Genomic DNA, 144,179 nt, shown 5'->3' with positions numbered 1-144,179 from the left:
TCCCATAGCCACATTTTACAGTTGTATCATCGTTTTTCTGGTAAACCATACTTCAAACATCATATTTTTATTCAACTTTCACCAGCCCACATTTGCCACTCAACTTTCAGCGAGCAGCCACTGCTGGCGGAGTGCCAAGAAGGTGTCAGTACTAATGCACATTTGAGAAGGCAGAAGATCCCATAGACATGTTAAGATTCATTATTGATCAGGACTTTGTCTCCACAAACCGAGGTTATTATTTGCACTGGAGTCAGGAGTCATGCTGCTTTGATGAGGAAGTAACTTGGACCTTATCCAGCTATTGATATTTCTAAAGTGATGATCTGGCTCTAAATCTGGCCACAACGATGCAGTGCTTCACCACACAGATCTTATTACATGTGCCTGTCATTAGTAATGCTTCTGACTTCGACTTTTGAATGCCTTGAACACAGAGCCTAGTGGTTTTAGTTTTAATAGGTTTTGTGTGTAAGGCTGTTCATCCTTTTACTCCTGTATAGTGTTGCCAGTGGATTCCTCGTTATTCACAATCATGTAAGAAAGTTGCTGTATGTGCAAAATGTGCTGCTTGGGGGAGTTGTGCGGTACTGGAATACTTTTATATAAAAAGATAATCTGCACTGGTTTTCACCGCAAAAGTTCAGAATTTAATACTAAGATCAAAATGACATATTGTTGTCTTAAAAAAATCTAATTTTTCATATTCATAAATGTCTCTGTATGACTCACTCAGCAGTATTGTGGGCTAGTAAGAATATCTACTGCAGCACAGAGGATTCCAGAGTCGATGGTCCAAAATTACTTTTTTCTTTGTTAGCGCTTGTATGAGTTGATGGAAATGTCACCGAGCTACAAAATGAGTAATGAAACCTGGATTTGGTCTGGTGTTTTTGGCTGCCAGTGAGTGTGCCTCCCTCAGCTCACGCTGTGTGACAGCACCTGTAGCACTGCGGGAGTACCCGTGTTCCAGCAGAGCTCTGGCAGAGCAGTCACTGCAAATCCACTCGCACCTCCTGCACTGTCAGGCTGAAATGCAACCCGAGCAAGGCCAAGGTGATGTTGGTTAGAGAATGGAGATGATCTGAAAGCCAGGATCTTCATCCCTTTTTTACACGCACGCACGTGTGCTACCATCAAGTCAGTGCTCTTGTCTGACTGCTGAGTCAGCCCAGATAACCAGATGCAAGGTGATACTCCTTTCACACCACTGGGCAATATTTTAAGTAAAAGCTTGACTACTGTACTGTATATGTTTGTCACTTCAGGTGAGATTTTTCTCACCAAATTTAGATACTTGCTTTATGGAGGCCTATTCTAGGTCACAGCCATCTCATTTTAGTGCACATGTCTAAGTGTACTGTTGTAGATTCCTATGTCTGCTGTTGTAGACATTCATATTAATAGTTTGAATCCCATATTCCAAACTAGTGCAAAATATGACTGCCTTCCTCTTTGTATGCTGCTTTACCAGGAGTACTGTCCTTTTTTTTTTGATTCCCATGAATCTATTTGTGATGAACAAGCCTGTTCAAGGGCTTGGTCTTCAAGCTCATTAGTAAAAACAGAAGCACATGTGATTCTAAAACTAATTGTGTCTTAACAGTTGTCCAACTTAACTGGCTTTACAGGGATCTTGTCAAAGCCTGATACGGGAAGAAGTCTTTTTGACATTAATTCCAATTGGGATATATGTGATAATAGGAAAGGGGTATTTATTAGTATTTCATTATTTAAGGGTATACCCAGGCTTTCTGCTAGGTGTTTGAAACCTCAAGATTTTTGTGTATTTTTTGTTTGTCTACATGTTTTGGTGGTAATAATAGTAGCCTGGCATGCATTCTGCCATTTGCCCTGTGCTCACGCATATTTCACAAGTCAACTACAGAGTCATCACTGTAAATACAGTCATTTTTGCTTTTTTATTTTATTTGGCATGAGGAACAAAAACCCCAAACATTTTTCTAGCTTTATATACCTTCTTAAATACATTTTATGCATAGTATGGATTCAATAAACCCTTTGGCCTGATCAAAAGGATTTTCTTGTTTGTTTTTCTTTCCATTTTTTTAAATGAAGGTAAATCAATCCAATGTGAAACTGTTCAGTAAGAATATTTACTAACCATTATTTGGGTGCATAATAACAAGAGTCCCCTCACTTTGGCTTTATTTTTATTTAGAAGTACTGAAATTCTTTAGATGAAACCTGAGCAGACTAAATTATAGCAATGCCTTGCTTCCCTGAGTCTTGCACTTCACCTGCTGCAGAAATTAGAATATGGAAAAAATAAAAATCTAATACCAACGAGATAAAACTAGCACAATGCAAAAGAAGATAATTACATTGCTCAGCTATCACAAGGCCAGCGTAAAAAAATGAAGTGACTCATCTTCCTTCACATGCACAGCCTGCTCAAACATACATATAATTATTTATTTGTGTGGTTTTGATTCTTTAGCCAAATGTCGCTACTTTATAATGTGGTTTAACCACTTAGGGATTTTGTTCAAAGTGTTCATTTATAGTTTTATCATTGAACCACAAAAAAGTGTTCTAGGATCCAATGTAATTATGTTGCATGCAAGTGTTGTATATCATTAAATCTTACTTTGTATGAATATATGAGTTCAAAGACAGCTCTCCTGCAAAGATAAGATACAATATGCAGTGAACAAGGGCTGCTTTCTAGTGAAGGCATATTCTTTACCAAACCAGTGTATCAAGCAAGGCTATGCTCAAGACATAAACATCAAGAAATCTTCATATAACATTGTAATTTTGACTTTGGAGGTAAGTGGACAATTGTCTTAGACCAGTTCTTAAAAGAAAGGGACTAAGATTTATAAGTCATAAGTGGTTTTGAGAGTTTTACCTAGGAGCTTATGAACAAAATCTATAAAAAACTGCAACATTCAAAACTGCTGGAAAGGAAGAACAGTGGTATAAAACCGTTGAATAATAATTGTCAATGATTTGAAAATTTTGACAAAATGTGATACTCCCATTAGGTGGAGACTCAAGGAAGAAAGATTTTCGGGGTTGGAGCTGTAAATATACTTCTGTAGAAAGTTTTTATGCAATCCTTAAGCTGAACAAAGTGTAACAGTTTTGCCTCATAGAACTTAATGTAAAACTTAAAGCTGAGCAAATAGTATTCATGCTAATTTAGCTTTTTTTTTTTTTTTTTCCTGACTGGGAGCCATTCCTGGTTGTTGGGCAGTGTTTTAGTGGTTCATGTTTGCTGAAGTTACTTGGATGAATTTGAATTTTCAGCCAGTGAGTTATTTACAAACTGTTTGCTTTGACTGTTCACCCTGTTCTATTAAATATTTGCTTTGGTTCATTCTATTGAATCTAATTAATCAGCATCAATTCCAATATGTGCAATGCCTACCAGTGCAAGTGAGAGGAACCCTTTTGCTTCTCTGACTGGCAATCAGGAGGTGCTTTGGCAAATCATACTGCACTGATACACTTCAGCATCTTTCTCTTTGTTGAAACAAAAATGAGGAAAAGAGGTAAACCTAGTACAAACAGATCTCTTTGTGATGTTAGTAGCAAAGCCAGAAAGCTACTGTTAAAATAGGAAACTTCCTGAGCTGTATGAAAATCAAACCATTGAAGATAGTAGGACTAGAGAGTGAAAGTAACTGTAAACAAAAAACTTGCTGACTGGTGTCATTTTCTTGTCGATCTCGGCAAGTATCTATTCCTAGGCAAGCAGCATAAGTAGTGACCCACTTCCTAGAACTGATTTTCCCTTCTTTTATTTTTTACAAATCTTTTGAAAAATTAGTTCAAAGGGAATAAAAAGGGTGACATTATGGTTGAACTTTCTGTAATCTAACTTGACTGAGGAAATGTGGCTGTTTGGTCTGAGTTCCCTCCCCAGTTAAAGAGGAAAAATAAGCACTGTCAGAAATCAGTTCAGCCAGTGCAATAATAGGTCTGTATGATCGGCTCTTCACAATGAGGCAACGTCCATAGGTTGAAAGAAGAGCAACTGAGAATATAAGGAAAAACTTTCCACTGTGAGAACAGTCAAGCAGTCCCTTCCCATCTGAACTGTGATCCTATTTTACTGGAAGTTCTGACTATCCAGGCCAAATCTACTGTTGGGTGAGTTGATGGATCTCCACTGGTGTCTTCTGTCTCACAAAGTCATTAAAATGTTAGAAAAGGAACCCACATTGCTGCTGTAAAAACCTTCTAAGACAGTGCACTGTTGGAAGATACTCTATAGCCTCCAGTCTGGTTGAGAGCTGTTTATTGTAAGCTAATTTCACATCATTACAAAGGTGTGACATTACAATATTCCATTGTTTTCTCTATTTTTGGTGTGTTTAAGGTAACATTTGAACTATATTCACCAGACTTCACTGTGAGTTTTAGGAGCTTTTTAATACAAATACTGAGCTTTTACCTGATCTTTTTTTAGTCCTTGCACCTGTGGTATCATTATTCTCTCTGAGGCCAGCTGACATAGCTCTTTGAACATATGTATCTTGACATGTCTTGTTCTTCTCTGCTTTTCTGTCTCTCAGAGTTCCCCTATTAATCTCTGTTCAGTATTGCCAAGGTAATGAGTTTATTACTAACCCTGAAGTAGATCACAAATGAAGCAAAGCTCTTGTGGCCTCTGTGAATCATATCCCCCTTAAAAAATTCCTAATTCTCCATCCAAAATTCTTTGTTCCTCACAGTACAGAACTCATCCCATCATCACTAAAAAAAATAATAGGTTAGAAATGTATCCAGAGTCCTAAATCTGTCCACTAATGCTATTGTTTTTCTGGAGTTTGTTGATTTTGTCCAGTTGGTTAAGTACGGTATCTTATTTTTATATCTTCCCCTCAGTTTCTGTGTGAGAACCCTGGTATGTGCAGCTTAGCATACAAAGATGCTAACAACACAAACAAGCTGCAAGTGTCAGACTTGTAAAGAAGGAACACAAAATGCACTCTGAAGGTCAGAATCAAAGTGACAGCTCAACTGTGAGTAGTCCATTCCCACTTTTGGAGAGGTGAGAGTTTTCTGAGGAGAGATACAGTGCACTCTGACAGGATCAGCTTCACATACTTACTGACAGCTAAGTACGGCAGATACCGCCTGGGAAAAAAAAGAGCTAAAGGTTTAATTCCACCTTTCCTTTCAGACACGATACAGCTCATTTCTTGTTTCGTGGGTGGTGTGGCGGCAGGGGATGGAGGAGGAAGACCTTCTCCTTGCATTGTTTTTTCAGAGAGATGTGATGCCTGGGTTTCAGTACAAGGGAGTAGATGATGGATCGCCATCTTATGAACCTGGAGAGGTGAGACTGAGTCCTGGGTCTGTGAATAACCCTGTGCATTACACAGGGCAATTTCACATTTTACTTTGCTGATCTTCTGGTGGCCCTCTTACACGTTGCTTGTCTACTTTTATAGGAATACTTTCAGGAAAGGGATGGAGTCTGGCTGTGTGTTGAGACCCTCTAAGGTTCTCTAAAATGTTTGAAAATCATATTCTGGCTATTTCAAAAAACTAATTCAGGTCATAAAGACAACCTGTGTTCTCCACAGCTTGGTGGATTTTACCAATACCAGTTCTTGATTTGATTGGCTTAGTTTCTAATCAATGCAAATGTGTTCCCGTCATAAGTGACCTGTGCTAATTTCACACTAAAAGAACCACTTACGAAGAAAAACTCCAAGGTGGTTAAAATATTTTTGCATCATGGCTCAAAAGCTGCGTTTTGCACAGTCGGTTCTCCTTTCAGTCCCTTCACGGGAACTGGTTGTGTTCATAGTGCCATCAGCATGCTTTATGTGGAACAAGGCTCTTTTGAAAGTTGCTTGTGTTAAATCTGCAGGGATTTGCTTCACTTTGTGGAGAAGGCACAGAAAAAGGCAGTTGGAATTGAAAGTGGAGATTACCTACTCCGAATCTGATACTGAAAGCAAATACAAACTCAAACCATGCTTTCCCTTACATTGTATATCCTCTGTGTGTGTCTTAGTACTAGCTGCTACAGCTGGTTTTTTTGACCAATTCTATTGTCTTATTTCTCATTACTGCTATTACTGGGAGTTATCTGGGGCTTGCTACAGCACCAGGATGCAACTGCTGTTTCAGGAAAAACTCCTTCAATAAAGCAACCATTGAAAGGTGACTTTAAGCCTAAAGGAATACATCTGGTGGAGTGCTTGCTCCTGAATTAATATTTTGGAGGGCATACTATTAATGCTCTCAGTGCCTTCAGGCTCAACGCCTGCTGTTTTCTTGCTCATTTGGAGGATTAACATCTGAAGAGATTCTTTGGGACACACGCTCCTTAACGTGTGGTGAAGGTCAGAAATCTACCTCCGCTCTGCCTCCTCTCCATGATCCAGTAGAGATTTTTCCACATTTGTGCAAAGTTTTCAGGGAGAGGGGAGAGTTTCCAGTGTCTGCTGGTCTCTGCCATCCTCCAAAGTCATGTCTGAAGGCAACGTGGCTGGATGTGTCCTGTCACACACACTGGTTCCAGTCCCAGAGCTCTCCTTTGAGGTGGTGTACAAGGCAGCTGGAGTCTGTGAAGCCCTGTGGGGCTGTCAGTAGGCAGAGTGGTGGTGGTTGGATGTCAGAAGTAATTGGTGCTGGGGCTTTCTATGAATCTTGATCCATAGCTGAGAGGGTGTAAGCCCTCGCTTCTGGCAAAGAAAACCCTGCTCCGTCTTACAAAAAATAAAAGGAACAAAAAATACTTTGAGCTGAGATACAGATCGCATTTCTTTCACATCTGGGTTACTCATTTGCAGGGGAGGGCAGAGCCCGTGGTTATGGATCTTGATTTTGAGAGGAATGAGGAATGCCTCTTGAATGAACTGATGTGCAGGGTGAAGAAGAGTGATACAGAAGGCTGAGGGATAGGCTTAGAATTATGAATCATAGCTCTAAGTTATAGTTAAGACGCACTCAGATTTTAATTTAAGGCTTAAAGTGAAATCAGGTGTGGGGGGGTATGTGTTCTTTTTTCTGAAAGGGAATATTGGATTTGGTACTACTAGGCCTTGAAAGTTAGGTTTTGCAAGAAGAACCGTAAGAGAATATAGAAGTTTAAAAAAATTAAATTGCCAGAAATGCCTGCCATTTTCAATACACATTTCTAAAGATCACCTGTAGCCAAGAAATGAAAAGGCATTTGAGTCAGACGACAAAAAACCCTTGTTGATAAGACCCTTTTATGGTATCCTTGTGCCACCTCAGAGTTTTTATTGTATTCCTAAAACCTCTTCAGTTACCTTTCTGTAATGATGAATTTGAGGGCATGGTATTGCCTTTACATCTGTCTCATCCTTCAAATCTGTTATAATAACATGTGTTCCAAAGCTCAATTTAATGTCTGTAGGGTTTCTGAAAAAAGAGAAATAAATAGGGAGACAAGAAAAAAACCACCAACCTTTAATTGAAATAAGCTGCAGAATCACGATGTGGAGCAACATGAGTGCACAATGAAATTAGGAAACTTAAGGGAAGGAGACGGATCACAGAGAAAGAAAAAGGAATGGGTTAGTGTGTGATGTCCGTGTGTGTTACATACGAGAGGTTTTCCTAGTATAACCAACGCTCATTTTCCAGACAGCCAAGTGTTTCACATTACAAAATGCACTATTCAGCACTTGGAATTAGCCAGGCAAACTGAGTTTTCTTATGCTGGGTGTCTGCCACAATCTGGGGGGTTTCTTCTCTTCAAGAGGCTTAGCTGATTTTGTGAGAGTTGTTCATTTTGCCTTCTGTTTAAAAATCCGTCCATACTTCACCATGCTATACACCAGGTAAAACTGTCCACTTTATCTGCTGAGCCCTGCTAGACATTAAAACTGAGGTATCGGGGTGGGTTAAACATATTTCTTGTTCTCTCTTCTTTGCTCTGTAACCCATGCACATGGGAAGAAAGTCATCTGAGTTGGATGCTGATGGCACAGAGATCTGATCTAAACTAATTGAGGTGAAGAACATGAGATAAAGAAATTGAGACTAGACGTTGGTGCTGCAAAGAAGGGCTGGATTTGAAGGCTGGCACTTGCTGAGAAGGGAAAGGCAGGCTGGTAACTGGGGAGGAAAGTAAGTGGTACTGGGAATCAGTGATGAGGAGAAACATATCATGCAGATCAGCACTTCGTGGAAAACAAAGGTGAACATATGCTTAAAATTGGTAAAGTAATGCCCGATCCCACTGATTTAAGGTGTCTCATTACATTTCCTTAACCCTTGTGAGCTTGAAATTGTACATAAATGTCCTTTTAAGGCAGTTGAGTATAGCCCTCCCCAGGCATGCACTTTAAAAGAGCCACAGTTTGTGGTTTTCCACCCATATATACGTGCATTGCATCTTAACTGTCCACTTCCATCAGTTGAGCTGTAAAACATGGAGTGGTCTTCACTGCTGTATCACAGAGCTGAGAGTAAAGAAAATATTCTTAATTGTTGGCAGTGGTAAGAGCGCTACAGAATAGTGCTTTAACAGAAGCATTCCTTCTTTTTCCATTGTGCATTTCTGTAGAAAGCTGGTAATACCTCCAAAAGTTTAATATTATTAAAAAACACTATAAAAAAATTAAATCATTAGCAGTACAATTTGAAAAGAAACCTAAATGATTTAAAAAGAAGGGCGAAAGAAATATAGCAGTCTTTTAATAAGCTCAAATAAAATACAATGACTAATAGAGATACAAATGTCATGAACTTTTCTGGCTACAGAAATCCATAAGCAGCTCAGAAGCAGTTGATGTAATGTGTTTGGTTCATTCATGTTAATAAAGACCTCATTTGTTTTACTACTAGGGGTTTTTTCATCAGCTCCAATATGCCATTTTTTTTACTTTTTTTCACATGCTTTAATTGCCAAAGGGTATCTCAAATGTTCCATTCTTCCAGAGGGGAGAAAACGTCTTTAGAAATAAATTCTCAGTTCTTTCAATGACAGTATTTGAAAAATCTGGGTACACTGGGAGAGGAAATCTAAAAACCCAAGACCTCACTATGCTTCTTTCACCTGAATTCAGTCATCTGTCATATATGAGGAGGGAGTTCTGAATTCACAGAGTTGAAAAAAGGCCAATTTGAGAAACTCTGGCTTACTGGCCTACTTCCAGATAGTATCTTCTCAAAAATAGCTTTAATCTATTTGTTTAGTGCGTTATCCTTGAAATAAAGAGCTGAAGAATGAGTAATCCATTTCTGTACAAAAAATACTTGATGTTCCTGTAGCTTTCCCTACAATACTCAATCACTTTAATCTTTTGCCACTGCTCCCTAATGTATATTTCATAATGTAATTCAGATATTACTGCAATATTCAGAACTCACCAATAAAACCCCTTCTTTAAAGAAGGACATTCTCCCGTGCTGGATACTCACAGCACTGAATATCCCCTTTGCTCTCCAGGTGGGCACGTTGCTAAACTTCTTCCTCAGCCCTTTCTAGCCCAAACCTGGAACGGTTTCTCACAAAACCACTGGGGACCCGGTGGTTCAAACACAGGGCTAGCAAACTCTACCTGGTTTATAACTGCCTCATGAGTGATGCCATCACTGATAAAAGAATTTCCACTTGTTTTAAAAACGTACAAGACCCTTTTTGTAAAAGTAATCCACGTTCTCCACCCGGCTCTCCTGTACGGCTTTCCGATGGAATTGTCAGGCAGGAATCAATCTAAAGGTCCCACTTCCAGCCCTGCTGTGGATGTCCCGATGCCCCGCGGCTGAGCCCTTTACGCCGTTTAATGCTCACTGGTTTGTGCGGACACTGGAACGGGTAACCTATCTTTCCCCTTGCCTCTTGGCTCTTTGTCTTCTCTGGTTATACTGAGTAGAGATCACTCGTAAAAGATGTCTGAGACCACCTCTTTTAAATGTCCCGGATTTTAGCTCTGGTCTTTAGTGTGGTTTGTAGTGAATTAGGGCTAGAAATGTCGTCTTTAGCTTTTCTGAATCAAAACATAATGTGCTGAGCTCGGAGGTGCTAGATATCATCAGTACCAAGAAAATAGTTCCAGATGGCAAATGGTTCAGCCACTGTGAGCTAAAAGTGTATTGTTCAGCAATCCCATCCCTCTCTTTGAAGTAATCAATATGTCTGTTCTTCCTGGCCTAGTGACATTTTTTTGTCTTTTTCATATTGAGCCTCGAGTATATGAAATATGAACAATATCTTTCTCAGTCTTGAAAGGTCTTTTAATACATCCAGAGATAAAAATCATATTATTCACAGCAGCCTTGGTGCTTGTTAGTGTGAGGAAAAAATCTGTATAATTCCAGCTACCAACACTACTGCAAGAAAATAAGAGAAAGGCAATGTTGTGTATGAATCTTATTGAATTGCAAACTGCTTTCTCAGCAATCAGAGCTGTACACTGATGCAAATCAGATGCTTACATAATGCTGTTATGCAAGGAGGGTGACAAGAGCTGCAGTGATTAAGACGCTCTTTGTGTGTTCATACTGTGTTGTCCTTTCACTTCAGAAAAAACACTGACAAATTAACTGCTTGAAATGAACCATTCTAAAAGCAACCCACAGTCAAACACATCTCTGTACGGTGCTGACTTTTCACCTACTTCTTTTGGGTTTTTTTTTTTTTTCCCCCTGAGGTCCTTCATGGAGCACAGCAAGATGAACAGCCGCTTGTCCATGCCACATCTTGGGACAGCGCTCTCATCTCGGATGCAGACGCATGAGCTGTGCAGAGTGGCACATGGCTAAGATTAGGATGTGGTCTTTAGCTGACATACTGATGAAAAGGCAGCTTCTAATTTAAGACGTGTGTGCTCTGCATCACTACACATCCTGACTAATACAAATTATAGCGTTTGTGTATGGTCTTGCAGTAGCTGTTTTTCAATAGAGCCGTGTCAAGAATCGGATTAGAATCTAATCATTATTCTTTTAGTTATTTAGTATCAAAATAAGCATGTATATATTAAACGCATCTAGTATTTGTTTAAATATCTAAAGATATTTTTTTCCCCTCTTATTTGTCTTCCTCCACCATTATCCCTTTGCAAAGTTCTCTGGCAGATGAGCCAAAAAGCACATCAAATAGTAAAGACTGTTGAAAATCAATTTCTTTAGAACTGATAAATGTGATATCCTAATGGAAACTGCATTTGCGGAACTTTGTGTGTCTGTATCCAACTACAGTGTAAAAATGCAGTGTGATTTTTTTACATTTCAGATATTCAGTGGCATCAATGAACTGCTTGTGCAGAGTCAAAAGACCAAGGATTGATGATAGAGATGGTAGAACTACTGTAACCAACTAATTAGAGATATAAAGATGTCTCCTAGTAACTCTTTTTCATTTCTAGATGGCATGCATAAGCATCAAAGCTAGCTCAAACGGCCTTAATCGTTTTGAACTGATGATTTTCTCCATGTTTCTTGGTTTAATCTTACCATAGTGTAAGATAAAGCAAGTAATGTTTCATGCAGAATGAATTCAGATAAAGTTAGTAGGGAACTGAAATAAAAGCTTATTTGCAGCTTTGTGATAATAGCAGAAACAAAATGGAATATATTGAGTTTGGGGTAAAAATGCTGAGAACATTTTTATGCTGAAAAGGATGTTTGTAAGGATATTAATCTGTAGATATTTTTTTAAGTTCCTTTAGCATGCTCCTTTCCAATAAAATATTTTTACAGCAATGCGCATAGCTAAGGCCAAGTCACGAGCAAGGCAAAATGTGAGATAGTAAAGAAGAAAACATATCAGTAATTTGGATGATCTCCTTTTCCTTCTTCCATGTTTCTCCTGCGGTCACCAAGAACAAGAGTGCAAAGTCCTTTTGTGGCAAAGAGTGATGACTGAAGCACCGGTAGCTGCACCAAGCCAGGAAAGGAAATAGGAGGAAGAAGACAAAAGAGGAAACAATGATTGAAAGAGTACTGGATATATTTGTCCAAAAGTTTATACTATCCATATGGTGATGGTACAGTATTGCTATTATTTGCATCATACCTGTAGGTTTCAGCTGAGATCCTGCTGGGCTGGCTGTTATAAAAGCACATAGAAATGAGAATCTGTATCTAAAATATTCTGAGCATTTGAGACAAAGAGGGTTTGGAAGAAAAGCAGGTGCCTAACATACCTTAGATTCTGTTTTTGATTGTGGTATTGATCTGGTTTTGATTGTGGTCTGACTGCTGGCCAGAAACAATGTATTTTAAATGTTTATTTATATATAAAATGGTTCGCCCTATGTTAGAGCCAGAAATAGATACAGGTCACCTGGGAAACTAGTTTATTTCCTTATCCTGAGGTTAACTTATTATATATAATGTAGTGATAAATCAGCTGAATGAAATCCTCTTCCACCTCCCTTCCTTGTAACTATTTGGTGACATTAATTGTATTTCCACATTACCTGACCTTCCATATTTATTCCAGTATATTAACACTCTTCCCAGAGAATTTAATCTCTGTGTAAAATATAGAAAAAACCACTATTAAGAACACTGCTAAGAAATGGCAAACAAAAAGAACTTGGTACCAGCTGTCTGATCTTACGTCAGATGCATCCTCTAATTCATAATGCCATAAATTAAAAAAAAAATCAATGATGTGAATTACATTATGTCTTTCAAGCCTGCTGCTATTATAAGTGAAACTTGGATAGAAGACAGTCAAAATCAGAAGAAGTAGAGACATTCCACCCTTCTCTGAGCTTCTACTACAATCACAGATCCAAGTGACTTGGGGCATTTTAATGTAGTGTTTGTCTCTTTTTGTATTTAATAAAATGTGAAAAAAAGATTTGCTTTGTTACATGAAATAGGCAACATGTTCAATAGTGGGGTGCATCTTTACCTAAGGTACTATTGTGTGTAGCTGTTCTTTTGGTATGCTACTGCCAGATATTATAAATATTTTCATGTCTAGAGTGTGGATGAAAACTCAGTCCCAGACTACCTGGAATATATTGGAAAATGAGTAAACACAAAGGGTTTCTGTGTACATTGTCTGGAAATGGGAGGTAATAAAGTAGCAAGGGCATGGCAAAAATGCTATTTCTGCATTCCCTTTGCAGGGCTGCTTTCTTTCTGATGGGGAGAAGAGAGGTTGCCCTGAGAGGAGCCCAACCTCAAAGACTGGAGTGGAGCTCTGCTGTCTCACAGAGCCAGACGAGCCAAACCCACAGCGTGAGCTCCTGCTTCAGAAACGAGAAGAGGTATTTGGCACTGATAGGCACCAAACTTAAGTCCTATTTGTAGTCACTCATTCAAGCTGGATATCTCAGGTGGAGCTGAGCTGTGGGCAGGAGAGGAGATGTCATGACTAAAGCTTTTGACACGTGGTTCTTAAGGAAATTCCTGATTTTTCCAGTCCTCCTTTTGCTTTCCATTTGGAAAATCAAGATGCAATATTTTGCTTGGGATTTCACATTGCCAAGTTAAATCAAACACACAGAAAAGCTTTTGCTTTAAATTCAGTCTGCTTCAGTATTGGGCTTTGTGAGCTAGGCAGTTACCACACAAACTGGGATTAAGGAAGACGTTTTGCAGTGGTGTCTGGGAATGATACTTCCTGAGCTTATATGTTTGCAGACAAAACCCTATCATGTGTGCATTTTGTCATGACACTGCTGTCAGTGATAGAGCAATGATTGGCAAGACGTTTTCTCTGTTTTTCAGGAAAATTTATACTCTAAAAATGGATTAATTTTTTCTGTATTTTCCTCACAACTTTAAGAATGTCGTAAAATGGGTTCTGTTTTTTAATGTGCTTTTCTGTTCTTATTACTCTCTCTGTCTCCACAATGAGTCTACAACAGGAATTGCTGCCGTTGCGGTGTTGCTATAACTCATTATCCACAGACAGAAATAAGAACTGACCACGGCACAAGAAGAATCCATTCCCATCCCAGCACCTTCAGCTGTAACACAAATGGAAGACAGCAGCATGTTTGTTCATTCAGGCTGTGACAGGAATGGGAAATAGGACAAGGGCAGCTCTGTTTCCATCTAGGGGTATGCTTTGAAATGTTTTGAGTCCTGAAAATCTCAAACAACAGCTGGTTTATAGAGCTTTTTCTACTTGCCCATCTTTTTAACCAAAATATTAACCAGAAGAAAAACTAAATACACTTTCCTTTTCACTAGGGCTTGATTCTACAAGAAACTGGCAAACTGCTTGTAAAAACAGTGAAGGTGACAGAGAGTATACAGAAAAGACACCCAGGACGTGGGAATCATTCAGAAACAATCTGTAAAGCTTCTCCATCCTCTCACCAGTGTAATATTGGCAAAGAAGTGTATTGGTCTTGTTCATGGTAGGAATAGTCAAAGTTGGATTGAAAAAGAGCCTGTTCTTGGTCCATTGTGTGAACATTATTGTAAGGATTTTTGTATGTCTGCACCATTTCTGGATCATTAAGTTCCAGTCTGAAAATTTCCCTGAGAGGCCGCACCTTTGGAACAAATTTGTGTTGCTAATTTACAGTTGCAGCTACTTCTAAAGTGTTGTCCTAGATTTTTTGTTCCTTGGCCATCACCATGGCATATGCCAATACTTGGTGACAGTCCTATCCACATACCTCAGCTCTGTTCCCTTCGTGTACTGTGTGTTTCTGTGTTGTTCTTTCAAAAGCATTACATAAAATGAGTCGATAAAAAGACATATGATAATAAGCATACATGCCTCGGGCTTCATGGTTTTAAAATGTCATGCTTACACAGAGAGCATTGTTTGTTAGAAGTCAGCAGTCTCAATAACCCATTATAGCTTTGCTTACTCAAGGGCACACAATAAGCTCTAATTTCAACTCCCAGCCAAACGCTCCTTTGCTTAAACCCACAGTACCCCATCACACACTCAGGCTGCCATTCACCTCACGGGCATTGTTTCGGCACATATTTTCCATAATGTAACATTGCACCTCCTGCCAGCCCCAAACCAAAACCATTCTGTGAATCAAGGGCACAATTATTTTGTGACTTCAGCCTTCGGTTAATTAGCCCAAGTTTCTCTTGCTCTGGATCAAGAGAGCACAGTAAGTGCCATGCTCTGAGATGATGGGAGTGATGATGAGACACTGGAGTAGCCACATTTTCAGAATTGCAGAGACCATCCTTGCAACACTCCAAAGGACAGGAGAACCTCAGAACTGGTTGTGGGTGGAGTGAATTATGTGGAATAATTTTGGTAAAGGAATTGTGCACAGGAGGATATTCTCACATCTGGGCAGGGGGCAGGAAAAAGGAAAAACAGAAACCAAGCAATCAAATTCCTTTGTTTCCTCCTCTTTCCTATTTTGAGGATAAAATACAGCAGCCAGCAGTAAAAAAACAGGTGAGAAAAAGTGCACTTTTATGCCTTTTTATACTCTGTCATTTCTAGTCCATGCCTGGGATTGTCTCTCCCCTGCCTGTTCTGGTAATTCCCTCAGTCAAGTCAGAAGTCAGCTGCAATTTCAGAAGTTTTGGTGGAAAACATTTTGTGTCATTCACATAACTGCACTGAAACAGGTTCCAGGACAGTTTTGGCATTCCAGCCTCTAATTCCAGGAACTGTAAAGAGGCATGTAGCAGTTAAAAAATTAGCAGAGTTATCTGAACTTTGTGAACCTCAGATGATGTTTAGTTTGGGTTCAGACCAAGTTTTGGGCAAAGGTACCAAGGATTCTTGCTTAGTGAGAGCTGGTTTTATGCTCCCTGTAATTTGGACTTTGACTGGAGCTGCTTTTCATTTGCATTGTGCTAGATGTGTGTATTAAATAAATATCATTCAGGTTATGAATTTTGGCAACCTTGATCATGCCTTATATTTGAAGGTAATTTGTAATTTCATCATTTTCATAATTACATTTAAATTTCGTTAACTGCTAGAGGAATTATTTGGAGATTTCCCCCCCCCTCCCCCCTTAATTTTATTAAGCTGCAGAATCAAGCAGGTAATAGAGAAGACTGTGCCAAAGCAATTTCTCAGGGCAGTAGTGAGTGGCACAGTGACCACCTTTCCTCCTAACCCACTGGGCATACTGCAATTGCTCTTGTTGCACAGTCTGTATCTTTCAGCATATTCTCTCCTTATTTTCTCTGAAAGACTGTTATTTGCCCCCTTTATTCCTGCCCAGCTCCTGGCCTCTTTTTCTGGACGGTGATTGAAGCTGAGCCACATTTAGTGATGCAGTAATTTGCCTACACTTTTTTTTAATTAGAAATCATGGTCTTGGCTCTGCTGTTTGCTGAGTCTCATTGCCATTTCTAGCTGCTTTTTTTTTTTTCTCCTCATTTTGTCTTTTTTACTTGTGTTCGCACTAGAAGTTCCAGATAATACTGGCATCCCTGTGCAGTGGTGTGGGTCTTCAAATACCCTGTTGGAGTGGGACCCTTCCCCACTGAGCTTAGGATTTAAGGCCCATTTTGTAATGCTGTTGAGTTTGGCTTTGTGCAGATACATAAACATAGAAAGAGACATTGCCTGCCCAAGAAGTGTACAGAGCAAGCAGATGTACAAAACAGAAGAAACCCAGAAGGAGATAAGCAAATGAAGTGGCTCACTCTATTGCAGAAAACATTCCTTTACTTTTCTATTCTGAGATATTTCCATTTAATTCCTTCCTTTCAGTATCTTAAACTGAGTTTGGAGTCTGTGTCAGGGGATCCTGAATTGTAGGATAGAAACCACTAATGGTACTTAAAGATTATTCAACTTTCTTCCACAAACCTGTATGGCTGAGAATTGGGCTTTTGTTGCCACCAAGACCGATTATATTAAATGGCATAGTTGAGCAAGGTATCAGTATCTGGTGTACAAACAGCTTCTCCAGACTGGGCAATCTGAAATACTGCAATGTTTCCAAGCTACTGGGGAAGCTGTTCCTCTTTAAATGAGGATGTCCTACCAAATACAACCGAAAGCCAAGGCAGCATGGTGTCCTGACAGGGATGGGGTCCATAGCAGCTGCCTGCAGAAGAACGGGGCAAGAGAGGACTTGCCTCCTGCCATGGGGTGTTCTCCCAGCCCCCAGCAGTTTGCAGCCCAAGAGCTTTCTGTGTCTTTGTATTCCCATGGCTTGCCACAGCCAGCTAAATCAGCAGACATTACTCTGGGGGATTTAGATAGATAGAGAACATGGAGCTGAATTTAACTGTAGACATCCCAGCAGAGCTGGGAGAACAGTTCATGGGAACGCTTGCTTCACTGCAAAGATGGCCAGCGCAGGAAACTTCTCAGTGAAAGCCCTCCTGGGCATAAGCCATGGCATTCCGTATCATGTCCTCTTCCCTTCGTGAGGGACAGGCTTTTGGAAAGCCACCCCCCTTCCAGTCACTTCCAGTCAGGCAAGCACCAGGAGTAAGATCCCCCCTCTCCTTGAGCACACCCGTGGCAGCTCTGATCGCAGGGAGCCCAGCGAGGGGCTGTGCTGAGGACGGTGCATCTCATTCCGCTGCCATCGGCAAGAGAGGAATGTTCTTGCTCTGTTTTGGGGGTGGCAGGTGACCCCGGAGTCTCTTCCTGAGCTAGACTCTTTTACGAGCATCACAGAAGACCGATGCAGTGCCTTATACATCCTCGTGAAAATAAACACAAATTGGGAGGGTGTGCATTTAATGCATGCTGCGGTTCACCGTCTTTTGAAAAGCTATTGCTTTGCTCGCTGAATTCCTGGCAGATAAAATGTTAATCTGTCTATCTCAGGAAGAGCACTGAGGAAAAGAGGTTAAAAAAGATGAAATCGGCACAACGCTGGGCTGATCGTGAATCTTTCCATAAAACATAAACCTAGTTCCTCTACCTGGTAGGGGGACCAACGCTCGGCTGTGTGTCGCAGCTCACTGGGTGTGACATTCTGAAAAAAGCAACCGCTCTGCTCCTGGCAATGATTTTCAAAAACAATTTGCACTTTATCTCTGTGACACCAAGAGATCACACATCAGCCAACACAGTCAGGTATCAGGAGCAAATCAATGGCTGGCTTACCTCCCAAGGTCTGTCCCCTAGTTTTATTACTGCTGACAGTGGAGCCAGCAGTTAAAGGGCAGCGTGAGATGACCAATTTGGAGATAACACTAGGTTTTGCACACCAGCTGAGCCTACTGGGGCACAGTTTCCTTTAGAGTGATGATAGTATCAAAGAACTTCCAGCATAAACTTGCAAAGAGGTTACCCAGTTTTGTCTGCTATTTGAAGCCCCACAAATGTTTTCTTAAACAGCAGGGTAAAAGACAGCAACAATAAGAATAACAAACCCAATAGCTATACACAAAATACAGCAAGAAGCAGTATCTTGAGAAAACCGTGCTTTTTAGCAACCAGAAACAAAAGCCCAACATAAACACATGAAGCGGGTATAAGACATGTGGTACTGGGATATAGTACTACATTTTCCATCTTCTTTAGGGAAGGCCACACATACTGTCTGTGAATGGGAAGCAGCTGGGAAGTAATCTTTATCAGCCTGAAATGTATGCTGGCAGTCTTCAGAGCAAGCTATATTTTGCAAATTACACTACTTGCACTGCCAAGTGGAAAGATGTTTAATGTGAAGAGTTCAATAATGAAAGGATTTTAAAATAAAAATAAAAGATCCATTCTTAGCTCATTATTTTCTGATCTGGGAACATAAATACTTGTTAAGGATAGTTGAAGACTATCCCTACTCAAAAAACTCTAGCTGAGTGGCCTTATGTGGTCCTATTGAAACCAGCAGTAAATCTACTGACTTACGTCATTTCTCTGCATAGTGTTCCATCAGCTCATCTGAGTATGAAATTCTGTCAAAACTTCTGTTATTTCAACCATTTTTTCATAATTTACTGCATTTTGTAACTCTCCATAACTTGCGCTCATCTTTGCTTCCCACTCATTCTCTAGGTCTCACGGTCTTTTTGCTTCTAAAGATTTAGAATTATTCTGCAGTCCTAATCCTAAATAACCCTGAGCATTAGTGGGGAAAGAAGTCTCTTTCAAATATTAGTACAAACTTATTCAGTCCCTTGCTGGCCACGACTCGAGAGCCCATTTTAGTCCCACATGTTTTAGATGACTGATGTGTGTGTGAATTAGCAGTGCTTTAGTGTTGGCTCTTTGTTACACATCAGATGAAGAATATGCAGCCAGGATGAATAAATAAAAGGAAGTCCTGCAAAATCACTCAGCTTTTTAAAAATACCTTGGACCATGGTGCTGTATTTTCAATAGACTCTTTCCAGTTTGATGTGAGTTGTGTCATTTGGAGTTCAAGGAGAAAGATGCCTCTGCGTGTCAGTGCAGCTGCTTTTCCTAAATAGGGAAATGTGAAGGATCTAAGGTGAAAGTGTCTGTCGCTCTTCTCTCCACAAGCCCATTAGTTGTTTATAATAACCTGGCTTTAGCAGGAATGGCTTTAAAATAATGCTTGTGAACACACAAATAAAAGGTGGCTGTGACTGCAAGTGGGAGCGAGAGCCTTTGGATGATTTGCCAAAGAGGAATCCGGGCAAGCTGTGTGCCTTGCCTGTGGTATTACCCAAAGCTGGCCAATCTAACGGCGATGTGGAATAGTTATGGGGTGTTTGTGAAGGGCTGGGAACAGAGCGAGGGAGCACCTCAGCCCAGTACTGATAGACATCTCAATATTGAATGGAAAGGATCTCGTCATCCTCTCCCTGCCCCGTCAACTTTGTGCTTCTAATTTTGCACAGTATTTTTACTTTCTCATCTTTCCCCCATAATTATTGCATTCCCTGTCTTCTGCTTTCCATCCTGTCAGCCTCGGATTTGACAGGAAACTTCTGGTGACATCTGAATATGAGTCAGAACCCATCCAGAAACACAGCTTACTTACCATATTGATAGCCTTGGGCTTTTGCTGAGTTCTTACTACCCATTGTATAGAGCCATTTTTAAAGCACAGAGTGGCTTTAAACAAATATTAGATCTAAAATCTAGGTCACCCTTCTTACTGAAGGGCAGATAAGAGGTTTGCTCATTTCCTAGTGAAAAATCACTTTTACTGGTTGACTTGATGATTTGAATAGGAAAATAATTTAAAATAGCAATAGTGTAGATAATTATGCAGTTTGAGTTCAGGAGTGGTTTCTCAGCATTAGGCAGAGTATTGTTTAAATGCTATGGATGACAATGATTAAGGCAAATAATTGATACCCTCTTTAGAGTGCTGCATCTGTATCCCAATATTCTCCTAGGATACTGTCAGGTGCATACTAACGAGGAATTACTAATAGTTGGTGGGGGTTTTGAGTGTATGGAAACTGTGAAGGCAGGACTGGGTGCAGAAAACTGTCTTTTGAGCAGTCCATAACTGTTTTGAAGCATCAGACATGTTTGATTTTAGATAAACTGAAATTTCCTGCAGGGCACTGGGTATCTGTTAATAATTTTTCATCACTTCAGTGAACGGTCAGATTTTCAGCCGCCTTTGTTTGTTTGACATTTGTGTGATACTCAACCAATCCTTCATTACTTGGTACCCAATCTTTTGCACGTACAAACATATAGAAAAATAGACATACTTTTATATACATATTTGTTCATACTAGGAATACAAATGGATGTTTAAACTCTTTACCATACAAGAGTTACAAGATGCCTTCATATACAGTAAACTACTTTCTGGAATTTCTGGTTTTAAAATAAATAACACAAAGTTTTTTTCAACAATGTGTCATTGCTGTTGTTATGCAAGTGTGTAGGACCAACCCAATGGTAAGCAGGTCAGCAATTTTGAGGTAAATCTATTGCTGAACAGCATCAAGGTCTTCCACCCTAAAACCATTAGAGAACACTGTAGGAGCTCTGAGAGGGTCAAAAAGTACCATTCTTTACAGCACTGAAGATGACGATGATGTTTCAAATAGAAATTTCACTGTGCAAAGGTCAGCGCAACATGGTCTCTTAGAACAACATAATTGGAAAGAACACCAAAGCTGTTTTAAACTCATTCCAAATATCTTCTGGATGCCCTTGAGAGTGAAAGAGCAGAAACTGTGTAGGAATTCACATGTTGGAGAGAAATAAAAAAAAACAACCGAAGCCATGGCCTGGTTGAAAATTCAGTCTAGAAGCTGTCTTCAGTTCTCTGCATCCAGTCTCCTAGCACTCAATTTTGTTTATGCCTAGGAGAAACCAGGGGACAATCTGTGCCCTCAGGATGGCATCTTAAAGGGAAACTAGTACCTGCTTTGCAGACGCCACAAATGTATAGTCTGCAAAATGCTCAGTGGAGTTCAATCTGGCCAACAACCTGTCAGAGGAAGAAATGTAAACAGTGCTGAAAAGATCTCTGGTGCTGAATTCACATCTTAATTAACTCTGCAGAACAATAGTGACTCTAAAAAAGAATACTACTTTGTACTACCCCTTATAATGCCCTCGATATTTTTTTAAAAGATACCGTTTTATTGGTGGGATTAAAATTCACACAAATGCCCAAAGCTTCCATAGATCCCCATGCCAGAAGTGAGGAGCCTGTGCTCAAAGCATTTGGAGCAAAGAGCTTCATTCCACCAGATGTTGGACGATGTCTCTATGGCCAGGAAAGTTAGAATTCATCACACAGCCCTTGAAGGATCTCTGTCAGAAGTCTGGAGTCCCTTTATTGTCGAAGGAAAGAAAAAGACATTTCTAGGACATGATTTCTCTCATCCCAAAGTAGATAGGTCAGATTAATCATTTCCCAAGAGTACCCATTTCTCCCAGTTTTCTATAAAAGGAGCTCGAAAAGGAGACATCTGAATCATAGATACTGAAGCTTTCGTGAGATCAGTCTCAGCCAGACTGTCTTGGCATGTCACATAGCTTCCGTGGGAACACTTGTAAATATATCCAAGGGGAGTTTTAGGATAACAGCACTGAAGATAGCGATGTGCTGAGGTACTAAGTTAATAAAGTTATTAACAGCCTTATGAATACAATTAATGAATGATTAGCTTGAAATTAATAGCCTGAATATATTTCTAACTTATGATGTAGCCTAAAACATATTAACTGAAAGGTCAAGATTCTTATTTTCAGTTACTTTCTCAAAAGAGAATACTTGGGTATGAGGAAAATTAACAGTATTTTTTAGTGTTGACGTTGATGAAATTGGAAACTGGAAAATGGAAAATAAGTAGAGAAAATGGCAACACAGCTTTCATAAATTTTTTCCCTGAGTTTGAATTCACTGTGGTGTTGTAAAAAATAGGTAAAAGTGTTGAGAAAAAGAAACAGAAAAGACAAAAGGAGAAAACCTGTCTTTGACTACAAAACTGAGGGGTTTTTTTCATTTATATCTATAAGGTCTATTTTTGTGGGTAAAGTTAATATGAAGATGTCTCACTTCTTTGGAGATCCATCTGTACAAAGTGTGAGACTTTAGGCTGTAACTTTGACAGGAACCTCTCCAACCTTTTAAATTTTGATTCTTGGATCTAACCTTTTGATTCTGAACCACCATATTGCCAGAAACAGAGAAATCCAAGCTGAAAAATTAAACCTTGCCCAAAGTGGTCTTTTCACTAAACTAAACCAAAAGTGACACCCCTCCCCTCCCCTCCCCAAACAATCATGAATTACAGCCACAAGTGTGACTTTCCTGACTCAGCTTGGCTTGATTTCGGATCCTTCATATTTCCTTAAGCTTTTCATACTTTGATTTCCTTTCTGCTGCCAAGAAAGAGGGAAAAAGAATCATGTTTCCACATAAATTCTTCTCCAGAGTCTGTAATGTGAGATTTGTTTAATAAATTACATAAACAGATACTCAAAGAGTACCTTGTCTACAGATTTTTGGCCTGAACCACTGACAATACCATTTTCTCTTGATCTTTCTGCTTGAAAAACATTGACTTTTTGGTTCCACAGATCTGCACGTGTCCATTAACTCCTGTAGTAACAGAGTAGAGTTTATTTTTTGTTGTGGGACCTCAAGATTTCGCTGAGATGCCCAATTCTGGGAGGACCTGAACTATGACTTGTCCCCTGTAGCATGCCCATGCTGCCATCGTGCCACCCTTTGCACAGGTAGCAGATCCGGGACGATCCGGGACAGGATCCAGGGCAGGATCCGGGTGGGAGCTGCCTACGGCACTGCTCTGCAGCTGGGAGTTTGGTCTGGCCAGTCGTGGGATCACGAGTATGTAAGGGTTGTGGTGTGGAGCACATCTTACCCGTAGTCTAGATATTGTCTGATCCTGCTGGGTCTTTTGCTTTAGGTGCCTATGTGGTGTTTTGGATAGAGGATGCAGAGCCACAGAAGATGCTATTCTGGTGTGTGAGATGGTGGTTGTCCAAGGCTGTATTTCACCTGTGAGGTGTGAACAGATACCAGGCTACAATGAATTTCGTATCTCGCAGAGATTTTTTTGGTTGTAAAACGATCTCTCAGACACTGGCTAGTAAAATTAGTGGACTGTAAATCCCACAATATAAATCACTTGTGGGAAGTGTTAAAAGACATAGTTGGAAACAAGTGTAATTCATCTGAGGTAATTGAATTAGTTCATAAATAAAAGAAAGATGTGTGACCCTTACTGATTTTTTCCTCTTTGAATATAATGGCTGCTGTTCACAAAGAAAAAAGGGAATGGAAGGGAAGGGAAAGGAAGGGAAGGGAATCAAAAGACCATGAGCGTATGCACGTTTGTGTGTGTATTCAAAATATAATACGAACAGACCACTTGCTTTAAGTTAAGTTGATATGACAACCTATCCTGATGGAAATAGTCTGTAATCTGAATTACCTCTTGTTAAAAGAAAGGGCAGACAATTTAATTGATTTCTGTAATGCAAGGACTTCTCTGACTAGCAGGCTGAATTTGAGTGGCAGATCCCAGCTTCCTCCTACTAATAGATATTCTGCATTGCAATTATTGAAGTAATAAAAACTTAGATCAGTAAAAAAATGCAGTTTCTGGTGCTGATTTGATAAGAGTTACACACTATGCTGATTAATTCTAAAAAGTATTTTAAAAACCCCTTATCTTGTCCTTCTTTCTTGTCACCTTCCTTTTTATCCCATTCATCATTTAAACATTGTCTTTTCAGATGGGATTCACCTAACTTTAGCCAGCTAGAAGTTAATAATCTAGTCTAAGTGAGAGTCAATGAAGAGTGACAGGAACTCCCTGAGGGTGATTCTGTTTATCCTAAAAAAGGTAACTTAGCCAGATTGGAATGAATTGGCTTCTGGAAGTGGGCTACCCACTTACCTGTTAGAGGGAATGCAGCCATCTAGCTTGGAGTAGATGCCCAACTACTATATAGGTAAGGGCAGGTGAATCCCATCTTTAGAGTGGAAGCTGTCTGGGGAAGAAATTCAGGCCCACAGTTTAATATTTCCAAAGGTTCCTGTAGATACCTGTGGGAATTAAAAAAACCCAACAAAACACACACACACAAAAAAAATCCCAACCCAAACCCAAACACAAAAACCTCCACCTTTCCAAAACAACAATGATAAACCTCCTAAACCCATACAGAGATGTTTGGCCTCTACCAATAATTTTCTGTTGGCATCTTCCTGAGCTATCTTGAGAATCTCGGAAAAGCTGGCCCTTTATGTCTGGATGCCTGAGTAAGGCATCAAGATCTTAGGGCTGCTTGAGACCTGCTGAAACTAGTGGTAAGTCCAAATCTTAAACTTCCAATGGTACTGCACAGTCCTTGTGAGCTAGAGCTCTTATGTTGATCTGCTGAAGTTTATGGTGTGATTTTTTAAATTTAAAATTATTTTTGTGTGAAACTAGAGATATTGCATCAATTTTTTTTGTCACTTCAAGTGGCTTCTTCTTAAAAGAAAATTTGTTTTCATTAAAAAAAGAAGAAAATCATCCAAGAATTTCTTCTTCCTCTTCTTGTCCTACATATAAGAGATTTTAAATTCACTTTGTTGAAGAATAAGAATTTTCAAGTAGTACCTTGAATTTTTTTACTTTTTTAGTAGCAAGGTTTCTGAGCACATATTCATCAGCTGTATTAGCCAAGCTGCTTAAGCAATCATTGGCCAAACACTTTGACTTCACTAATCATCTGGCAATATGGAGCTTCTTTCTGGAATTGATTTTCTCCACTGGCTGTGTTTAGGCAGAACACAGCCACTTTTCACTGCCTCAGACATCTGAAACACTCAGAGAGAAACCAGGAATCTGCTTCCAAAACATAATGCCTGCAAGAATGATGGTGAAAAATTGTGGTTTATCTCTGATTATTTTAGAGGAAGGTGTCTTTACTCCAGGGTTATGAAGGTGCTGTTCTGCAGTATTGTTATAACTGATGTTTACTAATTATTCTTTCAAGACTGCTTCTGCCTAGATTCCTCAAATAAGAATTAATAATTAACAAACAATTAATCTTCCCTTAAAATGGTCATGATTTTGTGCATTGCAACATTTGCTTTGAAACAATTTTTTTGATCCTCAAAAGTAAAAGAAATATTGCTTCGTTACTTCTTCCTCATTTTGTAGAGAACATCATTTAAACCTTCCTTAAACAGAAACCTCTGCTGGAGGAAGAAGCAGCTACGGAAGCCAATAATAAGCATGTTTATGTCGGTCGTTCCACCAATATGTGCCTGTTTGCTACCCGCTGCTTTTCGGCGGTCAGAGGCTGAAGGAGCCCCGTCACCCCACTGCGGAGGGCTGGGGACAACCTGTGGGACACACGCTCACTCTGCCACAAGACTTCTGTTCTGACTTGCTGTGCCTTCCAAACCTAAGGTCTTTTTAAAAGACGTCGTTAAGGCTCGTAAACACCAAAATCGGGTTTGAGTATAACAGCCCCAGATCCTTCGCTTAGCTATTTTCTGCTTCTGTAGGTGCCTCTCGGGCTTCTAAGGTTCCCTGGCAGCTAAAAGTCTGTTTTCTACAGGACCATGAGTGTTGTGGTTGGATGTTTCAGCATCTATCTTCCATTCAAACTTGAAAGGAATCCAGCAACGTGGCACTTCTCAATGTGAATCCCCTCAAGGGAGTAACCTGCTAGCTATCCTCACGACATCTCCAATGTAAATCAACAAGATGTGACTTTTCATAAAAGGTAGTTGCAACAACTTATCACTACAAATTACTTCTAATGCTACAGCTTAGTGGCAAGGGCACTTTTCCAGGATGTGTAGGGTTCCCGGGCTGGACATCTCCTCAGTCTAACAAAGTTCAAAGGCACGGTTCTTGCTTCTGAAGCGGTGGCCTTCACCATCAGGTTACATGCATTTTTGGAAAGGGCAAGCTCTCCACCTCTCCTTCCGAAGACATTACAGCCAAGGCTCCAGAAGACGATAAGCAAACAATACAGAGAAGCTAAATCTGCATCGTCGATATTGGGCTGCTTGTTTTTAACTGAGGCAGCCTGCGTTGTGATCCTCACATTTTAAAGTCAACAGCCATTAATTAAGTAAACAGAGAAGAAAAAATCCTAGGATCAAAATCTAACACCTGGTGAGAACCGCAGACACTAGTCAGGTCAATTTACCACATAAGCTTTTGTTCTATCCCTTTCTATCCCTCTATCCCCTTCCAGCCTTGGGACCTTAGAGACCAGATTTAAAAATGCAGTCTTTTTCTCTTGGAGTTTTCTACATGAATGACACCTTTTCACAATGCACTTTTACAATGTTGCTTTCTGTAATTACAGTGGAGAAGTGCTTAAGGAAAGGAAGAAGAATAACATTTTTAGAGTGGAGAAAATATTTGACGAAATCTGAATGCTGTAGAATTGGAAACCCAGCTCAACTGCAAGCAAAATTTAAGTGGATGAAGCCAGGAGGTGGAAAAGCTGTGGTCCTCATCATAACTTTGCCACAAAGGTCCTGAAGGAAGAAAATGTTGAAAGCTACAGTTTGTTAGAGCTGAAGTTGCCTTTAGAGAGCAGCTCTGTTATTTTTATATGTAAGAATTGTATGTTTTGGCTTGGGCTTTGTAAAATCTAAAAGTTACTGATAGTCTCATACAATGTTGCACAAATGATATCTTGACACTAAACAACTCCTGAACGATAAACCTAAACTCATCATATTGGACCATTCCTTGGTCTTAATTCTGTATTCATTCACTCACTGCATAATTAAGATTGATTTTCATGGGAAAGCTGTCATCCATTCCCCCTGAACCCAGAAAAAACTTATGCATGTTCTGAGTAACGTGTGTACATAAATCCCTTAGATGAACTAACGATCCCATATACCACATATATTTTTTTTCAGACACATCAGTATTACTAGTACTTTTGAGTAGATTTTGTACTTTTGAGGTTGAGGGTGATTGAGGCAGTTTCTGACATGACATCATCCCAACTCTGACGGGCCAATGGAGACTGGCATTTTAAAGTAATACTGTTTAAAAGCAGAGCAGTAAAATGCTAAGAGCATTTGCCAGGTTAAAGCCTTATAAAAGTAAGTAGAGTGCTCTTCAGATACGAGTGACTGGATAATATATGAAGAATATGATGTATGAAAACATGATCTGCAAGTATTTGCTGTCATTTATTGAGTTTGTGCTGAAAATCCTAAAATTATTTACCTTTTCTAACCCTCTGGTGTATTGAAAGCATTTTGCCTATTTTGCCTGTTGTCACAAATGTCGTGTCTTACAGAATCACTCGTCCGCAGAACGTCATCCGTCCTCTTTCCCACCACCACATCTGTTTGTGCTAAATTGCCCCCCCAGAAGCACCTCCCCTCCTTCTTTCGTACGCCGAAACACACAAGTACAATAAACAGCCTTCTCACACAGGCTGAGACACAAACACATGCTGTCAATGGAGGGATTTTTATACTAAGTAACCCCTAAAACTATTTTTTTTCCTTTAGCTGCTGCTAAATGGGTGACCTCAGCCATGCAGTCCCTCCAGTTTAATTTCCCAAAGCAGTTATAGGCTTGAGCTCTTAGATATATTTTTCATATACCAAAATGGCTGTGTATACTCTCGTAGAGCGGCACAAAGGTTAATCTAAATAAATTTGTGAGGCTTTTGATGGAGACTTGGTTTTGAATGAATTGCTAGAATCTGCTGTTAAACAAGGTCTCCTGTTTTAGCGGCCAGCTCAAATACTCTCAGGTGAAATCCTTCAAGAATCCCATAGCTTATACTTAATAAGATTTAATTATTTTACAACTTACCTCTTTCACATTAGTGCTCCCCCTGCATTCACCACATCCAAAGGAGCAATCCAAGTGTTGAATTATGAAAAATAATTCCAGTGTAGAAATATGGGTAATACACACAAGGTCAAAAAACAGGCAAGAGTAATTTGCAACAACTAAATTGCTTGATGTAATACTTTGGCTTGATAGTCTTTAAGAGGAGGCTTTACATAAGTCAAAGGTCTTTGGAGTAATATGCAAATCAAAATCCTACCACTCTCCTAAATCCTTTTAATCCAGTCGTTAATCTCAATAATGACCTAGTTTTTGGAACCTTTACTGTGTTCAGCCACTTAATCACATTACCTAGTTTGCCCTTTGAAAACTTTTAGAGGAGAAATATGTGCACATAAATAACATCCTGCTAAAATGTAACTGAAGCCCTCCTGAACAAGTGCAGTTTTATAGAAGAACATCGCCTAGCACCTGCTGAAGTCTCGTGTAGCCTCTCTCTTTACTGTAACACTACGACTTTTAGCAGATAGTAGAGCTTTGCATAATACAAAGGAAGAAAGAGGTGGATACCAAATTCTTACACTTAGCTGACGATTGTTAGAGAAACAGCCAAGTGAAGAATGAGCAGTCATTACGTAGTCTGAATTTTTTTCTCCGTATCGGTTGCTGTGCATAGTATGATCACTGACATACCTGTTTTTCTGCAAAAATAAATAATGGAGAAAATCACCGGATTCATGTGAGTTTTGAAATTGCAGAGGAAGAAAATTATTAACCATGAAAACACACACAGTAACTTCTTTCACATAATTCTCTTACAGAGGATAAGAACTGGTTTAGATTTAGTGGAAGACACTTCATTAATGTCAGAATTCTTCAGCAAGGGAAGGCACAGACCAGCTAAACCACAGCATGTACAGCACTAAAATGCTCTCCAATACCAAGCGCAGATGCACATTAAAGCCTGAAGTTCACTTACAGTGATTGCTTGGCTGGCAGATGATAGGCTCTCTACTCTGTGTCTGGGGAAGCATGTCAGAAGAGTTTTACACAATCGGATGATGCACTTTCTGTGTAATTCCACCAATGAGATAATCACATACCTGCCTGATTGTCAAATAACTGTCAAAAAATGTTAAGCACATTTTCCGATGAATTGGTAGAACAGTGGGTGGGGTTTGGTTTTGTTTATTTTATTTTATAATTTTATTTTATTTTACTTTTGAAAGAAAGTTCTTAAGCCAATCCTTTTTTTTTTTTAAAAAAAAAAAGCAAGCTCTTCTATCTCTGATCTTTCATAGCCATCCTGCACTAGAATTGAAGTTAAATAGTGGTTTTAACTGTTATGCCTCAGAGAGAATACTGGGGAGTAAAAAAAGAACTGCACCCCCATGAAGTGGGTATAAAAACAGACAGTAATGTATTCACTCTTTATAAGGAGTCACAAAGGCTAAAAGCATTTGTTAGTTCTCTGAGGCCTAAAAGACCATGACAGGTACAATGCATGCTCTACTAACCAGACAAAGCAACTCTGACTGGAGTTTATCATTGTTAGGAGTTTGGGGTTTTTATCCAATGAAAATAAAAGAAAGCCCAAAATAATAACAATAAAATAAATGATTGTCCACTCTACTGTTGAGCATCTGAATGTCATAAGGAAGCCAAGAGTCTTCTATAGAGAAGTAATATGGCTCTATGAAAATTATCAGATTTAATAGAAAATTAAAATCTTTGTCTAGATTTTCTGAAGTATGCCACAGAATTCTGTGGAAATGATATAATTTTCCATTATATTGCATGGCCTGGTGCAAAAACCTTTCAAAAGGTTAGCATTTTCTATCACATTAATGTATTTTCCAGGACTTTTCTCTAAAGAATGGTTTGTTCAGCTCATAAATTCCCTTCTTTTTAAATGCCTTTTTAGCCTTTATATTATTTCAGAATAGTTGTCCATATGTAATGAGTTTCTACATTTAATTACTTGAGTGAATAGCTATGAAGTTTTGTATGTCTTTGCTTTACCTTTCTTTTTAAGACTACCCATGTCCTATTTTTAAGGAGAGTTAGTCTGTTGCACAGGTCTGTTTTGAAATTCAGATAGATCCAACTGTTTAATGAGCATGCTGAACAATGGTCTTCAGTAATTATTCAGGGTAGCTAACTTACAAGTTTTTTAGATAATTTTTTTATCATATTGCCTGAGTTCATGACGATGTCAACCACTACTCTTAAATATTTGTGAAATAACGGAGAATCAGAGAATGGTTGAGGTTGGGGGGGACCTCTGGAGAGCATCTACTGAGACCCCCTCCTCAAAGCAGGATCAGCTTCAGCAGATTACTCACGGCTGTGTCCAGTCGGGTTTTGAGTATCTCCAAGGATGGAGATTCCACAACCTCACTGGGCAACCTGGTTCAGCGTTTGCTCACTCTCACAGTAAAAAATATTTTTGTGTTTGAGTTTCCTGTATTTGAATTTGTCCCCATTGCCTGTCACGTTGTCGCTGGGCACCACTGAGAAGAGCCTGGCTCCGTCTTTTTTACTTTCCCCCATCAGGTATTTACACACATGGATAAGATCCCCTTGAGCCTTCTCTGCTCCAGGCTGAACACTCCCAGCTCTCTCAGCCTCTCCTCATATGTGAGATGCTCCAGTCTCTTAATAATTTTCCTGGCCCTTTGGTGGACTTGGTCCGGTATATCTTTGTCTCTCTTTTACTGGGGAGTCCAGAACTGGACCCAGCACTCCAGCTGTGTCTCACCAGGGGTGAGTCGAGCAGAAGGATCATCTCCCTCGACCCACAGGTCTTCCTAGTGCAGCCCAGGACTCTGTTGGACATCTTTGCTGCAGGGGCACATTGCTGGCTCATGGTCAGCTTGCTGTCCACCAGGACTCCAAGGTCCTTCTCTGGAGAGCTGCTTTCCAGCCAGCTTGCCTCCAGCCTCTACTGGTGCATGGGGTTATTCCTGCTGAGCTGCAGGACTTGGTATTTGCCTTTGTCGAACTTCACGAGGTTCCTGCTAGCCCATTTCTCGTACCTGTTGAGGTTCTTCTGAACAGCAGCACACCCATCTGGGGTATCAACTACTCCTCCCAGTCTTGTGTCATTTGCAAACGTGCTGAGGCTGCCTTCGGTCCCACTATCCAGATCATTAATGAAGAGCTTCAACAGTATTGTCCCCAGTATCGACCCCCCGGGGTGCATGGCTAGTGACTGGCTTCCAGCCGGACTTTGTGCTGCTGATCACAACTTGTTAAGCTTGGCACCTCAGCCAGTTCATTGTCCTTTTATCTGGCCTGTACTAAAGTCAATAAATAGTATCAATTGCTCTGCCTTCCCATTCTTTTGAAGAAAAGATGAATATGTACTAAGGGTAAAATTAGACACACATATATGGATGTATTTTTATGAGAAGAGCATGTGCAGTCTCTTACAGTTAGCATTCACAAAATTGCATGCATTGGCCTCCAGATAGCTCAAAATATGCTTTCTACTGAGTTTATGTAGCTACGTAAATTTAACTTGATCCTGCAAGGCTCTGCGGATTTTATCAGAGGCTGTATGGATTTTCACCACCTCTGGTAAAAATTTACTGTAACATTTAACATAAATAATACACCTTTGACCATTTGAAGTACAGTAGTAAATAGAATTTGCATGGAGTGTATTGTAGAAGAGCACAATGCTAGTATATGAAAATTACATCATGGTAACATTTCAGTCAGTGTAATGACAAAGAGAAAGAAGAACAGCTTATTGGCATTTTCAAGGTTGCATTTGCCAGTTCGAGTGACTCATTCTTGAGGCAGTCTCTGAACATCGACAGATATCGTTCAAACAGTTACCTTTCCTATTCAAAAATTACAAGCCACTTCTGAGGCACCAAAAGGAATGTCTTTTTTTCAGTCATTTTCAAGATGTTTTCTTGATGAGCGTAGAAGAAGATCACAGATTTTTTATTTCTGTATCAGTGGCAACTACAATCTCAGTGGAAGCAAGACAGGAATCAGTGAGAAAGATAAAGGGCTGCAGCAATATGCAAATGTAGCAATTGAAATGGGAGTTGGCAAAAAGAAAATTTAAAAACTTTTGAAGCATTTGTGGAAAGCAGAAAGGTAGGATAGGGAAAAGATTGTACCAATATCCAGATATAGATATAGATATAGATATAGATTAGATATAGATATAGATATAGATATAGATATAATCTCGCTATATATATAGTTCTGTTCCATGAATATGCTTAGTTTGATGCATACAAACACTCTTAACGAGATCAGTGACCAAGTACACCTGTAAATACATCCAGGATCAGTACTGCTGTAAAAAGAGGAAGATTTGCAGTGAGGGGTGGAGGCAGAGTACCTAAGCTAAGAATATGCAGAACCATAGGAAGACTGAGGTTGGTTTCAGCTGGAGGACTCTAGTCCAACCTCTTCTCTGACCACATGCTCAAAGCAACGCTAACTTCAAAGCCAGGTGAATTTGCTCAGGGCCTCACCCACAGCTTCCCTGTCTGTTCCAGTGCTTAACCACCCTCATCCTGAAGAGGTTTTGTTCTGAAACCCGACTGGATTTCCTCTCTTGGGACTTTCCACTGTTGCCTCTTGTGTATATCCTAAATTATCCATGGGGAATACGGGCAGCTCTAGAAGGCAATCCAGCACATGTGAGTTGGAGCTACCTTCTTGCATTTCCTATCTTTCTCCATGCAAGGAGATTCAGGTGACTGTTCTTCCAAGGCTGGCACTTCACTACACTACATGGAACTGTCTTCACTACTGCTCTTCCTCAGAAGGAGAAATAAGTGAACTACATGTAGGAATTCTGTCACATGCTGTACCTTATGTACCAGATTTCTTAAACTCTGTATTTGAAAGAGTCTTAGTCGTTCAGCTGTACCCATTGTACCTGTACTGCTTTATGTTGGTTTATATCTTAGAGTCTCTTTATTTTTTCTCAGCCATGTTTCATAACTACCTCATTAATACTACAATATTGTCTCTCCTTTCCAATGCATATTTTCCAGGCTTTATAAAATTAGAGTTCTGCACACATTCCTGTCTTAAAATGTTGGCACTCATGGATGACCCCTTTAAAATAACAATATAAGACAAAAAATTGCTCTGGTTAATAACAGAACATGCTGCTGCCGAATCAATACCGCATACTACTGTGTGCTGCGTGCACACCCCCACCAGGAGAATCCATCAAAGGCATTTGCGTTTCCACGCATGATGTGGTGAGTCACCTTCAGATTCGACTGATAAAAAGGCACTTTAAAATGAGGTTGGATGCTGCCATGTTTAATTCTTTTTGTGAACCAAGCCTAACAGTCATGACCAAGTTTTCCCCAATTTGATCTCATTTAAATCACTACACTTGTATCAGTAACCATGGAGCACATGGTTTTCCTACTTGTTTGTCATAGAAGAAAGGCCTGAAACAGACCTCGGGGTCACTTAGTCTTTCCCAGCACGCACACCTCCTGTCAAAGGAGGCTCGACAATGTCTATGTCAGTTCCGATGGGCATCAAAGACAGAGGGTGGGTTTGGTCCTTTTGCTAACATCCATTCAGACAATGGCAGCGCAGCTTTCCCCACAGTACAGCAGGTTCTGTGCCTCCACCCAGGGATTTGTGAATGGAGATGTCTCTGGCAGAAGAAGAAACGTCTGGATAACGCGGAGTCAGTCTGCTGCTAATCGATAACCCAAAGCCCAGCGCTACATGATTCTAATGCAATCTGCCAGAGCAAGAAATCTATGCTGGCTCATAATTCAGACAGATATGATTCAGACGTGGAAAGAAAAGAAATGGGGGGAGAGGGGATCAATATTGGGAAATCTCATCTATAGCTGCCATATGAAAGCTCCAACGATTGAGCTTTCTGTAACTTGAAACATTAATCTTGATGATGTGTAGAGGTTGGGAAGATGAAAAGGGAACACTAGATAACAATGAAACCTCTTAACAATTTTATCAGGGCCAGCTTTTACTGTCACTCACATAAAAAATTGAAAGGCCAAGCATAAAGATCTGTAGCCTTCCAATACAGAAGGCCTTCAAAGTATGCTCATATTGTTCAGGAAAGTTATTTTGCTTGGTCAGCAAAATAACAGCTGAGGGAAAACGAAAGGAAAAAAACAGTTACCAGGAGCATCCTTCTGAAAAGCCTGATATGAAGATAGTGCTTGTTCCACCACCATCAAGAAAATGCACACAACAGTTTGATTTAAAGCTTTTTTTTGTGAACACACACTTCACGTATACTGAAAAAGTGGTAAGTTCTTGCGTTCATTGGAATGCAACACAGAATGAGCCTTAATAAGGCAACTATTTTTACAGGGAGTGGTGAGAGCCATGGTGGTTTAAGACAGAGGCAAGATTAATATATTCAAAATATGAAACTAATTTAAAGCGGAAAAGGGCAGCAGACCTAAATTTGTAATCATCTCAAACCCTTTCTAGGTTGAAAGTCATTCACTCACGGGAAGGAAAAGAGAAAAATAGATGTTGGCTAATTTGAATTGTCATTTGTTTGATTCAATTTTGATTGCATCAGGATTGTCTGGTTTTTATGTGCAAAATTCTCCTCTCTTGATTAGTGTTCCTCCGTCCTCTGGATATCAGCTATAAATCAGAGAACAATCATGACAAAGTTTGGTTTTGTTTGAATACCTATTATAATTCCATTTTGTCTCATTTATACCCTAATCAAATAAATCCCACTGGAAGTTAGCCAAGGGACAGAGCTAAAGCAAATGACAGTAAATCAAGAACTGATTTTCCTGACATACAAAGTTTTAACCTTGGTGGGACAAGTGTTTAGTCTGTAATGAAGAAGAAATGCCGCAAAAGAGAACGCTGAGCTATCTGAACAGCTTTGAGGCTGAAAGCACCTCCTCTGCTGCCTTCAGAGTCCAGCGTCAGCCCTCGACATTGGCTTACACGGTGCAAATAGGAAAGGGCACAGCTCGTTAGGGCTTACAGGCCAGATGGTTTCCTGGGACTGAAATAAATATTTGTGTGCCGTTATCTACAGGCTCCATTCCTCAGCTGCGACAAGCGTGCCGCTGGAGGTATAAAGTTACAAACAAGGTATACAATTACAAACACTGACTACGTGCCTTGAAGTTCTCACAAGAGCACAAACTGGTCCTCTACTTCGCGAAGGCAGACGGACCTGTAGCCATGACCCTGCAGATGCCTGTGAGATCATCTCATGTACCTAAGTGCCCACTGGCAAGGAAGGAAGCAATAGTAGGTTGCATTCCCCAAAAGAAAACTTCAAGTCTTGAGCTAAAAATCTACCATCATAAATTAAACTTCTGGCTAATAAGATGTTTAGGGGTTCTTTTTTGGCTCAAAAACTTGTGTTGATGACAGAAGTCAATGTAGAAATTCTGAAATATCACTGCACATTGGAGCTGGATGGTTCTGCCACTGGAAAATATCCTTACCCCTGAGATAAGGATCTTCTCCCAGGATCTCTGGGAGGTAGATGTTGCATCATACGGACAAAACCTTGCAGTAGTCTCCATTGTGCCAGGCGTCATACAAGCACACACAAAAATATGAGCCTGAAAGAAGTTTCCATGTGGGAAGGCATGTTGACTCCTGGTCCCAGAAGGGACAGAGGTGCAAAAGGAGATTTGGGATGAGATTAATTTCATCTGACTTCAGACATCTACAGTGCAGATCCTGTGTTTTAGTCACCTCGGGTTCCCCTCATGCAACAGTACAGAAGTAGACATTTTATGGCATGATTTGTCTGACCTGTTTTGGATGTCCACTTTAGGATGAGAAAAATTGCTCTCTAGAAATGCCTATTTCTCTCCATGAATCTGTCGAACAGCCTACATGGCAACTGTGCTGTAGGTATCTACACTTGGTCAGATGAATCCTCAGCCTTGTTGCTTTCTCCTCCCCTCGCGTACACAAGCTGAGGCAAATACAATCTGCTGTTCAGGTTGGTTTCCAAATTTCTGTTTGGAGACTCTGCAGAAGACTGTCACCCAATCTGTGTAGCTTTAAAAAAAAAAAAAAAAAAAGCATAGATTCAATGTTTTTTATTATTTCTTTAGCAGCAAGGCATCTAGTGAGTATTACATAGGTGCTTTTGGCCAGAAGGAGAGCAGGAGGCTTTGCCTGCGTAGCAGCAGCAGCTTGGAGCCTGAAAACTTGATGCACCTCTCCTGACCTCCTTGTGCTCTCGACGGTGTTTCTTATGGGCTAGCACTAGCCTGTCAGCATCACGTTCTCTCCTTTCTTGAAATAACTTACTTCACACAGGGCAGGGAATAAAACATGAATTAACAGTACCTTCCTCTGTACCCAAGCCAAGATACCTACATATGATCACTTAAAACGCCCCTGCTATTTGTTTTGATTATACACAGCATATAAGAAAACAAAATCAGTTTAAAAAATGGGCATTAACCAATATGTAAGAAACTAGTCAGAATTATTATTATACTCAGGCCAAGTGTGTCTATATACTAACATCTTTTTGTGAATAGAGTTGTCTGATTTTGTTTTGGGTGTTTTTTAAAATCTAGCCATAAGTATGAAGATGCATGAAAGCTAAAATAAATCTGGATTAAAAATATTTACTTTGTGTAGAATTTATTATGTACTTGAGCATATATATGCCTCACTTTAGTCATAACATGAGAAGAGCCGATCCACATGAACGTAATGGGATGCCTGGCTAAATTGTAAATTCCTCAAGGACAGAACAGAACAGCAACTGTGCATCAGTGCCATTCTGAGCCTGACAACAATACAGCGAGAGCTGGAGAAATCTTTCCAATCATGAGGTTATTCAACAGAAAAAAGAGTTTCATGACATTTAAATTAATTCATTATTTTGGTCTTGAACTGACTGAGGAAAAAAAATGAAGTTAATTTTTTTTAAGGAATCAGTAGATTCATTGAGATGTGCTGTATGCAAAATGTTACAACTTCTTAAGAAAAATTCCAAAGTCAAATTTTAGCTAAATGCAACTTTTCACATTCCACCAAAATTTTTTCTTTGTTTTTCCTGGCTTTCAGTTTTGTCATCAAAACAATGAGTAGTTCTCACAGCCATGTTCCTATGCTGCCATGTGCTATCACAAACACATTTCTCTGAAAGTTTTAAAACAGCTCAGGCTTGCTTACCACTATCAGGCTCTATTCCAATATGTAGGGGAAAAAAAAGATATTAAATATAGAGCAAAATGACCAGTACTATAAACTAGTATTTCTCAGTGTGCCAATGTTTTCTTTGACCTTTCTGATGATGTTATGATGTCACGACTCTGCAGCTTTGGCCTATTTTCTGCATAGCCTCCACTGGGCTAGATTTGATGGAAATAAACATCTTACATAACAGTCCGGCTGTGCACTCAGCTCTTTTTCTTCTCTATTTTTTTTGATTTTTTTTTTTTTCTGAAGGAGATTTTCCCAGCATGAATTCTGCACATACAATTAACATTTGCCAAATTTCATCTTCAAAATCTGTTAGGGTTTATAAGAAGATTAAGAGACAGAGCTGATGTGCTTCATCACCCTTCTCCTGTAATCACACAGCTTTGCACTAGGAAAGAGAGCAAGAGGCAGGTTAAAACTGCAGTAATTCCCTTGAAAGGAGAACTAAAATAGAAGACTGTGATGTGAGACTTTGTACTACTGGGATTATTTAAACCAAACGCTTTCAGGAAAGAGCAGAGATCAGATACAGACTACACTCACAGACATAAAAAGTACCCTGACCTCATAGCTTTTGCTGTTATGTTAATAGCAAAGACAAGGAAGCACAGTATTGCACAGGAGAATCTTTAACATTTTCTTTTCTTGTTTCCCGTATTTGTTTTGACTGAATATGTAACAGGTATGTGTACGGACAAAGACTGGGTAGGAAATCTTCCTAAAGAATAAAAGATGAAATACATATACAGAAATACTTTTAACCAAAGTGAATACAGAAATAGGTGCATATATACCAAGAAAAAAAATTATGCCAGAATACGTACAATGAATTGGCGTTAACCAGGTTAGATACACAGGTTTTCAAAACTGGGAAAGTTTGCAGATTTTTCAGACTTGTTTACTTTTGCAACGAAAGTCACAGGAGATACCATCAACCTCTGCTTTCAAAATCACTGAACAGTTTAAAAATAATGATGATTAAAACCCAGTATTTGGGGTTTTCTTGTAGTTTATTTTCTGTGTTTCCATCCTTATGGCTTTAAGTTACCACATTTTACTCCACAAAACACAGGCAAGAGAAAAAACTTACTTAAAAGAAAATGAGGAAGCTGAAATTTAGGGTAGTCATTGGGCACTTAAGCTAGGGATTTTTTTTTTTTTAAGTTTATGGTACCAGCTCTTCTCTGTCTTACACTGATTTCACCCCCCGCCCTGTATCTCTGTTGGCATTAGTGGGATGACCTGATCAGATAAACAGTGTACTAAATGATCAGGCCTATGATTTCCAAATCAGAAGTGTTATGCGCTCTGTAGTAGAAAAGAAAGAATTGACATGCCACAGTGGAAATGAAACAGCTCCTTTCCATTTTTAATAATTAAATACTACCTAAGCCTATGGCCTTTAATTAACTTGTGTGCTTGCAAGAACAGCCTGTAGTCCTACAGAACTCCATCAGCAGACTCACTCACCCTCCACAAGTTTGGGAAGAACCTGTTTCCAACTGCAAACTCCAGGATAAATGCAGGCTGACTTCCTCCACTGGCCAATCCGCTGCATAAACAACCATGTAATCAATTTACAGCACGCAAGCCAGGGTTTTCCAAGCATTGTTGAACTCATTACCTCTATCAGCAGGACATGTTAGTAAGTTTAACAGACCTCTTAAATATTTACTTTTCTCTGGAAATAACACCTCTTCAACTCAATGGTCTGTTTAAAGTTACAGCATTTTAGGAATAATTCTTTAACTGGTATCCTTCCTGCTTTGGGAAAAGCTGTGCAAGGAACAATTTAACCTACGGTCCTCACTATATCAGGTCATTTAAATGTTCTTTCTGAGACACAAATCCTCCACTTCCCGCTTTCTTTCAATCTTCCTTTTTCACTGTAAATTACATTATCACGTTGGAAGCATTAGGAATGATACTGCAAAGGGAATCCTTGCCCGTCTTCTAAATGGCCTCCCAGTTTTTGAGGTGAATCAAGCCAAAGAATTGGAAATCCAAATATAACTTAACGTTTATATTATCTAACTTGCCTTCAAGTTATGTACATTTTTATGTCCATAAAACATAAAACCAATAATTTAAAGGTTTGATTAATGGATGTTGGTTTTACTTAATTTATCCCATGGCTCTAATACCTATAAAGCAAGAACACTCTGGACTGATTCTTAAGATAATATGTTTATTGCATTGGATACAAGCCACACCGCAAATCCTAGTGTTGCCAGAAAATGGTAAACTACAGACCAGTACATCACATCAATTGAGAATGTATCACTGAACTTCAGAGTTGGCAGAGACATTTACCTCTTAATTCGTGTTTAATTTCAAAGGAAGAACATTTAGTGAAGGGTCCCAAAAATAAGTAAAATTAAATTAAATCCAGGCAAGTAAAAAAGCATTCACTGTCTATCAAAATAAACTTCTTCTATGCACCAGAACCTTCCCAGACTATTGGGATTGCATTGTTTTTAAACTGGATTCAAAATGGCAAGGAGAATGTATTCTAGCAACCTAAAGGCTGTGTTGATAACATTTGGTTGTAATGAATGTCATCGGCAGAGTGTTGCAGCCAAGTAACACCAAAGCCAGTCTACAAAGGAACCACTTTTAAGCAGGTTTGATTTCCTGATGAGAGGGAATTCAAACAAAGAAATTCTGGAGGAGTAGGCAGGTAAACTTGACAAGTCCGTGCCATGGGGAAATTCATCTCACAATTTCTCTCCTGTCTGAGCTGAGGAGAGAAAAGCTTTCAATTCTCCTCTGCTTCTGCACGTCCTTGATCATAGACTGGCTTCAGTTTCTCAGAAAATCCTTCTGAAAGACAATTAGCTGAAACAGAAGCTGCTACTGAGTCTGCAAAGTAGGAATAGGGGAAAAAAACCACCTGCTAGTGGTGTTTATGGGATCACACTGCCCTGTTCAGTCATATTCCCTCCCTTGCAAACCCTGATTTTGCTTCCACCTGTGAGCCTGACTTCTGCAATTGAATTCCCCTTGGGCTTGCATTCCTTGTAAGAGTCACAAATAAAAAGTGACAAAGTGTCATGACTTGAGGTCAGGACCATAATTTTGGAAATACTAGTTTAGGAAGAGCAAGCACAGCAGCTCAATAAAAGATGGTCATTATCCCAGACTGCAGCTGAAAAACGCAGCTCCTTCTTAAAGCAGGAACTCAACCTCTACCCATATGATGTATATTAGAGCTAAAAATGCATTGGTTACAGCATTCAAGAGGTAAAAAAAAAATGGGCACCCAATCATTTCTGTGTGAAACGGAAGTGGAAGCTCTTAATGAAATAATTTGTGTAAATTTTTCATGTGCGAATGGAAATCTCTGGATCTAAACAACTGCAGTTTTATGAGGCTTCGACCAAACAGATATAAATTCCCCTTGCAAAACCAGGTACAAGAGATCCAGGTACCAGATCACAGTACTGTGTATATATGAAGAGCTCAGAAAACATGGAGGAACTGTAACCCTTTAAAGAGGAAGGGTGATTTTTTTGAAGTTCATAGCTAACCAAGAAAAGGATTATTCACTTCATGGAAATAAGAAAAAGAGAAGTCTTAAATGTCTTAAAGCAGCACATAAATTTAATGTAATCAGAAGTCCAAAATTTAAATTGCATGAACTCCAAACATATTATCAGACATGTTTTGTTTTAAATTAAAGCACTGTTATATAGTTTTTTATGAAAAGATTTTTAATTGATCCTTCCCCCCCCCCAAATATCAATATGACTTTATGAAAATACTTTGATTTTTCCTGACAGTTGAGTTCTCAAAAATTTCAGTAGTGACCATTTTTCCTTTAGATATGCACTAAACATCACACGTGCATTTCAGTAGGCTGATAAAGTATTTCATTCATGTTGTTTGAAATCAGCACTGTTTCTATAAAGGAAATGTCTCATTCCTCCAGAAACAACAAAAATATCGATTCAACCTCAGAAATTATGGTCAGCCTCGGTATGTGGGTAAAACTCTTCCTGATATGATAGAGCTATCATATCAAAGATATTTTCCTGGTAGAAGATGTCCTTTCTCCAATAGTCGCCTTTAAGAGATCTGTACTGGTTTGGTTCCTGGGTGGAGGACTTTAAAATTCTCAGAGTCATTGAAGTTTTCTAAGAGTTGCCTAAGAGGTGAGAAAACTGATGTGAAAAAGCAAAAAGACAAAGATATAACTTTGGTGAACAAAAGTGCAAGTTGATATCACAACTCTGCCAGAAATCAGTGGCATACAGAGTGGTTCTGCAGCTTTCAGATTCAAACTTTCATAGCTAATTTAGGAAAGTAAACCTTCCCCTTCATCCCATCCGTGTACCGCAATATTGTCCCCTTTATCAGTATAATCACATAGAGAAAAATCTGTCAGGCTTAGTAATGCCGAGTTTCTAACAAAATGAATAAACAGATGCAATTCATGACCTCTTTATGGTAAATCATGCTTTAAAGTTTGGTCTGAGGCTTAGTCAAAGTTACAGAAAAATGGAAGTGGAAACTGTATGCCCACATTATTACAAGCCAGGTTTCCAGGACAATTTATGAGCTGCGAGGAATTCATAAGCCTTGGGCATCCGTGCCTTTTCCTCTTAAAACTGATACATATTGTGTATGATTTATGAGCAACACTGGTTAAAAATTGGATACCAAATTGAATCTGTTCGTTAAACCAATTTTATGTACATCTATAAAAATGACAGATACAAGATACAATGTCAAAATGGAAAGGATAAACCAACCAAAAGTATTAACAAAATTTAATGCATCACCTCCCACTTCTCCAACTACTGTTCAAGAGAGGAGAAAGACACGGAGTGGATGGGGGATGGTCTCAAGTCTCAAACTTTAACAGCACTCCCTTCCCTGTGACAGTACACATCTTTGGAACATATAAGCTGGAAGTGAAAACATGAAAACATCTGCTTGTAAGGAATCATACTTTAAGGGGCTCTCACATTAGCTATTGCTTAACTATCGCTAAGTGACATAAACTCTTACGTTACACAAGGATTCGCGGTTGAATCTCAGACACTGAAATACGCAGATTCCGTCACGCTCAATGGCTATGAGTGATGATTAAACAATAAGAGTCCCCGGGCATAATTTAGAAGGTTTTCCAGACCTAAAAGACATCCTCCTTTACCTCATGCTGCCCAATGGACCAAAGTGTCCCTCGGTTCTCCATCACTACCTCTGTTCTATGCCGAACATACCCCCACCATTTCCAGGGCTTAAGAGACTGAAAACTTTTGACTGCTTTCTGTGGCACTTAAGCCAGAGGAATTACCCTCCTGTGAAAGCAGAGTTTTAGCAATGCCTACAGAACACCTCCTGCTGCCTCATCCCTTTTACGTGATGTGAAGAGGCTGGACTAACTTGAAGCTCTCACAAGAAATCTTCAAAATTAATTCAAGTAATGTTCTGATTTGTTTTCTATCCTGTTATTGGTGGCCTTCCTTCCTTTTTATGCCCTGTATTCATACTTATCACATGAAGATATTAACGGGCAGGTAAAAGAGATGCCATCACCCTTTTGAGTCAATGGGAATTTACACAGGGAATGAAACTGGCTTTATGCAGATGGTGTGGAAAATAAAATCTCTTTGGGGCTCCTTAGGTTTAGTATGAAACTGGGTGAATTCCCTAGGTTTCTTGTATTTGCTTTTACTTCTGCAGGGACCTAGGAAATATTCCAGGAAAAATTATGAGCCCCGATATAACCTTTCTGGCAAATAATTCAGAAGATACAGAATACCTACAATTATGCAAGTATGTCTGCCTTATGAAAAGCCTAATTTTAAACTTTCTTGACCTGCATGTGCCCTTGACAAACATGTGCCTAACTTTAGTTCATGCTATTGATGACAATATGACTACTCATGAATTTGCAGTTAAGTGAATTTTTGGATCAAGATCTATGCTGATTGTATTGCATGGTTTTGTGGGAATATGGGAACAGAGGGCTCAAGAGGACTATCTGAACCCTCAAATCCATGTCTCTGTGATCTTAGTAAACATAGCGTGATGTGTGCCACATTAAACAAAAAAGTCTGGTTTAGAAGGGTCCACATCTTTGTCGCACAACCTCACCACTACACAGCACTTTCAAGAGTCCAGAGCAGCATCTAAACAACAGCAAACCCAGCCAGAACCGTAACACAGTGCAGGAACAGGCCAGAAGGGAAGGAGAGCAGAGGTGAAAATCTGGACACCTGTAAGAGTAGGGGAGCTCACATAAAAATGTTCAGATGAGCCTAGAAAGAGGAGCAAATTCCCTACTTCACAGAGAGTGAAAAAATCCCAAAGGTCAGCCAATCTGACCCAGGGTAGAAATATTCCTTACGTCCACTGCTTGTGGTTTAGCCCCAGTGGATTAGCAGAACAACCACTCAAGAGGTTGTAATGCATTTAGAAACGTGAGTCCATCTCAGCCATAACTAGCTGTGGCACAAGTGTAATGCTTCATATGAAGGCAAACCCCCCCCCCCCAAAAACAACAAAAAAGCCCTCAGATAAAACACTTCAAAACCCCAACTGTTGCTTATATTCAATGGAGCTTGGTTTTATTAGTCAATTAAAATACAATTCATCAGACTACAGGTAGATGCCTACTTGTATGACACCTTTTGATGGTCAGTGGGAAGAAACAAAGGACAAATTCATTTCTTCCTAAAGTAGATATCTGAAATAGGTTAGATTTTTGCACCTTAAAAGTGTTTAGTTCACTCTATTGATTAGAAAAGAGATCTAAGATAACTAGCTCCAAAGTAGGTGCTCACACTGTAAAGATAATTGAATTAGGTGAATCCCATGCTTAAACTGTAAGAAATATTTTATTGATTTGAATTGGAATTGCTGGCTTTTTTCTTCCAACAAATTTTCTTGCTTTATTCTTTTTGCCTGAGTGACAGGCAAAACAGGTACATTTCCTGAGCACATATATATTTTTGTCTTATTCATTCCACCAAAGTCAAAAAAAAAGACTTCTAACTGAAAAGCAATGAAAAATGATAACTGCAAATAGTAGTTACCACCTGTGATTTGAGCCCAGATTCAAGTGTTAGAAATACAGAAGTTGAATTTTCTTGAGTGACGAAGTGATATTACTCATTATAATATATATGATTAACGTGTGAGTATTTTGAAAGGAACATATCTTGTAATTCCAGGGTATTTTCTGTAGGCTCATTGTCAGGCAAATTCTTAAAGCTGTTATTTGAAGTTTCCCACAGACATCACTAAAAGCTCTTTTCAGCACCAAATACCAGCACAAGCCTGAACAAGCTGCACTGAAATGTTCATTCCCACAATCCATCCACTGGTGTTTCGAAATGGCTTGTTGCTTGCGTTAATCTGTAAGGTAAAATTCTTCCTTAATAAAGCTGACAGTGGTTTATCTCACAGAAATCCAACGTATTGTGTTACTGCGTAATGTAGGCAGGCTGGACAAAGATGATTCTTGACCAGTGCAAGCACAAAACAGATACACTGCCTTGGGTAATAATCTTTCTCTTTCCCGTGCAAGCAGAAGTCAGGATTACCATGGTGGGATCTGGAGAGCAAAAGAGCTGATTCATCACAGGTCACTGCAGTTTTAGGGACTCCTTCCTGCATGTCCATGACCACATCCTCTGCTGTGACGGGCACTGAGAAGATCCAGCTTTCCTCTAAACTGTTGCTCCACAGCCTTGGGCAAGTCGCTCGGGGCCAACTCTAATTAAGAACTTCAGTGCCTAAAACAAAAGGGCTACAGAACAAAGTTATAACCTTGAAAATAAACATCATAACTCCTGCCTAAGCCTGGATGTGCCTGAGCTTACCGGGCCTCCTCTTTTTGTAATGTGAAGGTCTCCAAGCGCAGAGAAGTGCCCATACCCAAAGCTGATTCTGGTTTCTGAGTGGCTCAGCACCTCCTGGCGCCTGGGCACGGCTGTTCCTCGGCTTGTTTCACCCAGCAGGTCTGTTCAGCGTGCTGAACACAAACCCAGCAGGACAGGGGTCCTTGCAAAACACGTCTGTGCTACCAACTTCGGCAAATGCTGAAAGTCTCCTTGAAGCAGAGATCAGAAGTCAAGGCATCTTCTCCGATGCAAGTGCCCACTACACCAAGCTGGTGAGCTGCACCTTCTCTTCTCTCTCTTCGCGTAAATCTTGAACATTCTGCTGCACAGTGACCTGCCTTCAAAGGGAAGGAGTAGAGCCCGTCTCCCACCGCAAGCCCTCGTCATCCAGAAGCATCACCCAAAAGTTTCAAGCGTTGACAGTGATCATGATGGAACCTACGTGGATTGGGGGTGCATGAGAGTGAGGTGAGACTTACCCCTGTGCACCAGGTTTCCTACTCTCCAGCTCTGTGAAGTTGCCTGCTAGATACCTGGCTTTAGAGACAGCGTCTTCCTCAACAGGCTAGCCTACAGCAGCTCCTCCTCCCAGGTGTTTAACTCTCTCATTGTGCCATCCCTGGAGCTTTAAAAGACTTAAAAATCCAAAGTTGTGCATCTGGTCTAAGTAAGCAGTTCCTTGCCCTTTTTGCCTGCAGTGAGGGAAGAATCAGGATGTGTCTCAGACCTGCTTGCCAAGAAAATAGAATAGAAAATGGAAGCTGTCTGTATTTAAAAATTATATATCACCAGTATGTTTCCTGCCTCCGTACACAACTTAAATGAAATAGTTCAGAGTCAGACATCTGGGTACCTATAAGGATATTGTCCTTTGTTTCTGTTCCTAACCTAAAAAGAGGAGATTGTTGTACTTTTTCTCCTGATCCCCCTATATACCGGGGTGCTACTAACTTTGTGGCAAGGGCCTGCCTTTTTTTTCCATTTGATATCTCATACAAAGTCTCTACAAGTCTTCCTGTTGTGCTTCAATGGACTTGCAGTAGAAATAATAGATAATACTCCATGTCACTCTGAGGCTTATGTAAGTATTGCTCAGAAGCATTGGTACTTTCAACTTCTCCTGAGACATTTAAACACATTCCTTAAAGGAAGATTCCTCTGCAAAACATTTACAATAAAAAACACACTTCCTGTATGCTTACAGAATGATTTTCTTGTTTTCAAGGAGCTGTTCTGGATTTCAGTCCTTTGCCCGTGATATATTCTGAGCCTTGCATTTTGTATTCTGAATCAGAAAGCTAAGCGTTGCTCGGACAGCTGAGAGATTTAGATCTTCTGCATTAGCTGTGTGATGCTTAGCAGTAAATTTCCCGAAGCTACTGGATAAAATATGTTCAGCCAAAGCAAAAGTGCTTTAGAGTTGTGTTCTTTTTAAAACAACAGGGACACCTCCCAGATGCTGTAGCAATAGAAATGAAAACAATAGTCATTCTTTTGCCAAGATTAGACTGAAGCCTAAGAAAGGACTTCTTTTTTAACAGGATATTTTAAAAATACATAAACATCTTCTGCTTCCTCAGAATGTCTTTGGTTTATCTCTCACTGTGTGGCTTTTTCTCTATCTTTTCTGGCTTGTCTTGGTTAGGTATGAAAATGTAATTCTAGAAAATGTTGGCTGGCACATGCTACGTCCACACATTTTGGAAGTCTAGTTTTGGCAAAGCAGTCTGCCTTTGTTATATACTAAACTTAAAGCTTAAGGGAACCTAAACTTAGTTTGATTAATTCAACAATAGTCTAAAGACTTCCATTCTGCTTACAGTAGGACTTCAGCACAGTGAAACAGTATTTACTAGGAGGGGACTTGGTTGTTGTTAAGGGCATTGGCGGTATTCTCTCAACCTAATTCTAGGCATCTAAGCAGGTACCATGAGTCCGAACCTGAAACTATGCCCTGTGCCCCTAGTAAGAAGTAGTTAGTGAGACAACACATTATTGTTATATTCCATAAATGCTCAGAATGCTGAAAGCAGATTACGTTCGTATGGCTGTAGGTCAAAATGGTCTTCTGAAGAATATTCAGGATTATAATAACACACATAGTTGGTGCAGTCCTGAAGGGGCACGTTTCAAAATTAAGGTCAATTTATGTGCTCTAAGAGAACGCCCTAGATTTACTATGTTGATTCATGCTGTTGATTTGTGTTTGTTCGTATCGGGACTGTGCTTTTGAAGCAGATTTCCCAGTCATCTCACCTAAACATGCTTTGGTCTGCATATTGATGTAGTCTCGGAGCACCTAAACCAGAATACTTTAGGACAAAACTAAACCAGAAGCACCCAGCACTCTACTGTATGCCAACTGGTACTGGGTATCCACTCTATGGCAAAAACTAACCCAAAGTAAAATCCCTGTATCCCACACAGTATGGGCATTGGTTCCTCTGTATCTCTGTTTCACTCTGTAGGTTGAGATCCATGCTCCTCCCACTCCATGCACCATACTACTTGTAAATGTAAATATAGCCTCTGCAATATAAAGAGCACAGGCCTGAATCTCAACTGCTGTTAAGTCCAGGTTCTTTCTTTAACATCAGTGAAGCTGCACTGATTTATATTCACTTAAGGATCAGGGTCTAGTGAAATGTTTTTGAATGAACTTGAAAGATATGTCAGGAAAAAGATGTTACAGACATTAAGTTGGCCATTTCTGGTTTTTTACTAGGCATTTCTTACTCTTCGGATAGCTGAAGAGTAACTCCAATGAAAGCTGCAAACCAGGTGCTGATCACCTCCTCAAAACCCTTCACTGTGCTTCAGTAATTGCAGGGCTTCTTGCTAATCTGAAGCTGTGATCCTTGAGGATTTAAAGGCTGAAAGTAAAAAAATAAAACAGATCAAAGCTATGTGCAGATAATGAAAACAAAAGGTTATCTAAAAAATTTACATTATTATCTAGAGCAAGGCCTTGGCCATGCCAAAAGACCTTGGTTTCCTAAATCCATGAGTTGGGCTTTCTTCCATTTTATCATCAGACCCGTCAAATACAGGGTCAGCTGGCATCTGGGTGCATAGTTTTAATTTAAGCACTATTGAAAAGGTAGTTTAATGTAACCACCAGATTTCATACAGAACCACTGCTGAGTTTCTGAGAAGAATGAAATGAAAGGAAATCAAGTATATTTCACTTGCTTCTGGTATTATTCATTATTGTTATTATTAGTGAGTAGCTTGGGGTTGTGGAATGAATGCAAAAAGATTCATATTCTCCTTGTTAGTGATGAATGACTCTGTTATGTAGGAAGCCATTAAACTCCTTCCACTGTATAGTTCACATTTGCTTCCTAAGCAAGCAGGACTTGGATCCTCCTAACCCCTTGCCATTTTGTTTTGGAGATCAAAGTGAGTGATTACAGTGCACCTTCCAGCTTTCAAATGTGTTACTTGTTTGTATTACAACACCATCAAGACAAAACCCACTGTGCCAGGTCCAGTAAAAGACACATGATAAGAGACAGTCTTTGCCCCTGGAGGACTCACTATCTAAAGAAATATATTCATTTTGTATTGTAGAAGTCAGCAGAGAATTCCCCTGAGGCTAAGCACAAAATAGTCTAAAATACAATTATTGTGAATTGTTAAATAAAACAGCACTGGATGAATGTGAAGTGTCACTGTGATTCAGGTATGTTTTGTAAGGCTTCTTTTTAATTTGTCTCTTCTCGTGCACCACTTGTGTTTTCCAAGCCATTAAAATACCCCTGGCACAGCCTATTAGTGTTGCAGAATGAAATGTGTATTTTCTCTTCAGCATTATTCTTTTACAAATATGGGTTTCCTACCAGCTATGTGAACTGGATAGACATTAAGTACTGACATATTTTCCCCTGTATCTCCTAATTTGGAACCTGAACTGACTAGGTCCTTGTCAGTCAATGTGATGGACTTGTATCACTAAAGTGTTAGAAAGGGCTTTGAAATGGGTAAACAAGCAGGATATGTAACTCTAAAACTGATGGTGTCCATCAACTTCTCCCGTAAGGCATTTTTTCCATATATTAGACTCATTTATTGATCTTTCACGCTGTGTGTTCCATGCTCCTGCCAACTAATGCCAGCCAAAATTTTCAATTAGAAATGCAGACCATCTGAAGAAAAGGCTGTTTCTTTTCACTTACATTTCTTCCTCATTTAATTTTGTATTTATTCAAGGACTCTGGAGAACTGCAAAGACTACATTATGCCCGGTTAATTTACAGCCCTCATTTTTATTGGGTTACTGTGAATTCCAGTTTTTAAATCAGCATCGCTATGTCACAAAAAGACATGTGTGTACATCTTGTATGCAGGGCTAATTTTGTATGAAAGTAAGTGCTAGGATGAGGTGCTAGAATGCTAATAGCATATTTGTAAGTTATATAGCAGCAGAGCTGACAGGCAAACAGATTCTGGCATGCCATTTCAGACTATTTTGTCACAAAATTAGCTTTGTGAAAATGTTGTTTAGCGCTTTGGGGTTTTTTGTTTTGTTTTGTTTTTCTTCTATTTTTTTTCTGAAGTCTTCTAAATTGAAATTCATTATGCTAAATTTTCAAGTTCTAATGAATCCAAATCACTTTTTCCTAGTTTTCTATTCACAATTGTTTCCTATGTGTGAAGGACTTGGGAGGCCAAGGGAGGTCAAATTCACAATACAAGATATTTTATGTACTAATTTGTTAATCATTTGTACCTAATTTCTGCTTTGATTGTGCCTAGTCTCCAGCCTTTTTTTTTTTTTTTTTTCGTTTCTCTCTGGAAGATCCCATTACTTTCTCTCTATGCAATACATGATGACTAGTCCTTAAGCAACCAGAAAGTTTTGGTCGGGTTATTAATTAATTTTTTATCTATTATAAAGTCCAACCCAGAGTCACCTTGTATTGGATAAAATACTTTTTGTCCGACAAAAAACAGACAGGCATTTCACAGACATATTAGCCTGGAGCCTGGATGAGCACAAAAGGTGGCAAGAAAGCAAGTCACCTCAGCTGCGTTATGCAGCTCTCTGGGGTCACTAAGGAGTTGTATCCACAAGCTTATTCTCTCTTTAAATTGCTGAAAGCACGTAGGGAATTATTTGGAAAAGTTGTAAGTGAAGACACAGCAGCCAGCATAATTATGTTCTGTTTCAGAGCAAGCAGCAGAGCCCAGTGTGATGTCTCCGTCCTCCTGAAGCTAACAGGGAATCTCGTGTTGCCTTCAAGAGGGCTCTGATGTCTCCCTTGGTCACCTACTTCTCTTTCCATTGCATTCCTCCCTTCCACTGGACCATTCTACTTCCTCCATAAGGTCGTGGGATCCCCTTGATTTGCCCTAGCCAAATGTTTGATTTTAATCAGGTCTAGGCAAAGGATTCAGGGTTGGTTGGTTTGTTTACCCTGTATCATTTTACTTAACCCTGGTCAAGCACAAAACCGAAAATTAAATAGCTGACATGTAGCCCTTATTCTTCCAACCCATCAGTTACCATAATATTAGCAAAGTTGCCTGAAGCCGTAGTTCTGGGGCAGCCGGGTTTCAGCAGCAAAGCTGGCTTATGAAGTTTCATTCATCTCCCATCCGTCCTGCTGCCGATTCCTCTCCCTCGCCCTCTCAGATTTACAGAAGGAGTAGTTTATGGGGCCATACTGTACGCTACAGAAATGGTCGAAAGAAGAACCTTCCCCAAAATAACCCGTCATTTCAGTGACCCCGCAGTCAGTGCAGTGCCACGGGTACTGCTGAGCCAGTGGAAAAACAAACCATGAAGCGACGACGGGGACAAGCAGCTCAGATGAGGGAAGCAAACCGGTCAACAACTTTTTTAAAAGGCTTCTCCTCCCTCATCTGTGTGCCATGGACTGGCCCTTGCAGGAGAGTTGAACTGTGCCTAATGAAAGAAAACAGTATGCATGCATAAAAAATGAATAACAGGCCCAGGATATTACCAATGAGATAATAAAGTAAGAAAAAAGAATTTTATGACAGCCTCACAGAAAAAAATACTGCATAGGAACAAGGTCTGACCTCTTCAGGGCACATTATCAATATTTCATGAGAGTGTGATGAAAGGAAACATTTAGCAACACAGCGTTAAATTTCTGTCTGACAATATATATCTATGGCAGGCAACAGAAATATTAGCTTGGACTCTGAATCTGTGTAGTTTTTTGAGGAATTCAGAAATTACCTGTGTGAAACTTACAGAAAATTGAGACAGAAAAGGTAGCATTTAAAGTTACTGAGTGGAGTTCTATTAAATAAAAATTCTTCAGTAATGGCTTAAAAAAATATTCACTTCAATAGTTTTCTGACAAGGAGTGTGCACAATGTGCTAAGAAATATTATAAGTATCTCTAAGTTTAACCAAATGAAATGTGTCTGGGACTTGAGCATTTCCCTCCAGGAAGAAAAGATTGAGCAATATGCTTTCAGATTTAACAAAATACTGAACAGGGGTGATTAAAAAAATGAGGCAAAGTGTTTCCATCGGAAAACACAATTTCATTGAAATGGAAATATTTTGAGTGAATAAATCAGTTCTGCTGAAATCTGCTGGGGTAAATCTTTCCAAGGAGCTGTTCTGATAACATAAAAATACTTTATTTTTACTTCTAACTTCTTTTGTTTAGACTTTTCAGTCATATTAATATATCATCCTCTCTACAATATACCACAATATATTATGTACTCCATAAATTAAGATGACCGCTTTTTCCTGGAAAATAAATGCTTCAGTAATCCTTAGTCAGTATTTGTTTTTGAAATTCATATTCTTCTGGAAGTTTCTGATGAGAAGTAAGGTATATATGGAAACATTAAAATTTCCCAGAGAATTCTATTTCGTGACTCCCACTATCTTTGATTCCACATTCAGTCTTTCCTTAGTACTCTAAGTGACATGTTATCCAGGATGAAGCCTGCTGATTTTTACAGTAAATGACTCTTTGAAGATACCTAGCCACATTTAAGGACCTTTCCATCATTAATAAATGGGAGAGGAGAGGAGAGGAGAGGAGAGGAGAGGAGAGGAGAGGAGAGGAGAGGAGAGGAGAGGAGAGGAGAGGAGAGGAGAGGAGAGGAGAGAATGAGGACTCAGCCAACTGAGATCTTTATTTGCCTGGGAACATAATTAAACAAACACATTGCTCATGACAGTGGATGGATTAACAGCCTCTTAGCCTGAATGTATTATGTCCGAAGAGGTGCTTTGCCATAAAAAATTCACCATACTACCCTTATAATGTGGTCTGGAAAACCACCCTCAAGGCTAAAGGAGCTGGTCAGTTTTTATCTCACCACAAATTGCCCTCTCTGCCAAGGTTACAGGATAGGTTAGTGGAGTGAACCTGCGATGGGAGCAGTGGGCCACCAAAAAAATGCTTGAAAGCAGTAGCCTGTTTCGTATAGATTACTAAAAACTGACAGGCATTCGGCTGCAGGGATTCGTAGTTGCTGCCAGCCAAGAGCAGTCAGGGTGGTGACTTCAAGCCCTGCACCGTGCGGTTTTCCAGGAGAGAGCTCTGCCAAAGACGAGTGGCACTCTTATCAGTAGTTTGGGATTTTTTCCCATCTGCATGTATTTTCATAGCTTTTGCTTAATTTGCATTTCTTAAAAGCCTATTTCACAAATATACTGCATCTGCAGTGATGAGTGAAAATGCCTCATTTGTTCCTGAAAGTGGATTGTGGGATCCCATCTAGCAAAAATGCTAATGAAGAACAAATACTTCCTTTTTTCCTGAGGGCAAATTTAATCATGGAAGTGTAGCACTTCTAAGTGCATTAACACCTGCAGTACAGTAAAGAGAAGTTGGTGGTATCCAATATTGCCTTCTAATCGGTCATGCAGAGGTGTTTTCATTACAGGGAAATACTGGCTGCATTTACCAAAATCAATAAAGTATATTGTGATTAGAACTGAGTGAAGTATGTTTGTATATATTCATATATATGTATTTGTGTGTATATATACAACTGAAGTATATATGTATATTCATATTATGTATATGCATGTATATAATCATATGCTCACTCTCTTGCGCGCTCTCTCTCTCTCTCTCATATATATAGAGAGAGTAGGTAATAAGACCATACAATATCTTCCTATTCAGGTGTCCCAGTGTTAATTTTTCACAATTACTTGGCATGTAATCAGTTCATGCAAAGATCTTCAAAACCTTGAACTGGTTCTTGTCAGAATCAAAATCAACTTTGACTGCTTCAGCTTTTACTGCTGAAGTCCAGGAAGAAGTTCTGTAAGCTTCAGTGCAGCTGGATTTTTCATGCTTAAAGGGGTCTTGTGGTTATTAAAGAAATTCTACTTTGACAGGAAAACAGAAACTGTAAGAAAATCTAGATGGACCTGGGGGAGGAATTAAAGAGCGAAAACAGGAGTCAATGTAATAGAATTAACAAGGGCTTCTAAAACACTCGTCTTTAAAAAGATAACTTTGGCCACAACAGATAATATAGAAAATTGGAAAGTAGTGAATGGAATAAACGCTGTGACTAAAGCTGCAGATCCACAAAGGGGATGAATTCTTAAGCACGGAAGAATTTGATTTGGGTCAGGAAACTATCAAGGCCAGATATATGTATGGATAAAAATGTTAAAAAATGTTTTTTAGGAATGTAGCTGAATTCGCAGAAATTCACAGGTGGGCTAAGTATCTCATTCCCACTGATTTCCTCAGTGGAGACAATCTTTGACGTCTTAACATTGTGTCATTTAGAACATGGTCTAATTCCCTTTGAAGTCAGTGGGAGAGTAGAGGGAAATAATCACAGTCTGGACAAACAGCAGCACTGATACAAAGGCTCAAAGTGGGAGAAGGTAACCGAAGGGAAAGAAAGGGTAGCAATCTTCCCAGCTCCAGAGACAAATTAACTCTCGCTTTGAATCATGTCAATGTAGAATCACAGAATCACAGAATGGTTGAGGTCGGCAGCAACCTCTGGAGATCATCTACTCCACCTCCCTGCTCAAAGCAGGGTCAGCTAGAGCAGGTTGCCCAGGACTGTGTCCAGCTGAGCTTTGAGCATCTCCAAGGATGGAGACACCACAACCTCTCTGGCAACCTGGTCCAGTGTTTGACCACCACCACACTGATTTTTTTCTTTTTTTTTTTCCTCTGTTTATGTGGCATTTCCTGTATTTCCATTTGTGCCCATTGCCTCTTGTCCTCTCATTGGGAACCACGGAGAAGAATTTGACTCCATCTTCTCTGCTCTCCCCCATCAGGTGTTTATGCACACTGGCAAGATCCTCCAGGCTGAACAGTCCCAGCTCTCTCAGCCTCTCTTCATATGTCAGATACTCCAGTCCCTTAATCATCTTTGTGCAACATTACTTGTGATAAACTGGATAGATGCTCTGAATGTGATCCATGCCAGTTTTCTAGGATCTACAGATGTAAATCTGTAGTTTAAATCTGGCCATTTGTACTCATGGATCTCAGCTCTCCTCACTGCAGCTCAGGTGTCCACCTGGGTTGGACATTGCCGTTATTATGGAATAGAGCTCGCTGGAGAATACCCAGTTAAGGGAACAATATGTGGAAGAGTACTTTGTGCTGGCCTTCCAAGTACGATACTTGGTCCACCACTGTGAGGAAAATTAATAAATAGTGTATTTAAACAGCCACCACTAAGCATCTGAGCTTTCATCCTCTGGCAGTGTTATCCACACTTCTTGGAGATGTCAATTCTTGGAGTCTAAAATCTTGAACTGTCACGTTGGTGAGCTACAAAGTACACTGACAAAGTTTTCTCCACAACTTGAACAGTTAGAGACAAAAATCTGGCATTAGCAGTTCCCATGTCATTTTAATGGAAGATAGAGACAGGCAATTGAACATTTTGAACAACCTGGCTATCATAGCATACTCAGTTTCAAATTTTCATGAGCTGCACTAACTGGCCATGTGCATATGCTTAACCAGTCCCCTTGTGAAGCGAAATGCAATCAGCTAAACTTCAACAGAGGTGGTTTAAGCTGATGCATATTCCTTTGCAATTGTGACAGCTATGGCATATACAGGGTTTATTATACCAGTTTATTAAGCTGCCAAACCCTATAGGTTTTATTTCCCTATATGCTGACATCCTGGTATTTTTACTAATATAGCTTGACTAGGATGGGCATAGTTCAGTATCATAAATATGCTTACTCCAGTAGTTCATTCCCCTCCCAGTATAGGAATATCTTTTAGTGATAAGTATGTAAACACACATATAATTGTGTTCACATACCTCAGTGCCACTGCAGCCCTGCCCAGACTGGGAAGGGCTGCTGCATTACTTCAGTTCTATCAGTATATCACTCTAATTTTTGCCCTATCTGGTTCTTTTTGTAAGAAAATGGTGAGGAGAATGAGAAAATGCCAGCAACCTAAACCACTGTCTAATAGGCCAAATTGAGACCAGTCTGTTCATGATTAATAACTGGTGACTGATAGAAGAGAAGTGGATTCAATCTATGCCTTTGGCAGCTATATTAACTCATATATGTTCTCCATATGTGAGGACATGCGACTGTTTTCCAAAACTCCACTGCATCCAGCCCACGAACGGCAAACCGTCGTAATAATATTTCCACAAGAGGGACGAAATGTTTATATGGAGAATAAATATTTTGTGAAGGTGGTAAATGGCTCATGCATGGGTAGCTGCTGTCACAGTGCAGCCATGGGAGAGGACCGCGTAGTGTGCAGTTGTAGTTGCAGAGCATAGACCCTGTCCTCCGTGAGTAGTGGTGCGGCGAGGAGAAGGGACAACCTCACTTCTCATCAGCACTTCTGGGCTGGGACATGTGCGTGGGAAGTCCATAAGAAATTCAATGGTCACTAAATTTGGCTTTTATTTTGCTGCTCAGAAGACAGGTCCTGTTGGAGAGAGAATGAGAGCAGAGGAAGTTTTCCTGGTCTATGAAATTACAGATCAGTAATTTAAAGCAAAGAGAACAACATGCTTTCAATTTCCTTGGCACAGAAGGTATCAACATGTACTTACAAAAGAGTGAAGTAGGAAAGGGCAGAGGAGAAATAACAATCAGAAAGTAACGAGCTTTTTCAGAGAAATTTCTCTTAAATATACATTTCTTGCCTTACTCATATTTGTTTAGTAACATGAATTATGCTAACTGCTTATATCAAATGACTTCATATGAAAGCACCACCTTTTGCATAATGCCTTTAAGCTCTGATTGTGCAAAGATTTATGTATGTATTTAATTTAATGTACCCTGGGCCTTATTCCTAGTTAAACTGAGGCCTTTTTACATCATCGTAATGAATGTAAATGTGCTTGATGACTACTTTCAGACCAATCTTGCTACCAGACCACTTTAGAGAAACCACAGAGTAAATAAGTCATAGACCCTGTGAGTAGGCCCATTGATTTCAATTATGCCATTCACAATGGGTTGTGCGTGTCTGTGTGCCTATGCATGTGAGTATTTACACATACGCATCTCTTTGCAGAATCAGGTTACTCTTACATGTCTGACCTCTATTATTGGCTGAACCTAAGTGAGAACTCTTGGTAATTAAATCCTCCAACCCTTCACATTAACCATTGTATAATGAGTTGTTACTCCCCTTCCTTAATTATTAAGGATTATTATTGTCTCTGCATTGCATGATGAGATGATTAGTTTTTATTCTGAAATCTATAACATATGGTCATTACATGTAGTATGAAAAGCCCTGGTAGTCTACCTCTGAGTATGGATTATCTCTCTCTGTGCCTAGATAACTACAAAAGTTGAAGGTAATTCTCCTCATATGTAACCCTTTGCAAAACACTGAATACACCTTTTCATCTGCATTTCCAGTACAGTTAATCACATTGTGGAAGAGATTACACTAAATATATTATCAAGACCAAACCATTAAGCAAATGTCACTCAGACGTGTCAGTGAACAAAGGGTGGAATCCAGAGATGATGAGTTTAATAGACTTCGAGCTTTCAAGTCAATAGTTACTCTGATTCTTCCATCCATCAATATGGGCAAATGCTATATTTCCAAACAAAGCTCAGATCTGACAGCTCAATATTTGTATGTGATCAGAACTGTAATTATTTTAATTTGAATGTTAATTAATTTATTTGTTAACTGCCTCTTGGGCTCATGCTCCATCTGGCCCGGTTTCATGTCTCTTGATAATATTTATTTGTGGTCTGATGATGAACACAAGGTGTGTTTATATACTTTGAAATAATACCGTTTAATGATGGGAGATGATATTCTTCAGAATTCCTGAGGCAGACTGCCAGGTATTTAATTGTGAATCTATTAATTTCATCATCTGAATCTGCATCTCTGTCATTCTTTTCATATACAGTGAAAATCTGAGTCAAGAAAGTTTCCCATGTATACTAGCACACATAGGTTTTTAAAATGCATCATGGGTCAGACTCGGTTTATTACATTTTACTGTTTGCACAGGCATTTTGAGAAAGCAAAGCACATGTGTATTAGTTTAAATAGATAAAATTCAGTACAAGGGAAATGGACTCCTGGGAGAAACAGTCTGAACTACTCACACATGACTGACTGTTAAATTAATGGCAAGCACTCAGGAGATGTTCTGGAGTCATTGTGGACAGCTCAATAGAAACATCTGCTCAGGCACAGCACTGGCAAAATAACCGAACAAACAATCATTCAGGCCAGCTCCCCACCTTTCTGAAGTTGCGGAATTGGAATGGGATTCAGCTCACTAACCTCAGCAGTTTAAAAGTTAGACATCTAGTGTGAAGTAGTTACTGAAGCTCTTTCTGTGGTCAATGGAGGGAGACTAACCTCTGGAGGACAATCCAGCTAGGTAAAGTATGTCTGAAGAAAGTGGAATTAAGTGCCCTTTTGAGGTGTCATCTTTTCCACCAGCCGTAGAAAGGCAAAGCAGTTGCTTTAGGCTAGGGGCCGAGCTTTCAAATAGATAAAGCTCTGCAGAATGTTACCGCCTCCAGGCCTTGCCCTCAGCCCTTAGTATTGCATTTATTTTGTTGAAAAATTGTGGGGCTTGGCTGATAAGGTTCTTGGCAGGTACAAACAGGTCAGAGCATAGTCTCCACATGGCTGTTATGGATACTGCACTTATCAGACTTTCCGTCCCAGAAATTGTAGAAAGAGTCAAGACTTTGTTGTTGTCAACCCCACCAGCTTGGAGTCTCCTGGCTGAGAGGCTCATGGCCACAGTACGCCAGCACTGCTTTCCTCAATGTCAGTTGGCATTCCTGGTTCCTCCACATTTTCATAGTTTAATCAGTGGAAAACCTGAGGGCTGGCTTGTATTTACGTTGTTCAGTTTATTATTTGGGTTAGTTGTGTTCCTAACTCCTCATCTGATCTGGTGGGTTAACCTAGTAGTAATTCACAGGTACAGTATGCAATTTCATAAGCAGGGAAGAAGAGTGCTCTTGGTGTAAGACTATTTTAACAGAGAAACTGTCACAAAATGTGCTCATAATATGGATTATGAGTTGAGTCTCCTATAGTTCATTCCTCAGTGAAAGTTTCAGTCAGGATCAGTGGGATCTCCTTCCGCCAGTGGCGATGGGTTCTCAGTGGTGTCCTAGCAATGAACACAGAGTATTCACCTGTTTTCATTTTGAATATATGCTATTTAGAAGCAGTTTTGTAAAACTTTGAAGTAGGTGCCTGGAAAAAACTTATACAGGAAGCAAACTTTTTGGTTTCTGGCTTGCCCATTCCCACTACAGACAAAAAGATTTATAAGATTCACAGGAAAAGAGATTAGTAAGTATTTTTTAAAATCTTAGGTATCTTTAGCTGTTAACAAATGTGATTTGAAGCTCCTTACTTTTAACATGACTTGTGAATATACTACATAAACGTAACCAGTGGCACACCTTGTACATTTTTAAACCTAAAACAAATAAGCCCAGTGCCCTGTGAATATTGACAAAAGATCAGGCTATTTGTTCTAGTTAAGCTGTAAAAACTGTTACACAGTACAGTGGTTTGCATTGTTCTTGCAGCTGCTAATGGCTGGTTTGTCTTCAAAAGGTTCTGCATGCAGCCTGTAAGGATGGATAAATACACAACTCGGCAAATTCTGTCTGGGTATTTTCAATAAATTGGAGGGCAAATGCAAATAGGAATGTGAATTTCAAGTTATTGTACCTCCTGATGTCCTTTATGAAGGAACACCAGATTGTCCATTTGCATACATTTTCATTCATTTGCAGAAGGCCTTATAAGTACCCACATGCTTGCTTTAAAGTTACAGTGTAATGCAAAAAAAAAACAACCAAAAAAACCCAGGAAAAAAACCCCCAAAACCCTCGAAGAAGAGAGATAAATTCTATGTAGTTATGGGTTTGGGGACTATTTATGATAAATGCCATATAACTAGGTATGAATCCGATACAAGGAGAAGAAATTTTCATGAAATGTATACAGTTTCACTCCCATGATAGCAGGATGCATACTGGCAGTTCTCAGCTAAACAGGACAAAGAAATAGAAATGTTTGGTCAGATGAATTCTAATATAAACAGAAAAAAGATACAGGACAGCAACTCTATAGACTTTCATAGATAAAAATTAGCTTATTTTGTCTTCTCTGCAGTGGAATTTGCTTGGTATCTTCAGAGAACAGCTTATTCAGCTCTGAAGTAGCTCCAGAATAGTCTCATAGCAAAATTAAAATAAAAATAAATTTAAATTAGAATTATGTCTCACAAGGGAATCTGTATTGAATAATCTAGAAATAAAGTAAATAAGAAGAACGTCTAAATAGCTCTGCTGTCAGACTGCTTTTCAGTACCTTCTTGTAGTATGGCAGAACAAACTTGCTCACTTTCATCCTCTGCAGAAGTTCCTGGAAATTCAGATTCACCACCTCATATGTCATTGTCAAGTATTCTTTTTAAGGCCAGAATTAGTAAATATGAACGTAAAGACTGACTGCTCGTGCAAATCCTAGATCACACTTATTCACACCCAAAATCTGATTCACCAAGAGCCACCACGCCTTTGTTGTGAATTTTAAGCAAACTCATCCTTCCTTTAGAAGAAAGACTACAAGCTGGACATGAAAAACAATTCTTCTTTAAGCACAAAAGCAGATTAATTCTGGAAAATCCAAGTGAGCTTTATGGCTAGCACATTTGTGTTTTCACTCATGGCTGTAACTCTGAATGAGGTTTGAAGGAAGAGCATTCCGCCTCATCAGCACTGTCGGCAGCACAAGGGAATCCTCGCTTTTTTGATATTGCTGGTCCTGACTCCAGAGGCGAAGATGTCTTTCACAGCAGTTCTCTTGCATTGCACTGTTTTTATAGTCAGAGGTGATTAAACCTTTGGTCTTCTGAAAATGAGTAGTTAATTTTCTGGAACACTGGAAAATAATGTGGAAATATTTTAACAGTGTATGTTGTGGCCTTGAAATGTTTATTTTACTCAACAGAAATGCAGTTTCACCCAAGGACTCATCTCCAATGTGCAGTACTCTTTGTTCGACATCTGTATGGATGTTCTCACATGTAGCAAAGTCAGTTTTGAGACAAAGGTAACATCACATAGCAGGAGATGACACATTGTGCAGGATGAATAACCATGGCAAAGTGTCAGTGATATAGCCAAAAAGAGTAGTTCACAACCGTGTCCTAAGTTCAGATTTGGCCACGAGTGAACTGCTTGGCAAATTGGTTTTTTCACTTGCATAAATGTGAATCGAGTTGCTGAAGATCTGCAGACTAACAAGACAGTATTTATGATGAGTAATTCAGCTGCCCTACTAACCAGTAGTCTGGTTAATGTACCAATTGAAATAAATGGAAATGTTTTGCATCTGTTGACATATGTTATGTGCAAGTTTAAAAAAAGGAGGGGACATCATGGTTGTGACTTAGCCAGGCTCCAAGAGTGTAATACCCTGGGAAAAGTTTAAGACAGTATCTGTTGAATTTATTAATCCTCGGCTGAGTATCATGCCTCTCATAAACTCCACATGGGCAAGAAAAGAGTCAGGTGGCGTTGTGCAGCTGCTGGTGTCTCTAATCTGCACTCTGCTGCAAGCTCTTAAACAATTAGCTTGATTTTTGTAATTAGTTTTGATCTGTGGTTTGGGGTCTGCAGAATATTAGGAGCTGTTTCAACAGGCATCCATAAAAGGGGTAAGCAGTGCTATAGCTGGAACATATGACTGAATTAATTTTCTCTCAGAACACCTGGAATCAATATTATCAGCTAGAAACATGTTGTGTCCTGTATTTTTTCCATTATCTCTAAATTGTTCTTTATGAACCCTGGGTGGTATAATGATGAATATTGTGACAGGAAAAAGGATTTGCTGGGTTGGCGTGACACTGTACAGCACAGTGATACACATGACGCTTTTGTGTGGAGCTGGGAGGTATTATTTATTCATTCATTTATTTAATTTACTGAATGTATATGCACTGTAGTGATACTGCATTAAACTGTAGCCCCTAGTGAATAATATTCCAACAACTGTTTCTAATCAGTGGAAATAAATTGGACCAAAAGCTCGTGTGCTAGAAACAGAAAGAAGATATCGCAGCAAGGCTGGACTCTTCAGCCACAGAGAAAGAGAACAGAACAATTTATGAGTAATTGGATTAATGCACCAGCACATTGATAATTCGCTCAAGATGGTGCAATGCTGGGCACTAATCACGACTGCCTTTGTGTGAACTGTGACTGAGTCAGCAGGTATCACCCCCTGGTTTATGGCATTGGCCCAAAATGAAGAGGTGGTTGGTGCTGGTCAGTAGCACTCATGGTTTTCAAGAACGCCTGGTGATTCCAAGCCCAGGAGGGTGATTCAAATGATTGAATTATTCCGTGTGTATTCACTCTAGAATGAAATCTGTTAAAATATTTGGAAAAAGCCAAAATATGGTATTTAATTTCCAATATTTTCCTAGCACGAGAATCGGTTTCCCCCCAAAGGTAGGGGAAACTGGAAAGTGGGGAATTTCTTTCCCAATTCTTTTTTAATTCTGTAATTTCAAATCTATAAATGTAAGAGATTTACAGGCTTTTCAAATGCAAAGGGTTTCCTCGGTAATGTTTTCCGGACATCATGTCAGCACAATAATTCATAGAAGAAAAACAAAACAAGAAACCTTATTCGAAATCAATTAACAGCAAGATCTGAAAACATTCAACATCCTTTCAAATTGAATTCCCAAATTTACATTGGACTAATTAGTTCTACAGAAATACAACAATGGACTTAGCACACTTGTCTGTCTCTGTCTCACCCAGCATCCATTCCCCATTATGCTCTTTGGATTCATTAGTTGTAGAAATGATAAACTAACGCTGTAGAGAAGCACAGGATTTGTAATGGTTTGGAAGGTATTTGATGAGTACACACATTAAAAAAAATTGTCAATGCTTACGTTGAGCCCCCCTACCTTTTAAAGAGCTGTAATAGCATTACTTGTTTGAAATGAAAGCTATTTGTTTTCTAAAGCTACAGGGAGATTTTTGAGTCCATAATGATGGATGTATTAAGCCTGCTTTTAATTAGGTTTTGAATATGGAAACATATTTGCAAGTAAAAATCACAGTAAGTCTTCATTAAAATCCATTTTCAGTGCTTTACTATGTCAAACATGCTTACCTGCAAGTTGACCATGAACCGTGCCAGGGGTAGTGTGTGCCTGGTCCCAAGCTAGCATTCATTTAAATGTACTCCAGTGGATTTACTTCTAAATAGAGTGAAGTTACTCTATCATGTCTGAATTACTTCTAAGGCTGTCCTAGTCATGGTTTCCTGGGAGAAATGCTCATCCCGAGAGGATCCCCATTCATATTAGCACTATACACCCTCAATGGGAGGACCCTGTGAGTGCTCTCCACGGTGCAAGCCCACTGTCATCTCTCAGGGATGCAATGTCACATTGGGTACCAGCTCCAGCCACATGCCTGCCAGTCCTCGGAGCCCTGAGAAGACTGGAGAGTCCTGCTGTCCATATCAGCCCTGTTGTATCTTGATAGTACCCTAAGTTTGCCTGTTGGCCTCCATGTCAACAGTGGGCTGCCATTTTCTGGGTACAAGGTTCAGGAATCTGTTCACATGGCTTTGTTCCAGCAGTTGGTGTGGGGTATGGAGCAGCAGTACCTCTTTTTCTAAGCCCAGCCTATTTCAGAAATCAGTATCGCCCTTTGGGTATTTGGTAGGCCAGACCTGTATGGGAATAGATGAGCAGTTCAGTACTGTTAAGTACCTTCTGCTGTTGTTACTGAAATTTTGCAAAACATTCCCCAGCATGCTGCTGTCCATGACATGCCAGTTGTCGTCACTGGGGTTTGGAAAAGTGAGGTGTCCAGCTGTGCTGAGATTATTAATGGAGTTGCTCACAGTTCCTGTGATTATTGCAGCTGTAAAGGTGCTGTTCCACTTCAGGCACATGAACCCCAGCTGCAGTGAATTTATGCACGACACCCACACTTTACAGGGATCTACCCAGTTCTCTTGTGGCAAGTAGAGCACCCTTTCATTGCTCTCTTCTTCCACTGGTCATATATGCTGACATGTGTGGCATCATCAGCCTCTGCTGCCGCAAGAACTCATGGGGATGGCCTGACAAGCACAGAGCCTAAAACCAGTTCAGCTGTACCCATATGTCCTGCCAGATGTCTGGGAAGGGCTCTGCCCGTTGGAACAGGTTGGTGGAGAATCGAATCTGATGACCTTCACTGTCCATGAAGAGAAAGTCTCCCTGAAGGAGCCCATGCACCCTCGCACCCACACCTCAAGCAGCATCCTTATGATCTTTTGTGTCAAAGCCGTCTGCCACTCACCAGACATGTGCTCAGTGGTGGCTCTCCAGCCTTAGCTCAAATTCCTTGTAATAAAAGCATTTTCACGAGGTGCCCCAGCAGCCAGCTGTGGTTCAGATATGCAAACTGAGCTGCCTGTCTTCCTCTTCTCCCATACATCTGAACCTGGCTCTGACCATCCTGCCAGCCACAGCCACATATTGTTGCCAGCAAAATTCTGAGTTTAAGTTTGCTTCCTGCAAATATTGACAGGGGTCTTAAACATCTTCTGAGCCCCAAGTAGCTCCCCTATGGAGAGCTGACGCAATAAAGAAATGAGCCGTTAAATAAAATATAATTACCTTCTCTTGCGGTTCCCAGAACAAGGATTTTCTGGGGAACCAGCCAAAGGACAGAAGAGGACAGTGGGCAACATGCTGTAATCTCTCAAGCCCAGAGCATGGGGCAGTCCCTAGACAGATTCCCAGAGCACTGTAAAACCATTCTGTGCACCCTCTCTCCCTCCCTTAGGAGGTGAAGCACTGAACCTGGCTCCAGAGATTTTTTCAGTTCCTTCAAAGCAGTGCAACTGGTGACTGTGTATTCTGCAGCCTTCATTCCCTGTCAAGTATGTGGATTGAAGTGTCGAGGAGGCTTTTGTCAGAAACAGGCTCATCCTGAATTTCCTATTTGGTATCTGAGTAGCCTAATGAAGAAAAATTCAGCACAATGCCATAGGGTAATATTGGAGAGTAAAACTGTGACAAAATAACATGAGTGACTCACAGACTGCAGTAGGAGGGTTGGTTTTTGGTTTGGTTTTTTTTTTTTTCTGGGCTGTTATATCCAAGGTCTGAATACTGTAGAACAACAATGCAAAAGAGGAATGAAATAAACTGGGTATTGCAGGCTTTGTGATTCACCACTAAACAGCTCTTTCAAAGGTCGTCTTGTTGTTAACACCAGTGTTGCCACACTGGTGCAGAAATTATATACTGTAGAAATAAATCAGGCCCCAGGAAACCAGGTCAAAATTCTAGATTCCAGAAACAAAAGGATAGATCACTATGAGTGGCTAACATGCTCAAAGAAAAAAAAAAATCCTTTATGGATTCTTGACCTACATTCAAGTAAAATGCTACTTTTCAACTGCTTTTAAATCTTTTTTTTCAGCTTTATTCTAGAAATGGTATTGCAGTTCGTAAGAAGCTTGACTGCTGGAGCACATCTGCTGCTTTAGTTTTAAAAGGCTGTGATTGCAGAATTCTAGGCACTTGACAGAAATTTCTGTCTGAAATGGTAAAAACATTCTTAATCTAGAGAACAACCTTATTTGTGTCAGTCCTGGAAGAGCTGCTAGACACAGAAAAATTATTTGCAATTAAGATCAAGTAGCTGCCTTGCCACTTTAATTACAGTACACTTTTTTGCTTTTCCTTTTCTGATCAATTGGGCATTATTCCTTTTTTCCCTTGTGTCATCTTTACTGGGACTTTTTCATTGGATTCAATTTGTTTTCTTTGAATGCTGTATGTTCATTCCTTTCCATGTTTCCAGCTTTAATGTCTCTTAGTCCAGGATTCTGGAAATGAAATGGCACATATGTATATATTTACTGTATATTCTAAAAATCTAACTAAAAGAAATTACTTTTCCATGTTTTAGGCTAAATCTGAATGAGTTATTTTCTCTGATGTTAAAATTTCTGACTCTTTCACTCTTTTTTTTGGACTTGCTTGGTATGACTCTTCAGAGTCACTTTGAATTTATCACCACTCCTGGATATTCCATATTTAATATTGAAGCTTCCATCCTTTGCTGGACAGGAAATGACTTATTCAGAATCACAGAGCAAAGTAATTATTCAGCTGTGAATAAAATGCAAGAATCCAAGGTTGCTAACGCTTATAACTGTACTGTGAATCTTGTGATAACAAGTAGGTCTTTAAAAGTCTCTGATCTTCAAGTCTTGTAAATGTGTGACAGCACAGATCTGTGAGAGTCTCAGCCTTCACTCAGTGTGAATCCACCTCGGGAAACAGAAGTGAAAGAGCCAGACACCCAAATGTACTTTCTATTGTATTTAGCAATGCTGTTTGAAATCAGTTTTATTATTTTGGGGGACCTGATGTACAGCGTTTAGGTACCAGGTGTGTGACGATTCTGGTGGTGCTGATTTCAGTTCCTTCTACTTTGAGATCTTCAGTGTTTGGGAGCCAGTGGTTTTCCCAATTCTTCCACTCCTAATTAGGATCTGCATCCATTACAGGAACTGTGGGAAAAATCAAGACAAATTCTCACTCTTAAATGTTTTCTGTTTGAACTGCAGATTTCTTCATATGAGTGAGGCTTTTTTAATGCCTGATGGTGATTTATGAAGCCACAAAACCATTCAGCACAAACTTGTTCAAGCACCATAGCAATAACTAATGTAATTAGCACATTTGTGGACAGTGAAAACTGCAAAATAAGCAGGCATCAGTCACTAAAGCAATAGATTGATTTTTCAGTGTGCATTCCAGCACTTTTATCAATACCATGCGTTAGTGCTTTTGGACTATGTCATTCTCCAGTCTGCTCTTCGCTGGGTAAATATCAATAGAAAGTATAATATCTGAACATATTAGTGCTTTTAATCAACTGCAAATAACATGCTACTATTACCAGATACTATTTGGCAGTCAAAGGAGTACAGGCAAGCACGGAGAAATGGAAGAGGTCAGTGATAGAATGACACAGATTATATTAAGCAATTACTTTACCCCTTTCTGGACCTTTTTTCCCTCCTTTTGGAGACACTTTCCTTTCACGTACTGCCTTCTTTCCTTCCCAGAAGGGACAGGGAAATAGAGAGATTACATACCTATACATCGTTTCCTCAACTTGCTCTCAAACCTGTAAAATGTTTCTTTGAGTATTGTAACTCTGATCCACCAAGAGATAATAAATAGCTTTTGCTCTGAATACTTGAGTAATGTCCCCTAGTGTCAGTATGTGGCTAAGTTTAACCAAACCTAAATAGGAACTGAGACACCTAAAATAAAATTCTGCGATACATGAAGCAACTAATTCAAACATCCATCTATGTTAAAGTTCAGGATGGTGGGGGTTTTTCTATGTTAAGACTAGAGATGTTATCAAGGGGAAAAGCTGGATTCAAGGTCTTCTGTAGAGCATAAACATTTTCATACTTTGTTTTGCTTAAACGCTCCATCAGTAAAAACACAGATGAGGGTCCTCCACTCATATAAATATCCACAGTTTCTTTGGTGCTTGTGGACTGCTGAAAAATTATCCCAGGTGAGGAACATGTAACTCGTTAGCCAGAACTCTGCTCCATCTGGATATGAAGAAAGCTGACCCAAAATTGGGATAGTACATGCTGGGATTTTTCCTCGAGTGAAATCCACATCTTAGGACAGACACAAGATGAACAGAACAATCTGTTAAAAGTCTTTAAATCAAACTGAAATAAATAAAAGCCTGTCTTCACAACACAGAACTTTTAAATTAGTCTTCACTGTGGAGGATTCTTCCTATGAGACTATGATTTTCTTGTTATAACTTTCCAAAAGCACGAGGAAGCATTTTTATATACCATGAAGTAGGCTTTAAAATAGGTAATATTGTTGTATAAATTATTTGTAAGTCTATGAATTATAGAAGCATTTAATTACTTTCCATAAAAAAATAAAAATAATAAAGCAAAACCTACTTAATGAATGAAGACCTAGATAATAAATCTTACTTAAGATAGGCCAGCAATACTCAAAACACATTATTTACTGACTGGCTGAGCCAAAGAATTATTCTCAAGAGAATGTTTTGCCCTTTTAGTAGAGTTAAATAAGTAGTGGAAATAATATTTAGAACAACCTTTTGCACAGCAGAGCAAGAAGATGACTTTTGCTTGGTAACTGTTTAACTAAGCCCAGCTGCCTCCGTCACTTGGGAGCTGGGTTGCGGGAGGGTAGCAGTAGCTTCTCTTTGAAGTCCGGCCAACAGGCCTCGTCAGGGACATCTGTGGGACTCAACAAACCCTGAGAATGCTTTGGGCCAGCTTAAACTTTACCCTTATTATAAAGGACCTGAAATAGGAGCTATTTGGGGGTTCCCGAATTAGTTTCCGTGTTGATAATTAATCCACAAGGGTCAGGCAGGTGGCGTTGCTTGCAATGACCAGTTTTGCTCCATTTGTACCTTCTTGCCTTTTTTTGGCCTCTAGTTAGACTCAAAGTGCTCTGGTGCTTGGATCACCTTTTTGTTACTGATACTCAGGATATCTCCAGCAGTGAAGTCCTGGCCCCAGATGAGGTTCTCCGTGGCCGACTTGTGGCTGTGAAGCCGTCACTGCTGTTTGTTCTGCTGGGACCAAACCTGCAAATCTTTCGGAGAAGACGGACGCTCTAACAGGCTCTGCGGCTGAATGTTAGGCAGGAAACCAAAGGATGAAAACAGGGTGCAAGAGAAAAGCTGAAGGCAAACCCCAGGTGGGTATGACAGAGAGAGAACGTAATCTAGCCTGTGGGTGGAGGACAGGTAGTTGATGAAAGACTAAGACTTTAGTAACTTGCTTCAAGCTGGCAAGGTAATATTATTGTCTTTATCTTTGTTGAGGAGCAGTATGAGTGAGTTTTGACTATAAGAAAGGGGTTTGGCTCTTGAACTGCAACTCTCCAGCGTTTGTGTGGGGTGCCTGTCCCGTGACTATGCTGTTCTCCCATGGGTCTGGTGGTAGCCTGCACCCAGCTGTGGGGGGAGTGAGCTACCGCCAGCAGGACGTCACAGGGAAAGCATGCGATTCTTCGGAGGAATTCTCTAGGAGTCCACCTGGAGAAGGTGTGCTGGTGACCCTAAGTGGAGCTGTTTCATGAAGCCTGAATACGCTCAAGAGAAAGGAACGCTTTCAAACGTGCTTCTCAGGTCTGTGCCTGAACAGTTATTCTTATTTCCTAGCTCCAGGCAGCTCAATATGTGGGTTTGATTGGATTGCCATTCTGAGTCACCCAATTCTCCCTCTATAATGATTGCAGGCATCTAATTCTGTATTCTCAGCTAGGAGCTGGTTGTTAAATGCGAGGTAGAGAAGCGCTTAACTCAGAGACACCTCCATGCCGTACTGGATGTTGCTAATGGGAAGAGCAGTCCTAGCCTACAATCCCTGTGGGGCAGGCCAATAGTTCAGCCATGCAATTCATTTCACAACCGTGTAAAGATCACCCCTGCGGGGCTTATTGTAGACTAAAAGCAGAGATTAACCTTAAACTAGCTTGGCCAAATTTGACCATTTAAGCAGCAGCAGTTTTTTTATTGTGTTTGTATTTTGTATCAACCACCCACTTTGATGGTTAACTTAGTTATAAAAGCTTTTTTTTTTTTTAAAAAAAAAGTCAGATAATCATATACTGACTATGACCTGTACGTTTACTGTAAATTTTGCCAACCTGAGCAATGAAGACATTTAAAATATTGTGACTAATCTGTTTTACTGAGGAATCCTCTGCATTTATGGCATTTCTGCAGGGGAATCTACTGAGAACTTTCCAAGGTCTGGCCCCAGTGCAGTGTCAGTGAACTCTGGACCGGCACCGTCACACTCGCTGTGGCGGTGAGGTTGAACCTTTGCTTTATTTATATTGCCTTTGATACCAGAATGATGTTTTCCATTGTTAGTTTCTCCATACAGGGAGAAAAGAACCTCCCAGCCTATTTGCATCCACTAGCAATAAAGCCCCATTTTAATGAGAAAATGAATATTTGGACTTTACACTTTAGCCAGCAATGTATCATTTCTGGCAGCTGTGCTTTTTATTCACTTTTACTCTGACTGAAACAGCTTCAATGACAGCAGCCAGGATCCTCCCCTTCTGTTCAGCTTTTCCATAGAAGGCAAAATGAAATGGATGTCTCTAAAGATAGGCCGGTACTATTTTGAGTCCTTCTTTTTCATGGGATCATGCCAATAAACAAAAGAAAAAAACCTCGTTCCTACCTTTATCCGTTATGAGCAGTCTTTCAGGAATATCAACTATTTCTTCCTACCTGTTTCTTCAAATTCATATTCTTCCACTTTTTATTTATCTTTCTTCGCTGCTTTTGTCACACAATAAAAAAAATGTTAGCTCTATGTTAGTTTAGGGCTTTTTCAAAAACAAAAGAGCGTTATTTAACTGTTCTACAAGGTTTTAAAGCTAATGGTGCAACTCACAGGTAGTAAAACAACAGTGATTCATATCTTTCTTTGTAAGCAACGTCACCCGAAGGGCATTATGCAACTCCGGTTTTGATAGGGTTTTTCTTTTTTTCCTCAGGCTCCAGAGAGGAGGCAATGACTCCAGAGAGACCGAATATAACAGTGATCAATTGGGCTGCTTTCTTTTCTGTTCCAGTTTTACACAACAAAGGGTTCTGTTGATTTTATTTGTCATTTATTTATGCTTTAAGCAAGCCTGGTTTGGTAAATATTGGCCTGTCCAGTAGACACTTCTGCTATTGGTGCCTCAGCATAAATGTGTTGTTTCCCCTCTCTGAGATTATGAGGCGAGGTCATCTGTGGTGTTACTGCGCTGAAATAAGCAACAATATTGAGAGCTGTAGCCTTTTCTAGTTAAAGCTAGTGAGAATTTTGTTGCTGGGAGCTTGCTATAATGGGATACAAATCAGGAGTTAACATGTTGTTTGTTGACTTGGAGCCAAATGTAAAACGTGCCGTAATTCTGCACCAGTCCAAAACTGCAGTCTCGAAAAGCCCCACTTACTTGCGTCTGCTTTTGTGTTTGCCTGAAGTGCTGAGACATTTTTCCAGGTGGATGCAGCTGGATCTCTTGGCACCCACAAACAACCACAGTGTGGCTAGGTCTATTCTAATCAAGCCAGGGTGTGGGACCTGCGTAGTCCATGGCCAGCTCCTCCATCCTGTAAATGCTGTTGGGGTGAACTGAAGACCTCTGGGCAGGATTCCTTGCCAAAATGAAGCTCTGGTTCCCCTTGCCTTTAAGACATACCCAAAGAAGAGGGTGGTGATGATCGTTTTCTGTCTAGTGGTGGTATTGTTAAATTATCTTCCCAGCAAATGGATGTCCCAGGTTTACACTCTTTTGTTTGAGCAGGAGATTTAAGCCTCTTTTCCAAATATTTCAGGTGAGTGTCCTAATCAGTGAGCTGGCAAACCAACAAAGAGGGCAGTTAGAGCATTATGCTTGAAAGGGGAACACCTGCCTCTGATACCTTCTCCCAGGACTGTAACATAAATAAGATGGTGTTTGAATAGCATGAATACTATTCCTCTGCCCCTGTTTGAAAACAGAATGAGGAACCTGGCTCAGTTACTCAAAAGAGAGCGGGTAGGTACCTGTTCTTGGGAAACTCCTCCAGGCTGGGTCTCCGAATGGACTGCAGCCTGTGAACCAGGAGCGAGGCATCCTTGCCCCATGGGGGGCATGTTTGAGACTCCCCTCCTTGTAACATCGGGCATAAACCTCAGCTTAGTTCCTCTTGGGTAGCTCAAGGCATCCTCCTGCTCTGGGACTCACAGGGTCTCCTCTGAGTCCCATTTCCATAGGGCCACTGAGCACATTGGGAGCCTAGGTACAATTCTCCGTTCTCCACTGATGCCAGAACAGTAAAAACTAGGTGTCACAGTGACCAATAATGGGACAACAGGGCAGAAGGGTGCCTGTAGCTCCCTCGCCTAAGAGTGCCGCCTACTCACGTGTAGCTGCAGAGCCCCCCTCACCATGACAGCAGCCAAATCCTGTCCTGCAAAATCCTAAAAGCCAAAACATCCTGACTGATTCTGGCCCTTTGTCCTCTTGCCCAAAATATACGTGGATTTGATAAGCCTCGTGCTTTGTTAAAATTCTGCACATTAGTAGCACAGATCTCATTACCACATACTGGTCACAGTATCCTCTTTATAGCTACAAATATCTCTGGCATAAGTAGTTGTTAATTACCTTATTCTCCATGGTGAATATGTGAAGGCAGTGACACATACATTATTAGCATGCAACTGGAGAAGAAGTTTGAAACCAGTGTGCTGCTGATTTTCCCCTTCACTCCTTAGGAGGGGTCTTCTAGTTCATAGCAGTCACAAAGGTGTGTACTGTGTATCTAAAAAGGGGACAATTATGAGTATTTTGCCAATTATTAAAAAAAAAACCCCAACAAACAACGTACTGTTCATTAGCTGAGAAATGAAGCTTTATGTTTCAAGAATGGTACAGTTCATCTAAGATACTGCTGACCTAGATTTGTGTTTCTGTACTGAATTGCTTCAAGTGAGCAATGCACAGTCTATTTATAGGATCATTATTAAATTGGCACTTGCATGATCTAAATCCCTTTGCACTAGATTCGCTAGGGAGACTCAGGCACTCTTGTCACCCAGTGGGTAGCAAGCTTGGGTTGATGTTCACAGGAGTGGTAGTGTGGACTAGTTTTCCAAAAGGAGTAACTGATTTTGAGATGCAGATAGAGCTTGCTGTAAAATGGAAACTCATCTGACCTATTTTGGACTTCTACTTTTGGGTGAGATGAAATATACCCCTAAGTGCATCTTTTCCACAAATCATTTTCCATGGCTGGCTTATTGAGGACTGTAGGTTTTCGACATCTGTAGTTAGTTTATATAAACTCCACCCCAGGGTCCAAATAGAAACTGGGAAGATCATCACCAAGTATTGTGGTAGTGTTGCAGTGTGGTGTCTCCGATTTGCTGAAGTTGGCAGTAGACAGTTGTGCCAGGGCACATTCCAGTGATCGTTTCAGTATATGCAGTTTTCTGCCTTCTTTTAAATAATGTAATTGCTACAGCAGTCAGCACTGCAAACATCAAGGTGATCCTTCTGAAAGGGCTCTGAAGCCTCCCTCCCTTGGAAATGATGGGAGCTAGGTGCTTAACTTCTATGAAAAATTCAGCGAGTAAAAGATATTTTTAAAAATCTAGCTAAGAGTGTTATTTTCAGACGTAAGCTAGGCATCTTGAAAGTTTGCCAACTTTGAATTCAAAGGCAGAACCAAACAAAATCAAAGAGACAGCTGACATACATAGATTTGTCAAACTAATTTCGTGGGGCAGTAGCCGTAAGAAATGGAGTTAGGATGGAGTGTACTAGTCCTGGCTTGGTTTTCCTTCCACTCTTCCTTCCACTCTACTTTTGCTTGTAAGCTGGAACAGTGTTTGAGGCAAGGGCTGTGTTTTATGTCCATGCAATGTGGCACTTGGTGTCATGGGGCTCCAACCTTGATTAAAGTCTTCCTGCTGAATCATCACTTATGCAAGTAATGGTCATACATTAAATACCAGTATCGGAACAACATATTTGCTATTCTAGATTTGCCTGTCACTTCAAATCCACTTTTACTTTTTGTCTTGCTACTCAATGTCACCTTTAGGTTTAAGTGCATTTTTCCTGCAGCGATTTCAATGCATTAGCACATTTTCAATATGAAAGAGCACAAGAAGCAGATTCAGAATATGTCCCTTAGAACAAAGTATTGTATAGGTCAATATCATTTTGGAACCTTTTTCAAGGGTGTATCTACATCCTTGAGGGAATGAATTAAAATAAATGTCCCGTAACTCTAACAGGACCCTAACTCTATCAAGAAGAATAGGGTCAGCCTTAAGTATCTTGTGCTCCACTTGAAATTTGATTGCACTGACTTATACACTGGAGTAAACAAAAAGATTTTAATTTTTATTATTATTGTTGTTGTTATTATTCATGAAAGTGTTAAAGTTGTCACTTCAAAGTAAAAATGCTGCTAAACACACTACGAGCAGACAGAAAGGTTGTTAACATCATAGACCTACGCACTTAGAGGCAGCCACTTTTTTGCCAACATTAAATCCTTAGACGCTTTTATAAGGATGAACAAAAATAGTAATAATAATAGTGTTATTAATAATTATTATTATAATTGTGTCATGGTTTAACCCAAACCAGCAGCTCAGCCCCACACAGCCGCTCGCTCACTCCCCCCTGGTTGTATGGGCAAGAAAGTCGGAAGACTAAAAGTGAGAAAACTCGTAGGCTGAGATAAAGACAGCTGAACAGGTAAAGCAAAAGCCACACACACAAGCAAAGCAAAACCAGGAATCCATCCGCCCCTTCCCACGGGCAGGCGGGTGTTCAGCCATCTCCAGGACAGCAGGGCTCCATCACGCAAAGCGGTCACTTGGGAAGACAAACGCCATCACTCCCAGCGTCCCCTCTTCTTTCTTCTTCCCCCAGCTTTATGTGCTAGGCATGACATCCTGTGGGCTGGAATATCCCTTGGGTCAGCTGGGGGCAGCTGTCCCGGCTCTGTCCCCTCCCAACTCCTTGTGCCCCCCCAGCCTGCTCGCTGCTGGGGTGGGGGGAGAAGCAGAAAAGGCCTCGGCTCCGTGTGAGCACTGCTCAGCAGAAACAAAAACATCCCTGGGTTATCAACACTGCTTCCAGCACAAATCCAAAACATAGCCCCATACTAGCTACTGTGAAGAAAATTAACTACCCCAGCCAAAACCAGCACAAATAGCTACATTTTTCGATCATAAAATCCATTTTACCAACATAGAAGAGTGTGCAGAAGTATATACATTCAAGGACCTGTTTTTTGAGAGCTAGGAAATTTTGAATTGAAACACCTAAGGCAACAAATGTCAGGATGGGTAGAAAAAAACCCCTAATCTGCTACAATTCAGCTTCTTCATCATTGGCAAATATGTATTCAGAGATACCAGCCATTTGTTCCAGCACTATTTCCTCTGGCTGGCCAGGCTTTATTTAACATGCCCAGGCATAACTGACTTGGGTGAGGGCCTTCTTCCCTGACCTGTGAAGTCTTCCAAGGCCTGAGATGGGATATCTTTGACCTAATTTAAAGGGGGCTGGATATCTAATGCACTTTAGATTCAGCAGAAGTCCAAGGGATAAAAACAGGGGAAACAAGATGCAGTTCTTCACAGGGAAAATGCAATACCTCATATGCAAACACATCCAATGCATTCTGAAACTTCAGTTACTGGAATTCTGCTGTGAAATGTCTTTGTATTGCTGGGAATCCTACTCTTCTGTCCAACAGCAGTCTCAGAAGGGGGTGCGGAAACAAGCCCAGAGTCTTGTCTTTGCCTCTGGGTGCAGCAATATTATTGCATGACAACATGTAGTTTAAAAATACAGTGAAAGGGACCAAGTCAACACTCCAAAGCGATGTCCATGGGCACTGTTGGAACAACCATCAAAGGTCAGTTCTCCGGCCCGCTCAGTTTGGAGCATCTGAAATCCCTGCTGGCGCTGGATGTTGTTTCAGGAAACGATAGCAAAAAGCCGGAGTAGGGACTGGGTGAGGCTGTGGCCACTCCAGCAAGGTCTGCAGGCTAAAGCTGGAGCTGCCTGGCAGAGGCCAGATGTGCAGCTGACATGAGCGTCCAATTCAGCCTTCACGGCTGGAGCAGTGCCAGTGCTAGGCTTTCAGTTTGGGGATTTTTTGCTCTTGAAAAAATGACAACCACGATAAAGACAAAAAGGAATGTTTGTGTGCCTTGTGTGTGCGAGAGTGCATGCAACTACTGAGACTGTTAGAAAGATTAGATACAGAATAAGTACATGTTGCCCTTTTTAAAATTTCACACTTAATTTAAAGCTATAAATTTCCGTTTAAAACATTTTGTTCACTATGTGAACCATAAACAATTTATACGATAATGGGTCCTCTGAAACCAAAACACTGTTTCTGTGGGTAGACTGGCATGGTGACTGTGTGATTTACGTATATACAAAGTGCTTAACAAAATAAGCACATTTGGTTATCAAAATATTATGCAGAGTTATCTTCTGCAATAGACATTCCTATTTTTTTCTTGTTTTCTGTAATGACTTAACATCAAAATATTATTAGATACATCAAAAAACACCTACAGGTACATATTGTGCGAGTCAAGAGTATGTTAAATGCATTGTGTTGTATTTACAAAAAGGAATGATTTTACGTAGTTGATGCTAAAAAGATGTTTTGTAAAATACTGTGTCACAAATGAAAAAAATGAGGGGACACATGATAACTGTAGCTGAGTGATTACATTTGTGCGTAAACTTACAAAAGCCAGAAAAGTCACAGATAGGACACGCTTTTCACCGTAGAATTTCCTGACTTGTTGGTTTCTGTCTCATCCTTAATGCTATCTAAATGTTGTTTCACCCTGTGAAGTGCATTTTCTTTTAATTTGAGCAGATCATATATCCATTTGTCAACACTCTATCTTCATCAATCAATGCATTATGCCAGGCAGCTTCATCTCCTCCTGAAAGATAACCTTGGATTATGTCATGGCTCAATTCTGTATTGCCCCTACAGAGATAATGAATTCGCACATGTAAGAGGATCATTTACCAGTGGGGGTGGGATGCTGTTTTGAACATATCATTTCCATCTGCCACGGGATGATTCCGTTTGCAAAAATCGATCTGCTGGAGGAGGATTTCTTAGCTATGGTAAGCACGCTCTAGGCACAGCGTAGCAGAGCCTGTTGGCTGACAGGAGGGGAAGAAGGGATCACATTGCTGCTGCCCCCAGAAAGTCAAGGCTGTGGGGATGCGTTTGCATCTCTTCACACCGAGGCTGGAGAAGGGAGCAAGAATGGGGTAAACAAGCCCTTCTTTCTCCTAGCAAGGGATTGCAGCTCGGCAGGGCTGAGAGGAGGAACGCGCCCACGTGGCGGGGTGGTGCGGTGGAAGCACAGGCACGGTTAAGCCACTTCTGAAAAGGTTCCACCCCGGCTGTGACAAACAAGTGTGACAGGCACTGCTGCGAGATGACCTCCTTTAAACAGCTTTGGATTCAGCTTAATGGCTCCCAGAAAAGAATTGAGCCCGTATTTGATTAGTGTGAATAAAATTGTGCATTTCATCAGCTGTAAACAATAGTAATCACACATATCACAATGAAAAATTATACATTTCAAGCAACTTTACTTGCATGGAGTGGAGTTTGGCAAGAGGGAGTGCGGATGGATGCCTAAGAAAGCGCTCTGCGGGGGCTCCCAGGGTGGGCCAGGAACAGAAGCATACCAGTCTGATCACTGCAAGGCTTAGATTGCCATAGGCGTCAATAAACAAGGTGAAGTAAATTTTGCATATTACATCACTTCTCATACGCCAGCAAGGCCAAATTATGCACAAGGCAAAAGGAATCACAGCGAGAGCTGAGCAACTTAGGGGCTATGAGTGTTTGCATCCCCGGCCAAAGTTTGCCAGGATTTCATCCCCTCCTGTTCCAGTGTTGTCCCCTCCTTAGTCATGAGACTAAAAAGGCAGAACCGAGTTTGCAAGAGCAGGACAGTGTCTCTTTGAGTAGCCTGGGAGCTACTGAGTTAGTTGCCCAAATTCCAGAGCGGCTGTGTACAAGTGTAGCTCAAAAGTTATGGATTAAGTACGGCTTCAAGGAACTCACCAAGTCCTGCCATTTCTATCTATTCTGTGTTGTGGAAAGAACAAAGACTCATTCAGCATATTTGAAATCATAAACTTTATTTGCTATAGAACTGCACCTCCACAGACCTGTAGTCTGTTCCCTTGGTGCAGCCGGCATCGTACTGGCAGTTCATCTGGATCCTCCGCTCACGTTAATTGTAACAGGAGATTCAGGTGCAATCCTGTTCATGCGATGTGAGGAGGACAAGGCGTTTCTGTTTAATGCAAATTACTGATTACAGGCAGACATTTTGTCCAGTGTGTTTTCACGTTCATTTTTGGAGAAACGTGTATTTTTTTTCACGGGGTCTACCTTTGCTGTCGTATTTCGGTATATCGCATGTCACTGTTCGGTGTGCATTGTGTCATAGTGTGATCGTATCAGCTGTCACAAAGGATAAGCTAATATGACAACTTGTGTCCTGATGCAGCTTGACAAGATGAAATTTGCAAAAAGTAAACATGATTCCTGCCAATACCCACTGGTCATAATGACTTCAGGTGTACCTCCCTTAATTAATCACTAACTAGTAATAGTTTCCTGATTAGCTGCCAGAAACAGGGCACAGTATGGGTATTGTGTATCTGTGTGACATATTTCAGGCTGGCATACAGAGATATTACCTGTATACCATGCAGTTCTTAACAGGTTATTCTGATTATTTTTTCTGGTTCTTGCAGGTAGGCAAAAATATGAGTTCACTGGAAATGCCTTTTCTTTTTGAAACACATAAATCAATCTGAATTCTTTGAAATTGCATTATTTTAAAGAGTGTTCATAAATCTTGGAGATATAATTTATTTTTCTAAAGATCTATATTTTATGAAAGACAGTCTAAATTTGCACCTGAGACCATTATCGTTTCCATGAAAAGAGAATGGATAACAAATTGAATGGATGGACTCTCATTAAGCATAAAATTACTCGACAAGAACCATTCTGAATCAATTAATCATAATGTAACAGGACTCTAATTTTCTGGCATTCTCAAAATCGAAAGTAAGTATTTGCATCATTTTTCATCATAACAAATCTGATTACTTTTGTTTACAGCTGATGAAATACATAATTTTAGTCACAGTAATTAAATACTGGCTCCATTTTTTTTCTGGGACCATTAAATTGAATCCTAAGGTTGTCTAAAGAAGGTTGTCTCACAACAGTGCCCTTCCATGCTTTACCCTCCTCCCTGCACACTTTCCATAAGCATGTGCAAAAAGGATCAGAAAATCCAATTTATATGACATAGCATGATACTATGAGACATAACTGTAGTTTAAAATAAGATTTGGTTCCAGGTGCATTGCAGGGAAATAGCATCAACCCTTCCATTTATCATACTTCATGTGTGACTGTTATAAATGGACATTTCAGCTGAATATTTTGTTAATCATAGAATGGTTTGTGTTGGAAGGGACATTAAAGATCAACTGGTTCCACCTCCCTGCCATGAGCAGGGACAACTTCCACTAGATCAGGTTGCTCAGTGTGTTTTGGATGTGTCCCCAAGATGTTTCATTTAGCATTACCAAAACAATCCAAATTCTTGACACCTGGATCTGCCAGCTAACAGGACAGCAGATTATTCAAGGACAGGCAGGTAAATTTCCCATGGAACACTAGTCGTGGGATTGGAGGGGGCTGCCTTGACACCAGCAAAAACATTTTACTTACCTTGATTCACCCAGCAAGGACTGTTAATTATTAGGGCAGGTAGAAAGATGGTTCCTGTTTATTGTCCCATGGAAACAAATGTTTCCAAAGCCTATTTTGAAGAGAATTTTCTTCATATTTTTTCAGATTCCAATTAAATTAAAAATTTGAAATGTGAAATAGAGAGGAAAGGGTTAAAGAAATAAAACACTAAAACTAGCAATTTATTTCAAATTATATTAAAAAAAAACCCCAAAACCAAACCAAAAACCAGTTCTGGTTTTGACCAGCCTAATTTATGGCATGTACTGTAATAAGTAAAATGTAGCGAACAACACAACCTACTCCCTCATGCCTGGCACACGCGTTGCCGAGGCAGCTTAAGGAAACACCAAATGCAGCTCTGAAATCTCTGACCAAAACATGATTCTAATGCACTAAGTGTTTAAAGCCCTCTAAATTTGGAGAATTTGGGTTGTGAGGCAGTTGTAATGCAAACCATGCCTGGCTTCCCAAGTGGATCTCTCTATGCCAGTACAGTGATCTGTTTCATTAAAGAAGTAAGGCTATCCCTTTTTGGAAGCACAGCATTGTTTTAGAGAAACTTATAAGGACACCATGCCAGTTACATTATCAGTGTTTTTATACTTCAGGGAATGTGACAGAAACATTATTTGCTTATTTAAAGCAATCAGGAAAGGCTATTTTTCTCTTCTAGTACGGCTCATGCAATAACACAATTTATATATTTAAATCAAATTAATTTTCTGTCTCTTGCTAACTTCTGTTGACCTCTTCTATTATGATGTAAATTGTTTGTTTTTATTTGTTCCCAAATTCTAATATACAATTTCCCTTGTACAGTTAGCGTGTATGCATAAGGCCGCCTTTCGATAGCTCCTTAGTTTATCATAACAGGGGATCTCTTACATCACAGCCAATTTCACTGATTATATACAGCTTACAGAATATGCAGGTCATCCAGGCTGGATTAGGCTGGGTTATGACTATATATATATGAACACTTATTTCTCTTTGCCTCTGCTGGCTGCTTTAACAGAAACCATATCAACTCCTCACTAGCTAAATTACAGACTTGGACCTAACTAGATACCAAGATATGCTTTGTGCCCCTTATGATACTGCTCTTTGGAGAAATATTTTAGTACCTTTCGAATTGGTGAAAGCAGCAAGAAGATAAAAACTAACGTCCTTTAAGCTTGAGAAAATGTGAAAGAAATGCTGATGTGTACAGTAGGTTAAAATTAATCTGGGTACTTACAATGCTCTTCCATCAGCACAAAGTTCTTGATTTAGGCGGCCTTGAGGTAGATGGTTAATTACTTGCTGAATCAGGGTCAGAATGCTTATGCAGAAACCTTTGCTAATTTGGCGGAGCACAAGTTCAGGGGAAATATGTCACTAGCTTTGAAATGCGTATGAAACTTTTGACAAAATGAATAGGGTAATTCCTCTATCAGTGGGAGGTACCGTGTTTTCATGCCTGTGGCCCACAGGTTATCAGTGGCCTTTTAAAAAACATTCACACACTGCTCCTCCACCTTTAATTCTTCCAAAGCAGGACTGTTTGTGGGAGGATAATATAGGGAGCTTGCCTGCGGGGCAGGCAGGTGTGGATTTAAAAGGCATAGAGCCGTGAGCTGCCGTTCATCACCCGCTTGCTGCAGCTCTCAGGCTGTCTCCAGACTGCCAGGTTTGGGGCGAAGGGGGGGGCCGAGGGATTAAAAAGCCTTCTCACCATCATCGCTGTAGATCCCAAGACCTGCTGTGTCAGGGCAGTCTCAGTCTTCTGGGCGGTTGGCCCCATCTGAGTATCTTCCATGGCCAGCCAGGTGCCTGGAGAGCCTCATCCAAGGCATCCAGTTTCCACTGGGAAGGGAGCAGCTTGGCTTCTCGTGGGGCACCAGCCAGCCCTTTGCCCAGGCGCAGGGTCACCGAGAGGCTTTTTCGTTCCCGTGGGAGCTCTCGAGGAGCCAGCAGCGAGGGTAGGGGAGAGGGGAAGGCTCTCAACCCAGCCAACCGGGGTTTTCCCACTTGGCCAAGAGCTCTCTTCCTGCATGGGGAAGCCCATGAGGCTGACGGACCATGGCAGGTTCTCCAAGAGCTTGCTTTCAAGGAACAGTAAATTCAAAGGAATGTGGGTTTTCTGAATTAGCAGTGGTGTATACCAGAGTGCAGCACTTCTCTGCAGGTAAGTGACTTAGTAAGTGAGAGAAAGGCGCTAGAAAGATGCCAGAAAGAAAGGCCTGGTACCCGCACATGTCTCCTGCTAGCTCCCATCACTGGTTAAGAGGTCACAGTGCTGCTCCACATCACCTTGGTCAGGAAGGAGGAGCAAAGGAAGGCAGGGGAGACTGCATCGAGTGCAACTCTGACCCCGCTTCGGTCAAGAGGAGTTTGGCTGCAGAGTCCAAGGAGAATTTCTTCCCTAGGGAGGCTGGTTAGGTCATGCTCACTGCTCAGTTGATAACTCAGGATCCAGCGGGGTCTTATACTGATTAGCAGAAGATCTAATTTCACCCTGATTAAGAGAGAGCAGATGAAGAAGGATGCTGAATAATCCTACGGGCATGTATCAACTCTTAGGCAAACATTCCTTTTAATCTACTGTGGTGAACAACCCATGCACTCGATTTTGACTCCCTTGACAATTTTTCTGAAGGGCTTTTCTCCATATATCTCCCAGGCTCTCGTTTTTTATAGTGACATTGTCCCAAGTGCAGACAGAAAACAATGTTGCTGTTGCTATTCATTAGGATCTATATTTATTTCTTTATACCATCCAACCAGCTTTGTTTTCTTTTGTAAATTTCATACAAAAATATCCTGTAAATATGCTTTTAGTAATGACCAACTTGATTTTTAGGAATGCAAGTCATAAATGTTAGTCATAAAAAAAAAAATACTGTTTTGCTAGTTTTAAATAACTGTGCATATTTTAATACATTGAGTCATATACAAATGTAATTAAAAGATATATTATCTTCCTCTTGCTGGGAATTTCACTCAGAAATGGGAAGGGTAACATTTGCCTCTTGTGAATAACTGTTCAAAAGATTAATTCATGCCAAATGTTGGCTCTTCTGGGGTTGCCTGCAAGAAGCTGAACTCTGACGCAGGATGGCATCCATGTGTGTTTACACATTTCCCATTCCCTGGTACAGCCACTGCCACGAGAAAATTGCTGAAATACATCTAAGCTAACATACATGTGACAGCTGCTTCCAAGGGTTATAAAGGTATGTACTAGTTTAAGGAACATTTTATTAGACATAGAGCTATAGTTTGAAAAGTGAAGGAACCCACAACTTACAAAAAGATGTGAACAGCTGCAGTGGGTGGAAGCTACCAAACAATGGGCTGTTCTCATGCAACATTGATGTTTACCATGAATGTGGAGACTTTAAAGATTTCTATCAAATATTTTAGAACATTTTGCTGGAAATGGGCTCATAGATAGATACAAGAGTTTATATATTATATGTGAGTATAAGCAGAACAATGGTATAGAGATATATTTTCTAATCAAAGAGAAGTATACATAATGTAAAGAGAAGAAACCCCAACAGATTTCACAATGGGTTTTGCAAGAATTTTGACAAAGTCCCTTTGACTTTTAATGCTTATCATCGTGCTGATTTGTAAAGAGCAGTAGTTGGGTCCAAATTTAGCACCCTTGTGTCTTTATTAGATACAGGTACACTTCCTGCATGTCTTAACAAAACAGTAGGAGGACGACTTCGAACCTAGTCCATAAGGACTACAGAAAAGTTCCAGAACATTTGGAAAAACATTCCTAATTTCCTCCATTTACAGTCATTTCTTTAATTTTCCTTTTCTGCTATCAGAAGAAACATAAGACTAAGGAACACGTCCAAGTAGTAAATACACACCCAATTTATGTTAATGGAATCTTCTAGTGGAAGGTCTCCCTGCCCAGGGCAGGAGAGTTGGAACTAGATGACCTTTAAGGTCCCTTCCAACCCAAACCATTCTATGAATTTATAACACCAGAAATAGCAATAATCACTGGCTCCATGCAGGAAATCTCACTCAGGCAGATGTTTGAGCTGTTTGGTAGAGTATTTTTGTTGTTGCTGGTTTTCTTCCTCTTCAACTTTTCCCTTTAACAATGGACTTTTCTCTTCATTGCCTTCTTCCTGAACTCCCTCCTAGATTTGTCACATAAGAATAGCTTGTCCATATTCAAGATGCCAGACCATCTGGAGAATTGCACCTGGAAAACGAGTAAAACTCACCTCTTGACTTCAAGCAGACAGAAAAACACACTTTCATCTAAGTTTCTCTCAGACCCTTTTGGGTATAAACCAGTGTGACTCCATAGTGGTTGCTATCATTACACTTCTCTCCCAGTGCTTTCCAGGTGGGGAAAGAATGCGACTAAGGTTCTTCGGGGAAGTTTCTTCTCAGCTAGACAAGGGGAAGAGGTACGCTAGCCGTATAAAGCATTACTGCATCGCCCACGTTGTGCATCCCACGGTCAGGACCAAACCAAATATATCTGGGGGCATGAGGGAGACTTCCAGCTGGATCGATTGAGGACCTTCTCTAGCACAATTTCCCAAGTATTTGCAGGTTCAGGAAAGCTCTTTATTAGGGTCCTCCTCCCTGTTTACTTCTCCTAAGCTAGCTAAGCACGTTTGCAAAGACAAGTTGCTGCTGGTTGGAGCACTGATGCCAGCGAGGGGTGGAGCGGCTGCCGCGGTTGTGCAAGGCTCTGCCCGTGACAGCAGGGACCAAGGTCACCCCCCGTTCAGCAGGGGCGAGCCTGGGGGCCAGGCCAGCACCCCCAGCCAGGGGCTGCAGCCCACGCTCTCATTTCTGTGCCGTGGGTCGGTTCAGTCATTGTCTTCTCCCCCCTTCTCCCTTCTTAATTTAATACAGAGGGTGAGGTTTTGGCTCAAAGTCAATAGTTTTTTACCATGGATTTCAATGTGGCAAGAATGTCATCCAAACCCTTCATGCCTCACTGAGGACAGTAACACAAAGAACACTATTTTGGAACAGAGAAAGGCGTCATGTTTGCCAGCAGCTTTGTTTATTGTGTTTGGGGGCTTCATGATGTAGTTGCCTACCCGCTTCTTTATTAAATGTTAGTTTGGTTTTTGAAAGTTTTATAAGCTACAATATAATAATAATTAAAAGTTTCTATGCAATTTCCAAAGCTGGTTTTCGTTCCTTAGGGAGTATTAATTCAGGTTTAATTTGTTTTTCATCTTCATTGTGCAACAAAACACAGTTTGTTTTTAAAAGGAGGATCAAACTGATACTGAAATATGCGTACATGTGTTGGCAAGGCATTTCTTGAGGAGGGCTGCAGCCCATGAACTTGGACTTCAAACAGCAAATGTGCAGAGCTCACATGAACTTGAAGTTGCCCTTTTATTTGTGACATCCATAAACATTTATGATGCTTTGTTTTTAATCCCAGTAAGTCTATGTCGTTACTCTAGGTCTTTTAATACTGTCTATTTATATTGTGAAATCATGACAACTGTGTTGTCTTCCCGTAAAGCCAAAGGTCAAGGGTCTGTTACAGCAAATGCTAACACATGTGAATAACTTCACTCATATGAATAATCAGACTGATTTTAACAGGGAGGTGTTTTTAGGGTCAGGCTCCCAATATTTTGACATACTTCCTGAAATGTTTTGTGGATAGGAGCCATTGACTTTCATATGGTGATAAGATGCTCTGAACACACAAAAAACTCCCCTCCAAAAGATAGGAGTATGTTTGGGTTATCGGATTTTAACAATTATAATTTTGCTTGTTAGCTTTCTTTTCCTGGATACAAGTAGCGTTGGAAGAGCATTTACAAGAGATCAAACAGAATTAGTGTTAATGATTTCTGTAAGTCAATGTATATAATATTCCTCTCCCCTCCCCTGCAAGCCTGTGTGTAACCACATGCTTGGAGATCTCAGTGTATTTTTTTGTCTTCATCTTGTGGGAAAAAATGATAGAATTAATTACTATTACAACAGTGACGTATTGCATTTTATAATTTATATTGTGTACAGATCATTGCTATGATGAAATAGACAAATGTATATAAGAGAACACTTTTTAATCATAAGAACTATAAAAATTCATGCTTCCTATAATAAATATTATTATATTTTTAAGGCTATACCTAGCTGTAGTGCCTCTGTAGTGCATGTGCTGTGAAAGAAAATAAAAGAGAGACACAAAATTCCAAATATACAAGGCATACATAAACTTGAAGGTATTCAGAATAAGCAGCCTGCCTTATAAAGAGAATTTCCTAGTTGTCTGTTGAAATACTGCAGTGATCCTTGGAAAGGTTTTTATGAATATACTAATCCAGTTTTTCCTCTTGTTTGCACAGATTCCAGCTGTGTTAGAATGCAATTCTTGCAAAAACTTGCAAGAAAAGCATGTCAGGAACAAATTGGCTTTCTGCTTTTTATTGGAATATATTCAAGAGTTTGCCATGTTGCATTCTGAACCTTATTCTCAAAACACTTTTTCTATGCCTGTGACTTAACTCTTACTGTTAAATGAGGCAGAAGCTTTACATATGTTTATTCGTCCTATAAAGGCGGAAAAGTTTTGGAAGAGTGGGAGTGCAGATGAAAATCTATGAACGTTGGTATCTTTTAAATTTGTAAACACGTATTATTATTTTCTTCCTATTACCTTGCTAAAATATCCGGCTTGAAACATTTCGTTAGGTAATCATGCCACAAAACTCGCAAAGGACCTGCAGTCTAGGTGTCATAACCTTCCTGATAGTAAAAGGAACACATTTTCCATTAACATGGAGTCATGTGCATGGTCTGTCCACTGATACACAATGTCATTTAAGACATTCCATCATTCCCTGCTTGAGCACTCTTCTCTAATCTGATGAGGTACCCAGGGAAGAAACAATGATAGCCAAGGCATTAAAATGTAATCAAGATATGCAAATTCATATCTAAATGTGATTTGCTTGGAAAAAGAAATTAATCTAGGCATGGTCAAATAAACAGTGTGTAATATGGATAATTAATCACCAAATTAGCAGCTGTAGTCCCATGAGAAGATTATGCAAATGAAAAAAGCCCCCATCTACAGTCACAATTAGACTACTTAATACCAAACTCTAAACAAAACACAGCCCCTGGGAGCACCATAAAACAAGCGAGTCAAACTTAGTGGGTCATCCTCCAAATTCCACAGACAGATTTTGGAAGTACTTTATTCCTCCTTATTTACAGAAACTGATTTATTTTCCCACTGATATACCAGGCTCATTGAACAACCTGCAACCTTGAAATGCCACTAATGTTGCTTTACAAAAGGCTAAAATTCCATTCATACAGGCTAAATCAGCAGTTCCAAGAGATAGGGACTAGAGGGTAAACCCTCAGCCCTTGGGCCCAGTCCATGTAACAGGGATGGATACTGCAGAGCTATGTTAGGTGTCTTCTGTGCCTGTAGAAGGTATCTCCGGCAACTTCAGTTACTGCTTTGCGCTTGCATTTCAATAATAGATCAAGATTTTTTCTGAATATGGTATTTTTCCCATCTTTCTAATATTTCCTGAAAATATTTGTTATACCATTTCTGAAAATCTAATCAAGACATTTGCTTTCCACTGGTTCATTCAAGCCAATGAGGCCAAGGATGCCTCACGTGGACTAGGCTGGGATATGGTCCTACCTGGCCCATGACACCACATGGTCTCCCCTGAGGCTGTGCATTGCACTAAAACCGTGGCCCAACCTGGAATACGTTAAAAGTTGTCCAACTAGGAAACCTGACTCATGGGTGAACAGAGCTATTCAGCATTTGAAACACAGCTTCCTTGAGGTGCCTCAGTAGCTCAGATATATTCTGCTTAACTCTGACTCAACACAGAGTGAAATATGTTGACTTTTCTGAATACAAATTTTAGACTTTTTTAATGAAAAATTGTAATATACTGACTCTTGTCTTCATTTATGGTGAAAGCAATTGTTCCAATATCAAAATTGGCAAGGGGCCTGAATTTCCATCTCCTGATCAACTCCACATTGCTAGTTCCATGGGAATAGCCTGTTTTGGGAATGACCTTTGCACAATGCAGGCAAGAAATTCCTCAATGTATCCTCAGCCAAGAAAAGCAGAACTTCTCACTTTGAGTCTCTGCGTACCTGTCGACATAAGCACTTATAGGTGGAAGACACATTTGAAAACACAGTATTGTGACAACCTAGCTCAAGGTAGACCTGTCCTAAACTATCACTGGGAGTGAATAGAAGTTAAGTTTGTAAGAAAGAGGAGTTTGCTGTTATTCTGAAATGTTTGTGTTGGTCTTCTGATGCTCTGGACCATGACTGGCTTTTAGTTGCTCTGTGTCAGTTCAGAATAAATTGCATTCCTTTTATTTCATTTAAAGTTTTAGTTCCTTCTTGTGAAGCTATTTGTGCACCCTTTTGGTAAGATTTTCAAAACCTTAATTTAAACAGCTACATAACACTTGTGTTTTAAGGCTCTTAAAGCTGCACAGTAACAATTGCTTTCAGTGTAGAACAGCTTACCCTTCTCCCAGGCAGTTAGTTGACACACTGTGTGCAATAGCTTCGTGTTGTGTTATCAACGCAATGAGGTACATGCCTCTTGCAAACTACAGCATAAGCTTTCTTGCCAATGTAGATTTTGTCTTTGTACCTGAGCAAATGCAAAGGAGAAATAACCTCAGAGGGGAAGCCCCAGTCACACTGTAAGATCAGGATTGCAGAAACTACCGTGTAAATTTTTGTCTTCACTGATGTTTAGCCCCAACTAAGGGGTCGTTTCTCATCAGTCCAAGTCAGATGAATCCCTACTTTCATGATGTTGCTTAGCCTGCACCAAAGCTTCCAGCATTGCCTTGTATGTTTTGCAAGTGCAGCACCAAAATAGACTCAAGGTTTCCACATGCTGTGTCAAGCCAAGTATTCTGGAAAAATGATGGGTGTGCAACTCGTCTCCTGTATGCTATGGAGAAATTGCAGAAAATCACAACGCAGGGAGAAGGAAGTGTGGGACTGCAGTTGGCAAACTGCTTGAGCTTTCCTGAGTGTAAAGCCAGGATGTGTTTTTAGATGCTGACCAAGGTGTAAGACAAACAGACAAGAAAGTAAGCGATCAGCTTCATCCCTGGAAGTTCATGGGGCTTGGGCTGGACTGTCCCTGGGGGCTAAAGTACAGATGGCTGATGGCTATGGGCTCGAGAACTATTAACAAAGGTATTTCTTAAAAGACCACAAACAACTGTGAATCAGACTGGAAGAGTACAGCAAGGTTTAAGAGCCCCGTCTGTGAGCAGCTCCGCTGAAGTTGCAAAAGCCATTTGCTCAGTTAGGTTATCACCCTTTGCGGGTAAGGTATGATGCAAATCCATTTCCCCTCAAATGGAAAATTCAGGCACTGCTGAAGCTGCAGATTTATGAGGCAATGGAAACCAGTCACAACCAAACTGTAACCCAGTGTTTCCTGGCCTGTACCAGCCCCGTTGAGCTTCCTCTTATCTGGGGAACGCTTCCTATCTTGTGACAAACTATTGGGCTCACAACCGCATGCTGTCCATGGCTGACTTTTGAAACTAGTAATTTCAGAGAGGGAGTGCCAGGGAGTCCTGACAGAAGCACTCCTTCAACCATCCATCTAATATGACAGTTCCCAGTGCAGTTAATCAAGCAATGCCCTTTTCTCATTTAACATGCCCAGTGTTGCTGCAACTGTCACATGTTAGCAATTACACTCTTAACTACATAGGTATACGCTAACTATATGATGAGCCAAGTTCTGCTCTCTGTTACAACTGGTTTAAATCTGGAAGAATTCTTTTTGTAAGTAAGCCTACCCTGCTACAGAGAAAGAGAACCATTAGTATGCTGGTTATACAAACACCGGCAACTGATCAAACTGAATTATTACCTTTTATATAACTGTTTGCTATAGTTCAGCGAAACGTAATTCCAAATGAAATAAGAAACCTGCAATAAGGACACAGGGGAACAGGCAAAGTAGATTAACTGGTTAGACAATGATATTGACAGCATTTTCTTAAATTATTATTAGGAAGATAATATCATCCAGCACATCCGAACAGTGTTTTGAGGGAAAATGACTCTCTCCAGGGAAACATTTTAATTAAGATAAAATTGTTAGATTGCTCTGAAATTCTTGGAATGACAGTCTTTGTCACAGTATTATTTTTCTACTAATAATGTGTACAAGTTCAAAAAAAATCAAGCAATAATTACTTATGTGAAGAATACACTACCTTGTCAAAAGTGCACAAGTAGGAGTTAGTTGTTTAGTTTATATTTTGTATATCAGAAATGCCAGCAGGAATGGGAACACAGCAAGAGGAACACGTTTCCAAACAGCCTGATTACTGAATCTGATTACTAATGCACATTGAGCATTTTCATCCTTCCAGTGCTCCCATTTTACAATAATAAAGCATCAATGCTTATAGGAAAAGATTGGACCTGACGTCATATCTGGAAACTAATTTAATGGGAAATTGGATAGTGACAAAATGATGATGATTTATTTTTAATGGCAGATGCCTCATTAGTTATGATTTATTTAGATGACCTTACCAGTCCTATGGTATTTTCTGCTATGGTATTTTCCTCCTCTGTGCACCCCAGCCCCTCCAAAATCCTGTACACTCCAGAAAGAGCAGAAGTAAATACTGCTGACCAGGTGCCTGATCCTGCAGACCTTTACTCCTGATGGTTAGATCCATTAATTTCCATGGTCCTGTTCATGTATGAAATGAGCACAAGACAGGGTCCTGGATCATTATTACAAATCTCTACGTATCTCTCACAGGATGCTTATTATCAAGTATCCTGAGGCAACAAAAGAAATTTTGTTCCTTTTGATTCATTTTTTTTTCACTTGACTTACTTACTTAGATTTTCAGATTGGTGGTGAAAGTGACATTTTGTTTTGCCTGAAATGTATTGAATAATCTCCCTGGCTCTCACAGGAATTAAGAAAGCCATGCTTGAGTCATTATTTAAAGTGCACAGCTTTTGATATTTTTGGATTTCTTCTTCCAAAGAAATCAAATTAATGATTGGTTGTTTAAACTGAGAGTCTAAGAAAACAGCCCAGAGAGCAATTAAGCGAAAAGAAGAAAAAGAACAACAAAGATTTAGCATCTTTGTTTCAGGAGCAGGGCTAGCAGGCTCACAGGTAAGCAGAGGTAAGAGATATGAATCCCAGCCACCGCAATTCAGAGAAGTAGCCGCTTCCAGTGCCAAAGTACATGGGGTCCTTTACAATCCAGTTTTCAAAATAAGTCTAGTTTTAATGGTGTCTTTCACTATTTTTCTGCATCTACTGGTCTATCCTGTTAAGGGAATTAAAGTGAATTGAAGTGTGAGTGATTTTTCTGGCTTCCTCACGCTGAATTCAGAGATCTCTCTGAGAGAGGGAATTCTTACTGTATCAGCTGTTGCATTTTTTCAAAGCTGTGCTTCATGTTTCGTAACCCGAACAATTTTGCAGCCTTCCTTGAGCAAGCCAGCATTAAAGTCCTCTGAAATTCAGTTGGGTTCTTGTTTTGATTGCAAAAATAATCTAGGCAAACAATTTGTAACACGTATGAGGGAATCTCTTTTTGTCAAAAAGACAGCTCTTTTTTGTATAAGCCCCAAATCTTATTTTTGCTTTTTCTTGTTGGTGTCTTTTTTAGCAAATAACTCAGTTTTCAGTTTTCATTGCCAGTTTCTTATAGATATATTTAGTTGAACATTTTCAAACCTCACTAAGACTAGAAACCAGTCGTCACACCATTACAGAGGGATTTCTATCCCACCACGTTAACCAAATACAACCTACTTTATGTTCCTGGGCCCAGGGGTAGAATTCAGGTCCCTGCCCTAAATCACCGCAGGCTGCAGCGAACACCTTGCCACAGCTTTAGGTCTGGAAGCTCAAGGCTTCCCTGGCTTCACATAGTCCCCAGTGAGCACAACTGGTCGCTGGGCACAGCAGCCGGTGCGATATTAAATGTTTTGGTTCCTGGTGTGCTGCTGGCTGTGGACACTGATGTACCTTGATCTCCTAATCCAGAGTGCCAGCTGGGTTTAGAGACAATCTGAGTACTTCTGTAGGAGAAAGGTAGGCACAGCCTAGAGCTAGATGAGAAGAATGATGTGTCCTAAATCTTGTCTCCTCTAGCGCACTTAGCTCCTTGCTAAATGCTTCAGCAAAGCGATTCTACCGATTTAAGCCGGTGTCCCAGATCTGCCCCTGAAAGTAGGATCATAAGTTCTTCCTTTAAAAACATGGAATAGAGACGGTGTTTTCTCAGATCAATTCTTGCAGGTTAAATTTATGCAGTGGGGACGGGAAGCCAGGATCCCTTTTGTCCGCTCCTGCCCTTATACACCAGGTTGCAGAGCTGTGTTCTCTCTCGCACTCACAGTTTCAACAGATATGATCACCCTTCCCCATACCGTAATGTTTTGAGCAGGAAAAATCGTTAGGATAACAGAGAACCAAACTCAGGTTTTCCTCTGCCTTGGTAAATGTTTGAGCCATTATAGGAAGGAACAGCACACTCTAGGTCTGTTAAGAAAATGACAGTGCATTTTGTATGGGGCCTGATGGCCTCAGATCGAGGTCTCAGAGCAACCTGAGTTGAATTCCTGAAATCACATTAAAAAGACTTTGTCTTTGGATTTTGACTTAGGTAGGATATAAGACGCTGGCTGCTTTCCAACTGTTTTTTACTAAGTGTCAAAACTTACATGTCTCTCATTGAAATGTTTTCTTTTGAAAGTTTAGTTTTCAGTGTTTGGCTTTGCAGACAGCTCGTCAGATCTTGCCAAAGAAAGATGACCCTTTCCAAGAGTCTGCAAAAAAAAAGTAGAAAAATGATTACTTGGAGGTATTTATGTCCTCAAAGCCCTACAGAGAAGGAATTTTTTAGTTCAAGGTGCCCGATAACACAGACTTACCTCTTTTAAGAATATTTGTGCCTATATTTATTTGCCAAAACCCAATTTTCAGATTCCTTGTTTCCTGGGGAACCACTGATGATAGCATCTCTTACTTTCCCTGAGGTACTGGTTCAACAGGTTTCCCTGTTTATCAGCAGTCCCTTTTTTTCTCTGTGATTGCCTGGGGTTGCCTACTTCACAGCTCAGAACTCACCTTTGCCACCAAAGAAACACCCAGGAGCAGCAAAATGGGAACGCATCCCCCAAGCAGGAGCAACACTTGCTTAGAGTGGAGCTGCATGGACCTTTCCTGTCCCCCACAAACAGCGTACCCCAAGTTCTCCTGCTGCAAGGCAAGTGGCATAGCCCTCGTAGAAGAAGGACTCAGCAGGAACAGTTCCCGTCTTTCTTGAATAAACCTAGCCAAGTTATTGAGAGTGCTGCAGAAAAGCTCTACTGGTTTCTCCATATGGATTGCCCTGGCCTTTTTTCTTAGCTACTGTTTATTAAATCCCGTTGCACAAACCGTAGTTCCAAACAGAACTCCAGTCCTTGCAGTTTTTCCATTGCAATAGAAACAAAGAAATGTTTAGTATCATTTTGCTATTTTGAGATCCAAGGTGTTGAAAGCACAATGCGTATGGGAAAAAGATCATTCCAATGTGCATTTTTTCCAAGGATTTTATGTTAAAACCTGAAACCAAACACGAACTATCCTCTGGTAATTTAATAAGAAGTAGATTTAAAGGTTGGAAATATTGAAAATAATCTTACCATTCTTTATCACTAGAGAAAATGGAGCAACATAATATATTTATGAAACAAGGAAAATGAAATGTCTGACAGCACTAGTTCTAGCTGCAAAAAATCCATCAGTATAATATAAAACCAGCCATGCCAGACTTGAAAGCCAAATTGGTTTGCAGAGCATGCTGAACATTAACTATTAACACTTTTTTTTCTACCTAGAGCCACTTTTCTTGCAAATGGCAAAACCATTAGTGAGCTGCCAAACTATATTTTCCACTTAATTTCAATGTTGAAGAATCTAGACAGGACAAAATTTGGGTTATCAATGGAATATGAGGAAAACAAGAACTCAAGGCTCTCGTGCCATTTTTTCTCTCTGCAAACTCCATAATCTTGTCTAATTTGAATAATTATAAGCTTCACAGGGCTGACAAGGTTCACACAGGTAAATTACCATGTTATCTGCTGCATCTGTGATCAGTTAAAGCCTTAAAGGTCCACAACTGAACATCAACTTTTTGTCCATTCCCCACTTCTGAAAATCACTCAGTTGTGTAGTTCTGCGCAAATATAATCTTGAGGAAAATAGTTGTGATGAAAAAGAACCAGGGATATTTCCAACCATGAGTTAAAATTTCATACCCGGAAGATTTGGTAAGAGATCTATTTGACAATTTCTTCCAACTTGATTTTTATTTTAAAAGGTAGAGCATTTTTTGAACACATCTGAATTTTTTTGATAGCTTTTAGGAGTCTCATCTGCAGTTAATTCATCTCCCTCTCTCTCACAGTGTGGCTGTGTGGATATAATTGCTTATCTTACGAAGTCATCAGGCAGTTCTTTCTATCCTTTCAGCTGGATGTATTAGAAAGCTCAATTTATTATATCAAAATATAAGATCTTTCCATCCTCCAAAGATCCTTGAACAGCACATAGAACTTAGCAGCCAGAAGACAGCATTCAAGATGAGTTTTCAACGGTGGGGAATAACAAAACCAGCCTCAGATTTCCTGGAGCTCAAGCTGAATTGATGATTATGTTAATCTTTTGCATTACAGAATTAGCTAAAAGACATGATCACATTTTAGGTCTCTTTGTGCTGAATATTAGAAAAAGACAAGTAAGGATAGAAACCTGAGGAATTTGCGCTATGCACAAGAAACGTCTCATTGAGTGGAAGAATGCATCTGCAAAGCCGTGGGCAGAAATGCTGATGTTTGCGTGTATGTTTTCTCAAAACAAGCTAGCATCCTATTGAATCAGCTCTCAAACTTCCTGGAAACAGTGGGAGGACTCCCACTGACTTCAGGAGGCTGTGGCTTTCACTTCTAGATGTGCATATACAAGTTTCACTTAAACAAAGCGAATCCGTAGAGACCACCCCTTACCTCAGAGGCCCCTGCTGAATGCGTGTTGTTTAGCAGAGTGGGCCCAGCAGCAGTTTTGTCATGCTCTGAATCCCCAGAAGGAGAGCTCGGTTCCAGCTCCAGCTACACACTACATTGAGTAATGGGTCACAGCGTGGGACTGGCTGCTTGGCTTTCTTTAAAAGAATTAAAATGGTTGTGGGAGGGCTTCCCACACCCAAGGATGCTAGCCAGAAAAGGTCAAGTTACAAATACTACCAGATCTGCCAGTGTCCTCTAATGTTTGTCCAATTGCCTTTTGCCAATTCTTATATATTGTTTTATTATATCCTGCAGAAAAGGCAACTGGGTCTGGGAGGCTGAATTGGAAAAGGGAAAAAATCTTATCTACAAAGTCTTCTTCTGGAACTTTTCATGTGAAGTTATTTTGGGGAAAGAAGGTTTGACTCTGAGCAGGCTGTGGGAAGAAATCCACTAATTTCTGGGATTTATTTCTATAGCTTCTGGAGGAAGCCAAAAGCACCTACAGAGAGGGTCTGTCCCCCCCCGTTTGGGCGGAGACATAACACAAAGCAAGCAAAACAGATCTATTTCAGGCTGGCCAGTTCATCCTCCCTATCCCCTAGCAGATGTCAACCAAATGCCCTTCCAGTTTTGGGAAATATTTGAAGATGGGGTAGTTGTTTTCATTTTAGACCTTATCCAAAAGCCTTACAGATGCTTTCCAGCTCTCAAAGGAATAACAATCATAATGAAAACCTTATATTCACTTCAACAGATGTAAGTCTAAGCATAGGGCAGTGTTTTATTTCTAGATCTTGATGTTCGTGTTAATTTCATTTCTTTGTGTCTAAATCATTTGGGTTCTTCTTAGGTAGCTGCGATTTGGGGGGGGCGGGGAACATGATACCTCAGATCAACCATTGTGGAGGTGGACTTTCTGTATGTTTTACTTGAAATGAGTCCATCAAGAACACCAAATGTATTTTCAGCATCTAATGTACTAGGAAGAGTTAACTGTTCTTAAACAGAAAACTCAGATGTACTAGGCAGGAAGGCCAAAATAGAAGGGATGACAGTCAATTCTCTCTCTGCCCAGCATCTCCCCGGAGAGAGACAGTGTTTTTCCCTCCAATCTGCTTGCTCTCAGGCCAGCAATTTTTCAGTAGCTTCCTGCACTGCAATAGCCACTATTTTTCTCCTTCAAATTGCAGGAGAAATCTTATTTTTACTTTCCTGGGAGGCTTAGCAAGGTGTTTCCTCCTTTGCCTGTCTCACCCTGCACTACAAATAATTCCTCCAGCCTTGGCTCACTTAGGTGCACGTTCCCCTGCTTTTGGGCAGCTATTTGTGAACTGGGACAACAGGACAAAGCAAATGGGAGGTCTTCTCTTGCCTACCATAGGGCACTGCATGCTGTCCACAGCAGTACATGCTGGACAAACCAATACAAGGTTTATATTAAAGGTATAACCAAGACAGATTTATTGAAATGCTTTTTTTTTTTTTTTTTTTTTTTGAGTGTGAAAGAATGAGGTGTCTGGAAATGAAAAGGACAACGCTTCATTTATTATTTCTGTTATTTCTCTTTGTCATTTATATTATGATACCTGAATACCAGCAATAGGAAGTATCACTGACTGCTTGATCCATTCTTATCCCCTTCTTTATCATGCACAACTAGCTGTCACTGGAGGTATAGAGTACTAGTTTTGGCAGTCATTTTGCCTCATCAAGTATGTACACTCATATTCACGGCCAGTATAGTAACTTCCCACTCTTCTTGTCAATGTATGAACATTCAAGAAGCAAATGTCCTTTCCCAATATGTGTTTCTATGGTAGTAAAATAAAGCAATAGAGCAATTGCTAATTAGAATCACAGAAAGGATCCCTGGAGGTCATCTGGTCCAGCCCCTCACTCAGAGAAGGGCTTTGTCATTAAACTGTATTGCTCAAGGCCTTGTCCTTGCAACTTAAAACTATTGTACCACTGTAGGATTTTCCACTTCTCTTTCTTTCCCCATCAGATTGAAGAGACATGTAGATCAAGTCTCTGGAAATTTATTTGGAGGATGTGTTAAGAGCATGATTGGGATGGTCTTGCACTTGCTAGAGGATATAAAGGTACTTCCATATTCCCTTCCTCTCACAGTTTGGTCAACAGCTTTCAGACACTCACTGTCCCCTTCACCGTGGTTAACATTTGGGAAAAGAGTGGGTATAAACATAGAACAAAGGAAATCAGTTTACAAATTGTTATACTTTTGTCTTCACTTTCCTCTTCTGTTCTTGTAGTCCTCCTGATTTGCCATATAGGCAGTTTTAAGTGGAAATGTAGTCATTTTAAGCCTTCCTTCAGATAGGTTTACCTGGAATTTATTCCATCTTTGTGTAGATGGCATTTTCATTTGAGTTTTTTAAGCAATGCTAACTTTTCTGCCAAAGTCCTCTGTGTTTATATCAACTGTTCCCATTCAAGATTGGCAAGGATCTGATGTACTGTTTTTTATGATTTAAGTCAATTGTGTTTTGTCTCTATCTTTCTGTTATGCTGGAGTCAGTAGGAATACATGGGGTGTGCGTCTTATGACAATCATCATAAACATACACCCCCAGAGGGACCTTTGCATTCTGATTTTTCTTGTATTTTTTTAAGTTTCTGTAGAAACAGGTTCAGAGATCTCCAAAATCTGACTCAGGTTATGCAAGTGGAGAGGCAGACTGGACATAAAATTGATGTAGTTTAGCACTTTTCAACTTCAAAGCACTTGACAAATTCTAAAATCTCTGGTTTTGGCACATCAAACATCAGGAATGCTGGGAAAGAGTTGTACCACTTGAGTGGTAGCAGATGGTGATGTTAAGTTTGCAGATCATACTGAGCTAGCAGTGAGCCCGGTGCCAGAAACACGGGGAAAGCAATACAGATCCAGCAGAGACAATTCTGTTACCAGCTCAGCAGATGAGTCATTGTGTGACCGAGAGAGTGACCCACAGGATGATTTTAATTACTTGTGTCCCAGTTCTTCTAAAACAAACAAACAGAAACCTTAGGAATGAGCATAATTTACAGCAGCCCATCAAAGCCGATTGAGTTCTTAGCATGTTAAATTTTTAACTATCAGCATGTACATTTTCTGGATCAAAACTATGTGCATTCATTTTTGGAAGTGGCAGCTAATTGTGATGTTTTGGGGTTTTTTAGAGCATGAATCTCTACGGAGACCATGATCTAAACAGTTGAGTACTAATCTCCATCTCTTCCTCATATATGTGAGGATATTTGCCTTTAGCCTTTGATTGCTTCAACTTTCCATCCATACATGTAATCGCAGACCTAGACTTGTTAGCTTCCTTTAAGAATACCGAATAAAACATTAACCTGAGAGTTGCAACCATTAGTTTTAAGGCACATGCAAGGTGTTTCACTAAAATCAGCAAGACTTTCCCTGGAACAGTTCAAAGGCAGGGGTTTATCCCATGTGAGGAGTTGCTTGCCAGAGACTTTAATATTGCTAATGTATAGATGCTTCTATTGTTCCACAATGATTTTGCTAGTAGCTAAGTGGATATATCAAGCATTTATCTTTTTTCTAAGAGGAAATTGTGAGTTGGGGTTCTAGAAATACTGTGGTGAGCTCCTTGTGTGAACTAGAGATTAAAGAATTCTCATAATCCAGTATTAAGAAGATGTAGCTTTTCGAATAATTTTGAATTAGGTAGAATGTAACCTCTAGAAAACATATTGTAAGTCTAAGTATGGAAACCCATGGACTTTTTGCTTTGCTATTCTCAAGCAAGAGCATGTGACAGCTGTATACCACAAAAAGATACCAATGAAATAAAAACCCACACTGAAGGATGTAGATTGGTCTATGGCATCTTCTAGGCCCATCATTTGTTCATGTCTGTAGACATTTCCAAGGATAGCACAAGGGAAGAAGACAAGACAGTTCCAAGGCAGAAATACATTTTTGTAGGGCAGTTTACTCAAGGAGAGGGAATGGGAAAAGGTATTAGTAACTTGACCATGTTAGTAGCTCAGAGCATCCAGAATAACATAAAGGTTCTTCAAAAAAACTGAGGTTCAAACTGGAAATGAAGGATAAAGCAGTATCTTTTTTCCTGTATTACTCAGATCTGCTTTGGTTTTAAAGGTCACAGTCCACCAACACTCATGCATGTATAGCCTTTCTGTTCACTTCACTGGAGGTTGTAAGCTAGTAATGTAACTGGAGAGAAAATTTGGCAATAAAAATCCAATTTACTTCTCAGCAACTTATGCCATTTGTAGTCCTCTGAACATATTAGTTATCCAAGCAGTGAAATGACAATGCAGCCACAAAGTAAGTTGATAAGAGGGAGATTTCCAAAAGGGTTGGACAAAAGTGTGCAGGTGTTTGAACTCAGGCTGCATATGCAGCGCACCAGGATTTGGTCTTGCAGCCCCGCGTTTCAACACTCATATTTGTATATGTGCATATGCAAATCAGCTTCTGCATCAACATGAGTCAGACATGCACAGGCTTAACAGACACTGTTGCAATTCTATTATAGATATTCCAGCTTTCATACTGTATATGGAAGCAAAGCAGCCTCCCTTTGTTGCAGGTATTGGAAAGAAAATACAAAATATATATAGGTAAACTCCTTGACTTGAATGCTGCATTATGCTTTCCTGAAAAAAATCAGACGTCTGTAACTGTTATCAATGGTATACATACAGAAATGTGTTTCAGAATGACTTCTTTCTAGGTAGTATCTTGGGGTTTGCACTGTGAAAAATAGGAATATTGCAGAAATTCCAATTAAATACAGTGTACATCTGCTGAGCAACAATGTGGCTAGAAGCTATTGAATCAGGAAAAAAAATTCCCAGAAGAATAAACAAAAAATCTTACCAACTGATTTTTAAATTTACCCTTGCTTCAGAACTATTGCTTGACTCACACCCCAGACAATATTATAATGACTTCCATTTGAAGCTGCTCCAGACTTTTGAATATTAGATGCATTCACTGTAGAAATGGATTAGTGTGTAGAAGACAGATGAGAGGTTAAAACTTGTGATAATTTGTCATATAGATATTGCCATTGTGGATTGAAACTGAAAGATACGTTTGCACAAATTTCCTTTTATGGTGAAACCTCTGAATTCCATCAAGTACTGCATGTAATTTCTGTGCCTCTCCTTAGTGAACATGAACCATAGTATCTATTTCCAGTACTATTTTAATATTGTCACAGGTACTAAAGCAACATAGCTGTGGAAAGCAAACTAACTAACCAATGGAAGCGTGGAGTACTCAGCGTCAAGATTCAATTCTCAGTAAATCTAAGCTTTTAAAAACATAAGTACCCAAACAATCAGAAATCTGCTTCTATAGTGATGACGTAAGATGTAAAAACATTGGCATGCTTCTCTTGTAGCAACCTTTCATCTTATCAGTGGCTACAAACATGAGCAATTTGGCTTACTCCTGCAGAAATTCTGTAAGTATTGACCACTTTAAGCCATATATTGTTTAAAGGAAAACAATATATTGTATAAAAATATAATAAAACAACAAATGTCTTAATCTCAATAATGTAAGCTGAATCAACAGTGCTATTTGCAAAGAAAATTGGATTTGACTGAACAGTTGGAACACCATGATGGTTGTACTGCAAAGCATTTCTTTAGCAGAACCACAGACTTCAGTTAAAGCCAGTAAAATAAAAGGAAGATTGTTACCAAAAAGGTCTATAAAAAGTCAGGCAATATGAACTTCATCATTTTGGCAGGTGAGTGGAAGGGAGAGAAGATCAGGCATAAGCATGCTGAACATATTTGAAGGAATGTTGACCTGAAAAAGCAGAAAGAGGAAAAATCTTGTGTCTACTTTCTTGAAAAAACTATAGTGGATTATTTAAATTGTCTTGTATGTTCTGTAATCCTATAAAATGAGGACTTAATATATTTTTTCTTTTTTTTTTTTTTCCCTGGAGATCATATAAAATGACTGGCTTCTATTCCTCCAGACTTGTGTCTTATAAGATACTTATATTCATTGTGTTTACTTTTTTTTCAATGCCTTTGAATCTCATCTATGCGAGCTCTCAGAGATAATGCCTCGTTGTTGAAATGCTGTTTTGGTGATTTTTCTGAAGTGAAATTCATCAGAATCTTTAGTCTGAAAAATCTAACTATCCTAAACATTATTTTTTTTCATAATTCTGGCCTGTATGAGGATAACTGTTCTTTTTGAGATTTGGAATAAAAGGTAACATTCCACAAAACATTTGTATTTAAACCTGCATATGGTTCACAGTTTGACTCTCTGGCAACCACAGATTTCTCTTCTACAAACTCCCCAATGCTTATTAGTTTACTTATTTATATTAAAGTCATCAATGTTGGTCATATGGTCTGACACAGGATTCTGATTAAATAATACTACCCTCTTTTTTTCTTATTGTCTTGCTTAAATTGATGGTCACAGCTAAGCCTTATTATTATGGTTTATAGAAATGCTTCATTATGAAGACTGAAAAAAAGTAGCATTAAATACCTCACCCTTCCTTGGGTCATAAGTTGTTTGTCCTCCTTCCTCTTTCAGTGGTGGGCTTACATTTTCTCTTATCATTTTTGCCTTTGTGAAACTTTGATTTTCCCTTTTATTTCCTTTGCTCATTGTGACTCATTTTGCGGCTTGCCCCTCACTCACTGTATTCCAACGCGTTTTCATTTGCAAGGAGAACTGACCAATGGGTCGTGTTTGTCTTCACTTCTTCGGAAGACAGAAGGTTGGCAGGTTTTAGTGGTTGGTATTTTATAATGAGGTAATAAAAGCAAAGTAGTTGTTTTACGGTTCGATCTAAATGGGCACTAACTCTACATTTATCAGAGAGGTAGCTAGACAGAATTAGTTCTGTAAGTGTGCCCATAATTGTCGTTATTTATTCTACCTCATGGTAATAGTCTATTGCTCCCAATAGGATTTTACAATAACATAGGAAAAGTTTGTGAGCTCTCGTACAGCAAAAATATATGTTTTGATGATTACCAGAAATCCTGTGCTACCCGGAGGGACTTTGCTGGTCTCCAGCAGATACAATTCCTTTGTTACTCTGCCTTTGTTTCCATGTTTGATTGTCTAAAACTGATGCTGCCAGATTGCTTCGGTCTCAGTTCTGGTCCAAAATGTGCAGATGAGCGGAGATTTTCTCATTCCCACTTGCCTATTCCCTGCACAGGCTGGAGTGAAGTTACCTCAGGTGGTCATGAGAAATATGGGGTGTCCATATTGGAGTATTAAGAGGTTGCCTTTGAGAAAAAATCTTGAGGCCTTATTGCTGAAAGGAAGATATTTATTGAAGTTAAAATGGATAAGGTCATAAAGTCTGCAATCAGGATGAACACATTTTGCACATATATTAAAAAGCAGTATATGCCTTAGACATACATACACACAATACTCACCTCAGTATTTGCAAATGTTTCCTGAAAATCTGGTGCTTAAAGTCTGAAAAACAGAAGTGTAAGTCACATTCTAATAGCAATGAAAATATTAAAAAGCTAATCATAAAAGAATGATTGCCCTACCAAAATAGAGAATGTTCTTATATGTTATTGCCAAGTCTAAAATTCACAACTTGGAATCGAATTTGATATTCAGCCTCAAGTAGAAATGAATTCCCTGGTAAAATATTAATCCTGAGTGAATAGTGTGCTACCAACAAAATAGAAATCTGGGGAAAAGAAACCCAGTAACAGCTGGCATAATAGCCATATGTAGGTCGGAACTGGAAATGCTGAGATTGTATATTACATTTGGTCTGTCCTAATAATCCCTGTGTTCTCAGACATGAAATTCATCTAAATCTTTTTTCCAAAATAATGAATTTGACTTAAAATAGCAGAATGTCTATGTGGGAGAAGGCTTCTAAAGATAGAACTAATAATATTTCAACATATTTATTTATCAGAAATGTTATTTGTGACTTTTGGGGGTGCTAGTTGCTAAAAATATTCATTAATTAAAGAAGTCTCTTTTTCTGCAAAGCATCTGCTGTTCTTTTTCAGTCTGCCAATGAAGTCATGGTACAGAAACAGCGATATCACAGGTATTTCGTTGCCAAGAGATGATACACTCAAAATTGGATATTATGGCATCCCTGAGAAGTTCAGTCAGTAAGAAAGATGTTTATTCCTATAGTTTGGGTGCTTTCCCACATTTTCCTACTTATTTCTTTAAAAGCAAGCAGAACATTGAACTTTTCCATAGGCACTGACAAATGTTTTACATTGTATGTAGATAGAAGTCCCCTTAAAATTATGACCACTTAGATGAAACTTTGAAAGGAAAAGTATTAAGTGCCTGAATCTCATCTGCAAAGAATTGGTATAGCTGCGTCACATTCACGTGTAATTATGTGGGTTTACACTATCTGCTGAATTAATCTGCTATTAATCCACATTGTCAAGCATTCGTGTCACAGGGATACTTTATAAACAAGAAAGTTAAGAAATCGTGCCAAAATCTCATTTTGTTTATGCATGTAAATTTGGGGTTGATCCATCGGCTTTAACCCTATTTCAGCAGTGCAACAGTAACAGAATTTGGCTCACAAGTTCCGCTCTGTTGCCCGTGCAAGCCGTGTTGGACCTCACAACGCGAACACCAACGATGAAGGCTGCTGACTTTAGCAGTCCAGGTAAGGCAGCCTGCGTGGAGGAACTGCCATTCAAGGGTAGCTTTTAATAGTCAAAATTTATTTAGTGCACAGGAGCAGCAGAAGCCAGCTTGCAAACCATGAGGAGAGATGTCTGTTGAGTAGATCTCATTTCTCCTTTCCTTATACTTCGTAAAGACTAGGTCGCCTGAGATTTTTCAAGATAATCTTTTGTTTATTTTAAAGCGGTTACTGTGAAGTGTGTTGCATGCTCTTTTTTGTCTGACAGCATGAAGATGAATTTCAATGACGTATCTGAGACTTGTTTTCTTCAACTTCATGATCATGGCATATATCATATGAACGTGTGGAGTTGCCTCCTCTTGTTCTTAGGTCATTTCTATTAATGGTAAGAAACAAGTAGCAAAGTCAAGATCAGCTGCGAAGAAGAGTTAAAGGGTTGAAATATTTATTATGCTTAGCCCCTTAAATTATAAAGCAGGCACATTTATATCTCAGTGCTTCTTTTTTGCTTGTTTTGCTTTTAATTGTGGAGGTTTTTTCCACCTAAGTAAGTGCTTTTCTGATTGACTTAAGCAGCACCTTCTTTCCTGAGCAGGCTAACTGGTTTTTATTGCTGAGTAATTCACATAAAAAGTTAATTAAGCCTCTGACCTGATGTCCCAGCAGCTTCTTGGCACAGGAGGAGTCTAGGCCACTTAGTTTCCTAGGAAACCAACAAGAAAGTCCCTGTTACTGTTCCAAAGAATTTAAATTTCCTTGATTTTTTAGTGCAAAATGTTGTGCTATGGTAGCCATATTATTTTCTGATGCTTATGCCTTTCACAAAAGCGGGAAGAGAAAATTCTCTTTGCCTCTTTCTCTTGGGAGGTCATAGTTAGCCCTCAGAGACAAGATAGGCTTTTACACTTCTAAGCTTTATTTAACAGCCAAAGAAATGCTGCGTGATTTTCTTGGTCCTGTGGATAATGCAACTTGCTATGCTTTTCTTTGCAATGTGCCTTTACCCATTGGAACAGATATCTGGTATTTTGCTGAGTGAGTCGATGACATAGCTGAGTCAGTAGACATTAGTAAGACTTCATATTCAAATCATTCAAAGAGTTCACTTTTTAAAACCTGTGTAAAGTAGTATTTTCCGAGGCCAAATTATTCTGTGCTGCATTTCTGTGAACCTCTGGGAAGGCTGCTCTGAAGTATTTCATGCTTTAGGCGAATGCTAAAGGAACTCAGCAGATTTATAACAAAAGTACATCACGGTATATTTTCCGTCAACTTGCTGGATCAAAATCACAGCTGTAGCAGACAGCACCATTGAATTCTGTAGATACCTTCAGTTTACACTAGCTGAATTTAGCGTTCCAGTGTCAAAACAACAGAAGGAAGTTTTTCTGAATATAACATCAATGGGATAATTTATACTTTTTATCTGATGATAGCAATTAAAATAGATTCTATTCTGGATTTCTTTTTAATGCCAGTCAACTAGTTAGAGATCATGGCTCACCACAAAAATAAAATGTATATTCAAAGTTCTCATGTCTTTAAGATAGCCATCCAGCTCAATTTTTTCGCCAAGTCTGTCTTCAGCTGGTCCTATCATATGGATTTAAATACCTACTATTCATCAGCTGAATCTTATTGCACAGCTGCATGTTCCCTAATTAGGTTTATATCACCTATATATGCACATAGTCATAGGGAAAAGCTGAACTACAAGGAGAAATAAAGCAATTGCAAGTAAAATGCATTTTAAAACCATTGCATTTTAATGAGTTTCCAATTACAGCAACAAATCAGAAGAATTGGCATCAGTGAATACTGCTCATATGGGCTTTGATCTCTTCCAGCAGATCACATTTCTTTCATTAAAGGACATAAGAGAAGGCTTTACATCTGGCTCTGATGAAATAATTAGCCAAAGCTTTATTGACTCAAACGGGCCAGGATTTCATGTGTTAATGTCAGAAAGAAAAGAACTAGTCCTCTTGAAGAACTGATGCATTTACTTTATAGTTACAGGAGTATACATTTCCTACTGCAATTCTAAACAATTCATCATCAGAATAGCATTCAGTTAAAAGTTTGTGTTGTGAGGAAGAACTATCACTATTTGCTATGTTTAACCCTATTTATAACAGGCTAGCTCTTTGATTTAACATATTAGATGATGACATGTATAAAGTCTTTTTAGTTGTACAGAGTCTTTGATCAGTTATAGGCAGGTATATAACAAGGAAAACCTCTGTCCTTCTACAAATGCTAGGAAAAAAGAGCTGCTCAATAATCTCTTCCACAATTAATGACTTCAAGTGGTTCTACAATGCAATAGACTGTACATCCGAGAGGAGGCTTTGCCTCAATTCCTTGAGATTGCAGCACTACTTGAAAGAGAGGTGGTAGGAAGGGAATCTTTATGTTGCTAGTTTTCAGGAGAGGTGATTTATCTTGCATGTAACTGTACTCATGGTCTTGGGCAATTGGTACATGTTTTCATACACAAGTGAACAGAACATAATGAACGGGACAAGTGCTGGCATCTGAATTTACGGTTTGTGTTCTCAGACATTTTCTTTCCTCTGTGAAAGTGTCTCCCTTTTCCCTCCACTGCTGTAAACTGTGTTAGCTCCTAAAATAACTTTAAAATGAGCAGGATTATTGTAGTTTTCATCTACTGCTATAAATACATCATTCTGGGAACTATATTCTTGTGATTTACCACCACCATGAAATCTAGGATCTTGTGAAATCTGTGCTCACTTTTCCTTGTATGGTTTAAAATATTCTCAGCATATTCTGTTTAATAATAATATAATCTGAGGAGAAAATAGACTTCAGAAGTGCATGTATTCTTTAGCCAGTGGTCTACCTTACCTTTTCTTTGCTAATTGCATGTAAAATCTCCAAATGCTCTGATTTTTAACCTTGACGTATTCTTAGTGTTACTATCTATTTCTTCCTCTCCACCCTGAGCACCCAATCGGTGTTTTATATTCTAAAGCTTCATATTCCCGTATTTATATTTTGTGTTTTATATGGAGATAAGTGGGGGTGGGATGTTTTGTCTTGATGCTGAGCCCTGCCACCCCAAACAGTTACTCAGGGTTTGTCTGGCTCTGCCGCTGACTAATCTCAAATTGAAGCTGGAATGTGAAGCAAGATTTAAAAGCTTCATTTTCTTCTTCTATCCCCCAAACACACAAACATCTTCAGTGAAGATATTAAAAAACCCCACAGTTCCTCAACTGTTGTTAAAGCATCGTTGTCTGTTCATGCCAGCAATAAGAGAAGTGTAGAAAGAAGAGTAAAGGACTATTCTTCAAAATTCTCTTAAAAATTTGTAAAAGTGTTTCAGAAACTGATCGTCAATACTTACACATTATGTATGATAAGCATTTACGAAAACCTTCACAAAGCTCTATTTCTTCAAAAACGCAAATTTTGAGTAAGCAGTGATTTCATTTTTTTAAAGAAAGTTATCATTATGGAAACCTGTTGAAAAAGAATGTTGCAGCTATCTATTACCTTTCATGAAAAATGTATAGCAATAGTTGATGATACGTTCTCTCACAAAAGGCTTAGTTTTTAGACGCTTGTACTTTTACTATTAACTTAAATAAACCAGATATTTAGAGGGTTGAGGTTTTTTTTCTTTCATTCTGTTTATTTTTCTCTTCCAATTGCATTAACAGCTTCCAAGTTCTGGGGTGCCAGGATAATAGAATGTGAATTTTGGCAAGAAATGAAACAATAGTAAACATAGTTTGGACTCAGTACGAGTGATGTTGTTTAATGTCAATAGTGACTAAAACTGCCTTCCAAGTGACTGAGGCTTTGTAGGTCTGTTCTCCTTAAATTAATCTCTGCTTCTCAAAGGCCATTAATTTAAATTGCATGTCATATAACTAGTGACTCCTCCTTCTAGCTCCCATCACCATTTCCAGAGCAACCTGATGATGCATATTGTGGATGGATTCACATTTCAGGGCTATTTTCTATTCATTTCATGTCATTATGCCTGGCCTATCCCTTTTATAACAAAGGAATCTTAAAAGTCGTAATGCTACTAAATCTAAAAAAAGAGACTGCTAGTTTAATTTTAGCCTCTATGAGTAGTCTTGGGTTTGAGCACCTTGTACTGCAGAGCTAGTGACTGAGTACATTTCAGCTTCCATATAAGCTGAAGCCAGAGAAATAAGATACCTAGCATTTGAAAAGTCAGTTAACTACAGTAAGTGGAGTATATACAGATGCAATAACTATTGTCTTCTGATTTCCCTATTCCCATGTTTGTAGAAAGACTGTGGGAGATGGGAGAAGGAGGGAAAGTCAGAGCTCAGAAACAGTAACTGTAAAGAAGAAAAGACATAGCACAGAGGTCGTCTGCTCTTAGTGAGTTAAGATTTCATATTCTCTTAGGCAATGCAGTTCCAGAGGTGAGGGGTTGCAAAATTCTCAGATCTGCTTCGAGTTCTCCATTCTCAGGAGGCTTGTACAGAAACACAACCCCAGTGTTTCGCATTTATTTAGTTAAGCCTCCCTTATTGTCAGAGATGAACTTGAGATGAAATCCTGGCCTGAGTGATGTCAGTGAAATAATTCCTGGCAACTGCGTGGAACAGGGTGACTCTCTGTTACTTTTCTCCTTTTATCTTCAGCACTATCAAAATGTAAATATTTCCCTCTCTTTAATGAGTGTAACTTCCTGGTACAAGTCGTATTATAGTATTTGCTCAAAAACAATCTATAAAAAAATGTAATACACAGGTTCAAAGACAAAGGTCTCCAAGAGTATCTATTACTAGATGTGGAAATATATTGCTACCTTAACGAGGCTTTACTTGAATGACAGGAAAAAACCTTACGTGGTGGTCCATCTAACCTACTGAGCTTCCATGTTTAAATTTGCACAAAAGCAGCTTAAGTTTGCTAGGGATTTGGATCCGAAATCTCCTGAAGGTTAAAGCCTCCATGTATTATTGTTACAAAAGGACGGGAAGAGGACATGCTAATGATGGTTTGATAGCTTATTGGAATATTAGAAGTGTGAGATACCACATTTCGCTAAATCCCACCTCCTGCTGGGATTGGAAATAGAAGTTATCTGTTTCAATAGGTGGTATATCTAACTGTCCTGTCTCTCAGGCAGAGCAACCTGCTCTCTGCAGCTGCCACACTCATAACTGGAGCCTGCTCAGACCAAAAAGCCCTTTCCCTGAGGAGAATGTATTTGCTTTGAGTGTAACACTACTGCTTAGAGGGGAAATCTGTTGCTGAGGTTACTTTGAAGGCAATAAATCTGTGAATCACCTGAAATGTCCCCGTCTTCGTGACATCTGGGTCAGGGCTTTCCTATGCTGTGCCTACTTGCAGAAAAGTTTGAGGGTTTTGTTTGGTTGTTTTTTCTCTTGTCATGGCCACATTTCACTTTAAACATGCTGCAAAGTTCAGATTAAAGTTCTTGTTGACTCCAGTGGTTTCATTATGCATGTGCTGGTCTTACTCTCTCATGTAACGTCTGAAGCCTAACACATATATTCTAGTGAAATTAGGCTATGATTCCTGTATCAGTCAAAACATTAGGAAAGAATTAAAGTTTTCAGTTCCCAGGGGGGATCAGAAAATAACACGTTGGGCCACTCACTGCCTGTCACTATCTGATATGCCAAGGATTAGGGAAAACTCGAAATTCAGGCTTTTCCAGATAAGGCAGGCTACTTCATGAAACAATAGCTTCTTTCTTTCTGTGAAAAATGAATTGAATATATTGCCTTAATCTTAGGCAGGTGAAGGGCTACTGTACACAGCCCCCACAAATTCAGCAGAATGAGGACAAAATGTGCTATTTCCCATCCAGTTAACTGGAGAGCAGTTGGAGGACAGAGTTTGAAATCAAGAAATTGCAACTGCTTCACTCCTGTATCATCTTCTGCCTTGTTTTACTTTGTCTTCCTGTTTTGGTTAGCTAACCTGCAGGAATGCAATCTCTGTTTTTCTCTTTTTCTTTAAATCTAAAAAAAGGAAACCCTGCAATAACCTGTCATGACCCCATGAAATTACCCCTTTTTCTCTCTAACTAAGATAACACTGAGCGGTGATAATACGTGACTGCTGTTTTGCCAAAAGGCAATGCTGGAGACTGGAGCGGGCATAAAGCAGAAATTTTAAATAAAGAAAAAAATCAAATAGGGCTGGAAGAGACATCAAAGTTCTCTATTCCACCCACCTGACCTGTGGCAAGATCATCTATTCTAAGGTATTTTCATCCCCAGTAATGAAGAATCTACAATGTTAAGTAATCAACAGCCACATGCCTATTAACCCTGTTAGCTCTACTAATATGAGCACTGATCAGCTGAAACATTATTTGTAGCAAATGGGCCCAGTATGATATTTAAAACATGTCAGACGACCCATCCTTGGCCAAAACTCCTGCCTTTCTGTTGTTCTCCATGTTGAAGTATAAAATCCGTGCTTCAGGTCTCATTCGCTACTGCTGCTAGGCTGGAGCTGGCGTTATGTTGATTCACCGTTTATGTTGTGACTCCTAGTCAATGAACTTTCTACTACACAGGCCTTGACGCGTGGCAGTAAATCTGTGTGGTTTTGCCTGTCTGCAGTCCCACAGTGTTTATGCAAAGTGTTTTATCTCAAAAGGAACCTCAGCCTTTTTCCTTTCCTTTCACCCATGACATGAAGCTCACGCCTGCATGGAAATTAATGTTTCGTTGGAATAAAGATGACACTATTTCCCTTGGGAATTAAGCTCTTAGGAAAGACAATTACGAAAAAGAGTTGTTCATTTTACTCCCAAAGAATGACCTGCAGTATCTAGGAAGCCTGGCAGAAGTCCCTCCTATTGTAAACTTGGATTTTCAAAAATCCAAAATTTTCAAAAGATCATTGTTGTCTTAACTTTGTTCTGCTGAAATCAGCAGTAAAGGTCATACTAACCACAGTGGAGACAGAGCTAAGCAAACCCTGACCGTTCCTGCAAATCCCATTTGCAACTGTTATCGCCCTGGAACAATAATGGATAGAACCCAACCACAAAACAATGGGTTGGGAAGGAGGACACTTCGGGGACTGCAGGCCAGAACTGAGGGTACTTTTCTCTTCTGCCAGGAAAAAAAAAAATTCTTAGCATGTCTAGCAGTAAAATTTTCCCTGTAAGCAAAATACAGAAGTGCATATTCAGGCAGAAGGCCTTCTGAGTTCAGCTGAGATCTGATTCATTACAAAGTGATTATGAACTTTAGTGTTTTACCTGTTGATCCTGATCAGCCTGCTTAGGTACTACACAGAGCTGCACTACTGGGAAGTTTAAATGCCACACAGAAAGGCAAATATTCTTTTCTCTGATGCAGTTAATTTTGCATGCCTGCAAGTTTACATGTAGGCATTTATCTTGACTAGTTTTATAATTAAATCCTGGACATACCAATATTCTCCAAAAGAGCTAATATTTTGTATGCAGCCTATTACACCCAATATATTTGTATTTCCTCACATTATAATCTCTCTAATTAGGATCCCTTTCCAAGGGTCTGTGCTATGGTATGTGCAACCTGTTTGTTTTCTGCTGAGGCTTGTTAAGGACAGCACTTGGTCTATTTGCCTGGCAATATTTTTGCCCCTGATCTGGTATCTCTGACATAAAATCTGCTTGTGTATGTGGCAAAAGAAGTAACTAGACTCCTCTGCTTTCCCTGTTCCTCTGTTTGAATGATATGCACCTGACACATAGGATTTAGGGTAGAAAATGAAGAAATTATCTGGTAGAGGATTGTCAAATATTGGCAGTGCTGGACTGTTGCTATAGGGAACTAAAAAATCCCTGGGCACTAATAAATCCTGAGTTGAACTATTCATACTTTCTCTGTAAGCTCCACTAACATTTTTCTGTCACCTGAGGTTTCTCTGGTAGGCTTCTTACTTCTTTCCCTTTAAAATTTTTTGCTTATTTGTTCTTTAAGCATACTTTTTTCTTAGGGGCAATTAATTCCTTCTATGATCCCATTACAAATTCAAATCAGTTATTTTATGCTAGTTTGCCTTATTTTATGCTAAATTGCATATCTTAATTGTGATTGTGCAGTCAGTCATTTTAAATTGAATCGGGTGCTTTGCTCAGTGCCAGGGTTACCAGGCTTCACAGACTCTGAGATTTGTGGCAGGAAGCCTGGATCAGCTACCTATACAGTCGGGTAGGCTCAGGTTCAGGTCTTGGCAGGGTATATGTTCACATCAGAATACACTGATTGCCCAAATATGTTGGCTTTTAGCCTAGTTCTGTCCCACGCAGAGGAACTCAGGCCCATGGCAACTCGGAAACCCATGAAATAGGAAATGGAAAACAAACAGATTGTCATTTAAATACAATGCCAAGAAAGGACCCAAACCAGCAGTATATCCACTTCTGCACAAATGGTAGAAGAAATCTAGGAAAGAGGATGTATGGCTTTGTCCTGGTAGTTAATTTTCTTTCTAGTAGCTGGTATAGTGTTATGTTTTGGATTTAGGATGAGAAGAATGTTGATAACACACTGATGTTTTCAGTTGTTGCTCAGTAGTGTTTAGACTAAGTCAAGGATTTTTCAGCTTCTCATGCCCAGCCAGCAAGAAGGCTGGAGTGGGGACAAGGAGTTGGGAGGGGACACAGCCAGGGCAGCTGACCCAAACTGGCCAAAGGGGTATTCCATACCATGTGATATCATGCCCAGTATATAAACTGGGGGGAGTGGGGCTGGGAGGGATCACTGCTTGGGGACTAACTGGGCATCAGTCGGCAGCGGTAAGCAATTGCATTGTGCATCATTTGTATATTCCAATCCTTTTATTGTTATTAATGTAATTTTATTATTATTGTTGTCATTATTATTATTATTTATTATTTTCTTCCTTTCTGTCCTATTAAACTGTGTTTATCTCAACCCATGAGTTTTACTTTTTTTCCGATTTTCTCCCTCACCCACTGAGGGGTGGCGGTGAGTGAGCGAGTGGCTGTGTGGTGCTGAGTTGCTGGCTGCAGTTAAACCATTAAAGGCTTCCAGTCAAAGCACTGGTCAGACAAAACTTGGTAGGGGAAGACAATCAACAGGAGAGTGTATTATGAAAGTTGGAAGGAACAGTGCCAGTGGCAGCGTAGTATTATATGCTAAGGAGACCTTAAAGTCAAATCAAATTAATGCCCTAGCTGCTTCAATGGAGTCTATATGGGTTCATCTGTGTGGAACACCAAATCTGTATGGATTGAAATCTGGGGCCTCAGCAGGGAGAATGTAGTGCTGGGTCTATATCATTGACGGCCCAATCAGGACAGCAGCGCTGACTGTAATGTGCAGAGACAGATCAGGTCAAAGAGGCAGCAAGGGCAGAAAACACAACTTTATCAGATTACTTCAATTACCCCCATCCTAACTGGGCAAATGTCCCAGGGGAGCATGAAGCAGAGTTGAAATATTTAGGTGCTCTCTGTGACTGTTGATTGAGTGCACGAGGGGAAGTAGCATCCTTAACTTGATGCCAAGATATGTCCAGGGTGAGGTTCAAAAATCTGGGTTTGGAAGTGCTGCTTTGTAACAGCGGGCATGAGGTTCATAGGTCACTATCCCAATGGGGTTCTCTACGGATCGACCGCAGCCATGCTCAGCTTCAAACACAACCGTGGCAAGATGAGGGAGTTTGTTTAAAAGCAACCAAAAGGGACAGCTAAAAGATTAAATCTTACTGGGCGGCACTAGAAGGACATGGCACTGTTCTAGGGAGGTACAGAGAAGTACTTGGAAGGGAGATCTAGGGCTGCTTCCACAGAGGGAACAGCTAAGGATCTTTCACAGGGGGCTTAGAGAAGTGATGGTGTTGACCAAAACATGTGCAGCACTGAGAGGGTGGAGGGAGGTCGACTGTTCATCATCCCTCCCAGTCAAGAACTACTGATGGTCAAATGGATCTAGCAGAAACCAGGTTCAAAATAAACAAAAGGACATGGCTCTTCAGACAACAGAGAGCCACTCTGTCGACTTCCTCACCAAAGGGTTTTGTGGGTGCAAAAATTTCAACACAGTTCGTGAGGAGACCGATCTTGGAAGAGAGAAATTTTGTGGATTACCAAACATGCAAATCATAGTAGGCTCAGGAAATCTCCTTAGCTGAAAGTGACTCGAGATGGGAAAACTGTTAAGGAGAAATATCATCTAAGCTTGCTCTATTCTTAGTCTTCCCTAGGCATCTGTTTATGGTTACCATTTTTTTCCCCCAGATACAACATTTATTGTGCCAAGGAAAACATTACTTAGTTCAGAGGGGCTCAAGGGAGGACCAGCAAGTCACAGGGAGAGTTTATCCTGCCCTGTTTTCATAAGAGGTAGTTATTATTAGAGACAGAATACTGGACTAGATGAAAAAGAGTTCACAAGGTCTGCACTCCCCCAAACCAGCACGGCAATCTATTTTCCAAGCCCATAGGGAAACCGGTTGCAAATGAGCTTAACCCTGTGAGTACGAAAAAGCAACTAAACTGAGTCACCTGCCTCTGTGGCTGCCAGCTGAGACCTGGCCACATCTGTCAGAGGCACTTTGGGGTGCCTGGAGCCCTGGTCAGCCCTTCACTCATCAAGCCCAGGTTCTTGAGACCCAAATGATACAAAAGTCAGAGAAACGGGCAAGGCAATGAGAGTGATGAAATCCATACATTTTTGCGGGAAAAAGTGTCCTTTTGATAAGTCCACAGTTGTCGTGGGAGAGAAAAGCAGGAGAAAATTGCCAACCAGCTGTACGTAAGTCACCGGGCAGACTTTCAGAAAGCAGAATTTCTGCAGCTTCAGCAAAGTGTGAATCACACAGTGCCAATCTTTGAATTCAGGGCAATAACATCAAAGACGTTGGTAGTCCCTCAAGAATATTTATTCAACTGGAGTAGGAAATATGAAGACTGCTTCGTGCTGTGTTTCAAACCAACTGATATCAGTATTGCTGCTTAAAACAAAAATTATGTATAGATTCCATTAGATTTGCCTTGAATTGACAGATATATCAGCATATATTGTCTTACAGGCCTGCCTGCCTTTGAATAGAAGTGAACTTGATAACGCAGGTGGTCCCAGTCTTGCTCTTTGCCTGTAGTATTTTTGATTAACCATATAAATAGAGTCAGCACTAATTTGCATGCAACCTAAGAACCTTAGCATGTTTTTAAAAGGATGAAATTAATAATGTTCTGTAGAAATTAAATGTTTGGTTAGAGATTAAGGGCATCAGTGTCGATGCTACAGTATTTTATATTCATCTTTGGAATTCTAAAGATTATAATTATCTATTAAGTTTAATAAGAGGGTCCAAAAGTCCATAGAAAAGCTCTTTCTTCTGTTAAATTGAAACCTGTTGTGCTTTTCTGCAAGGGATTATTTTACTCACTTTTCAAATAGCAGACCACACACTAATTTGCTTTCTCAAAAACCCATCTCACGTTGCATGGCCTGATGAAACAAACACTGAAAATGAGTATCTACTGCTTGTATATTTTACTTAACTGTTTTGTAAGAAAGCAGCCTGCATAAAAGCTTGACCTTTTGAATTAGTTCAAAGACTCAATGGACAAGTTGTATCTGATATTTATGCACTTCTAAGAGCTTGCTCCTTTAGTAAGTGAATCATTAAAAGTTACAGAAGCATTCAGCAATGAGATTCGGCATGTTCTCTTGGTAATTATGTCATGAATATAATTATCAGACTCAGTGAATGCACACATTTACATTCCCCTTTATGAGAAGGCAAACATCAGTGTCTGGCCATACTTCATAATGTTATCTGTAGGGCTCTTTTTTTGTTGTTCAATGCTGCTTTAAGTAAAAAGACCAATTATTACAGATAACGCATAGCAATAATTGAACATCTCAAGAAAAATACTTCTTAATTACTGTACGCCTGAACTGGAGAGAAGATAAAGAAAACAAAGCTCTAAATCTGTTTTATGGTACTTTCATCAGATGAAAGGCAATCCCTATAAAGACTATGACCAAAAGCTCCTCTGTAGTGTTTATAATCCTAGCCTTCTTGGAGGCACTGGTAAAACTCACTATAAACTCAGTTACGTTCCTGCCAAAATTGTGCACCAGCAAATATGAGATTCAGCTGGTAATGGCCAAAGTTACACTGATTTTGCTTATCTGTGTTTTTAAAGTACACCAAGTACACAAAAGAAAAGATGCTATCTTTTCCCTCCATTCCGAAGAAAAAACACATTTAGTTTTTAATATACTTTCATTAGGGCTAATCAAATTCCCGCGGAAGTAAATGGAAGTGATTTCACTAACTTCAAAGAATTTGGACTAAATTTGTGGTTTGATGTCACTAATGTAAATGTCAAAAAAATTTCCAGCCATGAATAATAACATGATGCAACAAAATGGATGTAGATTAAAAAGACAAATTTGTAAGGTCCAGCTTCTCTCCCAGTTACTTACACTAATTAGAGTCTTATTGTTGAATAGACACATTCATTTCTTTGAGACTAGTCAAGCTGTTTACAGTACTCGTCAGCAATAAAGGCAGCAGAATCTCCAAATAAAATTAGCCCGCAGAAAAGAACCTGCATTTTTGCTTTTATCGAATTAAGTTTCCATAAACATTTATATGAACAGCATTTTGTTTTCAGGGATGCCAGCAGGAAGAGAGAGTCTGAGGAATAATCATTTGGCTGGGCTGTCCTGTGACCATTTTATGTAGGCAAATTTTGCACTACGTGAACGAATGTATGGACAATACCTATTTTGATTCAACAGCAGTTCTTTCAAGGACAAAAAGGTGCATTCATGGCTAAACTACTAGATTTTGTTTCCCCAAATTTCATCAAATTTCATTCAACAGAAAAACTGAAATACATGTTTGTTAGTGAGGCAAATGCTGTCCTTTAGACGTATGTATTTGTAGTGAACTGAATTTCAAAACTAAGTGGTTTTTAAAAATTCTTAAATTCAACATTTTATTCCAAAATCATCTAAGTGCAATATTTACTATTAAAAAAAAAAGTAAGGAAACATTTTCTGGCCGAAGCAAGTTGTAAAACTCAATCCACCTCAATCTCACTAAAATAACGAAGACTAAAATAACAAAAAAGAAAAAGAAAAATGCAGCCAAGGATTTTTACTGCTACTTCTTTCACACAGTTAGCTTGAAAACACTTTACGCTAGAACCCCAGAGGACCAGACAGGCTTTAAGAGACTTAGTGCTGCTTTCAAAATTTGGCTCACAAACACTTCTTTCCCCGCTGCCACTGAGGCTTACTTACAAATGAGTGTTTCTGCGAGGATGTGTACAGAGTCTGGAGGGATTTTTAGGGATCCATAAGCTAGCTCTGGGCGAGCTTGTACATTGGGCCAATACTGTGCTGTGAAGAAGCACCGCGGGATGGGGAGCTCTGCCGAGGCACCCCCCTGCCCTCAGCAGGGTTAGGTCCTTCAAGCACACGGTGCTCAGCCACACTAGAATCATAGAATCATGGAATCATTTAGGTTGGAAAAGACCTTCAAGATCATCGAGTCCAACCATCGAACCACTACTCCCAGTTGGGCACCGGTGGTTGCCAGCCTGGGGACCTCACCATCATGCTGAATGGGGTAGAGTGGGCTAGGTGACATTTTTTGGGTGGTGAGGAAGGGCCTGTGCCAGAACACATAGGAAGACTTCCTTAGGTCACTAGAGAAAAACTAATACGTAAGTGAGCAAGAGAAAGAGCTCTCTGTGTCCCGTGTCTGTAGGTACAAGTGCCGATGGAATTCATTAACAACAGCTGATTTGAAGCAGGACGTCCCAGTCTCTCACCAGCCCATTTATGCTTAGATCTACCCTTTCCAAAAGACCTCTGTGTTCGGTATGTTGTAAGTTTTTCATTCTTATTCCAACCAGTATTCCATCCATTCAATCTTTTTTGAGCAGTGCCCACAAATAAATGCTGATGGCTGCTGAAGAAAAGTCTCTTAAATGTTCGTGGAGCAATGCCTTGCTGCAGGGTGCGCTACAGAAACCTGCATCCATGTGGAAAATGCAGGCATGCTTACTCTGTTTCCTTAGAGGGATGGGCAATCTTGTCTGTGGGCATTTGCATTAGTTTCTTGCAGATGCAACAGTTCTGTCCACAGGGTACGTGCTATGATCTCTTCCACACCAAGTGCATTCTGCTTCTTGCAGCCTCAGTATGGCTGTGCTTCTCAGATTTTTCTCTTAATGTCTTCAGCGCATTCTTGTTACTGCATGTTTCTGTAAGTTTGTGGTTTAGTTATACAGACCATTGCAGAATTGTCTTATTTTATCTCTAGAGCTTTCATTCTTCTGTGGTTCTGCTGTGTGGCCTCCCAATCGCCATTGTTTCTTCAAAGCTGAAATCAGAGTCTCTGAAGAATCTTTTTCCCAAGACTTAGATCTCATGCTACAAACCGAGATCTGAAACTATGGAACACATCTCTCTAATAGGTTACAGAGGTTTCAGAAATGCATTTTAGTTTCTTTCATATGCAGCTGATACCATTCAAGACACCATTCTCTAAAGCAGTGCTATATTTTCATGAATTCATTATCATAAGAACAAAATTTTCCTGGCCAAGCAGATTATTTCAGGGAAAAAACAAAAAAACTTCAGGTTTTTGTCCCTTCACTTTTTCTCACCATCTTCATTTCTTCTCAGTTTTTACTCCTCCTGCATCAACTCCTGCTTGTATTCACTGATCTTTCTTAACAACACCTAGCTGATACTACGTCATATTCTTCGGTGGGATTTAAGAGCTGTTTAAACTAGAGCCAATACCCAAGATGACTCTACTGTATTAAAAAGGAATTGAACAGCGAAGTAATAAAAACTCTTGTCCCACTTAGCAGTGCCAGCACCAATGAACTTTCCCAACAGCTGCTGGTTTGAGGCAAACTCTTCTCCTCTTGCATAAGGCATACGAGGCTAGCAAACTTTTTTCCTGAATTTTCCTGCGTAAGTTCCCTAAAGACCCGGGTCTCTCCTAGCCTTGGCAGTGCTGAGCAGCCCAGGAGCTAAGGACTTTAGTGATTTACAGACCACATGTACCTCCACCTAAAGGATGCATTTCAGTAGCCGTTTTCAGAGCATGTCTAGTGGAACAGACCCTGCAGCAATACACGCTTCTTCTTGGATTATGCTGAGGAAACAAGAAATGAAGAAAAAAAAAACCCCAAAGCTACCCTAACTTTCCTCATATTGACCAAATTAGGATTCCTTTTCTGTGTCACATAACATTTGTTTCTTTTTATAGAACAGTGACAATTATCTGGCTTTTCCTTTGTCTCGTCCTGGCTAGACTATGGTGATTTGCAATGAAAGGGATGTTTATGTATTCATTTTCACTCTGAGAACAGACTGCTGCTACGTCTGAGAGAAATGTTTAAACTACTTTTGGTTTGCTAGTTGCGCTATTGTTCCTTTTGTTGCCTGTGTTGTCCTTTATCTGTCACACCAGCTCACCACTTTAGTTGTTTATTATTCTTAAGACTTTTTTCCCCCGACACCATATGATTTCATCTCTGATGGCCTATTTTACCACAGTGTTTCTCTGTAACAGATAGATGTAAAAAGTGTATTTTCTATTGTCATCTTAAAACGTCTTTCATAATTGAAAAAGCTAAAAGTTTTGTTTTGATTTTAGTTTATATAATTGATACATCTCCCCTTTTTTTAGTGATGTAAATAAATCCAACGAAAGGGTAGTAAGTAATAAGGTAATTTGTTGATTCAAGTGTTAAAAATACCTGCAACCAAAATGTTAAAACATCACATCATTTGGTTTAAGGCACCTAAATTTTATGATACAGATCTGAAAAGTCACACCACTTAGTAGGAAAAAGTACCTAAATATTTGCTGAAACATATAATATATACATTATATAATATATTCATGTGTATATACTCTGTTTATATGTATGTATGTGTATGTATATGCTGAAACATCCTGTCTGGGTATGTGCATATGCATATGTGTGTGCGGATATTCTTATGCTGGGTAAGCATATTTTGGCAAATTTTGAAACTGTTTGAAAAACATAGACTGCAGTTCATGTACATAAATCCGCCATCTGAGATGTGTGTTTTATCTGATTTTAGAAGAAAAAAAAAAAAAAACCAACAGATTCTGAGCTGCATGTTGTTTTTCTTAGAAGGAATTAATTTTCTAGTAGTTTTCTTGTCTTCAAAACACAAGCTCCATGTTATACACATTTGAATTTAGTTCAGCTCTGGAAAAAATGCTTGAAATAAAGGCATTTTCTGCTTAATTTGAAATAAGATTTTTTGCAGCCACAGATTTCTAGGGCATACACTCATGCCCACATACTCCCGAGTTTTTTCTTTTTTTTTTTTAATAATAGTATAAATGCACATGAAAAATACATATCCATAAATATATAAGAAAGAAATATGCCTTTCTATTACAAGCAGTTGGACTTTACTCATAAGAGACAGTCTGGAAATATTACTTGGCTGTGTTTGAAATGTATTGATTAAATTACGTATGTCAACACATTCTGAGGAATATATGCAAGTTACTAAATGCTTGTTTTGTTACTAGAAAACCTCATTAACAGAGGAATAAAATAGCTCATAAGTGAATCTCATTATTTGTCTGCCTCCTTCTGCCATGCCAATAACATTTAGATTTTCAAATAACATATTCTGATGTGAGGCACGCAGCAGGTGTGTGTGTGATGGGACTACTTCTGTTGGATGTTGATTACTCTCTGTGTAATGTGAAAAGCTTCCTATTCCCACAGCTTTATGCAATATATCAATGGTAATGGATTCATAATCATTATCAAGCTTGATAGAGGCTTGACTACTGTGACAGATGTCTTCTCAATTTTCCTGTTGCATATGTTCTTTTCCCTCTGGAACAATGCTTACATAAAATTCCAGTATTAATGTATCTCTTTTATGTTGTTTTGTATCAGTCGTTGACTGCAGTGATCAATCTTTTAATTCAGATGAATAGGTAATTACAACCAAATGCCAAACACATCAGCAGAAATTCAGTAACTGTCAAGCAAACCATAGTGACCAGAATTATTGGTCTGTGCTAAAGATAGCGCAGGGATGTTATTGCATGTTTATGCACCTGAATAGTGTTTCCATTGGCAACAATAATACTTACCTGGTACTTTGTCTTAGCAAAAGGCAGTAAGTAAATCTATTCTTTTTCATGCTTATCATGAGATTAACGCAAATGAGTGTGCAGTAGTGCTAACCAAGTGCTGTGCCACCTTTACCAGGGTAAATTTCTTTAAATATATAAAAGAACAAAAGACCTCAGTTGTACCCGAAGTCTTTCAGGGAAAAAGAAAAGAAAGTAATCTCCATGTTTTCTTTTGACAGCAATGTTTTTCTTCCCTGAAACATTTATTTCCATGTATTTCCTGTGTTGATCATTTGATACGGAATTTCCAGAAGACTGCTGTGATCAAAACCCAGATGTATTCTACTTAAAGGAGGTTCTTTCAAATCCTGAGCTTGATATTTTTTCCTTTTTCTTCACTTTGGGCTCTAGCCTTTATGGTGCAGCTACATAGATCCTAGAGAGCTTCCTCAGGAGTTCAGAGCACCCAGCTCAGCTTACAGCATCGATGCCCCCAGACACCAAAGTATGTGTGCTCATCAAATGTCCACATACACTTTTTCCCCAAATTATTCATCACTTGTTTAGCTGTAGTCTAAGACTCTTTTTTACTGTAACAAACAGCTCTCCTGTGCTGAGAACCTCCTGTGACCTGTGTGGAGTATGGACTTTTCTGCTATTCCTTCTCTCCTGAAGCCTCTCCTCCTTGGGACAAAAAGGGGCTTTTTGTTCACATCAGTGTATTTCAGGCTAACAGAAAAGGAATGGAAGACAGAGGCCAGTGGGTTCAGCTTTCATAATAAAGGCGATTGTTTTTTTTCAACAAGTTATAAATTAATTGCAAAGAGCCATCTTTTCTATGTGAACTAGTGTTTCTGTTGTATTCATACAACAATAAAATCACAGGAAAGTAGGATCCTAAGAGGTTATCATCTACTGCATTCCTCTGCTGCAAGACAGGATCAGCTATACATATTCTGACATATAGTGATCTAACTAGCAAAAAACTTCTGCTACTGGCATATCCACAGGCTCCTTGGTCATCACTTACGGTATTTCATAATCTTTCCATGTAAGATTTTCTAATGTCTAACTGTAGCATTTCTTGCTGCAATTTAAACTCATTCTTTCCTATTTTTTAGCAATCCTGTACATGGATAAATGATTATTCTCTTCCTCTTGGCAAAAGTGTTTACATGCTTAGTCTGGTCTTTTCCCCGATTCCCTGACTAGCTCCAGTCTTCTCTCCTTTAGGCTACAAAGAACTAATTATTTCAATCTTCCCCCAAAGATCATGTTTATTCTATTATCTGGGAAGTAATAAAAGCATTGAATGAAATTAAATCTGGTTTCTAAGGTTTTCTATAGAATACTTTTTTCCTTTTATGCCCTTGAATATTTCCATAAGTAACTGATCTCCGGTTATGCATATGCAGGTAGGTTTGCACCTTCCTTACACTAGTTTCTTCAAGACTGAGTTCCTGGATTGCTCAGGAGCACGCATTTAAAACAACTGCCTTCAAATATTTGTTTGACTGATTGTTCCAGGATTTTCCCTGGGAGCTGAAATCAAGCTGATTAGTCTTTAATTTCTTGACTCCTTTTTAAAGTTGTACAGTGTATTTGTCCTTACCTAATCTTTCAACACCTCATCATTCACCATCGCTTTTCAAAGACAGTAGCTTTGCGATTGCTTCAGGTAGTGCTTCAAATGTCCTAGAATGAAACTGATCTGGCCCAGCTAATTTGAAAACTCCTAAATTATATCTGGACTCCTTAACCTGCTTTTTCCTTATTCTCCCCTTTATTTCCCTGTATCTACTTTAGGCACCACTTCACTGAATTTTTAAATAGGAAACTTAGACCGTACAGCATAAAAGTCTCTGTTCCTTGTTTCTACATCATATGTACAAACCAAGGTACATGCCAAGAGGGTTCCCAAACTGGGCAGGGAGTTTACTGAATATAAATAGCTCCAGGGCTAGGCAGTCCTGGTAAAGAGGCAGATGTGGTTCACAGGCTTGGGATTACTTGGGTTCTAAACACCTGAACTCCAGTTCAGGCAAGATTTAAGCAGACTTAATCCCTGTACTTGCTTTCTTCACAAAGCCAATTATTCATTTAAATAAAAAAAAAAAAAAAAAGAAATCGAAAACAATTTTACCAGTGATCTGCACATAGGTGTCTCCTTTTTAGAAATTTTAGTCATTGCAGGGACTGACTAGATAAAATTAAAGTGAAAAATTATGACAACTCTGCACTTGGAATGAATACAGTATGTTTACAGCCGGTGAGTGTTTTAATAACATTAATTCAAATATGCTGATATTTCCAGATAACTTCAAACCTGGAGAGGCTGTAAACACTCAGGGAGGCTGGGCTTTGAAGTGAACATGGCCCTGAGGATTTTCAGGTAAGTAGGTGAGGTTTGCTATCAACAAATGCTAAGTCTCACAGGCAATTAGGGGGAATAAACAAGGTACAAAAGGAGACGATAGAAAAATGACAGTGAAGCAGTATCCATTTTGTGAAATCAAATTTGTTTTCCATTTTGCAGCTTTTCTAAGGTTGCCCTTTCAGACCACACAGAGCTGTGACCAGAGAGGGTTCAGCATTTATTGTTTTCCATTGATTCGAGGGAGCTCAAACTGTCAAAGAACTGGGGGCAAAGTGAATTTTCTCCTGGACCTGGACTCAGCTTCAAAGAGGGAAAAGGAGATTCGGACATGGGTTTCAGCTCACAGAGACCCAGCTCGTGCTCAGAGAGGCTGTTGCAGAACAGAAGTAGAAGGGGCAGGGGCCAAGGTTCAGCACCAGGGTATGGCAGGGGTCTTCCAGAAGAGCATCCAGCCTTGGCAGCTGAACCTCCTGCCCGGTGCCCGTTGAGCGGTCACAGCCCACCTGGAGCCACCTGAACCCTGCTACAGGTCTGCTCTCACCTTAACCTCCCTCACTCCTGTTCTTTAGTTACCTTCAGCAAAGTTTGAGAGTGAAACTGGGAAATACCCATGTGGGAACTTCTAAGATCTAACCTATGAAACCACTTGATTTACCAAGTATAGTAAAAATAGTCTGTCTATAAACTCGAGTCAAGATCAAAGCTTCTTTGTGCTTGCCACTTACTATTCAAAGCACAACGGGTCAGATTCAACCTAGAAGCAACCCTAAAAGCTGGCCTGGCGTAGTACTTTTTTGCATGTTGAGCTGGGATTTGTAAAATGCAGTCGTGCCAACACTAGCAGGTCAGAAAGCAGTAAACTGAGTGCCTCCCGGGTTGGACCTACTGAACATACATGACAGACCTGATGGGCAGTCACCTTCCAGACCGGACTCCTGGGCTACCAGAGACAGACCTGCCACTTGAGGAAGTGGCAAATGATTTTCAAAGTTAATTCAAGTTGTTTAAAGAGCTACGCGGAAACTGCAAGGAGACTTTCCTTCCCCGTAACAAGAACCCATCACAAGAGGGACTTGTGCGTCTGCACGGCCTTCCTCCCCTTGCCTCCCCAGCTAGGCGAAGCGGCTTTCTACAGGAGGAGGGTTGGTGACATCCCCTCCAGCGGTGACAAGCCAACCGCTCAAGCACAAACGACGATGCTCTCCGCCCCTGGGAATGGCTGAATTCCAGAAAGGAGCTTTGAGTTCATAGCACCCATCTGATCTGTGCATAGCTATATGCACGCAGGGCTACAGGTTGTGACACAGTTTTCATTTAGTTAGTTATATTACAAGCCATACAGTTAATTAAAGAAATATATTAAAAAAAAAAACAAATGAATTCCAATGAATTATTCCTCTCATCCATAAAAAGATCATGCTCTTCATTAATACAATCAGACTTTAGTTCCTGCTCAACTGTAAGAGGGTGTGTGCTATTCATTTTAGATTTTATTTTATCTGTTCATGTTTCATAATCTGTAATTCATACTTCATTAAGGAACCACTGGCTTATTCAAAAGGAGGCTGGTGAGATAGACCGGACTTTAATGTTTGAATTGAGAAACTAGTTTGTTTTGTGATTTAATCTAAAATAAGACTGAAAAAAAGGTATCAAGCATAACTGTCAAGGCATCACAGAGCGTCTAGATTTGCCTGCTATCAGGGACAAAAGATGATCAGTGAACTTTTCTACAATGCATCTAAATTAAACTGTAATTAAACTACTGGTTTTAGAATGAGGGAAAATCTAGAATGATCTAATGGTTAAGAGGCTGTCATACGTGTTGGAAATATGTTGGCAATATGTAAGTGCAGGCTTCCCTGAAGTCACATCACTATTAATTGAGAATGTAACTCTGGGCACTGAGTTGTCCCATTGCTTCCTTATTTCTGATTAGCAGCTCCAACAGCTCTCTATACTCCCAATGCCAAATGACATTTTAAAAAGTTGAGGAGGAAATAAGATGCTATGCCATAATTCCATTAAACAGTTTTAACAAGCCCACGAGTGGTGTTTTCATATCTTTCTAAGACTAGAGACTTCAGATTTAAAATGGTAAATTTGTTATCACAAGCCATTTAGGATTTATTTTAGGAAAAAAAAAAAAGGAAAAGAACAGCTTTTGCTGTTATAAAGCTCGGTTCTACAGTGCTTGAAAATTAGGTGCTGCCTTTAGGTTGGGATTCATGATGCTGCATCTAGTGCCTAGGGGTGTAGTTCCATATTGCAATATCTCTGCTGGCAAAGCTGGTTTGAGAGGTTCCCACCCTGAAGGTTTTGTTCCCACCACCACCCTCCTGAGTTTTCCTTCCTCTCAGTTGTGTTGATTAAGCTGTTTGTGAAGCCGTGCCACAAAATGGTACGAGCGATCAAGTGGCAGCACAGCCCTACAGAGAGCTGCACATGCCCAGCTACGGGGATGGGTGTGCGGGATTAAGGGAAGGTGGGACCGTCTTTAACCAGGATTGTCCCTGGTGACAGTGGGAAGGGGGCACTGCACAAGTGACAAGCACACGTCGGGGGGAGAAATTCATGTATGATTTCAGGGTAAGGAACGTAATTGGGTTTTGATTTTTTTTTTTTTTGTCAGGGCGTTATTTCGAAGAGGTCAGTTCCCTGATGTGGGTCACAGCACACCAAGAGTGGCAAGGGCTTGGGTGAGCAAACACTACACCCTGATGTGTAGGGAGGAATCCCGTAAGCAAATATTGCCGCTGATTGTTTCGGGTGGGGAAACCACAAGGGTAAGCTCCCCACGGTGAAGGCGACTGCCTGAGGGAAACCACCAGGAACCAGCAGCATCACCCCACAGCCCACCAGCAGGACACGTGGCAGGGAAAGCCCACCGCTCGTCCTCCACCAGGGTCTTCTGCTCTCTGCCAGTCACCGAGGGCAAGAGTACAGCGGATCAGTCTCCTGAACTCAGTTGTCCAAATCCCGCCTGTGTCATATTTTAGTGCGGGGGAGAGGGTTGGGTCTAGCTATTACCAATCTTTTGAGATATTGCCTCGCTGACACACGCTGTAAAAGTGGTTTTCTAATACAATAGGTGGGTGTTCGTATTATTATGGTGCTTAATCACAGTTTACATGACAGTTTATTGCACTTGGAACTATTATCTCAGATCCATAATTTAAAAGTGCCATATGTTTAGAATGATTAAATTAGCATTTCATTAAGGCAAGGGATAAGGTGTGAGGGGGGGTTTTCTTATTTATTTGTCATTTAAAACATTAATTTGGTAAAAAAAGTGAAGCACTACTCAACCCCCTCCCCCCAACATCCATTACAAACTACCCTTAAACTTTAGACCTTTATTGCTCATACACCTCACCATGGCAAATATAAAAGGAATCAAGCTCTTTCCCCTCATCTATCCATGCAGCCACTCCCTAGAAGAAAACGAATCTACCAAAAATTCAAACATAAGCGCTTATAAATGTGTATGTCAAAATTTCCAACAAATACAACTTAAGTGATCCTAAAAGCCAATAAAAATCTAAGAAAATCTAAGAAAATTTTAATTTATGTTCAGGAACCAGGATGCTGACATCTGACAAATAAAATTGAAAATCCTCAGCCTGTTACACTAAAGTTTTATCAAATATCCTGGAGAATGGAGATTATCTTTCTAATCACTATTCAAAGAAGGTGACGAATTAGACAATTTAATTTATTTTTAGACTTGTAGAACCTCTGTGTTTCTCTGGGAGTATCCAGAAACTTGGCACTTCTCTTTACCAGTCAGGTAGCTTACCAAGATACTGACACAGGTATCACCCTAATTTTTGGAACACCTTTTTGCATATATGACTGTATTTTCTTTTTGAGGAACAGTATGTGATTTTCTTATCAATGAAATTGGACAATCCTTCACCATGGAGGCTGACGGGAGATTTCTCTTTTGCTGAGGACCTCTGTGGAAACAGCATCACACTATATTTCACCACAGTTTTACTGAAAACTTTCAGTATAGAGGTGATATATTCTGTCCTATAGAATGAGCACACGGTGGCACAGTGGCTGCTTCTTCAGGAACAGTCTCACAGGACAGAGTGTCACAAGCAGCTGGAAATATTGGCCTTGTACTAGTTTTCAGAATTTGCTAATGATCTTGGAAAGGTCTGAAACCAGGTGATCCTTATGTCCCACAACTCAGCAAGCCAGTTCTGCACAGCAAAATATTTATGTACGCACTTACCTTTATATGTATATATATGTATATACAACACAGGATCTTTGCCTCTCCCAGTTCATGGGGTTTTTTTTCCTGGATTCACTGAATCAAGACCTAAGAGAGGATGGAGGAGGAGTTAAACCAGAAAGACCTGAATGTCGAATTTTCCAGGGTCAAATCTTGCAACCAAAATTCTTTAAATAATTTTGGCACCAATGCATATGGATTATCTCCATACGCAGCAAATTTCAGCATGACTGCTCATAGATTGGAGTCCTTGGGCTTCTTTCAAAGAGCCTTTGACTTGCATTGCAGTTTAATATTTTCTTGCATTAATACATACAACAACATCTTTAAGCTATTTAAATCCAGATTAGTTTTCTCTTGATCCTTAATTATATCCTTTCAAAACAAATTTTCATCTGTTCTTCTTTAAAGTTTCCTAACATCTTATCTTGGGAAAGAAACATAACAAAAGGCAGTCTATTTCCTTGATAATGAAGTAAAATAAAATACAACCCCACTTTATAAAATTTATCTTTTTCCCAGGTTCAGAGGAGCTGCATTTCCTCCACTCTCAAGAGCTTTACAAATGGAAAGCCAAGGCATTTGTGATATTTATGAGACTCCAGTTTTGACAACAGATGAACAGGACTTTTTCTCACAGTCCTGGCTTTGGACACATAAGCCCTTTTTTTGGCTAGACCTAAACCCAAAATGAAACAGTGTCTAAATACAGTCAGCAGAATCTGCTAAGGCTGATCTTAGTTATTACCATACATGCTTCTATCTTCCCTTTTGAATATATCTCCACAAAATAGGTCTAACTTGTAAGAAAAATAGGAATCTGAAAGCGAATAATTCTTTTCACACTATGGACACCAAACCACTTCTTTTCTTTTATGACTGCTATAACCCCCCAACAAAGCAGTAAAGTGGTTCTGACAGACTAATATTTATTTATGGAAGTTAAGTTAAAGCAATGAGGTTTAGGTCTTGCAGTGACAAGGGTGAGACAATATTGCCTTCCATGAAAAATATCTTGAAAGATACATTTACAAATCATGTTCTTCAGCATTTTCCACTTAATTTTTAAAAACGAAATTAAAGTCATAGAATCAAAGAATGTGAAGGTCATCTACTGCAGTGCTCCTGCAATGAGCAGGGATATCTTCAACTGGATCAGGTTGCTCAGAGCCCCGTCCAGCCTGGCCTTCAATGTCCCGAGGGATGGGGCATCTACCACCTCTCTGGGCAACCTGGGCCAGGGTTTCACCACCCTCATCGTAAAAAATTTCTTCTTTATATCTAGTCTGAATCTACCCTCTTTTAGTTTAAAACCATTACCCCTTGTCCTATGGCTACAGGCCCTGTTAAGAAGTCTGTTCCCATCTTTCTTATCAGCCCTCTTTAAGTACTGAAAGGCTGCTATAAGGTCTCCCCGGAGCCTTCTCTTCTCCAGGCTGAACAACCCCAACTCTCTCAGCCTGTCCTCATAGGAGAGGCGTTCCAACCCTCTGATCATTTCTGCGGCCCCCCTCTGGACCCGCTCCAACAGGTCCGTGTCTTTCCCGTGCTGAGGACCCCAGAGCTGGACGCAGTACTGCAGGGGGGGTCTCACCAGAGCGGAGCAGAGGGGCAGAATCACCTCCCTCGACCTGCCATCCATGTTTCTTTTATAATAAAGTAATTTCTTACATGACATAGTTTTAAGGAAAACTGTGGGAGCTGAAGAGGGAGTAACCAATACAGAAATGCTTAAGGGCAAATCTACATGTAGAAATGCTTGGGGGGGCAAACCTACGTGCTGCAACATAATTCAGTTCAGTCTCACATTAGATTAAATGAGCTTTGATTGAACATTATACTGACTTACTATATTGGCTTTTAGTATTGGAGTGACCATCGTGGGGAAAATATTCGGGATATCTGGGCTCTGTTGTCTGCTACAGACTGGCACAGTGTGGGTTAACAGAGGGCATAGCACCATGGTGCTGAGCAGCACCAGGTTCCTCACTCATTTCAGTGAGGTCTTAATTCAGCTGCCCACTGATAATTATCAAGGATTAACATTTCCAGCTGTTGTAACCTAGAGGGCATGGCATCGCTCTGCACAGTTTACAGTGGGCGAAGTCTCATTTTGCTGCCAAGTAGGGAATGTTTTGGAGATGTGCCCATCTATTGTTCCCCTTCCAGGAGACAAGCACAGAAAGTCTAGAGCCCAGGGACAGGATCAGGGGCTGCAGTCTACTGTGACTGATATCTTATTTATTATGTCTATAAGAATTCATATTTCCATGGTAATAGGCAAACTTAGAAAAAAATAGTAGTCCTCCTATTTCCCAAACTTTTAACACAAAATTTGGAAGGCAACAGAATTCCAGAAAAAGAACTATCGAATCTTACTGAAACTGAAAATAATGATAATTAGTATTTTTTCAACTATCTACTGTGCTTGTCAGGCACATTGTTCTATCTGAAGTACACATTACAGCATTTAAATAATAGCTTGTCCAATTCCAAAAATACATGTAGACTATGTTAAATATTTGGCAGAATCCCAGGCAAATCTCATGTGGATATACTATGTCCAATCATGAAATTGCATTTCCTGCCAAAACGCCAATCCATGATGCAAGTCATTTATTTACTGGTGAATTGATTTTTTTAGTTCCATTCCAAGATATAGAAAATAACTGTAAACAAACCCCCCCATACCTCTGTTTGCCTGGTGTTCAAATCAAAGTTAGATCTGAAAGCACAGCAGATGCAATTCCACTAAAGTTCGCTCAGTTGCAAGGCTCTAAGTCAAAGGATATGATGTCTGGCTCACCAGTTAGGGAGGTATTGGCCAGTACATTTACAGCTCAGAGTAAAATAGAAAGTATTTTGTAAAGGTCTTTGAGAACCTATAGAATGTGATGCATAGTTAAAAGCAGAAAATACACATGGATAGATCTTCAGCTGATGTAAATAAACATTTCTCAGAGGAGCTATACTGCATGCCCTAAGTTTTCTGGATTTGTTTTATTTTTAAATTGAGCTGTCAAGTGAATCCTTCCTCAAATATCCTCAAGTGTTTGAAGAACTATCTCACTGTGCAATGGTCACCTTCATGAAACTCTCCTATGCTTCGAAGTTTACAAAAACTTGATGATGGGTACGGCACAGATTATGGCTGTACTGCCATAACAGTACTAGTATGCTGGTATTGTATAATAAAGCAGGACGTATGGATACTCAGTGTAAATCATCTGGTAAAAGCAAGGAATAATGAGGTGATAAAGGTTGCTGATGGCAAAGTTATTCAGAATAATCAAATCTACAGTGAGCTGTGAAGAGCTGCAGAAAGCTTTCACGTTACTGGAGAGACAGGGTGATAAAATTGCAAATGAAATTCAATGTTGATAAAAGCCAAGTGCTGAGGAAAAAATAACCCTAACTCTACATTTTCTAGTGGTACTCTACCTCTACTTCACTGATACCAGCTGTCATTTTTTCAGAGATGATCTAATTGATACATATTTAACTAAACTCTGAGCAATTGGTCTGTGCTTGTCTTTAGCTTTGAAAGCTGCTGCTTTTCTTTCAGATCTGAATATCTTATGTGCCCAAGAGCTTGGTTTTTATTTTTCAAACTATACCAGTTGTCTAATGAAAGATATTAGTTCTGCTTACAGATCTCATGCCACTTAGCTGCATATACATAATGAGCTCTTCTCATTGTATCCCTTGAAGAGATCCTTGTTTTGTCTAGACCCAATCAGGAGCCACTAATGAACTTCATACATTAATGGTATGTACGTTTGCATAAAATATGGCTGTAAATCTGCATGTTTATATAAAATATCAAGTCTGATGTACTGGAAAGATTCACACACAGATTTATGAAGTGGGTTTCCAGCTGAAAAGAACATTTTACCCTCCATAAGTTAAGAATTTAAGTGTTCTGCTGAGAGGAGGAGATATTCTGGAGAAGGAGGGCAGTTAATAGTGCAGCGAGAGACAGAACAAACTGTCTCTTGAATAAACCACAGCTAATGAGTGTTTCTGCAGGATACAAATTCACAATACATTGTTCCAGAACATCCCAAGAATAAGAATACACAGTGCCATGTCAGCTGCACAAGCCACTTGAAGGGCTGATGATAAAGGGGGTGTCTATGGAAAAAAGTCTTCCATGTGCCAAAAAAGCTCTCCAGCCTCCAGCGATATGGTGGGGAGTATAATTGAAGCCAAATAGTCCAGGAGAAGCTTATGTCAACTCTAGATTTTATTTTACCACGTTCAGGAAAGTGATGTTAGCATCATTGTGAATAGTGGTCTGAAAGTGCCAGCCCAGTGCTCAGCAGCAGTCAGAAAAGCAAATAAAATATTATGAACTATTGGGAAAGGAGCAGAGGACAGAACAGAGAGCATTGTTAGGCCACTGTATATATAACTGATGTGCACGTAGCTTGAAAACTACACGCAGTTTTGCTTATCTCATCTTTGATGGCACTATTTAAGTAGAGGGAAGGTTGTCTATGATGATGAGGGACGTGGGACAGCTACCAATTGAGGAGCAATGAGAACTCACTGCAGAAATGTCCGAGGGAGATAAGGGTGCACTGTAGACAAATCCATGGAGGACAGATGAAATATGGAATTCTGAATGCAGCTTCCAACGTGAGAAATCCTTAAATCGCTAGTTGCTGGAAGCAGGAGGGATCTTATACACTGACCTTGGTTCCCTCCTTTCCTAAGCAGACACTGCAGGTGAGTGCTGGGAATGGGCTCCAAGGCCAGGATTGCACCCTGACGTGGGGCAGTTGAGCTTTACCTGGGCTCGCCAGTACATTCGGACACAGAGGAGAAGGACAGGTTTGCTCTCATTTACTGGGGGGAAGTTTAAACTCTAGAATGCTGGGGAGGGTTTCTGAATCTATTTCCAGGGTGCTCTAAAAAAGAGACGTCTAAGCTAGAGAGCACTTGGTCAAAGATCATGTGCCTTTAGTGCATCACTCCGGTTGGTCAAGTCTTTGTGGGTGGGTTTAGGACAAGTTTTGTTCCTCCTGACTTTTCCAACTAGAAGAGACTCTCTCATGTCCCTTGGAGAAAGTTTTGGTGCCAAGAAAACCTTGATCATTCCTAGGAAACCAGCAACCCTTGTTAGCTAACCAGAAGAAATATCACTTAGTAGATATCTATTTCAAGTGTTGAATGTACCTGAGAGGAAGCTATGTTTCTTCTTCACGTTAGCTCCAACAAAGTGCTAGTATTCACTAGAGTCATTATTAATGTATGCTCTTTGTGCTTCCCAAAAGACTGTGGTGGTGGGGAGAATGATTTATATATGCATTTCCTCCCGCTTTGTGGGCTAAAATAGTCCTATTATGCATCATTAACAGACAGCTCCTGGTACACGGGAATAATAAATTAGCACCTGACCAAAAAAAAAAGAAAGAAGTTAAGTACACATTGTCTCAGAAATATTGACACTGAATTTTACTGTTGGGTAATATAGATGAGCCACATGAAAGAGTAATAATATTCACAAAGGTCTGAGCTCTGTGATTTACACTGTCCCACTGGAGGTGTTTGAAATGAAGCACTAAAAAAAAAAAAAAAAGAAAAATGCAGCGGTAATTAAAGCCTCCAAATGTTGGAAGTTTATTGGTTGAACACCATAAAGAGTTCATTCATAAAACTCCTGGCACTCACAAAACAGTCCAACTATAGTCTGTGAGATTATTTTACATTTTACACATTTCTTGTTACATTTTTCCCAGGATGTTTCTTTTTCTCTTTGCTTTCTGAGGGGGAAGGGAAGGTGGGCCACTCAAGTTATATGATATATGTATGCTAGAAGCATGGATGCAGGACTAGCTCGCTCCCTACTCACATTGCTGCTGCATTCTGACCTATATAAAGTGCAAACTGTGAATCCAAGCAGAGACTTAGTTTTGCTTTGTCTGCACACAGTGGTGTGCTCACCAGAACATTAAGACGTTAATGTATTTTACTTTTCTAATCTTGCTGTTCTTTTTTTTTTCTCTTCCAAGATAGAATTACAATGAACTAATGCCCTGACTTTTTAAATTAGAAAACGGAATAGCTTAAACAGTACAAAATGCTTAGTCTATGCTAACGTATTTAGAGAGGTCACATTTGCCTGTGCTTAGTCTCTCACACTCACACGCACTTATCCACACACGTTTTGCAAGGACTCAGGAGGAAAATAAAATATTTTTAATTGTATTACCAGACAGCAGGAACAATCTCATGTCTTTCAGACAGAAGTAAGCTCCATGGGCTGACTGAGATTGAATGAGAGAGAGCTGCCCTTTGTTATGTCTACACAGACGTGCCTTCAAGCAAGCTCGAAGTCTGCCTTGGCGTGCAACCAGCCACCTCAGGGTTGCGTCCAAACCTTTGCTCTTTTCCCGTTAGCGCCGGCCGACTGGTGGGCAATCCCTGCCGTTGGCAGGGGCAGCTCTGCGGGAGGGAGACGTGAGTCACCAGCCCAGCCTGGCACACGTCCTGCGGGTCCACGACAAACAGCGCAGCTCCGTAGGGTGAAAAAGGGACTTTTGCGCCAGCCTGCCCGGGACCACCCGCCGGGGCTCAAGGGGAGGTGGAAGAGCTCCAGCCCTGGACTTGGCCGTGGGCGCTGCCCACGTGGCAGGAGATGGCGTGCGTTTCACATCGGCTGCTCTGGCCCCGTCCTCTGGGAGCGTAACAGCTCAGGAGAGCAAGTTTTAGCGACTTTTCCATTTTGACACAGGCCATGCTAAGAGTTCTTGCAGAGCTCCGTGTGAACTAAGCCATCCTGTCTTCTGCCCATGCTTCTTCCAAAGTCAAATTCCCTTCAGATTTTGAAATAACTCGAGATTACATCCTGGTCTGAACCTTCTGCGGTGAAATAACAGCAGAAAACTTTTGATGGTAACCACAGCTCTCAGGACTGAACCTACGGTGTCTGGTCAGAGGCGTACCGCTGAAGATTAATTTGCATAAAGTGAAGTTCTTGCTCAAATTTAGGAAATTTAGGTAAATTGTAATTCTCAATCTACTGAATTCAAGCAATTAAGCTTTGGAACTTAAATTAATGACTTCTGATTAAATGTGATTCATTATTGCAACTGTGACAAGTATTAGTTCCAAAATTAGTAAACTGGAGTATCCTGAAAACTAATGGACAGTTAAGAAACTTGTTGCTGCTTAGAAGACAATTTTTCCTGTTTTCCCCTTCACATTTAATAATTGAGTATATCCCCCTTAAATCAATTTCTTTGGTCAAATTACCCCAGGTAATAAATTTACCTGGTTTTAACTTCTAAGAAGGACTCCTTAAAAATTCTCATTTGACAGATTTTCATCTATTATTGTTTTAATAAAAGAACAGGTAGTTATTCCATTCCATCTTATTTTCTGTTGTTATGGTGAAATGATTTTTTATGACTATGGTTTGACTACAGGTGTATTCTCATCATAAGACTCATAATACTACAAGCTTTTTTCTGGAAAAGTATAAATTTTAATTTTGGGCAGCATGGCAGTCTTCTTTTGAATCAACACCTTCTTAGTTGTAACCAGAACACAATAAAAAAGAACTGCTGGCTTTTATACTTTTTGTGTAATGCAACTTCCCAGCCCCTCCCCAAATGTGCTACCAGACACATTGTGAGTCTTGAAAACTTTGATTTAAATGTCTATAAAGGAACAATGTTTAGAAAGAAAAACTCTCCAAAACAAATTGCTTTTGGGAGGGCTGAATCAAATACCCATGGAGGTTCATGAGAACAACTATTGTGGAGTTCAATAGACTTTGAGTCATGGGGCACAGGCCACTGGTACATGAATGAATAAATGGGGAGGTGATGAAATGCATTGAATACATCTTTCTAGAGCAGGCTGAGGTTTGCTTTCAGATGTACCAGCCAGCTGGAATACCACGGAAGAGCCCTCAGGTTCTGCTCACACCCAGCGTTTTAGGAGACACCACCCTCAGTGGTTATTAAACATACGGTCCCATGGAAGAAGCTTTTAAATGCAAGAAGCTGATTAAGAGCCAGATTGTGACATTTAGCTACAGGCCTAAAATGGTGACTGTGCCCTTCTCAGGACAGCTCCAGACAGACCGTGCCTGAGGTGGTGCAGTCCCTTCCCCACGGTTTCAAGCCCTGTAGTGTGGATGAACTGGCAATCTTCCTGGCATCTGGCTTTGCCTTTCCCTACCCAGATTTCCAAATAAAGCAGAATTTAATGCAATTTTTGCTTTTTTTTCTTGGCTTTTATTTGGATGTTAACACCCAAAGTAAGGATTTGAGGAATACACACATTATTAATTCATTTTGCCTGACGTTAATTCGTTAATTCATTCCCCAGGTGTGTGCTGTAATGCTTTACTGCTGTGTTGAACGGGACGACAGACAGGAGGAAGGAGTTTGTCTTTTCCATTATCAGCTTCCTCCATCTTGAGCTTAAACCACAGGAGCTGACGGGAGAAATCCTTAGAGCTGTCATTAGGAGAATGATGAGAGTTATTAAATCTGATGACTGTCCACTCAAATGAACCACTCTTGGAGACAGTACCTGCAAATGACTGAACCTTGGAGAGAAAGGGGTAGATGAGCAATAGGGTATTTGGGGGAAGACTATCATCTTTTGATTAGACTAATTAGGAAACTCCTAAAAAGGAGACAAGCTGTCAGACTGCTCTTTTTAGAGAGCAGGTGGAAAGATATGGAAAAAATTACCAGATTGGATCAAGAGATGAAAAAAATAGTCTTCCAGAAAATAACATATGTGCTAGAGAGAGAGTGTTTGTTTCCTTGCAGTCTTAATCACCAGGAATAAAAGACTGTTGGAAAACCAGAGGTAGAGAAAAGACTAAAGCTTTAGCATTTTTCCTCAAAGTTATGTACGGGATCCTTGATAAAGTCTGTAGTCTGCTTCAACTGTAATGTTGGATCCCTGGACCCAGAACATCCATCGCAAGAGAGCTGTGGGAAAGAGTGCTCTGAAGTTGAGAAGATTTTTGTGAGGAGGATCGGATCTGTTTCTGAGAGCCAAAGGCAGGTGACAGTTTATTAAAAGGCCTAAAAGAACACTGGAAACAAGCAAAAGACACTAAAGAACCTCAAAACTAAAGAAAAGCCACAGAAAGGGACAGAGCTGCAGCCTACTCTAGTCAAAGAAAGGTTTGAAGGTACACGGGCCCCATGTGGTGGGGACCTCAACTCAATATTGTCCAGCCGAGGGTTTCTAGCTTTTGGTTCCAAATGAAGTCTTTGCAATTCTGTTCTTGTTTCTGACTTGCTGTTCATGCAGATATACGGATATTTCTTGATCTCTATAATTAGCATAGCAAAGCACATGAATGTTCCCATTTAGAGCAATGAGTCTATTTGCATGCTTAAATGCTTTATTTGACAGGGTTTATGAACCCAATCCAGCAGCACTCAGTGAGGACAATGAAACTCTTTCCCCTGACATGAATGGATAGTGGTTTGGGTCTGGTAAAGGTAACTATTTAAGCTTGCCAGGCTGTTATGGGAAATAAGCACCGTCCTTTTATGAGAAGGAAGTACAATTATACCATACCAAGAAACCATGTCCCTCAGGCTTTCAACATTCTTCCCAATGAATGAAGCCTTATAATTACCACCCCTACCTGTGAGAGCTTGCTAATATTGCATGGGTTAGACTCAGAGTTTAATATCTCTCTTTCAAAAAAGCAATAACAACAACAAACCAACCCCTGTGAGCAGCCTGTGGCTTAGAAATGATGCTGTGTTCCTGACACTATTACCTTACATGCAAATATTTTTCTCTCCTTTGCTATATGGGGTTTTTTTTTCTTGGTTTACTCAGCTGGTAACATGAATATGTAGATGATCTAACACAAGTGGCTCATCCCTGTAGGCATGTCTCACCACAGCTTCTTAGGTAAAAGGATCAGAAGGGGATAAAACCCAAAGGGTTTACTCCTTAAGAGGCCCATTGCCTCACATGGGAAGACTGAGTAGAGGACTGAGAAACTTTCTTAGTGTTCAACCTTGCCACCCTTCTGTCCAGTTGCTTTGGGCACACAATATTTTCCCTCACTGTGACAAAGATGTTGTAGCAATTATGAGCTTATGAGCTCCTTTCAGAAGAGCTGCTATTGTGAACAAAGTGTCATTTGCACAAACATGTAAGATGATACAGAATAAGGTTAATTATAGTATCCTTATTAGAAGCATATGGGTGTTATGATTCTGGTCTTCTCTTCATGGGCGCAAGAGTACTGGGCTAATGGTACTTTGGTGACATACGTGCTTTAACTTTCTGCTTTACCCACCTCAGCATCATGAGTAAATTTCCCAGGTAGGGAGGCACATTTGGGAAGTTCGGCCAAACTCAATTCATTCTGGAGAACTTGCTTGTTTTTACAAGCTAGGATCAGCTATCATTTTATAAACCAATCCAGGAAAAGCAGTAAATAAGTAAAAGGCCCTGTTGACTTAAACTATAGTTGCCTTGAAATTCCCAGTTGTTTTTCTCACTTACTGACAGAGACCTACTATGCATGTGCCTTCTAGTGTCACTGAATTGGACCCGCAAACATACTTTGGTAACGTTGGCCAGGAAGAGAGCTTTGTTGGTTTCCAGGTGGAAAGATCACAGCACCTGATGGCTCTTGGCTGTAGTAGCGTCTCCACTTTCAGCATAAATCTTCCTCACGGTGCAAGGGGAAACTGCATTTTCTTTTCCTGTTTTGTCTTTGTCGGCGACGTTTCAGTTTCCTGCAGCAGTAGCACGGTGTGAAGGTGCAGGATACGACGCTGGGGGTAGGCATTCCGTTACCAGAAGGACCAGCAGGAGTGAGGCAGGGATCAGCAGATGTTTTGATGTCCGCAATAATAACTGGACCTGCAAGGGCAGTCATTTCTCTGCTACCCATCACGATCCTTTAGTCAGGAGCTGCAAAGGGGTGAGGAGGCAGGAGGCACGGCTGCCAGCCCAGCCAAACCCAAAGCCTTCAAGTGCAGGGAAAGGAGATGGTGACTGCTCTCAATGGCTGTGACCTTTGCCTCTTCTGTCCCTGGCTTGTCCCACACTCATCCAAGAAAGTAGATTAACACAACCGTGCCGCATTTGCTGTTTAGTTTCTGCAGGACTAGTCCAGTAAACCACAGGAATTTATCAGAAGAGAAAACCAACAAATGTTCTTATATGTCTTTATGTAGCAACTACAAAAATTGCTACTGGCACCTCTAGGTTGTGAGGAGAAGAGAAAAATACGAAGAGGAATATAACAATCCTAAATTTTAAAAATAATTTGAATAGTATAGAGGATGAGGTCTAGATTCAAATAATCACCAAAGTAAGATGCAGAATACCTGCTGATCGGGGAGGACTGTCCTCTGGGGCAGGAATTTTGTGCAAAATTAAGTGTGCAGCAATGATTGCCATAGGCAGAACTTCGTATTGCAATAAATATTAAACATTAAATTACTAGAAACCCTACCTGTCACTTTTTGACCTAACGGTGCTTGACCTTGTAACCATAAAATTTTTAGAATTTCTTTCTGTTTCTCTACTACTAACCTGGAAAGGCCATTCATTCTAGAAAAAGGAGTTGCAAAAGCATTACAAATTGTCAAGTCTTTTTTCAGAAAAATGGTTTTCATACTGTGGGACTTAAGTTAAATGCCCATTGCTTTCCATTGATCTGCACACACTGCAGTTTAAAATTAAAAAAAAAGTCAGAAAATAGATTGTAGGGATAATTTACCTTAGTCCTAGATAAGTGTCCTGTCATAGATTTATTTTCCTCTATTGGGTAGGTTTTCTCCTCTTTGCAAGGTTACTAAAACCAAGTCAATTTTCCACTTCAGTATTAGTCTTTTAAAATATTGGCTGAACCACAGTTTCAACAGCTAATCATATAGCGTCTTGTTAAATACCTTCATAGGTAGTGGGAGTTTATAAAAAAAATCTGTGAAAACTATGCAAAGTAAGAGGCTTCCATACCAGAGATTCTTTTCTTCCCATTGCTGGCAAACATATCTGGGTAACATAGACCTTGTAAGCAAGGATTTAAGAGAGTTTGTTTGCTTTAGGAGAGAAGGTGGGATTTGTTTTTTCTCCTGTTCTCACAAAATTTCCTAGCAAGTTGGTGACTTAAAAAATATTTTTAACAATTACACTATTAATTTCCAGATTTTATATTATTTATTACTTTAATTACAATATTTAAATATTTCAAAGGATTTTATTCTTCTCCTAAGGAGTTGTTTCCACAGTGGATGTGCCTGTGGCTCATGTAGCTCATGCTTCGGTAGTGACACTTCATGCTACTTACTTTTCACTTACTGCTTAAGAGTTAGTGTGGAGTAAATGGGGAAGACTTCACAGAGTCTCTCCTCTGTAAGGAAGCCCATGCTCAGCTCAGGCAATCCCAGTGAAGTATGCCTGTTCCACCACAGTTCCACGGGAAAGTCGGACACCTAAAGGTCCTGTCCGTTTGCTGGATGCCAAATTCTTTTCTCAGCCTTTACGTCTGAAACGGTGGCAAGTCTCCAGGGGTTTCCCCTCGTCGAACATGTGAGGTGATGAGCTGAGAGGTGAAGGACCTATTTCTTAGCCTGTGTTAGGAAGTGCAATAGAAATACCACAGTTCAATCTCTCCCCCATTTACTTGCAAGTTCTGATACTAGTTTTGTCTAAAGTTTGTTTCTTTATTTGATCTTTCTTTCCTTGCAAGAAAGCCTGTTATACAGAAAGCATAGCTATTTGCCAGTAAAAACATTATAAAATCCCTTCCAAGTGTGCAAAAAGGAGGTGCTGGCAGCAATGGGAGGAGCAAAGGTGGAGACAGACAAAATATAGGATTAAGACTTTTCTTACTGTAACTTATATCTATGATCCCACAGTCTGTGTTAGCAGTAGGGCAACACCATTCCCCTTCCCATGCAGCCAGCCTGGCTTTGACCAGGCTCCAGGTCAAACAGGAAAATATTTTAAAGACAACTAAAGCCAAACAAAACCCATCCCACGACTCCTCAGAGCCAAATCCACAGCACCGTGCCCCCATCCGAGGAGCTGGTGAGTGAAGCAAGGGAGGAGGGCTGACACCGGTGCCCCAGGAGTGGGACAGGAGGGTGACGAGGCTCAGCACTGCCCAGGGCAGGCTGGGATGCGGCGTGATGCTGAGGAGCATCGCCGCAGGGAGCCTCCATTCCTGCAGCCTTCTCGGGGATGGACACCCCAAATCGCTTGTTGGTGGCTGTGCCCCGATTCCTCAGTCTCCCCGGCAGGAATGGGGACTGGTGTCCCCATCAGATGGGCAAAAGGCACAGGGAGCTTCCTCGTGTCACCTCACTGCAGCGCTCAGCATGCCTCACTGCTAACTGAGCCTGGGCACAACTTTAAGCTAATCAGATTACCTTTACAAGCCATCCCCTCAGTCAAAACCCCTGCTTCCAGAGTTTTGCAAGGTACTCATTTTTGGAAGGAAAAAAGGGGTTTAATGAAAGGGGTTTTTTTCCTAACCCCACCCTGCAAGGCAAGGTGTTACATCCTTGTAATGAAAACAGGTATTATTAGCTATTGTCTAACCCACTTGAAAGGCTCTGGCGTATTTCCCCAGTGCGAAGGCTTTATTGAAGACTGCAATAAGAAAACTTTGCAGTTTAAGCATTTTCACCCTTGGGACTTAAACTTCCATTTAGGTTTTTATTTGCTACAACCCCAAAGAGCCTACAATGTCAGTGCCTGAAGAAATGAGGCTTGAGAGGTGATTATAGTTTTATGTGGAACAATAGCTGTTAGGAATCGGAAGACAGATGCTAAAAACTGAGTCAGATAAAGGTACCTATTTTGCACTTGCAAGATAGCACAACGCCTTCTGCTGTGTTGCAATCTTTTAATCTCTGTCAGCACATCTTGTACTACAAAATAAGTGTGGATCATGCATATGGATATATGGGAAATATTTATTTTAAGAAGACTACAAACTGCCATACATACATGTAAAATGTAATTAAAAAGTGCACCATAAAAGAACTACTTGAGGATTACAGAAGCTTAGCAGTATTGAACTGTCATATGCTAAAAATATCTTGCTATCTTGCTCTAGATGACTTTCTGAATTAATTGTACAGACACCAAAACATAACCTAAATGCTAGTAATGTCACTTCTTCTTTTCTTTTTCTTTTCTCTGAACCAGTTCCCGTAGATTTATTCAGATGTAAAATTTATCCATCTGCTGTATTTTGATCACGGATATACTCATCTTCAGCATCAGGTTTCAAATGCATGGCAACACCTAGCTAAGGGTGAGTTAAATACGGAGAAAATCTGGGAAAAGGCATGTGTTGTGTATAGATAACCTCAGGGGGCAAGGTGGGAATGCCAACCGCAGGGAAGTCTCTTCCTCTTTGGCTTCTTTGCACGTGCGCTAAATCGAAGGCTCGTCTCCGAGACTGGGGAGACAGCCCGCCGGCAGGATGATGTTTTTGGGGGGGTTTCGTGAGCATTGCTGTGACCTCAGCCCTCGGTGGTACAGAACCGCGTGAGAGCCATGAGCTTGTATGGGGCATTTGATGGTAGTGGGTTTCTGAAGATGCCTCTTCTGGCTCCTGAGAGCTGTTACGGGTGGTGAGGCATGGGATGGAAGGAACTTCGTTTGGCTACAAGAACCCTGAGTAAAGTTCCTGGGTGCAAAACTAGGTTATAAGAAGTGATATTTCTGCTACAGTTAATCTGATGATCTAGTAAACAGGGAAGTGGGGAGGGCTGGAGGTGTCTGCAGGCATTTCATGCTGCTTCTACAGATCAGTTCTTTAGAATAAACCTGCATTTAATTGTTGCTGGCGCTGCCAGAGTTTGCTACAAAATCATGCTTGTCCCAGACTACAGTGGTATTACCTGTAGAGCTGATGAGATGTTACAACATGCACATTTCACTTATCAACAGTTTCCATGTGCTAGTAACTGTGTATTCTGCACCACTTCGCTTCTCAGATATCAGCATAAGGGTGCTTGCAGATTTGGATGCCTATGAAACGAATCTACGAAAAGTACCATGCTACTCAAAGGTCAGAGAAAGATATCTGTAAGATGTCACCTCTTCCTGCCCACCTATAACAGAAGACAAATGGGGATTAGTTACACTCTAAATCTGGGAAATGCCAGAATAAATTTCTCTGTGAATCCTTAATTTGAAGTGGGATCCTCCTTGCCTAACTCGCAGTGTCTTTGCCATCGTCCACACACCCTTTTCTGATCTCTGGTGAGAAACAGGTATTTCCAAAGCACGGTGCATTTTCTCCTCACAGATTCATTTAAAATGGGCCAGATAAATTGCCTTTTAGAAATGCCTGTTTCTCTCTAGTGACTATAAAGGGAGTCTAGACGATTAGCTCAGAGACAGAAGTCTGTGCTGTAAACTTCTAAATGAGGAGTGAGGAGTCTCACCCTTGTACCCCTAGGACAGTCGCTGCACTGGGCAGACCTTCACTTCCATCACCTCTCTCCTCCCAGACAAATTCAGTCATGGCTGTAGGTTATAAACAGTGGTTGATGTGAGATTCCCAGATCCCACTTTTCACTCCACAACCTTAAATTCTTCTGAACTCTCACTTCAGATACCTACAGCCTTTTCTGAATCTGGCCCTTGCAGTCTCTGAAAACTACCGCATTGCTGTACAAATAAGACCAGTGGTAGTCTACACCAGTGCACTATGGCCTTTATCTTGGCAGAATATGCATACAGTAAATTGCATTCCTTTGGAGCTGAACTTGGCAAAAAATGTCACTAATATGGATGGCCTTCTCTGAGCTGTGCAGTAGCATTTTATTACGGCTTTGATCTAGAGAGTTGCAAACAAGAGTTCTTTGTCCTGCAAGACCAACAGTGTATACATTTTTGAAAAAAGATTTCAATGCAGACATTGTTTTTGTTTGCACTAGTATCAGTCTAGACCACTTTATTGAACTCTTACTCCTCAGTTGCAAAAAAGGCTGGACTTCTACCAGGGTAGATGGGTGTTAGAAATCAGCTTTTCATTACAAGGTTCAGAGCTAGTACAAGCATTCACATTTTCATCCACGTCACACCTCTGGTGATACATGTGATGCAAATTAAGGTGTCAATGCAATAAAGTATTTGATTAATAGTGTTTAATTTTAAGAACACAAATAGTTATCTGTGTTCAATAGGGGTACTCGGGAAGCATGGGAATAAATGCTTTGTTGGGTTGGCATCTGTATTCCCATAAGAAAAGTTTGAAAAAAAAAAAGTATTGCAGAAGAGAACACAGAAAACTGGATATGAGGAATCCTAGGGAAGGCTAAGCTCTAGCTAAGCAGTGGAAATTCATGGAAAAAGGCATCACATGATGACCTACACACTGACACATTGCATGGCAGACAGATAGTATATGGATCCAATCAGAGATAGTACAGGGAAGAAAAACTACTAGCTAATACTCAGATATTGTCAGAAAGAAATAGCTCCAGTGGTATGGCTCACAATAATCGATGAATTACAGGTCTCTGCATAAGCTGCGTAAATAATAGTACTATGTGCAGATACTGGGTTGTAAAGGAATAGCAGCAGGCATGGAGGACAAGACTGGATTGTGTGCAGAACACACCAGGAAAGTAACGTGAAAGCCACAAGGGACACAGAGTAGTAAAAATAGACTCAGCTGATGCTATTACCTATAAGAAAACCAGAACTGGACAACAGATATTAAAGGAACCAGGGGACCACCTCTGCTCTCTGCAAGTAGATGCTTTCTGTCATCCTCGCTTGCAGAATTATTTGCAGTCAAGTGGACACGAATCATTCATTTTACAGTGCCTGTTCATGCCAGCTTTCTCCTACTTGACATCAGCATGTTTTCACACAGGTGGATTTGCAAATCCACTTATTTTTGGTCCTGTTCCTTATGGATTCGGAGGAACTTCTCAGGAAGGTAAAGCTAAGATGCTGCACATGTTTCCAGAACAGAGGGCTCCAGCCATATTTTGCCATGTTCATTTCTCTGTCACATGCATGTTTCAGCCTCTGTCCCTTGTACTGTATGCTCAGAAAAGCAGTAGCACTTCAGTGTTCGGAGTACAAAGATTTGCAATGTTTAATGTAGACCACCTACATAAGGTCAAGCCACATCCTTTCCTGTTGATAGGTGTGATGATGACAAACCAAACAGTTTCAAACACTTTCAGAAAGGAGGAATTACTCTGATGAAATAGCATAATACAACAAAATAAATACATTGAACAGAATAGCTGGGGTTTTTTAAGGGTGTTTGTGCTTGTGACCTTTCAGCATGCCCACCTACTGCTTTTGAGCCTCTCACTACACACAAGACGCACAGATAAATACTCAGCTGCATGTGGTTTTGTAAGTGGCTCCAGGATCTGATACCTGCCTTATCTGTTAACTAAGGAGAGCTGTGAGAAACAGTGAGATTGGCAACATTACTCTGGATAAACTAGATTATAACACATGCTTCTCTCCTACAGCAATGCTCATGTAGTTCTGGTGGCTGTTATTTAAGACCGAGATATTACTACTTGGACATGGGACTACCCAACCGAAAGTCAGGCTGCAGGCCTGGGTACATATTTCTCAGTGGGAATGCTCTCTGGGGTCACTTGTGACCCTTTACAGCCGC

General features: G+C 40.0%; 3 long non-coding RNA genes across 9 annotated transcripts; all 3 read left to right on the top strand.

Annotated features, from left to right (window-relative positions):
- The first annotated feature begins 15,907 nt into the window (after positions 1–15,907).
- LOC128135426 (uncharacterized) lies at positions 15,908–22,717 on the top strand. Its single transcript, XR_008233080.1, has 2 exons — positions 15,908–17,350; positions 17,396–22,717. It is a non-coding gene; the product is annotated as an uncharacterized LOC128135426 (long non-coding RNA).
- A 45,326-nt stretch (positions 22,718–68,043) lies between these two features.
- LOC128135609 (uncharacterized) lies at positions 68,044–124,344 on the top strand. 7 transcript variants are annotated; one of them, XR_008233160.1, is made up of 10 exons: positions 68,044–68,372; positions 99,348–99,429; positions 99,531–99,593; positions 100,609–100,701; positions 102,166–102,206; positions 102,683–102,797; positions 103,045–103,164; positions 116,535–116,647; positions 122,236–122,313; positions 122,458–124,344. It is a non-coding gene; the product is annotated as an uncharacterized LOC128135609 (long non-coding RNA). The 7 variants fall into 7 exon arrangements; XR_008233159.1 differs by lacking the exon at positions 100,609–100,701; XR_008233165.1 differs by lacking the exons at positions 100,609–100,701; positions 102,166–102,206.
- A 726-nt stretch (positions 124,345–125,070) lies between these two features.
- LOC128135610 (uncharacterized) lies at positions 125,071–134,099 on the top strand. The gene is made up of 3 exons (XR_008233166.1): positions 125,071–125,389; positions 130,256–130,313; positions 132,793–134,099. It is a non-coding gene; the product is annotated as an uncharacterized LOC128135610 (long non-coding RNA).
- Positions 134,100–144,179: the final 10,080 nt, after the last annotated feature.

Source organism: Harpia harpyja, chromosome 23 (assembly GCF_026419915.1).
Source record: "Harpia harpyja isolate bHarHar1 chromosome 23, bHarHar1 primary haplotype, whole genome shotgun sequence".
Taxonomy (NCBI): Eukaryota; Metazoa; Chordata; class Aves; order Accipitriformes; family Accipitridae; genus Harpia; species Harpia harpyja.
Note: the sequence above shows the minus strand (reverse complement) of the source record. Positions and strands in the feature narration are given on the sequence as shown.